This window comes from Coregonus lavaretus (genome assembly GCF_964263955.1).
Source record: "Coregonus lavaretus genome assembly, chromosome: 32".
NCBI classification, from domain to species: domain Eukaryota; kingdom Metazoa; phylum Chordata; class Actinopteri; order Salmoniformes; family Salmonidae; genus Coregonus; species Coregonus lavaretus.
In genome coordinates this window covers 15,007,515-15,151,693 of record NC_140019.1, presented here as the reverse complement: position 1 = coordinate 15,151,693, position 144,179 = coordinate 15,007,515, and the positions used below count along the sequence as shown (strand labels likewise).

Here is a 144,179-nt window from a genome sequence, read left to right as displayed (position 1 = left end):
AAGTACAACACACAACATCACACAGTAACTTTTTCACCAAACCTACTCAGTGTTTCATCTAGAAAGACCTTTCATATAAAGTAATTGCCTTTCACAATGCAATGCTCACAATACTTTTCATATGATTCTCTTCTCATTTGTTTAAATACATTTGACCATCACTTAATCCAACTGCGCTTAATGGTTAATCACTTAACCGTTTGGTAAACCTATCGATTTTAAACTGGTTTGTCTATTATATATGGATTTTGAGAACTACAGAAATAAAATGTGTGTTTGTAAAGTATAAACATCTAAATTAAATATATGATAACCATACATAATGACTACTCGTTATTGCTAATTGATTCCACATAGTGGTAACCACAATTGGTCTCCATATAAAAGGGGGTGTGTGAACACTTGCAATTTCTTTAAACATGGAGCAGGATAGACAGCAAGGGATAGGAAGAAATCAAAGAGCTTGTGGACAAGGGGCCCGTCAGAGAGGTGGGCATGGGCCCCGTCAAAGAGGTGGACATGGGCCCCATCAAAGAGGTCAAAGAGGTGGGCATGGACATCATCAAAGATGTGGACATCGTAGAGAGGGAGGCAGACGGCAGTGAACTGTTGTGTCTAATGAAGTCTGGGCCATCGTCGTTGACCATGTGGTACACAGAGGCCTTACCATGGCAGAGGCTGACAGATTAGTTCACCCCATCTGAAAAGATCAACTGTCAATTCGATCATGAGAACATTTCGGCAAGAAAACCGCAGAGTCTGCAGGATATGCACTATGCTTTACCATTACATTTACAGTAAATGACATTGTAATGCATGTAAATTCACAAAACGTTACAGTATTCTTACAGTACGATCTGTTGACAGTATACTCTGTTCTACCCTCAGAATTGGTCCTCTGTAGCTCAATTGGTAGAGCATGGCGCTTGTAACGCCAGGGTAGTGGGTTCGATCCCCGGGACCACCCATACGTAAAAATGTATGCACACATGACTGTAAGTCGCTTTGGATAAAAGTGTCTGCTAAATGGCATATTACAGAAGACCCCATGGTGGTGGCCGTGGCTGTGTGCTGACCGACCAGCAGGACTGGGCAGTGGTGGAAATGGTGAGGGCCAGGAATGACATACGGCGCTCCAAAATAAAGCAGGCCATTGAGGAGAATGATGACACCTTTGCCAATGTGGCATCCATCCGCCTACCAACAATCGCCCGCCTTTTGAAGAGGCACCAGGTATTTATGAAACACATTGACCTGGTGCCTTTTGAGAGAAACAACAACCGGGTGAAACAACTGCGGGCCGAGTATGTTCAGGTACAGCACTATATACTGTATTACTGTTACTATTTGATGCACATGCTACTTCACAATATCATATTGGAACTATACTGTAAAAAGAATGAACCAAAATATATTTTAGAGGGTGATGGTGCTTGATGCTGCTGTGAACCATCACAAGTATATCTTTGTGGATGAATCGGGCTTCAACCTGGCCAAAACTTGACGCTGTGGGCAGAACCTCATCAACTAACGGGGTGACCGTCCAAGTGTCTGGACAATGTGGGGGAGACATCTCCATGTGCGCAGCTATCTCTGAAGATGGTGTGGTAGGATATAGGCCATCACTTCAATCCTACAACACTGTACACCTCATTGTCTTTCTCAATTAAATTGAGCAGGCCTGTCAAGGTGAAGGGGTCACCTACACTACTGGTCAAAAGTTTTAGAGCACCTACTCATTCAAGGGTTTTTTCTTTATTTTTTACTATTTTCTGCATTGTAGAATAATACTGAACACATCAAAACAATGAAAGAACACGTATGGAATCATGTAGTAACCAAGAAAGTGTTAAACAAATCAAAATATATTTTATATTTGAGATTCTTCAAATAGCCACCCTTTGCCTTGATGACAGCATGAGGTAGTCACCTGGAATGCATTTAAATTACCAGGTGTGCCTTCTTAAAACTTAATTTGTGGAATTTCTTTCCTTCTTAATGTGTTTGAGCCAATCAGTTGTGTTGTGACAAGGTAGGGTGGGGTATACAGAAGATAGCCCTATTTGGTAAAAGACCAAGTCCATATTATGGCAAGAACAGCTCAAATAAGTAAAGAGAAACGACAGTCCATCATTACTTTAAGACATGAAGGTCAGTCAATATAGACAATCTCAAGAACTTTGATAGTTTCTTCAAGTGCAGTCGCAAAAACCCTCAAGCACTATGATGAAACTGGCTCTCATGAGGACCGCCACAGGAATGGAAGACTCCTGCTGCAGATAAGTTCATTAGAGTTACCAGCCTCAGAAATTGCAGCCCAAATAAATGCTTCACAGAGTTCAAGTAACAGACACATCTCAACATCAACTGTTCAGAGTAGACTGTGTGAATCAGGTCCTTCATTGTCAAATTGCTGCAAATAAACCACTACTAAAGGACACCAATAATAATAAGAGACTTGCTTGGGCCAAGAAACACGAGCAATGGACAGTAGACCGGTGGAAATGTGTCCTTTGGTCTGGAGTCCAAATTTGAGATTTTTGGTTCCTACCGCCGAGTCTTTGTGAGACGCGGTGTGGGTGAACAGATGATCTCTGCATGTGTATTTCCCACCGTAAAGCATAGAGGAGGAGGTGTTATGGTGTGGGGGTGCTTTGCTGGTGACACCTGTCTGTGATTTATTTAGAATTCAAGGCACACTTAACCAGCATGGCTACCACAGCATTCTGCAGCGATACGCCATCCCATCTGGTTTGGGCTTAGTGGGACTATCATTTGTTTTTCTACGGGACAATGACCCAACACACCTCCACCTTTTACCAAGAAGGAGAGTGATGGAGTGCCGCATCAGATGACCTGGCCTCCACAATCCCCCGACCTTAACCAAATTGAGATGGTTTGAGTGAAGGAAAAGCAGTCAACAAGTGCTCAGCATATGTGGGAACTCCTTCAAGACTGTTGGAAAAGCATTCCAGGTGAAGCTGGTTGAGAGAATGCCAAGAGTGTGCAAAGCTGTCATCAAGGCAAAGGGTGGCTATTTGAAGAATCTCAAATATAAAATATATTTTGATTTGTTTAACACTTTTTTGGTTACTACATGATTCCATATGTGTTATTTCATAGTTTTGATGTCTTCACTATTATTCTACAATGTAGAAAATAGTAAAAAATAAAGAAAAACCCTTGAATGAGTAGGTGATCTAAAACTTTTGACCGGTAGTGTATGTCATTGTGTGGGACAATGTCAGGTTCCACCATGCAGAGGTGGTTCAGGCATGGTTTCAGGCCCATCCCCAATTCATGACCCTATACCTGCCCCCATACTCTCCTTTCCTGAACCCTATTGAGGATTTTATTTCAGCATGGAGATGAAAGGTATACAATCGCCATCCCCATGAGCGTGCCACCCTCCATGGCCATGGATGATATAAATGCAGACCAATGTCAAGCTTGGATTCGCCATTCCAAAAGTTATTTCACGCGGTGCATGAACCATGAGGACATTCACTGTGATGTGGATGAGAATTTATGGCCAAATGCTCAAGACAGGCTTGATGCAAATGAAAGCGTGCTAAATGTTATGTTTTATTTTAATTTATTTAATTTGTTTCTTTTAATTTCTTACATTTGATTACAGACAGTACACCTACAGTGAGGGAAAAAATGTTATAAATTGATTTGCATTTAAATGAGGGAAATAAGTATTTGACCCCCTCTGTAAGGGAGCGGGGTTTGGCTGGGTCTAGACAGAGTCTGACACTTCCCCGATCTGCAGAGAGGGGGAGTCATCAGACTCGATCTGTTTCACCTGAGTTCTGAGCACACCTGTCAGTAATTAGTGTAGGATATAAGGTGTGCTCAGAAGTTCAGTCGGTGCGAGGTATTGTTCCATTGTGACTTGCTAAGCGTTTTGTTCAGAGAGAGAGAGAGAGAGTTGTTTTGGATTACCAGTGTACCCGACCTGTGCCTCGTTGTTTGACTCCCCGTATTGCTTAATCCTCTGCTTGTCTATCCCAGTGATTACCGTACTCTGATCCTGTGCCTGTGCCCTCGACTACGACTACGCCCGCTCCCTTGGTACCTCTGCCTGTCTCTGCCTGGCCCGGTTTTGACCACAGCCCGCCCGACCACGATTAAGCTATTCCCTTGTCTGTACTCTAATAAAGCATCGCAATTCTGCGATTGGATCTTACCACTCTGTCCGAGTATTCATTACACCCTCTCAATCAGAAAGATTTCTGGCTCCCAGGTGTCTTTTATACAGGTAACGAGCTGAGATTAGGAGCACACTCTTAAAGGGAGTGCTCCTAATCTCAGTTTGTTACCTGTATAAAAGACACCTGTCCACAGAAGCAATCAATCAATCAGATTCCAAACTCTCCACCATGGCCAAGACCAAAGAGCTCTCCAAGGATGTCAGGGACAAGATTGTAGACCTACACAAGGCTGGAATGGGCTACAAGACCATCGCCAAGCAGCTTGGTGAGAAGGTGACAACAGTTGGTGCGATTATTCGCAAATGGAAGAAACACAAAATAACTGTCAATCTCCCTCAGCCTGGGGCTCCATGCAAGATCTCACCTCGTGGAGTTGCAATGATCATGAGAACGGTGAGGAATCAGCCCAGAACTACACGGAAGGATCTTGTCAATGATCTCAAGGCAGCTGGGCCCCTAGTCACCAAAAAAACAATTGGTAACACACTACGCCATGAAGGACTGAAATCCTGCAGCGCCCGCAAGGTCCACCTGCTCAAGAAAGCACATATACATGCCCGTCTGAAATTTGCCAATTAACATCTGAATGATTCAGAGGAGAACTGGGTGAAAGTGTTGTGGTCAGATGAGACCAAAATGGAGCTCTTTGGCATCAACTCAACTCGCCGTGTTTGGAGGAGGTGGAATGCTGCCTATGACCCCAAGAACACCATCCCCACCGTCAAACATGGAGGTGGAAACATTATGCTTTGGGGGTGTTTTTCTGCTAAGGGGACAGGACAACTTCACTCTATCAAAGGGACGATGGACAGGGCCATGTCCCATCAAATCTTGGGTGAGAACCTCCTTCTCTCAGCCAGGGCATTGAAAATGGGTCGTGGATGGGTATTCTAGCATGACAATGACCCAAAACACACGGCCAAGGCAACAAAGGAGTGGCTCAAGAAGAAGCACATTAAGGTCCTGGAGTGGCCTAGCCAGTCTCCAGACCTTAATCCCATAGAAAATCTGTGGAGGGAGCAGAAGGTTCGAGTTGCCAAACGTCAGCCTCGAAACCTTAATGACTTGGAGAAGATCTGCAAAGAGGAATGGGACAAAATCCCTCCTGAAATGTGTGCAAACTTGGTGGCCAACTACAAGAAACGTCTGACCTCTGTGATTGCCAACAAGGGTTTTGCCACCAAGTACTAAGTGATGTTTTGCAGAGGGGTCAAATACTTATTTCCCTCATTAAAATGCAAATCAATTTATAACATTTTTGACATGCATTTTTCTGGATTTTTTTGTTGTTATTCTGTCTCTCACTGTTCAAATAAACCTACAATTAAAATTATAGACTGATCATTTCTTTGTCAGTGGGCAAACGTACAAAATCAGCAGGGGATCAAATACTTTTTTCCCTCACTGTATGTTGCAATTATATCAACAACAACAACAAAAAATTGCATGAATGATTGTGGAGGATGTCTTCATTGATCAGACCTTTTGATTACACATTGGATAGATATTATGGAAATTATAGATTTTCTGTCAATTTTGTTGGGTAATGTAAGTGTATTACCTAATGTGAACTGTGTAATTTACAGGACTGTAGCATATTACTTTCAGCACTTCTAAGGGCGATTTGAAACCGGTATATTGCATTGTTTGCTATTGGATTAACTGGTAGTTAAAACGACTAAATTGAAAAGATATCATTATGTTGTGTTTTGGTGATTAAACCAATGTTCTCATTACATTTCACAATAAACTTATATTTTTGAATCAATGGTTGTGTGGCGAGAGATGTTTACAATCCAAATGAATGCACAATGACAGGTTTTGAATGAAAGACTGGCAATGTTACAATAGTGACCAGTTTGGAGTTATGTACCACTGTAGCTCAGCTGGTAGAGCACGGCGCTTGTAACGCCAAGGTAGTGGGTTCGATCCCCGGGACCACCCATACACAAAAAAAATGTATGCACGCATGACTGTAAGTCGCTTTGGATAAAAGCGTTTGCTAAATGGCATATTATTACTTGTGAAAATAGTACCAAAGCAATATAAAAAAAAACTTTTAAAACCGAAAGTCATGCTGCAGGTCTAAAAAATAAAACAATGTGAGGATAAATTAATTGATTAGCAGAACATCAAAATTGTTTTCTATTTCATAGAAGTAAAGAATGTAAGAGAATACTTTGATTAGGCAACTTTCTTTCTTGAACTTATTGCAGTGTAGTTTAATGCAATGTAGTTTAATGCAGTCTAGTTCAAATGTAGTTCAACACTTGCAGCATAGGTTTGAGCTGTTCTTGTCTATTAGTGTTCTGTATTATGTCATGTTTCATGTTTTGTGTGGACCCCAGGAAGACTAGCTGCTGCTTTTGCAACAACTAATGGGGATCCTAATAAAATTCCAAAAATAAAAAGGTTCGCAACGTGCTGCAAACCAATTTACATTTACCGCCATTTAGAATGTTTACACTTCCATTAAAGTCTCCATCATCCAGAAGGTGAAACTCATAACTGGTGCTGGCAACTATGTTCAGCTTTTACACTTGTTTTCGTGGTGGATTTCTGCCATGAACAACAAAACAACATAAAGGAACTAACTAGGGAGAAGCTGACACACTAAATACCCAGGGGGATAGAGCAGAGAATGTTTTAAGTGTGTTTTACCCCAAACAATGTGTTTTTTTGTTTCACAGAATATAATAAATATAATAACTTTAATCCCTGAGTATACACAGGAGTGCTCATTAATTCTGTCTCTATGGAGACCAATACATTAGTACCACAAATAGGCATCAAAACAATGCAACGTTTATCTCTGTCCTTCTGTCACTCTCCCACAGTGCACCCTGATAAACACCCAGACAAACAATAGAACAAATACTACGTGAGGAAGAACGAGGATAACACACTTAGAAAAGCAGAATAAAAGCACCAGGAGGGACGTGATAAAACATGCCGGGTATTCATCAGAATTGAAATCTACTTGTTAGGGTTGTCGTCACGGTCAAATTGTTATTTTGCTAAATCACAAGATGGAACGACCTTTTTTGGTATTGTTCATGCACACAACACTATTATGTGTTTATTACTGAGGCACACACAGTGGTAAATTAGCTGATATTCAACACACACACACACACGCAGGTTTGAGGTTAATTGGTGACCCGTCCGTCAGTCTCTCTGTGTGGGATGAAAGACTAAAGGAGGTATGACTGGCCCCCACCTGAGGAACGCGAGGGAGAGGGTCAGCAATTAGAAGCCCAGTCACTAACCAGATGTGACACAGGCAGGGGTCAGAGGTCAAAGATAGTTAGGATATTAATTATGCATTTCACTGATTCTGTCACAACCGACACCCAAGGGCTACACACACATAGCACCACACACATACACGCACGCACGCACGCACACACACACACACACACACACACACACATTAGAACTCTACTAATGAGCATAGGCGGGGGGCATCAAAGGTGAGTTTATTAATACTCCCAAGACCTTATTTAATATTTCAGAGTGAGAGTAAAACTCTGCTAACATAGATCACGTAGAGCATTATCAAACCGACCTGCCGGGTTCAAATAGTTAGAAAATAGTTAGAAAAATCTATCAAATACCTGGATGGTTTGATTGAGTCTGCCTGGAGTGCCAGATGAGCGAGATTTGCACGTATGGCACTATTCCATTGGTTCCATTGCGCAAGGACACTCAATCACTCATGAAAGCACTTGAAATATGTATTATTTAAAATAATATTTGAACCCAGGTTGCTACGTAGGACTACTCTGTAGCTATGTTTCCATTAACTTGTCTAGTGATTTTTTATCGACATTTAGAAGGTTTGCATAGATAATAGATTTGACAGTTGCCTGCTATGGAGTGTTTCCATTTAACTATCTTGTGTCGATAAAAACAGCTGGACGTAATGACGTCACACCAAAAAAATAAAAATACAGTGCCTAATAAAACTGAAGTGGTTGAAGTGTTTCCATTACCCATTTAGGCAAATTGCAAAATAATACATTGGTGACAGCCTGTATGCCCTCCCACCTATCTGTTTCATGTCTCAGGATGCCCGCAAAAGGATAGAATGCAATAATTGACTAATATTTGCCATATTCTAATAATCCTCATGTGCCTGAACGTATCGCCACGGTCCATGCCATGGTGAAACTTGCACTCCTCTAGATCTGAAATAATTGGATGGTGAAACTTGCATCCAGCCAACCAGAAAAGCAAGTCGAAGCAATTCAGACATTCTTGAAAGTCAGGACAAGGATCCTGCAAAGAAACATTATTTTTATAGTTTAACATTTTATTTAGCAGCCATTTAGAATTAAATGTGGAGTGGAGCTTCATAGTTAGGATACGTGTTGGCATCACGCGCCCCGCATACCTTCAAAATTATTTGTCAATTCTCATTTATTTGAAAACACAGTTTCCATCGTCATTTGTCGCAATAAAGTTTGACAAAATAAAAATCCACCCCATTCGAACAGATAAAATATTGTCACTCTAAAGAACATTTATCCTATATCTGCCGTTTCCAACACGTTGCAACAAAAAGAAATTGCGACGTTGCTTTGTCTAATAAACCTGGGTCAATGGAAACCTGCCTTATGAGTCTATATGTTGGTGTGTCGCTCACTTTCTATGGTAGTTCATGTTGATGATAAGTACTTGGGAAGTTGAAATGATGATGAGGTCATATTCTCTCCCCTTTCCCTCAAATTACCTCCACGTCCATTTGGGTCTCATTAAAAAGCCATTCCCCAATATGTCACTCACAGACCCACCGTATGGTTAGGCATTAGCAATGAAAGCAATGAAAAAAGAGCTCCAAGTTCATTATCGTTTGAGCGAGACAATGATTATCTGTCTTCATATATAGTGCCACTCGATCTATCCTTTCCTCTCCTCCTCTCTCCTTCCCTTCTTTTTTCCTGTCTCTGTCTGTCACTCTTATTTAGTCCAAGGCAGGGCTGACACATGAATGCACACACACATGCAGTACACACACACACACACACACACACAGTATGTCATAATGAGAAAGTGTGGGTTTATTACGCTCCCATCCCTTTCCTCCCGTGGTCGAGCTGAGGAGACCTCTTTCATTGACTGCTGAGATCCAGGGATCCAGAAATACAGCCACTGTCAATAGACAGGCACGCACTTCCCCTGCTGCTTTCTCATTGCAATGGATCCAGGAGAGGTATGTTCTTACACTAACATCTGAAGGTTATGACATTAAAGGTTGCATTAGGAGGTCCGTTTAGGTAGGGTGTAGAGAGAGTATACGAGGGGACAAGGGGGCGACAGAGGGTGTCTAGGAGAGAGAGGCAGGATGGGGGTGTAGCATCTTAAGGGTTTTGAGTATAGCAAGGTTGTGGGGGGGTGGAGAGGAGAGGATGGGAGAGAGGAGATGACGATAGGGGATGAGAGGATGTGGCTGAGAGAAGTCTAGTGTCTGTCGTCTTGAAGGTCACGGGTGCCATCTTTGATTAGCAGAGTTTAGTAACCGAGACTCCGGGAACTGTGTGGACAGGCAGGGGATGAGACAGAGGTCTGTGTCATCACAAGCGCACACACACAGATACAGGTCTTGGTGAGCTAATGCATGTTGGTCAGTGGTAGTGTAGCGTGACATCCTAGCATTATCACACTGAGCTGCAAGTAATCTGTCTGTGTGTGTCTGTACATGTGTCTCGGTCTGTGTGTGAGTGTGTGTTTGTGTGCGTCGCAAATCAGAATAATTTCCTGCTGCAAGGCACAGGCTGTCAGCACAATTGATGGGAACCCAATTAGTTTATTTTTCACATTTAATTTCTCCCTTTTTGGCAGAGCAAATTGTCAGCTGCCTTCCTCCACGCCGCGACCACGCCGCACCTTCTTTTAATAGGCTTTCCTTATCACTTTCTGAGGGAGTGAGGGCAGAAGGATGTAATGGACAGAGCAGCCAATTAGATACATCCATATCATTATTTTTAACACAGCCTCTGTTTATCATCTGTTTATTATCTACATCCTGGCATTTAAATTATTCTGAGTTTGTTTGTTTACTTGTTTGTTTGTAGTTTAGAGGAGAAAAGGTATTACCGGGTCGAGAAAGAGAGAAGTGTTTATTCTATTCACTTTTAAGTTTGAAACTCTTGCTTGATCGCATATCCACAGTTTTCAAACCCAGAGGCCCAACAGGCTAATCCTTCCGGGAATGCCTCACGAAGAAGACTCAACAGACCAATCCGGGGTTTTAGGGGCACGAAGACATCCAAAACATCCAATATTCCAAAACATCCAATATACACAAAACATCCAAAATATACCACACCTAAAACTTCCAAAACATCCAAAATACCCAAGACGTACTGTGCCTTATTACATAGTATTGGCTCACTTTGTCTATGTGTGTGTGTTTGTCTGTTTCTGTCTGTCTCTCTGCCTGTGTCTGGGTTCAGGTGGTTTCGTGTGTGTGCATGCGTTAGTGTGTGTGTGTGAGTGTATACTATACGGTATTCGTGTAAGTGTATGTGTAACACACAGCCCTAAGAACTCAGCAGACCCCCTCCCACTCAGTGTTTGATGGACCATCAGTGCCCCCTGCTGTCCGAGTTGAGCAGGGCATGATGCCAGTCATCCTCTCATACCACTGGAACAGTAGGAATACAGTTGTCTGTTGAGATGTGAGAAGCCTCTGTTTTAGACTCACTGTGTCTGTCTGAGTGTTTCTGAGAACTAGATGTATTGATGGCACACTGGCCTTTTTTACCAGCCAAATACGTACTATGACACTCTCCTCTCTCTTTTTATCAGACTGTCTTACTCTGTCAACATCCCTCTCTCCCTTCCTAGTTGATATCTGTCTATCAAGATCAATGATTTAATGGACTCTATTTTAACAAACTTAACGCAATGGTAAATCTTAGCGCTGGCAGTAGCGTTATAGGGTTGGGGGTGTTCATTGACTACAGTTCAGCATTCAACACTATTGTTCCCTCCAAGCTCGATGCCAACCTCAGAGCCCTGGGTCAGATCTGCAGAGAAGAATACAGGTGTGCCAAGCTTGTAGCGTCATACCCAAAAAGACTTGATGCTGTAATCGCTGCCAAAGGTGCTTCAACAAAGTACTGAGTAAAGGTTCTGAATTCTTATGTAAATGTGACGTTTGTTTTTTATTTTATTAGTAAACATTTCTACAAACCTGTTTTTGCTTTGGCATTATGGGGTATTGTGTGTAGATTGATGAGGAAAAAAACAATTTAATCGATTTTAGAATAAGGCTGTAACGTAAAAACTAAATGTGGAAAAAGTCAAGGGGTCTGAATACTTTCACAACCCGAATTGTGCGCAGTAGCTGGCGGTGGCGCAAAAGGGTTGGGTTTTGATGAATAAACAAGTTGTGGGTGTGTCTAGGCTTGGCCCCTCACTGGCCAACCAGAATATGCTCCATGTGGTTGCTTCATGTTGTATATTTAAGATATTTTATGTATTGCATTGTCATCAACTCCAATTCGAATGTTAGTCCATTAAGCCTAGTTCGTTAAATAGCCTGCCCCATATTTGCTAAATATGTTGAACATTTTTGCAGTCCACATTGTTTTACTTTAATTGCTTCAATATGGAAATACATTGTTAAACATAGTCTATAGCATTTGCACTGAGGGCTAGGCCTACTGTAAATTGCAGTCTGGACATGGACATGCCAAACGTATCAATAAGCAATATTAAATACACTAGGCTATTGATAAGGCCTAAAAAGACAGTGCACAACTTTAATCCAATTCTAATAAAAATGAAACAACAACTAGTTTAAATAGGATATGTCTGAATACAGTTACATGCACCATAATTGCTCTCCGTGGGCATATAATACAGACAAGACAACTTAGACTATGGAGGGTTTTACGCACATCCAAACTTTTCACCGGTGCTGGACAAAGATCCAATACAAAGAGAAAGGGTAAATGTCCACTCATCATGGAACCTTACAGATCATATTTGCACTTCTCCAGAAATAACTGACGAAATTGCATTGCATTCGAGCCATGTATGTTCTCAACATCAACTGATTGAAGGTGAATCTTTCCAATAAGTTTGGTTCTTTAATCAAAGTGAACGAAAAACAATCAATCCTTTTTTTTTTACAACAACAATATTTCTAAATAGGATCGGGTCAGAAGCATGATATCATAATGTATGGCCTGTCAGTGACTTTTCCACGTTAAAGGTAAACAAACGAACAGGCAAATAGCCTAGGCTACAAGAGGATTCAGCGCCAAGGGCAGTGATCAGAATTCCCGCGATTTGACAGTTAGGTCCAAAAGATGAAAGTGGAAGATGCCATTTTTTAAACTAAATGATAAAGTAAAAAATAATAAGCAGTCTATTGTAATAAACTTGATGTTCCTAAACAAGTTTCCAGTCACTGACACCTTTCATTCAATGGGCATCACACATAGGCCCAATGAGTCCACACAAGCTGCATGGACAAAAAGAATGTCCAATATAAAGAAAGTAGCTCAGCTGGTAGAGCACGGCGCTTGTAACGCCAAGGTAGTAGGTTCGATCCCCGGGACCACCCGTACGTAAAAATGTATGCACGCATGACTGTAAGTCGCTTTGGATAAAAGCGTCTGCTAAATGGCATATTATTATTTAACTTGACTATCTGTTGACTGTTTTGCTGGTCCTGATATTGTAATAAAGCATTGGTTATATGCTACTGTGCGCCTCTTCTGGCAAAGTCGATGCCATAACCAATTGCGTTACGGCTAAGACCAGCTTTTGGTGAGTCTTTAATATCACCAGTAGCGCTGCTTGAAATGGGCACATTGGCGCACATTCTTAACGACACACCTTGAGTTCTTAACGACCCCCCCCCCCCGACCCCCCCCCCCCCTTTTCCGCACCGAGAGGGAGGGAGAGAGGAGGGTAGAATGAGAGATGGCGATAGACAGAACACAGAAAGAGAAAAGGACAGCATTTGAACTGCATCGACAGATCTCACTAACACAGAAGCTTGGGTAAATAGAGAGATGGGCAGATGAAAGAACAGTGTGAAAAACAATGACGTTTTTGAGGTTGAAAGGCACAAACAGCTCTTAGAAAGAGGGACTATATTTCAGTAGGAGAGGGGGACTAGAGGGGGGACCATCTGAGGTACACAGGGGGACCACACAGAGCAGTGGGTGTAAAAATTGGGGTGTGGGGTGGGGTTGAGGAGGGAGTACCTATGAAGCACTGTCCAGGTGTCCCCTATTCATGTTTTTTTTGTTGTGTTTGTGTTGTGGGTGGAACTCGAAATGGTGGAGGAACTGAAGTCCCAAACGCCTAGTGATTTTTCAAACGGGATGTTTCAAACAGCCAACATGAGTGAAGTATCACAAATATAGAGAGCTTCCTGGGATGCCCACACACACAAACCCACACACACACTTCTTGCTCTGTACTTCTGTACACAGCACTTCGTGGTGTTGTGTCTTTGTTTGTTTATTTGTTTGTTTATTTGTTTGTCTTTGTTCTTCTTGTACAAACCCGATTATAACCGTACAAGTTATTTTCAGTGTGTCCTGAGAATGTGTTTTTGTATGCGCTTCAATTCATACAATTATTTTCTACAGAAGTTCTTTGAGTTTCAGAGTCTCAACACAAAACAGCAAAGCATAGAAAATCAATCTTGACTTTTCTATTATCATTCTACTCTACTGATACACTCATCACTCTCTCTCTCTCTTTCCCTTAAGACAGACTTCATTATCTCCTATTCATCCTTCCATCCATCTCTACAATCCTCTGTGGATACACCCAGAATATCAACACATCTCTCAGTGTCATGTGCTGATTATTCATCATCATCACACCATCATCACCACCATAGGTGCCTGAGCAATGGAGCAAACAGAGCAGCTGCATCCCCACTTTCAAAATAGGGGTGCAAATTATACTTTTACCAGAAAAATATCATGACCCATTGGGTAATTTGTCATTTTCAAGGATTAGTCATGTTTTGAGCTAGTCTGTATTAAAATAGATATGTCCATTTATATATTATATAATAATTAACAGATTGTATTTTGCACCCCCTCACCTCAAGAAGAATGGTTTTGCCCACTGGAAAGTTTTGCTTCACTCTGGCTAGCCACTGTTTCGGTTCAGTGCAGTTAGAAAACACAAGTTGCACCACTGGTGTTTAAAATGAAAAATGTGTTTTATCTATTTTGTTGTGCTGTTAGATTTGTATCGTTGTTTCATGTCCGATGCACTCAGGGTGTTGTGCACCACGAGCAAATTTAGTCATTTTGTCACGATCGTCGGGGGAAGTGGACCAATGCGCAGCGTGGAATGTGAACATACTTTATTTTGTTGAGAACACCACACGAACAAAACACATAGAAATAACACACCCTGGCTCAACATAACAGAGTCCCAGAGCCAGGGCGTGACAGTACCCCCCCCCAAAGGCGCGGACTGCGACCGCGCCAAACATAAACCGAACAGGGGAGGGCCGGGTGGGCATTCCTCCTCGGAGGCGGTTCCAGCTCCGGGCTTGACCCCCACCCTCCAACAAACCCCCCATAGCGCCCCTGGTCCGGTCTGGCCCTGCTGGCTGGATCTGGACTGGACATCGGTGGAGCGGATCGCTCAGGCTCCGATGTGGAGCAGCTAACCGGTACCTGACCAGGCACCGGTGACCCAGGCACGGGATGTGCCGGACTGACGACGCGCACCACAGGCTTGGTGCGGGGAGCAGGAACGGGCCGGACCGGGCTGACGACGCGCACCATTGGCTTGGTGCGGGGAGCAGGGACGGGCCGAACCGGGCTGACGAAGCGCACCACTGGCTTGGTGCGGGGAGCAGGAACAGGCCGGACCAGGCTGATGACGCGCACCATTGGCTTGGTGCGGGGAGCAGGGACGGGCCGAACCGGGCTGACGAAGCGCACCACTGGCTTGGTGCGGGGAGCAGGAACGGGCCGGACTGGGCTGACGACACGCACCACAGGCTTGGTGCGGGGAGCAGGGACAGGCCGAACCGGGCTGACAAAGCGCACCACTGGCTTGGTGCGGGGAGCAGAAACAGGCCGGACCGGGCTGACGACGCGCACCACAGGCTTGGTGCGAGCGGCAGGAACATGCCGGACCGGGCTGGCGACGCGCACCACAGGCTCGGTGCGAGGGACAGGAACAAGCCGGACCGTACTGGGGACACACACCACTGGCCCTACGCGGGGATCAGGAACGGGCCGGACCGGACTGGCAACACACCCCAGTACCTCTCGCCGTGCCTCTACATTCTCCTTCCCCCTGGTGACCAGTGACTCCCGTAACCTGGCGGCCTCCTTTGCCAACCCGCTGAACCACTCTATCCCGGCCTCCTGCTGCCCCGTCGTCCACGGCGTGAGCCCCCCCCTAAAAAATTTCTGGGCGTCTCTCCTCCCCGTGGGCCAGGCCTCCATGGCTCTCGCCAGACTCTCGCTCCTCTGCTCCCAAGTCCAGCCTCTCTCCTCCTCCCGCGGCTTGACCCAGTCGAGGTTGATATCCTTTAGAGCCCTCTCTGGCGTTGGCTCCTGGACACGCTGCTTGGTCCAGTTATGGTGGGATCTTCTGTCACGATCGTCGGGGGAAGTGGACCAATGCGCAGCGTGGAATGTGAACATACTTTATTTTGTTGAGAACACCACACGAACAAAACACATAGAAACAACACACCCTGGCACAACATAACAGAGTCCCAGAGCCAGGGCGTGACACATTTCACTTTGCCTGTAAGAACCATGATGAGCAGGGGCATGTGACAGTAGGCCTAATATTAAATGGTTAAATATGTGAAATAATTTATTTCTGCAAGCTGTTTACAGGCACCATTCTGCATTTTTGCCATCTATTTTCCCAACGTCAATTGGTTAAATCACATTGTTAAAATGTTTTCATTAAGTTACAAAAGTACCCTTGTTGCATCAAATATGTATGCTGCTGAGACAAGTTTTAAACATTTTCATGGTGACACTGTAACAGGCTTCAAACAAAAGAAAGTTCATGTCAGTGGTAGGGATGTGCGTCAAAACTCGATCTTTAACCAGAGATAAAACATTTTGTTAATACTGTAAAACTATTAGGTGTAATGTGCTTAGAATTGTATAAAAAAAAAAAAAGTGAGCGTATTGCCTGCTAAATTAACAAAACAAGGCCCTCCGTTCCGCCACCTCTGGTCTCTTGGCCCTCCTACCCATGAGCTCCCGCTCAGCCCAGTCAAATCTCTTCTCTGTCCTGGCACCCCAATGGTCGAACAAGCTTCCCCCTAACGTCAGGGGAAGCGGAGTCCCTGCTCATCTTTCGAAAATGTCTGAAACGGTGATGCGTGATTTAGAAGGAGTCAGGCGCAGGAGGGTAAATCACAGAATAAATGGTTTATTTCGTAACACAGTGGTACGCAGCAATGTGTAAAACACTCCAGTGCGGAAATACGGCGCACTGGAAAACAACAAGGCACACGGGTGAATATCCCGGCAATATAAAAATACAAGGAGCTCCACCGAGCTATAATAACCTCCACAATAAACAATCACACACAAAGACAAGGGGGCAGAGGGAACACTTATACAGGTACTGATGAGGGGATATGAACCAGGTGTGTGTAATAAACAAGACAAAACTAATGGAATGATGAGATGAGGAGCGGCAGTGGCTAGAAGGCCGGTGACGACGAACGCCGAAGCCTGCCCGAACAAGGAGAGGAGGCAGCTTCGGATGAAGTTGTGACAGTACCACCCCCCCCCCCCCCCTTGACGCGCAGCTCCAGCAGCGCGCCGACACCGGCCTCAGGGACAGCCAGGAGGACGCGGAGCAAGGCGAGCCGGATGGCGACGGTGGAAATCCTGCAACAGGGATGGATCGAGGGATATCCCTCCCACTCCACGAGGTACTGAAGGCCCCCCACCCGATGCCTCAAATCCAGGATGTAACGGACGGAGTATGCCGGGGCCCCCTCGAGGGACCTCCCGCACCTCAGACTCCTGGAGCGGACCAACCACCACCGGCCTGAGGAGAGACACATGGAACGAGGGGTTAATATGGTAATCTGGAGGGAGTAGTAACCTATAGGTAACCTCGTTTATTCTCCTCAGGACTTTGAACGGCCCCACAAACCGCGGACTCAGCTTCCGGCAGGGCAGGCGGAGGGGCAGATTCCGGGTCGAGAACCAGACCCGATCACCCGGTACAAAGACCGGGGCCTCACTGCGGTGGCGGTCAGCATTGGCCTTCTGGCGACGAACGGTGCGCTGGAGGTGGATGTGAGCAGCGTTCCACTTCTCCTCCGCATGCCGAAACCAGTCATCCACCGCAGGAGCTTCGGTCTGGCTCTGATGCCACGGTGCCAGAACCGGCTGATAACCTAAAACACATTGAAATGGTGATAGGCTAGTGGAGGAGTGGCGGAGAGAGTTCTGGGCATATTCGGCCCATGGCAAGAACACCGACCACTCCCCCGGCCGGTCCTGGCAGTAGCACCGCAGGAACCTTCCCACATCCTGATTCACCCGTTCCACCTGCCCATTAGACTCGGGGTGAAACCCAGAGGTCAGGCTGACCGAGACCCCCAGACGTTCCATGAATGCCTTCCAGACCCTGGATGTAAACTGGGGACCCCGGTCAGACACTATGTCCTCTGGCACCCCGTAGTGCCGGAAGACATGAGTAAACATGGCCTCCGCAGTCTGCAGGGCCGTGGGGAGACCGGGCAGAGGAAGGAGGCGGCAGGCTTTAGGAAAGCGGTCCACAACGACCAGGGTGTTACCCTGAGAGAGGGGAAGATCAGTGAGAAAGTCAATACACAAGTGGGACCATGGCCATTGTGGAACTGGTAAGGGATATAATTTACCCGCTGGGAGTTGCCTAGGTGCATTACTCTGGGCGCACACCGAGCAGGAGGAGACATACACCCTCACGTCTTTAGCCAAGGTAGGCCACCAGTACTTCCCGGTCAGGCAGCGCACTGTAGGCCGATACCTGGGTGACCAGAGGAGGGGGACATGTGTGCCCAATAGATCAGACAGTCACGAACAAGAGACGGCACGTACCGCAGCCCAACTGGGCACTGAGGTGGAGATGGCTCTGTGCGTAATGCAGGAGGCCGGGAGAATGGGGGTGTTGTCTATGGGCCTCTCCTCTGTGTCGTACAGCCGTGACAGTGCGTCTGTCTTCATGTTCTTTGTACCCGGTATATAGGACAGTGTAAAATCAAACCGGGTGAAGAACAGGGCCCACCTGGCCTGGCGAGGGTTCAGCCTCATCGCTGCCCGGATGTACTCCAGGTTACGGTGGTCAGTCCAGATGAGGAAAGGGTGTTTTGCCCCCTCGAGCCAGTGCCTCCACATGGTCAGGGCTCTGACAACAGCCAACAGCTCCCGATCACCAACGTCGTAGTTCTGCTCCGCTGGGCTGAGCTTCTTGGAGAAGAAGGCACAGGGGCGGAGCTTGGGTGGCGTGCCCGAGCGTTGAGATAGGACAGCGCCTATCCCTTCCTCGGACGCATCCACCTCCACTACGAACGGTAATGATGGATTGGGATGGGCCAGTACCGGGGCTGAGGTGAACAGAACCCTCCGGTTATTGAAAGCCCTGTCAGCCTCAGCAGACCAGCGGAGCCGGGACAGCCCACCCTTCAACAGAGAGGTGATAGGGGCTGCGACCTTGCCAAAGCCCCGGATAAACCTCAGATAGTAATTGGCAAAGCCAATAAAGCGCTGCACCTCCTTTACCGTGGTTGGAGTCTGCCAATTACGCACAGCTGAAATGTGGTCTCCCTTAATCTCCACACCTGAGGTGGTGATGTGGTATCCGAGGAAGGAGACGGACTGTTGGAAAAACAGACACTTTTCTGCCTTGGCATAAAGGTCATGTTCCAACAGTCGGCTCAGCACTTTGCGAACCAGGGACACATGCTCGGCGTGCGTAGCGGAATACACCAGAATGTCATCGATGTACACCACCACCCGCGACCAAGCATGTCCCGAAACACCTCGTTCACAAAGGACTGGAAGACTGATGAAGCGTTCATCAAACCGTACGGCATCACCAGGTATTAGTAATGCCCTGTGGTTGTGCTGAATGCTGTCTTCCACTCATCCCCTTCTCGGACACGCACCAGGTTGTACGCACTCCAGAGATCTAATTTTGGGAAGAAGCGCGCCCCATTCATTGACTCGATTACAGATGGAATGAGGGGTAGAGGATAACTATAACGAATTGTCCCCTTGTTAAGTGCTCGGAAATCAATGCAAGGGCACAGATCGCCGTCTTTCTTCTTCACAAAAAAGAAACTTGAGGAGGCGGGCGAAGTGGAGGGACGTATGAACCCCTGGCGCAGGGACTCAGAGACGTATGTCTCCATCGCCTCCATTTCAGTCTGCGACAGGGGATATACATGACTCCTGGGAGGCACAGCTTCTACCCGGAGGTTTATCACGCAATCCCCCGCCCAATGAGGTGGTAATTTGGTCGCCTGCGTTTTGAAAAAACGTGTGCGCCAAATCGAGGTATTCGGGGGGAATGCACACGGTGGAGGTAGTGTCTGGACTTTCCACCGTAGTTGCACCAACGGAAACAGCTAGACACCTACACTGACACTCTCGCGACCATTCCATGAGAACCCTCTGCGGCCATGAAAAGGTGAGGTTGTGTAGTGCTAACCAGGGAAGACCCAACACAACAGGGAAATCAGGAGACTCAATAATATAAAAGGTGACTTGCTCTCTATGGGTCTCTTGTGTAACCATCGTGACTGGTGCTGTAACTTCCCTAACGAACCCTGACCCTAATGGTTGACTGTCAAGTGCTTTGATGGGCAGTGGAATGGATAGGGGAACCAATGTAATACCTAGACTATGAGCTAACGACCTGTCCATAAAGTTCCCAGCTTCGCCTAAATCGACCACCGCCTTACACTGGGGAACTACCGTGTAATCCAGGTATCCTGGATGGATATCAATCTCATTCCGTCAGTAGAGGATGCCTGGTTGTTCTTTAAAAGTGCTTTCCTCTCAATCTTAAATAAGCATGCCCCATTCAAAAAATTCAGAACTAAGAACAGATATAGCCCCTGGTTCTCCTCAGACTTAACTGCCCTTGACCAGCACAAAAACATCCTGTGGCGTACTGCATTAGCATCGAATAGCCCCCGCGATATGCAACTTTTCAGGGAAGTTAGGAACCAATATACACAAGCAGTTAGGAAAGCGAAGGCTAGCTTTTTCAAACAGAAATTTGCATCCTGTAGCACTAACTCCAAAAAGTTTTGGGACACTGTAAAGTCCATGGAGAATAAGAGCACCTCCTCCCAGCTGCCCACTGCACTGAGGCTAGGAAACACTATCACCACCGATAAATCTACAATAATTGAGAATTTCAACAAGCATTTTGCTACAGCTGGCCATGCTTTCCACCTGGCTACCACTACCCCGGCCACCAGCTCTGCACCCTCCGCTGTAACTTGCCCATGCCCCCCCACGCTTCTCCTTCACACAAATTCAGACAGCTGATGTTCTGAAAGAGCTGCAAAATCTGGACCCCTACAAATCATCTGGGCTAGACAATCTGGACCCTTTCTTTCTAAAATTAGCAGCCGAAATTGTCGCAACCCCTATTACTAGCCTGTTCAACCTCTCTTTCATATCGTCTGAGATCCCCAGAGATTTGAAAGCTGCCGTGGTCATCCCCCTCTTCAAAGGGGGTGACACTCTAGATCCAAACTGTTACAGACCTAAATCCATTCTGCCCTGCCTTTCGAAGGTTTTTGAAAGCCAAGTTAACAAACAGATCACCGACCATTTCGAATCCCACCGTACCTTCTCCGCTATGCAATCTGGTTTCCGAGCTGGTCATGGGTGCACCTCAGCCACGCTCAAGGTCCTAAACAATATTATAACCGCGATCGATAATAGACAGTACTGTGCAGCCGTCTTCATCGACCTGGCCAAGGCTTTCGACTCTGTCAACCATCGCATTCTTATTGGCATACTAAATAGCCTTGGTTTCTCAAATGACTGCCTCGCCTGGTTCACCAACTACTTCTCAGATAGAGTTCAATGTGTCAAATCGAAGGGCCTGTTGTCTGGACCTAAGGCAGTCTATATGGGGGTGCCACAAGGTTCAATTCTCGGGCCGACTCTTTTCTCTGTGTATATCAATGATGTCGCTCTTGCTGCTGGTGACTCTCAGATCCATCTCTACGCAGACGACACCATTTTGTATACATCTGGCCCTTCATTGGACACTGTGTTAACAAACCTCCAAACGAACTTCAATGCCATACAACACTCCTTCCGTAGCCTCCAACTGCTCTTAACCACTAGTAAAACTAAATGCATGCTCTTCAATCGAACGCTGCTGGCACCCGCCCACCCGACTAGAATCACTACTCTCGGCGGGTCTGACCTAGAGTATGTGGACAACTACAAATACCTAGGTGTCTGGTTAGACTGTAAACTATCCTTCCAGACTCACATTAAGCATCTCCAACCCCAAGTTAAATCTAGAATTGGCTTCCTATTTCGCAACAAAGCCTCCTTCACTCATGCTGCCAAACATGCCCTAGTTAAACTGACTATCCTACCGATCCTTGAATTCGGCGATGTCATTTACAAAATAGCCTCCAACATTCTACTCAGCAAATTGGACGTAGTCTATCACAGTGCCATCCGTTTTGTCACCAAAGCCCCATATACTACCCACCACTGTGACCTGTACGCTCTTGTTGGCTGGTCCTCACTACATATTCGTCACCAAACCCACTGGCACCAGGTCATCTATAAATCACTGCTAGGCAAATCCCTGCCTTATCTTAGCTCATTGGTCACCATAGCAACACCCACCCGTAGGATGCGCTCCAGCAGGTATATCTCACTGGACATCCCCAAAGCAAACACCTCCTTTGGCCGCCATTCCTTCCAGTTCTCTGCTGCCAATGACTGGAACAAACTGCAAAAATATCTGAAGCTGGAGACACTTATCTCCCTCACTAACTTTAAGCATCAGTTGTCAGAGCAGCTTACCGATCACTGCACCTGTACACAGCCCATCTGAAATTAGCCCACCCAACTACCTCATCCCCATATTGGTATTTATTTTGCTCATTTGCACCCCAGTATCTCTATTTGCACATCATCTCTTGCACATCTATCATTCCAGTGTTAATACTAAATTGTAATTATTTTGCACTATGGCCTATTTATTGCCTTACCTCCATAACTTGCTACATTTGCACACATTGTATATATATTTTCTATTGTATTTTTGACTTTATGTTTTGTTTACCCCATATGTAACTCTGTGTTGTTGTTTTTTATCGCACTGCTTTGCTTTATCTTGGCCAGGTCGCAGTTGTAAATGAGAACTTGTTCTCAACTGTCTTACCTGGTTAAATAAAGGTTAAATAAAAATAAAAATGAATAATCAGGGAAGTGGATGTGTATGGTAAAGTGCGCAGCAGAGTGTGGGTTTTCGCTACCTGGGGTGACGCGAGAGTGCCCTGCCTGCCCCTACCAGACCCAAAAGAACGCTGACGACAGCGTGTAGTAGAATGTCCTCTCGTGCCACAAGAGTGACACTGGAGCTGTCGTCCTCCGCTCTCCCGGATCGCTGCACCACCCAGCTCCATCGGAACGTCATCCTGGTTGAGGGGGGGTGAAACGGGCAGTCCCCTTCCAAGACGTCCTCTTGAAGCCAGCAGGTTGTCCAACCGGATGGCCATATTTTCACCAGCTGGTTGAAAGTCAACGTGGTATCCCGGCAGGCTAGCTCCCTTCGGACGTCCTATTGCAGGCTGCACCGGAAGCGGTCGATGAGGGCCCGCTCATTCCACCCAGACCTAGCCGCTAGAGTTCGAAACTCCAGGGCAAAGTCCTGCGCGGTCCTCATCCCCTGCCTCAGTTGGACCAGCCGCTCGCCCGCCTATCTTCCTTCACTCCAGACCGTGTTGGCCCACTCCAGGGCTTTCCCCGAGAGGCAGGAGACGAAGGCGGACACCTTCTCCCGCTCCGATGGAGCCGGGCTGATGGTAGAGAAGTAGAGGTCCAGCTGCAGGAGGAATCCCTGGCAGCGGGCAGCTGTCCCGTCATACTCCCTCGGTCGGGATAGGTGAATCCCTCTGGGTGCTGGGGTGTGGGTGGCTGGATCCGGTCGCTCAGCTGGTCCTGAAGGGTCGGGTCCTCTTCTCTCCAGGCGTTGGACGACCTGGAGAACCCGATCCATCGCTTTTCCCAAGCTGGCTAGCATAGTAGAATGCTCCCGGACCCACGCCACAACTCCAGGCATGTTCCCTTCTCCTACTGACTCCATGGTAGGTGTGTGATTCAGTGATTTAGAAGGAGTCAGGCGCAGGAGGGTAAATCACAGAATAAATGGTTTATTCCATAACACAGTGGTACGCAGCAATGCGTAAAACACTCCAGTGCGGAAATACGGCGCACTGGAAAACAACAAGGCACACGGGTGAATATCCCGGCGATACGAAATACAAAGAGTTCCACTGAGCTATAATAACCTCCACAATAAACAATCACACACAAAGACAAGGGAACACTTATACAGGTACTGATGAGGGGATATGAACCAGGTGTGTGTAATAAACAAGACAAAACAAATGGAATGATGAGATGAGGAGCGGCAGTGGCTAGAAGGCCGGTGACGACGAACGCCGAAGCCTGCCCGAACAAGGAGAAGTCGTGACAGAAACTCACTATAGCTATCTTAAGATGAATGCACTAATTATAAGTCGCTCTGCATAAGAGCGTCTGCTAAATGATTCAAATGTAAAATGTAAGGCCATTGCACAGCCATAGGCTTCTGCGAGCAAGCTCCACTGCTGAGGTTACTGCCTTTTTGAAAGTTGTGTTCCACAATATAATATAACCAGTTGATATTACGGTTTCAATAAACCAATCTTGAATGGCACTTGTTTTTTTATTGACTGAATATATATGGAGCAATTTAGCAATTAGGATTTGTTATCTGTAATGGTTATGACAAATTAGGCATTGTTACGCACTGTTGGCATACAGGCCTAGATAAATGCCCACATATTTTTTTCTGGCCTTGTGTTCTGAAATGTTTTATTTATTTATTTTTGAGTACTCAAGTTCAATATAATTTATTGTGTCAGAACCTAAGAAAAATAGTGGTGTTCTGTTAATAAATATGGTTTCCCCCTCGAAAAGAAACGGTGTAGAATTGCAAGAAATTGTTTTTAAAATGTTTTTTTTTTAAATTATTTTTCTTTTTTGCACCCCCACTTTCAGACAAAGTCAGGCACCCATGATCACCGCCCTCACCTTCATACATTTACATTTACATTTACGTCATTTAGCAGATGCTCTTATCCAGAGCAACTTCATACACACACACACACACACACACAACACATAAACGTCACACATCTGAGTTTTGTTTATCATCAGACTCAGTCTGTCAGTGGAGGAGCAGCTGCAGTCCCAGACTGTAGATGTTCTGCTAGCTCTACATTCTGGTTGATGGATTCTGCTTTGTGCTGTACAGGTCTGCCAGAGCCCCTTTACCTGGTTCCCTAGGTTACTGTGCTCATGAACTGAACTGGGTCCAGTTTTCCATAAGCATCTTAAGGCTGAGTTCATCGTTAGAGCCATAGGATACTATGGTTCTAACGTATAGGATCCTATGGTTCTAACGGTGAATTTAGCCTTAAGATGCTTTTGGGTAACCAGGCCCTGGTCTGAATGATTAAAGAGTGATCATTCACATCTTTAACAAGAGAGAAAAACATTGGACTTACAGACAGTAGAGCCTCAGCGGAAAAAGCTGTTCTGGAAAAACCTGGAGACTGTTACCATTCAGACACCTGGAACAACACAACACACAGGAATTAAATGGATACACAAGCCCCTTTAGGGTGAAGTTTTACCATCCTTAAGTTCAACTCAATACTGTCACATGATCTTACATTTACTTACTGCATGTGTCAAAAAAGACGAAGAATTATGTTTACATGAGACACAGTCTAACGTCCCAATTAGGGTTGTCTTTGTTAGCGTTTGGCATGGCGCTGAGACTGACATGATTCTTCCCTCAGGGCATTCATTTCTGTTGTTTATGTTGTCGTGTCTAAATTAGCGACCTGACACAATGTTTTCCCCCCTGCTAATACGACACCTGTTCACACACTGATCACACTGCCCCAGGTTGTAGATTGTAATACTATCACTGTTCACCTTTCGGGTACCATGCACAAAAAGTAGCTATTACACCATAATAGATCAAGTTTGAAACATGCTTTAGTTTTATGTGTCATATTTGCACAGTCTGTCCTGGTCTTTCTAAAAGTGTTAACAGATGATCCCTGAGCTTTGACAGGTTGGATTGCTCTATAATCACTTGGTGATTTTCAACTTTTCCCTTCGTTCCTATTCAGGTTTGAGAAGTTGACCTCCCTTCAGCCCTACTGCTGTGATTTGGCTGTCGGAGAACTAACTCACAACTCAGTGTGCTGTCAAAGGGAAAAAGACCAGTTTGGGAAAAAGTAATCTGGCAAAAACTGGTGATCACTCAAAGAACTTAGAAGGCATTCCTGTTCAATAATGTATGCCTCTGAGAAAATCTTGCCCAACTTGACTTGGAGAGAAACTTCAGAGAGAGGGGGAGAGAGACAGAAAGAGACAGATGGAAAGAGAAAGGCTGTAAAGAGACAGAGCAAGAGATATATATATATAGAGAGAGAGAGTGACAGAGAGAGAGAGCGAGAGAGACAGAAAAAGACAGACAGTGGCATACAGAGATTGTGTATCCTCTCTTTAAAATCTACTGCTTTTCTGTGTTGTGTTGTTCGTTCTGGGTATGTTGAAAGTGTCAGCTGTGGGAAGGTAATGATAGTGATAGTGATAGTGATAGTGATAGTGATAGTGATAGCCATGTCCCACTCTGACCTGCTGGCTTTCTCCTGTTTCTATCGCTACCAAGCAGCTTTCAGCTCAAGGACACAACAACTTGAATAGCTGCCGCCCAAAAAGAAGAAGGGAGAAGGAGAGATAAAATAAGGCACGGATGGAGGTAGTTGAGGCAAAAAATACAGGAGATATTGAGAAAAGAGAGATAGAGAAAAAAATAGGACAGACAAGACAAGGAGAGATGTAGAGAAAGGGAAAAAATAAGGGGTCTCCACAAATCACTGCTAAATCATCATCACTCCACCAGTGGAGAGGAGAGTGGGCCGTCACATCTGAGATTTCCATTCCCTGAAAACGCCGATGTCTAAACAGGCGAGAGGCAGGCGAGGCGAACGCTCCACGTGGACAGCAACCTGAGCCCTTTAATCGAGTGCCAGAGTGCTCCCAAACCCAGGGAGAGGGAGAGGAGGCGGTGGGGGAGGAAAAGCTAGATGAGGCTGTAGCCCCTGAGCTTCTCATTTAAGAAGAAAGAGTCTTTGATTTTTAGCAGCTTACAGCCCATTACCTTAGAATGCCATCCAACATGCTGGATCAAATGGCAGCACACATGGAGAATTAAAAACTCATCTGGGAACTAAACCCCTGCTTTCTGAAGGGGATTGGGACTGACTATTTATGATGGTCTGAAGAACAGTTCGAAACTAGAGGACAAATCAGGGTCGAGAATGTCAGGTTGTCTCTTAAAAGGTGAAGAAAATAAAAAACCTTAATGGATAAAGTTTACTCCGAAATGCTTATCTACAGTTGGTGATGTTGAGTTTTTTGTTTTAACTCTTGGAAAGTGTTCAGCTGGCCACTCACCAAGTCCATATGGAAATGTTTTGCCAACATTTTATAATCTAGTCAAGAAGATGAAAAGCTTATCTAGGCTAACTACAGTATCTACGTATATCTCCTATTGGGATATGGTTTCAAAGATGCGTTCACTTGTAGTTTAAGTGTTTTGTTTTAAATAAATGTTTCAAGCTTATTGATTCTGTATTGTACTTTATGTGCCTTCAGAAAGTATTCACACCCCTTGACTTTTTCCACATTTTGTTGTGTTACAGCCTGAATTTCAAATGCATTAAATTGTGATTTTTTTTTGACACTGGCCTACACACAATACCATAATGCCAAAGTGGAATTATGTTTTTTGAAATGTTTACAAATGGAAAGCTGAAATGTCTTGAATCAATAAGTATTCAACTCCTTTGTTATGGCAAGCCTAAAGAAGATCAGGTGTAAACATTTGCTTAACAAGTCACAAAATAAGTTGGATAGACTCACTCTGTGTGCAATAATAGTGTTTAACATGATTTGTGAATGACTACCTCATCTCTGTACCCCACACATACAATTATCTGTAAGGACCCTCAGTCGAGCAGTGAATTTCAAAAACAGATTCAACCACAAAGACTAGGGAGTTTTTTGTGATAAAAAAAAACGGAATAGAGCTAAGCACAGGCAAAATCCTAGAGGAAAACCTGGTTCAATCCACTTTCCAACAGACAGACACTGGGAGACAAATTCACCTTTCAGCAGGACAATAACCTAAAACACAAGGCCAAATATACACTGGATGTCACGCCCTGGCTCTGGGGACTCTTAAATGTTGAGCCAGGGTGTGGATTTGCTATGTTTAGTTTTTCTATGTTTTTGTTCTAGATCGTTTGATCTATGTTGGCCAGGGTGGTTCCCAATCAGAGGCAGCTGTAGCTCGTTGTCTCTGATTGGGGACCATACTTAGGCAGCCTGTTTTGCACTAGTCTTGGTGGGATCTTGATCCGTAAAGGTTTGTTGTGTTATAACCTCAGGACTTCACGTATCGTTTGTTTGTTGTTTTTGTCGTTAAGTACGTTAAATAAAAGTATGTACGCTTATCACGCTGCGCCTTGGTCCGTGTCTTCAGTCAACGATCGTGACACTGGAGTTGTTTACAAAGACGACATTGAATGTTCCTGAGTGGCCTTGTGTTTTAGGTTATTGTTACAGTTTTGACTTAAATCGGCTTTAAAATCTATGGCAAGAAATGAAAATGGCTATCTAGCAATGATCAACAACCAACTTGACAGAGCTTGAAGAATTTTTTTAATAATAATGTGCAAATATTGTACAATCCAGGTGTGCAAAGCTCTTGGAGACTTACCCACAAAGACCCACAGCTCTAATCACTGACAAAGGTAATTCTAACATGTATTGACTTAGGAGGTTGAATACTTATCTAATCAAGATACTGTATATTAGTGTTTTCTTTTTAATACATTTTTCAAATGTTCAAATTTTTCTCCCACTTTGACAGAGGTTTTTGTGTAGATCGTTGACAAAAACGACAATTAAATCTATTTTAATCCCACTTTGTAACAACAAAATGTGTGAATACTTTCTGAAGGCACTGTAACACTTAAAAGCTTGTTAGAACTAAAAAACTATTCAGGCTTCTCTTTGTTGGTGTCTCTTGCTGACGACAGCCAATCCTACTAAAACTAATCATGGAAAAACAATAAAATAATTAAGAAACCCGTTTGAAAAACTAAAACTATACTGAAACTATTATCTTTGACTCCAAAAATATAATAAAAACCATCAGAAATTATTTTAATTTTTAATTTTTTCTCTTCTAAACTTTGAAGAAAAATCAAATGAGGTTTTACATTTTTAAAAATCTAATGGGGTTTTCAAGCTTCTGAATCTGGCAGGTAAATGCTGCCAGGAGATGGTGATGTTTCAAGTAGGCCTAGCTTCACTATCACTAGCTACCTGGTCTCTAGACCAGGGATGGGCAACTCCAGTCCTCGGGGGCCGGAGTGGTGTCACACTTTTTCCCCATCCCTAGCAAACACAGCTTATTTAAACTAATTGCATTCTAAATTTAAGATCATGCTTAGTTGATTATTGGAGTAAGGTGTGTTAGCTGGGGCTGGGACAAAAGTGTGACACCAATCAGGCCCCTGAGGACTGGTGTTGCCCATCCCTGCTCTAGACAGACAGGTTGCCTCCCACAATGTAACAATGTTCCAACCATAGAGATGTATAGAGAGCGCAACGTTGGATCTGTCCCATTATGTTGTCTGTAACCAATCAATATATATTTTTTTACATCAGCAGTCACAAAGTGCTATACAGATACCCAGCCTAAAACCCCAAAGAGCAAGCAATGCAGATGTAGAAGCAAATGAATTGTTGGAGCATAGAGCCTGGTAACAGTGTGCAACTGTTTTGAGACTTAGGATGTGTGGATTTACTGAGTGACATGATAATCAATTCAAATTCTGAGTGAATCACACGACTATGAGGCGTGACTCCAAGTCGAGGCAGAAAAGTGTTTGTTATGGTGCACCACATAAATAATTCCCCAGAACCCGAGGTAGTAGGAACATATCGCCACAGAGTTTCTAAACTACTAAACCAACTTTGACATCACCGTTCATGCTAATGGATAGCCAGCGTAACTCTGCTAGCCATCCTGTAACATGATGTACACTGAACACTAATGTGTTCAAATAGAAAAGGTAAAGACATGCCATAAAAGGCAGAATGATGTTGTGGTTGTGCAGAACGCTATTGCAGTAAGAAGTACAAGCACAGTCTTTTCCGTACCAATGGCAATGATGCAGAATGCTACGACTACTGTAAAGCACTGGAGATTGTTGGACCCATCTCTGTGGGAGATGGCTTGCCACTGGCAGTTTGCAAAAAGGGTTGCACTTCTTAGAACTCTTCTATAAAAGCTGCTGTGAATCGGCGAGAATAGGCAGTTTATTTTGAGAAAGAGAATATCCATATTGCAGAAGTTATCTTTGTTGCACATGAACACAAAAACAATACTGGCCCCAGGATGCAGCACACAGTGGGAGGTTCTACGCGTTGCGCTAGATGGTGATGGACTGAGAGACCAGCCAATTAAAACCAGTGGTTGTTTTGTCCACTCCTGCCATTTGCTTCCAGTCAAGTTTACCTTTTTTCAAAACAGCGCCGGAGAAGATGGCTGCCGTTTTACAGCCCTCTAACCAATTGTACTATTATGTGTGTTTTTCCGCGTTATTTGTAATTTATTTTGTACATAATGTTTCTGCCATCGTCTCTTATAACCAAAAAGAGCTTCTGGATATCAGGACAGCGATTACTCACCTCGTATTGGACGAAGATTTTTTCTTCAACGAGGCGGCCGCGAAGGATATCATACAGACACCCGACAAGGCCCAAATCCCCGTCATTCGCGTGAGGAAGAGACGGCGATATCGTGGACGGAGATCGGGGTGCCTTGTAAGGATCCGACGGCGAGCGAGTAAACTGCCTCTTCCATCAATCCTATTAGCCAACGTTCAATCTTTTGAAAATAAAGTGGACGACTTAAGATTACGGTTATCCTACCAACGGGACATTAAAAACTGTAATATCTTAGGTTTCACCGAGTCGTGGCTGAACGACGACAATGATAACATTCAGCTAGCAGGCTATACGCTACATCGGCAGGACAGAATGGCTGACTCCGGTAAGACAAGGGGTGGCGGTCTGTGTATATTTGTAAACAACAGCTGGTGCACAAAATCAAATACTAAGGAAGTCTCGAGGTTTTGCTCGCCTGAGGTAGAGTATCTTATGATAAGCTGTAGACCACACTATTTACCAAGAGAGTTTTCATCTATATTTTTCATAGCTGTCTATTTACCACCACAAACCAATGCTGGCATTAAGATTGCACTGAATGAGTTGTACAAGGCCATTAATCAACAGGAAAACGCTCATCCAGATGCAGCGCTCCTAGTGGCCGGGGACTTTAATGCAGGGAAACTTAAATCCGTTCTACCTAATTTCTACCAGCATGTTAAATGTGCAACCAGAGGGAAAAAAACTCTAGACCACCTTTACTCCACACACAGAGACGCATACAAAGCTCTCCCTCGCCCTCCATTTGGCAAATCTGACCATAACTCTATCCTCCTGATTCCTGCTTATAAGCAAAAACTAAAGCAGGAAGCACCAGTGACTCGGTTAATAAAAAAGTGGTCAGATGACGCAGATGCTAAGCTACAGGACTGTTTTGCTAGCACAGACTGGAACATGTTCCGGGATTCTTCAGACAGCATTGAGGAGTACACCACATCAGTCACTGGCTTCATCAATAAGTGCATCGATGATGTCGTCCCCACAGTGACCGTACGTACATACCCCAACCAGAAGCCATGGATTACAGGAAACATCCGCACTGAGCTAAAGGGTAGAGCTGCCGCTTTCAAGGAACGGGACTCTAACCCGGACGCTTATAAGAAATCCCGCTATGACCTCCGACGAACCATCAAACAGGCAAAGAGTCAATACAGGTCTAAGATTGAATCGTACTACACTGGCTCTGACGCTCGTCGGATGTGGCAGGGCTTGAAAACTATTACAGACTACAAAGGGAAGCACAGCCGCGAGCTGCCCAGTCACACAAGCCTACCAGACGAGCTAAACCACTTCTATGCTCGCTTCGAGGCAAGCAACACTGAAGCATGCATGAGAGCACCAGCTGTTCCGGATGACTATGTGATCACGCTCTCCGTAGCCGATGTGAGTAAGACTTTTAAGCAGGTCAACATTCACAAGGCCGCAGGGCCAGACGGATTACCAGGACGTGTACTCCGAGCATGTGCTGACCAACTGGCAAGTTTCTTCACTGACATTTTCAACATGTCCCTGACTGAGTCTGTAATACCAACATGTTTCAAGCAGACCACCATAGTCCCCGTGCCCAAGGACTCTAAGATAACCTGCCTAAATGACTACCGACCCGTAGCACTGACGTCTGTAGCCATGAAGTGCTTTGAAAGGCTGGTCATGGCTCACATCAACAGCATTATCCCAGAAACCCTAGACCCACTCCAATTTGCATACCGCCCCAACAGATCCACAGATGATGCAATCTCTATTGCACTCCACACTGCCCTTTCCCACCTGGACAAGAGGAACACCTACGTGAGAATGCTATTCATTGACTACAGCTCAGCATTCAACACCATAGTGCCCTCTAAGCTCATCACTAAGCTAAGGATCCTGGGACTAAACACCTCCCTCTGCAACTGGATCCTGGACTTCCTGACGGCCGCCCCCAGGTGGTAAGGGTAGGTAACAACACATTTGCCACACTGATCCTCAACACGGGGGCCCCTCAGGGGTGCGTGCTCAGTCCCCTCCTGTACTCTCTGTTCACCCATGACTGCATGGCCAGGCACGACTCCAACACCATCATTAAGTTTGCCGACGACACAACAGTGGTAGGCCTGATCACCGACAACGATGAGACAGCCTATAGGGAGGAGGTCAGAGATCTGGCCGTGTGGTGCCAGGACAACAACCTCTCCCTCAACGTGACCAAGACAAAGGAGATGATTGTGGACTACAGGAAAAAAAAAGAGGACTGAGCACGCCCCCATTCTCATCGACGGGGCTGTAGTGGAACAGGTTGAGAGCTTCAAGTTCCTTGGTGTCCACATCACCAACGAACTATCATGGTCCAAACACACCAAGACAGTCGTGAAGAGGGCACGACAAAGCCTATTCCCCCTCAGGAGACTAAAAAGATTTGGCATGGGTCCTCAGATCCTCAAAAAATTCTACAGCTGCACCATCGAGAGCATCCTGACTGGTTGCATCACCGCCTGGTATGGCAACTGCTTGGCCTCCGACCGCAAGGCACTACAGAGGGTAGTGCGTACGGCCCAGTACATCACTGGGGCAAAGCTTCCTGCCATCCAGGACCTCTATACCAGGCGGTGTCAGAGGAAGGCCCTCAAAATTGTCAAAGACTCCAGCCACCCTAGTCATAGACTGTTCTCTCTGCTACCGCACGGCAAGCGGTACCGGAGTGCCAAGTCTAGGTCCAAAATACTTTCTTAACAGCTTCTACCCCCAAGCCATAAGACTCCTGAACAGCTAATCATGGCTACCCGGACTATTTGCACTGCCCCCCCACCCCATCCTTTTTACGCTGCTGCTACTCTGTTAAGTATTTATGCATAGTCACTTTAACTCTACCCACATGTACATATTACCTCAACTACCTCAACTAGCCGGTGCCCCCGCACATTGACTCTGCAACGGTACCCCCCTGTATATATAGCCTCCCTACTGTCACTTTATTTTACTTCTGCTCTTTTTTTTCTCAACACTTTTTTTTGTTGTTGTTTTATTTTTACTTTTTTTGTTTAAAATAAATGCACTGTTGGTTAAGGGCTGTAAGTAAGCATTTCACTGTAATGTCTGCACCTGTTGTATTCGGCGCATGTGACCAATACAATTTGATTTGATTTGATTTGAAGTCCTGTTCTGAGGCACTCGGAAACCAGACTGTTGACAGAGGCATCTGTGAGTGCACGGGCAGCACCATTTCTTTCTTCTAATACTTCTATGAGATGGTAAACAAACTAAAAGGGTGCATACTGCAACCTGAAGTGTGTTGTTTGAACAGGTATAAAGCCAAGTTTGGCTATTTGCTGCCACCTGCAGTTATGGAATGTTTGCTCGTGAGTATAGTTAATTGGCTGATTTAAAAAAAAACATTTTTAGTCATTTAGCAGATGCTCTTATCCAGAGCGACTTACAGTTAGTGAGTGCATACATTTTTTTTTCATACTGGCCCCCCGTGGGAAACGAACCCACAACCCTGGCGTTGCAAGCGCCATGCTCTACCAACTGAGCTACAGGGGACCGTGTAGCTGATCCCTCCTGATGACCTGGTTGGAATGATGTGCTCCTTCCTTAATCTATAGGACGTCCCACCCAGTTGATTACTTCAAAATGGTTAAAGTCTTCAATGGCACTGTCCATGCTAAAAACAGTATTTTGGGCCCTAGAGTCCTCTATCTATCTCTATGGTTCCAGCATACACATCTCGTCTATACAAGTACTGTACCTGCATCAGTCGGAGCAGGGCATAGAGATGTATCGAGATCGCAAGTTATATCTATGCCATTATGGCATCTGTGACAGCATAGGCATCGCCATTGATGCCATCTCAAGTTTAAATGAATACATTTTCTTATTCTTTTGATGTTTGAAAAAAGTGTACAACTAATATTGGTGCCTTACCACCAAATGAAGTGCTGGAGTCTTGAGTCAAACCTTGTGTGTAATTAATTTATTGTGGCCACTAGATGGCGGTCATATAGCTTAAAGCCATCTACAAACTAGGAAAACCAATTTGAAGAAGAAGACAATGCTCTGCTCATTGGCTGATAGCTCCCAATCCATAGGATCCCCACCCAGTTGACTACTTAAAAATGGTGGAAACCCTCAATGGCAATGTCTATGCAATTTCCATGTAATGATCTCTATACATCTCTATGGAACCGAGAAGCACGTCACTGCCTTGGACGGTGATGTAACGGCCTTATCCACTTTTTGCCCTACCATCAACATCCCCACTGTACACAAAGTAGTAGCTAGCTAGCTAGCGAGATGGAGAACACAGAGGTTATTTTTAATGAGTGCATTTCATGGCTAGTTTGCATCATCTACCTTCACTAAAACCACTGCAAAGGTTTTGCCTGCAAACTTTAGTTTCAAATCGAGACGTTCTGTGATGCCTGTCTACAGGCTACCGAAAAAGTTAGATTTTTCAGGCTTGGCCCACCTACCCAAACTCGTGATTTGTTGGGATGTTTGTCAGTCTGAAAAAGACCCTCCCCGAAATAAATAAAATAATCGGAAATGTCCAAGAGAATCCAACAGCCTCCCCAGACCTAGTGCTGTTGCTCTAGGTCTGGGATTTCTGAGACAACTAGCTATCACTAGCTAACAGGAGACTACTAGCTATCACTAGCTAACAGGAGACTACTATCTATCACTATCTAACAGGAGACCACTAGCTATCACTAGGTAACAGGGAAGAAATACAACCCACAACACAACACATTTTCAAGTCAGAAAACTAACTGAAACTAAACTTCAAATAAAAATTGAAAACAAATATAAATAAAAAGTAATATAAAAACACAAAACTATAATAGCCTTGAGCTTGAGTGAGTTTGTCTCTTTCCTCCACCCACACATGGTGCAATTTGCTGCAGTTTCTGGTACAACATGAAATTGATGTTTCTCTGTGATTGTTCATATTTTTATTCTTCCTTTCAATCCAACACGATTGTACCATGACATTAATTACCTTCCTCTGCTTTGGGGCCAAGGATTTCCTCTTCACTTTAGTTTGCTCCTCAATTCATGCACCTTGGTTGGAGAGTGAGTTAGCAGCAGTGTTTATTTCCCTTGGGGGAAAAAGGAGAGACATTCAGATTCCAATTTCAGAGATTCAAAGGGACCGCTATTTTCTGTGTGGCACCTGTACCCTCTCTACCTGTAATTTCCCTCCTCTTCCTCCCGAACACACTCCCTTTCTCTCTCTCTCTTTCTTTCTGAAAATATTTTTCAGAAGATGTAGTAGGGTAAAGGGAGGTCAGGGGTGTCTCTATTCTCTGTGTGAATGAAACGACCTTACAAGATGAGTAAGCATTGAATATCACAATCCATTCACCATTGGCCAGACACATACTGGAGCTTTTCAGCAGGAAATAGAGCCATCTGATGCCCTCTTCACTTATTTATTTGTGTACTTTGAGGGTTCTTTAGAAGGTTGATGGATGACTATCTTTGTAGATTAACACTGGATGGACACTGATTACTCTTTTGCCGATTTAATGATGAAATTAACACATTCACAGCAGGAGGCCAGGGTTCCAGTCTGGAAGCACACTTTCCACTGTGGTCAGAGGGCACTTTCGATTGTATGCGAACGTGAGTAGATTATGTTGAAAACAATGGTTGACCATCTTGGATGCTGTCTCCAGTCAGAGATACTGTATTTAATGACAAGATGGTCTTGTCTCCGCCCTAACAATGGGAGTCATTGTCCAAAAGGCGGTCTGCTTATCGGTCTGCTTATCGCTGTATTTCCCTGTGGACAGATTTTGATGGGAGTGGACCCTCTCGCTTCGCCTCTTCCTCTCTGCTCCAGTTCATATACACCTCAGTGATTCACAGCCATGCATCGACGCAACTACATCCTGTTCTCTTCCACATTAACCAACACCTGACCAATCAGAATAGATCAAAGTAGTTGCTGGGTAGATAATAAATTACCTCTTTAATTACAAACAACTGATTCACCATATTTTAGATCTACACAACAGTGACTTAGAAAATATAAATATCTCTCATGAAATACTTCTAGAGTTAGGATAATGAATTATGTGATGGAACTTGCCATTGAATGCCTTTGAATGCCTTTCCAACCAACTCAGAAATCAATATTTATTCAGCTCCTCAACATTTTTAGTTGACTGTACCTGTTGTGTTTGCACAACAGTATTAGCAGATTTCTGTCAGATAAATGACTTCAATTCCTTGGATTTTCAATCACAGTATCAAATACAATATATTGTAAACAACACCTAACATATACTATTAACTGATGACCTTCTCCTTCTCTTCTCTATTCAATGGACCCTATCACATAAAACGAATCACACAGACTCATATCTCTTTTTCCAGTCTCCAGTCTGTGCTCTGTTTCAGTCTGGGAGAGGAGGAGTGTGGGCACAGCCAGGGAGAGAGAATCAACACAGACGTATGAGTCATGATGATAATCCTCTCTGTGTTTCTAAAAGGATGCACTGGCGTATCGGACGCCCCTGCAGCCCCCGAGTTGAGTTGTATAGTTGCAATATCAACAGTCCCTTATCTCTTTAAATTGTATGCAGCGCAATGGACATATAATGCACAATGTATCAGGAAAGACTGTCTGGGTTGGCAATACTCAGTAGGCCTATAGAAAACAGTCGGGCCAGCAACCTGGACCTACAGGCTGTGGTGAAAACATTTGCTCACAAAAATGCAAGGCGGCGCAGTCGCATACTCTAGCTACTATGGGCCTCTACGTCGAAAAAAAGAGAGACAAGCACAAACACAGAGAGACGTAAGAGAAAGAAATAGAAAAGGAGACATAGAGAGAGAAGCAGCAAGGAGCTCTTCAGGAGACCAGGGGAGTATCTCAAGTTGGATTTAATTTAATTTGATTAAATGTAATTTACCTTGATCGCATCCCATTTGTGTAGGCTATTAGCCAGACAAAGCCCGCTGAGCCCAACAATAAATAGTGGCTGAATTTATCCTCAAGCTGACTGCTTTTTTCTTCATTGTTAGGCTATTTGATGTGTCATTTTTTATAAAAAGCAGCTAAATACTATATATAGCTATAGATAGTACACTGCATAATGAAACAATCCATAATAAGCTAATGTTTTGAGGGTGGACTGACTGTATTATTTGGCATTAACCCATAAGAGTCTAAGCCCTGTCTAAGCCGGGGGAGGGGGGGTTACTACTAAGCTATATGGAATTGTTTTAAGAAGTTCATACCAAGGATCATTTAGCTATTTGATTTTGAATTGTAAGACCCCTTGAAGTATCCAAAAAATATGTAAACAAATTATTTGATGGAAAATTACCTTTGACCTTAGTGCTACGGTATTAGCCTATACAGACACATTGAATAACACATTTACTACATGGAACAACAGATAGTCCCCCAAAAAAATCGGAAGGAAGTTTGTTCTGAAGTGTCTGGCCGATATCTGAGAGATATAAGAAAGATCAGGAAACATTTGTTATTTTTTTGGACATGTATTTAACCCTTTGTTTTTGGCACTGAACAGTCTCCATTAAAAAAAAGTTATACTTCCATTAATATTTTTGACTGGTACCAGGGACCTTCAGACGAGTCTTGTGAGGCCTGTGTGTGTCATAGAGCAAAACAATCCACATGTACAGTACCAGTCAAAAGTTTGGACACACCTACTCATTTAAGGGTTTTTCTTAATTTTTACTATTTTCTACATTATAAACTATGAAATAACACATATGGAATCATGTAGTAACGAAAAAAGTGTTAAACAAACCAAAATATTTTATATTTGAGATTCTTCAAAGTAACCACCCTTTGCCTTGATGACAGCTTTGCACACTCTTGGCATTCTCTCAACCAGCTTCATGAGGTTGTCAACTGGAACGCATTTCAATTAACAGGTGTGCCTTGTTAAAAGTTAATTTGTGGAATTTATTTCATTCTTAATGCGTTTGAGCCAATCAGTTGTGTTGTGACAAGGTAGGGGTGGTATACAGAAGATAGCCCTATTTGGTAAAAGACCAAGTCCACATTATGGCAAGAACAGCTCAAATAAGCAAATAGAAACGACAGTGCATCATTACTTTAAGAAATGAAGGTCAGTCAATCAGGACCACAGAGTGAAGGAAAAGTAGCCAACAAGTGCTCAGCATATGTGGGAACTCCTTCAAGACTGTTGGAAAAGCATTTCTCATGAAGCTGGTTGAGAGAATTCCAAGAGTGTACAAAGCTGTCATCAAGGCAAAGGGTGGCTACTTTGAAGAATCTAAAATCTAAAATATTTTGATTTGTTTAACACGTTTTTGGTTACTACATGATTCCATATGTGTTATTTCATAGTTTGATGTCTTCACTATTATTCTACAATGTAGAAAATAGTAAAAATAAAGAAAAACCATTGAATGAGTAGGTGTGTCCAAACTTTTGACTGGTACTGTATGTGTTCGTGAGAGTCTCACCTTTACGCAGAGGGGTCATATTAGTGTGTAGCCCAAACAGATCGGACGCTACAGACAGAAGTTGGCAGATCGGCTGTACCGACTTCAGAGGAGTCCCAAGACACTTGTGGGGTTCGTAGAGCAAAATGGAGAACACCATTGTGTTCGTGAGAGTCTCATCTTTCCATAGAGAGGTAATAGTTTGTAGGCTAACCGTTCGGACGCTACAAACGATTTTGTGTGAAGACCGATTTTCGGGATGTCTCATGGTCTGACAAACACCGCTCTAGCTCTGTCATCTTTCACCATAGATCCGGAAGTGTTACATAGGCAGATGTTGTAGATTGAGACACATCCAATGGCTTAAACTGACATATTTTTGTATTATGCTAATTAGGTTTCCACGGGGGTACGGACATCGACCTTAGGGGGTTTTATTAGACTGGTTTTACGCACAACAACTTTCTATCCAAGCTGGGAGAGAGCGGAAGGTCGGCTCATATCATGTAGGTTCAGGTAGCCTATACAGGACAGTTGTATATGATACAAAATCTATTGGTAGCTGATTAATACGCTGTTGCTTCAACAATACATTTTACAATCTGCAATGTTTGAATTTTCAACTTGAATTACTGAACCATTAATGACATTATTGCCGCCAGCCAGCAGTCTAAATGGCAGCCTGGTGACACCATGTATAGCTTCGTGAAATGTTAGGCTTAACATGAGAAAATTATGATCAAATAGTTCTACCAATAAATATTTATCCATTAGCTAAAGCAAAGCTATAGGCTACATGCCCTGGCACCACAGAAAGCCTATCATCGATTCGATAGGCAGCCGCATAGACAGGAAGCAATTTCATCACCATGGACAGCAATCGGTAGTCTATACTTTGTGAGTGGCTGTCTGGCTGACGCATTCTATTTTTTATTTTATATTAGGGGGGAGCGGAACTCCGACCTTGCGGGCGTCCAGAGAAGAATGTGTGTGTGTGACGTTGGTGACCTTTGTACCTGAGAAATGGCAGGGTTCTCTAAAAGTTAGTTCAAGGGTCAATTACTGCTGAATAGGAACCATCCACAAAATTGTCTCATTAAATGTTTTTGTTTCACAACGAGAACCAATATGTTCCCAAAAACACCCTCCCACACCACACACACACACACACACACACACACAGCATGAGCTCATCTCTCTTTCTCTCTCTCTTTCTCACACACACACACACAAAAACACACACACATGCAAACACACCCACACACAGTCTGCTTGGTTTTCAATCAGCATGTCTCTGAGAATCGCTGAAGGTTGTTTTTCACATCACTCACTTCCCCTTTCTCTCATTCTCTCTCTTCTTTTTTGATTTGCCCTCTCTCCCCTCCCAATTAGATTGTGAGCCAGTCGAGGCAATCTGCTCTCTCTCGTAAATAAGCACTCATTAGGGGGCCTTAATGAACTGATCAAGTTAAATGAGTTGGAAACTCAGAGGGAGAAACAGCACACACCTGAAACGGAGAGGAGTGTGATTGTCTGTGTGTGTGTGTGTGTGTGTGTGTGTGTGTGTGTGCGCGCGCGTGCACAGGACACTGACCAATATAAAAGCACGCCATCTGATTATAAAAGTCAAGGCCCACGTTTCAAAACAACGTATTCTTGACTAATTCAAATTCAAATATTTGAACTTCCATTTGCAGAGCGCCTCGATCTATCTCAACACGGTCTGCTGAGAGAGAGGGGTGGAGAGGATGAGAGACAGAGGATGGGACGGGGAGAGAGAGAAGGAGAGAGACAAAGAGCAAGAGGGTGTGAGAGAGAGGGAGAGAGGGATGGGGATGAGGAGAGAGGGGGAAGAGGAAAGGGGAGAGAGTGAGAGAGAGAGAGAGAGAGAGAGAGAGAGAGAGAGAGAGAGAGAGAGAGAGAGAGAGAGAGAGAGAGAGAGAGAGAGAGAGAGAGAGAGAGAGAGAGAGAGGGGGGGGGGGGGTTGAGGAAAAGAGAGGAATGGGAGAGGCAGAATCACTCACACTCAAACCTTTGGATTCACACTTATAGAATCTTCTGTGGCACAACTACATTTCAATGTTTCACATAAAAGGAAAGCAGCCCTAACAGTCACAGCATGAAGGTGTTGGAGTAAAACACTGGAACTTCAGTCAAGGGCAGTTGGCTGGCTTGTCAAGGTCATAGAGAGAAGAGGAGACTTCAAATAAATGGAAATCTGTTACTGTGTCAGCTATTCATATTTGTGAGGGAGCTTTGTTATACTACTGGTTGTACTGAAAACATTCAATGGCCTCTGTTATCAAAAGGATTTCTCCCTTATGTTTGACCAACAGTTATCACCAATAGACTGGGAAAGGCCACAGCCTCTTCAGAGTCCCTGTTCTAAAAAGCCATCTCTACTTATTGTAGTGGCATACATGTGCCAGACATAACTTCCACATCTCTGAGTGATGCTTTCAAATGAGAATCATCTTTTTGTTTTCCTGCAAACATGAAGAACTGAAATAAAACTTTTCTCCTATTTCCCGAATCGCTAACAGCAATTCCTATGCTAGTATCCATCTTTTTTTCCTTGTTTGATAAACAGCTACTTATCTAGAGGCAAGAGGAGAAAAGAGAGAGAGAAGGATCAAAGAGAATGACACACCTAGTCACACATGCATAGACAAACACAGAGAGAGAGAGAGAGAGAGAGAGAGAGAGAGAGAGAGAGAGAGAGAGAGAGAGAGAGAGAGAGAGAGAGAGAGAGAGAGAGAGAGAGAGAGAGAGAGAGACTCACACAGCACTTCTGAAACAAGAGCAAATCTGAAGGTTCATATTCCATTAAGTCTTATTACAAAGTTCTGGCATCTGTTCTGCAACCCGCTACAATCTGTAAGCCATTACCACCCTCTAAAAATAACCAACTTAACACATGCCAGAGCAGAGCCAGCCAGGGACATTTTAATAAACTTCATGTAACTGAGGTAACAATCAAATTTAATGGGCCAGCAACACAACTCAAGTAGTTGCCTCACAACACAGTTTGCATAAAGGGATGACAATGAAACCCAATAACAGAAGAATACATTATTTATTTTACATATTTAATTCATAACACTGAATGTGTTTATATGCTATTTCCTTTCCCTGAACGGAGAGAGAGGATACAGAGAGAGGCAGGGAGGAGAGAGAGAGGATACAGAGAGAGGCAGGGAGGAGAGAGAGAGATGATACAGAGAGAGGCAGGGAGGAGAGAGAGAGGATACAGAAAGAGGCAGGGAGGAGGAGAGAGAGAGGATACAGAGAGAGGCGGGGAGGAGAGAGAGAGGATACAGAGAGGCAGGGAGGAGAGAGAGAGATGATACAGAGAGAGGCAGGGAGGAGAGAGAGAGGATACAGAGAGAGGCGGGGAGGAGAAAGAGAGAGATGATACAGAGAGAGGCAGGGAGGAGGAGAGGAAGGGAGAGAGGGAGGGTACTCTAGAAAGAAAGGCTGGAGGATAAAAGTGAGTTGGAGATGATTGCAAGACAAGAAGTGGTTAGTTTACAGTAATATATAAGCAGCCTGGAGCAATGGCGTATCTGCTACTCTTCCTCTAAACCTAGAAGATTATCTATTCATGTTCTTCTTGGGGAACAAAATTCAGTTATAATGTTAATTGATAAATAGCCTACTCAAGCTGCAGGTAAAACAGAGTGTGTGTATGCATGCATCAGAGGAGGCTGGTGGGAGGAGCTATAGGAGGACGGGCTCATTGTAATGGCTGGAATGGAATAAATAGAACGGTGTCAAACATTTGGAAACCACATGTTTAACTCTGTTCCATTAATTCCATTCCAGCCATTACAATGAGCCCATCCTCCTATAGCTCCTCCCACCAGCCTCCTCTGGCATGCATGTGTAATGTGTGTGTGCATATGCGTAAGTGCATGCATTATGTGTGAGTACCAGTACATGTGTATTCAGTCCTTTCTCATTAGCCCATGTAATGGAGGCTGTTGTATGAAAAGCGTACTCTACTGGTTAACTTTCAACGACCCTGAATACAAAACAGAGGACAGCCAGAGCCCACAGGACACTGACTCATAGTACCGTACTAATCACAGACAAGGAGATAGATGAGGGAGAGAAGGAGGAAATATGGGCTGGGATCCTGGTCTGCGATAAGAGAGATGTTTGTATTCTGTATATGTAGGTTTGGTTGTGTGTGTGTGTGTGTGTGTGTGTGTGTGTGTGCGTGCGTGCGTGAAATTGTTTGAGTGTCAATGCCTCAGAAAGCATAAAACTAAATCATTTTCAAAGATTTGCTGTTTCCATTTAGTTTCATCAAATATTCTCCCTGCGTGCTGGAGAATTGTGAACTGCCATGGTGCAATGGTCTAAGCAGCACGCTCTGGTTCTGAGCATCATGACCGCTGAGGAAGGCATATATCGACGTCCTCAGAACCTTCTCAAATGTCAGAAATCTGCGTGTGACCAGGCTGTTCATTCACCTTTCACACCAATACACGCACATACATATACTCTGACATATTCATTCTCCCCTTTGAATACACTAATTGAGCTGTCTCTCACACCTTTTCACCACTCACCTCCACTGCACGTACACGCACACACACACACACACAACAAACACACATGTATTGAAACATACACTCTTCAAAGCTAATCTCCTCCAGCATAGATTTTTTCCAATTTTTTCCTCCTGTCCTCTCAGCATCAGAGGAGGAGAACAGGGACCATGTTCAGAGGGAGAGAGAAAGAGGGGGGGGGGAGAAAGAGAGAGATAGAAGGAGAAAGAGAGAGGGAAGGAGAGGTGCAGGATGAAGGGTTGATGGGTTGGGTCGTGTTAGCACCTGCACACACTCAGTGAAAAATCGATCAATCACAGAGAGGGGAGGAAGAGGAAAATAGGAATGAGAGGAAAAGAGAGAGGAGGTGGAAACACACACAAAGATCAAAGTTATCCCCTGTGGATTCTGCCTGAGCTTTCAGAGCGCTCGACCCTTTTGATTTAGATGTCAAGCGGAAAGACGTCAAACTCATCAAAAAACTGTTGGTTGTGAGTGTCTGTACGAGGAGCTGAGTCTGTCCTGGAAGGAGCCTCTGTAGCCTCCAGCCTTCAGCTACAACACAACATGTCATCTTCCTTTCAGACGCCTCTGCGTTAAGAACTTCTCCTCCACCAGAGAAGAACGGCAGGAAAAGAGAAATGTCCAAATGTAGAGAGAGAGGCAAAGAGAGGCGATAGCAGGAGCCGAGAGTGCATCTGTGTTGTGTTCCAAAAAGCTTTCTTGAATTCAGAAAGTGTCCCCCTGCGACCTTGGCAGCCCACTCTTGTCTCGTCAGGCCACACCACAGCTCAACAGGAGATGGGAGTAGGCACCCATGGCTGCTTTCTGTTTTTGAATATTTTCTTCTCTTTTCTGCTCCCTCAGGCAACATCCTCACTCAGCCAACACCTCCGCTACACAGGGAGAATTAATCAATGCAGGCAATGTCTAACAGCGGAGAGAAAAATAATCGATAGTCTCACAGTACAATCCTGTGTCTGTCTGTATGTATGCCCTAGCTATCTGTGTGTCTGTTAGGAGAGCTGCTTCAGGGCATCACTTTTATTACTGTTTATATGTTCAGATTGAATTGAGTTTATTCCATATCTATGCCACTGTGTGTGCTCCAACATGATGAACAGATGACTCACAGTGTCTGATCTCTCTCTGGATATCAGACGTCTTCAGAACGATGAGTTAGTAATACAGGGAATTATAGAAAGTTCAACAGGTCAGAGAGAGAGAGAGAGAAAGAGTGAGAGAGAGAGAGAGAGAGAGAGAGAGAGAGAGAGAGAGAGAGAGAGAGAGAGAGAGAGGAGAGAGAGAGAGAGAGAGAGAGAGAGAGAGAGAGAGAGAGAGAGAGAGATACAGAGAGAGATACAGAGAGAGATACAGAGAGAGAGAGAGAGAGAGAGAGAGAGAGAGAGAGAGAGAGAGACAAATGACCATTGTGCCACAGACACAGCTTCAGTCCTGGAACTACATATCAGATGTGTGTTCATGTACGTGTCAATTCAACACTACACGTATCAAGACTTTAGGCCTACTATGTAATTTGACATAGAGCATACCATATGGTATATTTATGTAGAAAACACCAATTTCTGGTGTGGCACTTGATAATGGAATAGTGTTTTCTGTTTTTCTGAGCACTTGTCAGAACGGCAGTCAAATGTGGGGTTGGAGCGCCACCCAGTGCTGAGTACAGATATAACCTGTATAATCTCTCAAAACTGCACATAATCTGCAGCACACACACACCACGCTCAATCATCTGTAATAGATCAAATATCAAAATTGACACCTAAATTATCCAGTCTAGCAGTTTTAAATGTGATTCGTGATAGCTGTTCTCCGTGCAAATATAACCACCACTGAACACCAGCCAATCTACTTATATAGAGACGATAAGCTCTTGATTCAGTGGTTAGACGCTCAGTTCCTCTTTTTCATACAATTAGGCTAATGTTAGTAGCCTACATCAGTCAACCAAATCTCTAATAGTAATGTCAGATCACATTCAATGTGTATCAGTCTAAATGGGGAGTCCACTAAAACTCTACTTAAATGACTGAGGGCCCTGTTATGGTTAATGCACCAGAAGGTTAGTGTCAGACAGGGGGGCAAGTCAATGGCCATTGGCCATAACCTGCATATGCGCGCACACACACAATAAGCCATTTTTGCTTTATCAGCATGTCCAAGGCAATGGCTTGGAAAATCATGAGGAAATGCTCTTATGTTAAGTAGGCTAGTACGGGTCATTCATAAACCACTCACTAGAAGCCAAGGTCAAAAACTCTCACTCTGTTCACCATACTGACACTGCCTAACATTTGATGTTAGTTGTTGTCATTTATCAAGCTGAATCTTTCTCTTGTTGAATCGTGTGTTAGGTAGCTACTCTATGCTTGTGTGTCTGGTTCTGTACCTATGTGCACAAACTCTTCATGAAGATAAATGAGCTCCTTGAGTCTCTCTCTCCCACCCCTCCTCGACAGTCTTATTTTTCCTCATGTTTCCCAAGATCTAAAAGCTCTTTTGGGACAGATGAAGAGAAATGAATGCATGTTTCTCATGTCAGACCGACGAGTAATAATTAGCGCAGAGTGGCTGAACCATAATCTCTCTTTTCAAAGGAAACACATTCATCAAACACCTAACACACATTTTACGGGTAGCAGGTTTCTCTGCTGGAGCCAGTGCTGTGGAGCATGCTCGTTAGGGTAAGGATCTGCTGTATGCCCTCTAAGTCCTCCTGTTCTCCTGCTCAGCACAGCAGCAATCCCTCCCAGACAGGCTTCAAAAAGACACTAATTACAGAAAGCTCTGCTCAGGTTCTGTAAGCTGTTAGCATGCTGAGGGGAGCGGAACTCTGCCTGCTCATCCTGTGATGAGGGAAGGGAAGGTGAGACCAAGGTATAAATCTCACTTACAAGTTGTTCTCGTTTTAGCTAGTTCCCTCCCTAAATCAGTGGGAAAGAATGGAAGAGAGTTTCCATGAGAAAGAGAGGAGGTAGAAGTGAAAGAGAGGAGACCCACTGAGCGAAAACTGGTTGAATCAAAGTTGTTTCCACGTCATTTCAACAACAAACTTAAATGTGATGACATTGAATCAACGTGGAATACTGATTGGATTTGCAAAAGTCATCAACCTAAGGGAATTTCGTATTTCTTTCACCCAACTCTTAACCTAAATCCAATGACGGTGATATTTTTTGTTGAATTCACGTTAGTTAATAACTCAACCAGATGTAAATGAAAACTAGACGTTAAAATGATGTCTGTGCCCAGTGGGGAGGTGACGAGAAGGCAGCCATATGAGGGGCTTGGTCAAACCGTGGGTAAACATACATTACAGATAGTCTGTCTTGGTTACGCAGGTTGGGGCTAAGGTTCACTCATGTTCCATTGAGAGAAATGTGTGTGTGTGTGTGTGTGTGTGTCTGTGTGTCTGTGCATGCACGTGCGTACGTCTTGGTTCTCCTCTTTTACCCATTACATTTCCTAATTCATCATTTAATAGGCCTGAGTGAGAGAGATACTTTCGCTGGGGAGATTTCACTCTCTCTTTTTTCATCTCTGTCTCTTTCTGCCAAGCGGCTGTACTTACAGAGCCATTGTCCCCCTCAATGAAACCAGATTAAAATGTAATCAGTTTTACCACCTGCAGCCTTGTGTTGAGAACGGAAAGAGAGAGCCGCTCACCTGTCAGCATTACACACACACACACACACACACACACAATATAACGCTCATCCATCTCCTATGTGCCAACGTGTAGCACTTTTTCTCTACTTTAGCTCCTGTTCTCTACAGCAAAGCGTACATGTTCAGGCAACAAGAAACCTGTTATCTCCTATTTGTTCTTGTTTGGTCTATTCTGCTGTTCATAACAATGTTACGTAAATGTAGATATTTCAAGGCAGGATTGCTGCACTACAAAACCCCTGTCTGGGTGGTGTGTAAGTAAAAGATCCCCCTGATCAATGATTAAGTGGAGTAAACTTTGCCTACTGAAGACCCATGACCCGCCTGGTAAATTATGTAACAACATTACATAATAAGTTATTTCCACTTAACCATCATCCAATAGTTGTTAGGGCAGCAAATAGCAAGCCCCCAAATTGACACAAGAAAATGCAGGGGACCCCACTTGGAAAAAGGATATTCCTTGGTTAACGCTGTGTGTTCATATTTACTCAATTGTAGGTCCCACGGGCTGCCTCAACACATAATAATTACATGAAAGCACATTGTAATAGTCTAAGAGGTCCTTAGTTGACACTAAAAGGTTGTATTCTCTACCCATTTGAAGAGAAAAAGGTTCTTCATTTGTTTGATAAGATTACAGATTTTCTCAAGTGGGCAACATTTCAATTTCAGGGGACCCCACATGGGGTACCGACCACAAGTTTGGTAACCAATGTCATAGATTATCTGGCATGCCCAATTTTAATGGGTATGTTATTGATAGGAAATATCTGAATGCAAAAGCCCTAAGTATGCCTTGTAAAACGGTTATTTTGTTCACTAGGCCTACCTTATTTGATATTGTTTATTTCACTAATAATAAACTATAAATAATTTATTTCACTGTGTAGGCTATGTTCTGGGTCAAGCTGTTTTTAGAAAGCTATTAGCCTAGTCCAAACGTCCAGTTGCTGACATAACAGGATATTGCATAAGCATGTGGGAGTGGGAGGAGAGATGGCGTTTTGTTTGGAGAGATTTGCGTCATTGTGCTGTTTTTCCAACACGCGCACTGACCTCTGATTAGCTCAGAGGTGAGACCACACCCTCTCCCTACCCTTAAACCCGCCCTCTTCCTGTTTGTGGCAGCATGAAAACTCTACTGTACAGATCAAGTCATTGGCAGATTGAATCAGGGGGGTTCTTTGGGAAAGTTGCTTTAAATCTCTCAATATAATACGTAATGTGGTTTGATTAAGGGTATATTTAGATGAATAATTACTACAGATATATTTGTATTGACAAAATATTTTCCAACCTCTGTATTTAGGGTTTTGAAATTACCCTTCTTCGTTATTCCCCCTCGAAACTATAGTTGAAAGAGCCTGTCAGAAATATGATGAAACATTTGCCGGTTACTTTGTTACTGGTATAAACGTGAGAGAAAGCCGCAGTAACCAAAATTTTGTGTTCGTAGAATTATATCGCTATTTGTATGCAAATGGTTGGAATTTGACAGGACTATCGAGTGTTGGGACTGAAATGAGGCTATTACGGTAGGCTTCTCACGGCTCTCTCATTCATTTGGCCACACTAGTTGTGGCAGAACCGGCGCGAGGCATGAATCCGGCTCGTCGGTGTTCGTTCCTTCACCGAGACTTGGCAGCGTTTTGTCTCTCCTCCCTGGGGCCGGCAGCTAAGAAACAGCCACCTCCGAAGAAATTATCCCTCCCGGCTCCACGGTACTGTCACACCGGAGGAGAAGACGGCAGACGCGGCAAGCCACAGGTGAAATCACGCGGCTCATCGCCCGCGTCAGCGAGCTCTATACCAGGTAGGCTTTGTCAGTGTCCAGGGGGCATCTTCTTAGACCATGTCTGTTTAAAAAAAAAAAAAAGCTAAATTACATAATAAACTTTGTTGGGTTCTGTTTAAATAACATTATAAACCATATAGCCTATGGTTTGGGGGGGTTATTTCTCTTGTTTGGCCAGAATTATTATTCAAACCGATTAGGCCTATGTGAAGTCTCGTATGTGCTTCTACATCCTCAATCAGACATTCAAAACGTGGCATATATGTAAGAGAGGCTGAATCATTACCAAATAATGTGTGACTGACTCACCGTGTGTGTGTGTGTGTGAGAGAGAGAGAGAGAGAGAGAAAGCACTCCCTTGTTTGTTGTTTGATTGTTTTTAGTTTGTTTGCCACATGTCCCTTCCATAAACATGATAGTTCAATACTTAATTTTTGGCACTTTTTATTTTATTTAGTGTAGTCTTAATCATTTTGACTAAAATATAATTAAGTCCAGTGGCGATTTTAGCATGTAAATCTTGGTGGGGCAAAAAAACTAAACAAAGTGGGATGCATGCCAGCAAAGCCATTACAAAACACAACACAACATTAAACATACACTCAATTAGTATTTGGTAGCATTGCCTTTAAATTGTTTAACTTGGGTCAAACATTTTGGGTAGCCTTCCACAAGCTTCCCACAATAAGTTGGGTGAATTTTGGCCCATTCCTCCTGACAGAGCTGGTGTAACTGAGTCAGGTTTGTAGGCCTCCTTGCTCGCACACGCTTTTTCAGTTCTGCCAACACATTTTCTATAGGATTGAGGTCAGGGCTTTGTGATGGCCACTCCAATACCTTGACTATGTTGTCCTTAAGCCATTTTTCCACAACTTTGGAAGTTAGCTTGGGGTCATTGTCCATTTGGAAGACCCATTTGTGACCAAGCTTTAACTTCCTGACTGATGTCTTGAGATGTTGCTTCAATATATCCACATAATGTTCCTTCCTCATGATGCCATCTATTTTGTGAAGTGCACGAATCCCTCCTGCAGCAAAGCACCCCCACAGCATGATGCTGCCACCCCCGTGCTTCACGGTTGGGATGGTGTTCTTCGGCTTGCAAGCTTCCTCCTTTTTCCTCCAAACATAACAATGGTCATTATGGCCAAACAGTTCTATTTTTGTTTCATCAGACCAGATTACATTTCTCCAAAAAGTACGATCTTTGTCCCCATGTGCAGTTGCAAACCATAGTCTGCCTTTTTTATGGCGGTTTTGGAGCAGTGGCTTCTGCCTTGCTGAGCGGCCTTTCAGGTTATGTCGCTATAGGACACGTTTTACTATGGATATAGATACTTTTGTACCTGTTTCCTCCAGCATCTTCACAAGGTCCTTTGCTCTTGTTCTGGGATTGAGTTGCACTTTTCGCACCAAAGTACGTTCATCTCTAGGAGACAGAACGTGTCTCCTTCCTGAGTGGTATGACGGCTGCGTGGTCCCATGGTGTTTATACTTGCATACTATTGTTTGTACAGATGAACGTGGTACCTTCAGGCGTTTGGAAATTGCTCCCAAGGATGAACCAGAATTGTGGAGGTTTAAAGGCACAGTCAACTTAGTGTATGTAAACTTCTGACCCACTGGAATAAGTGAAATAATCTGTCCGTAAACAATTGTTGGAAAAATTACTTGTGTCATGCACAAAGTAGATGTCCTAACCGACTTGCCAAAACTATAGTTTGTTAACAAGAAATTTGTGGAGTGGTTGAAAAACAAGTTTTAATGACTCCAACCTAAGTGTATGTAAACTTCTGACTTCAACTGTATCTCCCTGGCATATTACATAATTTATGTAATTCTTGGACTCACCTTGTTGTGCTGTGCTCACTTGAACGGGAAGGTGGCGTGGCGGTCCTTCGTGGGCAAATTTTGTCATCAAAGTCTGGCATTCTCTGGATTTATGGTGCTTTCAAGACAACTAGGAACTCAGAAAAAAACAAGGTTGAATCATGTTGACATCATTGATCTTTAGGTCGTAGCTCTATTCCGGATTTACAATTCCGAGTTGGATGACCATTCAAAATGTATTTTCCCAGTCGGAGCTGGGAAAATTGTCTTGAACTCACTGAAGTCAAGTTTTTGCAGTTCCGAGTTAAATTGTTTTGAGCGTGGCACAAATCATACTTCATTGACAGCATGGCCAATGTTGAATGTTTATCATTTTAAACTTGGAAGAAGGACCACACAGCCACTCCACTGAATAGCAGGCTAGTGATTGTTTTGCAATGCTTCCAGTTAGCCACTGATTCCTTCCAAACCACTCATTGTTGAATTTGTGATTTCCAACTTGTTGTGTAATGTTTATGTCCAATGGCCGATGAGCACCGATACGTTTTATCTATAATTTCTCATATGACAAGGATTAAAAAGGATTTGCCAGTAGATTGTCGAATTGATTCATGATGATGACTGCTAGCTAAGATTTTGAAAGTATGATGTTGACATGATCAGTCCAATCAAAGCTACTGTATATATAACGTGATTTGAAGTCATTTTATCTGTGGCCAATGACCTTGAGCCTTCTTGGCTGGGCACTTCTAATGTAACTTTATGGCAGCACCCAAGGGGCTTGAATTTTCGAGCTCTACCCTTAGACTTGGCAGTGACGTACTGTCCCCACCCATGAGTGACAGAACACTGAGCTAATCACGGCGCAACTAGAGAACATTACCAACACCTACGCTCCGTATTTTCCGCAGGCTGCCCCACCGCGACCGAAACCACTGAGCTAGGCTGAAACACCTGCATTCTGGAGCTGCCTTACTCAATTGTTTGCAAACTGATATGTGACACGTATTAATACCAAAATAACATGCAAAACAGGCACTACAGTGAGGGGAAAAAAGTAATTGATCCCCTGCTGATTTTGTATGTTTGCCCACTGACAAAGACATGATCAGTCTATAATTTTAATGGTAGGTTTATTTGAACAGTGAGAGACAGAATAACAACAACAAAATCCAGAAAAAAACGCATGTCAAAAATGTTATAGATTGATTTGCATTTTAATGAGGGAAATAAGTATTTGACCCCTCTGCGAAACATGACTTAGTACTTGGTGGCAAAACCCTTGTTGGCAATCACAGAGGTCAGACGTTTCTTGTAGTTGGCCACCAGGTTTGCACACATCTCAGGAGGGACTTTGCAGATCTTCTCCAAGTCATTAAGGTTTCGAGGCTGACGTTAGGCAACTCGAACCTTCAGCTCCCTCCACAGATTTTCTATGGGATTAAGGTCTGGAGACTGGCTAGGCCACTCCAGGACCTTAATGTGTTTCTTCTTGAGCCACTCCTTTGTTGCCTTGGCCGTGTGTTTTGGGTCATTGTCATGCTGGAATACCCATCCACGACCCATTTTCAATGCCCTGGCTGAGGGAAGGAGGTTCTCACCCAAGATTTGACGGTACATGGCCATCGTCCCTTTGATGCGGTAAAGTTGTCCTGTTCCCTTAGCAGAAAAACACCCCCAAAGCATAATGTTTCCACCTCCATGTTTGACGGTGGGGATGGTGTTCTTGGGGTCATAGGCAGCATTCCTCCTCCTCCAAACACGGCGAGTTGAGTTGATGCCAAAGAGCTCGGTTTTGGTCTCATCTGACCACAACACTTTCATCCAGTTCTCCTCTGAATCATTCAGATGTTCATTGGCAAACTTCAGACGGGCCTGTATATGTGCTTTCTTGAGCAGGGGGACCTTGCGGGCGTTGCAGGATTTCAGTCCTTCACGGCGTAGTGTGTTACCAATTGTTTTCTTGGTGACTATGGTACCAGCTGCCTTGAGATCATTGACAAGATCCTCCCGTGTAGTTCTGGGCTGATTCCTCACTGTTCTCATGATCATTGCAACTCCACGAGGTGAGATCTTGCATGGAGCCCCAGGCCGAGGGAGATTGACAGTTATTTTGTGTTTCTTCCATTTGCGAATAATCGCACCAACTGTTGTCACCTTCTCACCAAGCTGCTTGGCGATGGTCTTGTAGCCCATTCCAGTCTTGTGTAGGTCTACAATCTTGTCCCTGACATCCTTGGAGAGCTCTTTGGTCTTGGCCATGGTGGAGAGTTTGGAATCTGATTGATTGATTGCTTCTGTGGCAGGTGTCTTTTGTACAGGTAACAAACTGAGATTAGGAGCACTCCCTTTAAGAGTGTGCTCCTAATCTCAGCTCGTTACCTGTATAAAAGACACCTGGGAGCCAGAAATCTTTCTGATTGAGAGGGGGTCAAATACTTATTTCCCTCATTAAAATGCAAATCAATTAATAACATTTTTGACATGCGTTCTTCTGGATTTTTTTGTTGTTATTCTGTCTCTCACTGTTCAAATAAACCTACCATTAAAATTATAGACTGATCATTTCTTTGTCAGTGGGCAGAGAGAGAGAGAGAAGTCGCGCCATTGTTATCAACGTTCCACAGACGCCACATTGATGTCCAAAAGTAGAACTGGGGCTAATGACCAGTGATTTATTCACATCTCCGAATCGAGTCCTGGTCTGAGTCAATGGGTCCACATTAACTCAAAATAAAGTTAGTGTAGTGGCAAGAGGAATTTAGTCAATACATTTTTGCTATCCCTTTTCCTTTCTTTCTGTGCCACCAAATGTTTGCATATAGGCTACTGGTAATGTTACCAGGGCCACGTTCAGTTGTAAAACATTCTCGAACGTTGCAGATAGAAATTCCATGAGTAGAGCCGAAGTTATTCCTTATTCAACATGTCAGAGAGGCATGTTTGTTCTATATAGCTTATATCTGAACGTTACAAAACATTGCGTCCTGCTGAACACGCCACAGGTTGTTAGCTATAGCTAGCTAATGAGGTAACATGGCTGAACAAGGTGTAACCTAGACATGGTTAACGGTCCGGTCCGCAAGTAGCCTAGTTTTAAAATGGCCCGGGATAAATGTAAAATGCGGCACGCCAATCCACGATAGACAGAAAAAACGTTGCGCTGGTATTATGGGTCATATCTTTTGAACAGTAAGGAATCAAGCCGTTTTCTCTGAGAAAAAGAACCTAGCTATGAAATGCAGTGGGGAAAGTGGGAGGGTTGAGCAAGACTACAAATTCAAAGACAGCCTACTTTTCTATACTCAAGAGAGAGAAAAACATAGCTAGACTTAACTCAATGCTACTATTGTTTTTAATTTCGTAAAGCAGCTTGTGTTTCTTAACCAGGCAAAGTGTAGCTTACTAGAAGGCTGGTGGTGACTGGTTAGCTAAAGGGAAGCAAGAGTCGCTTGGCGATGTGTATAATCCGAGCCGGAGCTGAGCCTGTCTGCCCACACTCATCGCATACTCCCCCACAGCTCACCAGCTGATGTAGGCTGTGTGTGCCGGGTGTGGCAAGTCCTTCCCACTGCTGAACAGAACTGTGCATCTATGCTGCTATCAATTGTGCTTATCTCTCTAAAAACTCTTGTCCAGTCCACTTAGTAGTCAGATTTAGTCACTGAGAATTTAATCTCGTTTTAGTCAACTGAAATGAAAAATAATTTTAGTTTAGTGATAGTTTTTTCTAGGTCTATTTAGTCCGTTATAGTCTCGTCAATTGCCACTGAAAAATAGGTGTTTGATGGATATTTTAGTCACTATTTTTGTTGACGAAATTAACACTGGTTCAAAAGCACCAAAGCCCTTGCAGAGCTCACACAATGATTGACCAGAACAGCATTACGCAACAACCGTGCCACTGAGAGGCTCCGGGTTGACCTCTTCGGCACCTCAAAGGGGGTCTCCTTTCCTGTGGTCTTTTGGCCTTTCTCCCTCACACTGTTTGTCCTGGACAGCTTGTTCACCCCAAAGGACTGGAGCAGTAAAAACAGTACGAAGGTATTCCATAGAAATTAAATGACATTTGTATGGGTAGGCTATTTCCTCCTAGCATACAGGTTTGATTTTCTATCACCTGTCTAGTGTGTTTCAAGATACCATTGAGCAATTAGGGTTATGGTGATTATCTTTATATAAGATTGAGACCCACCCCGATTGACAAATGCACCACTGCATAGTACCAAGGCTGACCTTATGAGTATGTGGGCTGTGTTTAATCTGTGTGTAATGCTCTACTTACAGTATGTTTAGTAAATGGGACTGAATAGAAAGATTAGGCTGACTCAACTTTCACCCCATGGTGTAGCCCAGGGTTCCCCAATAGGCGGCCCGAATTCTGATTTTTTTTATTTGGCCCCCAAGTTTTCTAAAGAAAAAATAAACAAATATTTATATTTTAAATGTTTTATATATTACAATTTTCGTTGTTGGACATTAAAAGGGTAGGTAACATAATCGTAACCACAGGTAACATATGGATTTGCATTAGTATACACATCAAACGTCCCAGTACAAAGTTACACCTCACTTTTCTATTTTTGGAGTTACATAAAACTGATCATGTCGGAAAATGTTTTTCCAGGGTGTGATGTAATATGGAGGACACGGCAAGCCAGCCTATTCCTAAAGAATGTTCGCTATTTGCGGTTATCTTAGCCAGCCAGCTAACTTGAGCTTTTTAGCCAACTAGCTATTAGCTTAGCCAGCCTAGCCAACCACCACAGTTGTGGTCGGCAAGCCAGGGCCCAACAACTGGAGACCAGATAGAACACAACTAAAACAGAACCGCAGATCAAAAGCAAAGAGAGAGCAGAGACTTACAGATTGTTGGCTGGGGCCCATCCGATGCTAAAAGGCTGAGTTAGCTACCAAAGCCAGGGGGAGGCGGGCGCTTCACCGGGCTGAGGGAGAGTCGGTGAGGGACATCCAATAGCTATATAGCGAGAGAACCCCAAAATAGATAGATTCCAGATGTCAGTCAGCTAGCGCACTAGCACTAAGCCAAGGTGGAAAAAGTTACAAAACAACCATAGCCTACTTCAAAGAGAACATGCTGAAAAGTTGACAAAACAAAATAGACAACAGACAAGGTACTACACAATTAGCGCAAGAAGGCACCAGAGCCTGCCATGCTAACGAGTTCCCACTAGATAACACAGCCACAAAGTATGTGACGAACTTGCGCTAGCTAACGAGTTAGCATATGAACGCGGTAGCACAGAGTAGATTCTCCATATGACGTTGAGAAATGGTGCATATTGTGCAAACTCTAGCTTCCAACCCTTTTAAAGACTGTAAAATCACCAGGAAATCAGCTCAGTGATTTTAATTTAGGAAATCTGTTCCCAATGTAAGCATCTTTTGGGCTTCTTGCAGTCAATTTGCAGTGCACAAATTATTTATGATGTTCCGACCCTCCGCTCAATAAAAAAAATTGTCCCACAGCTTAATCTAATTGGGGACCCTTGATGTAGCCTATAACCATTTACTGTAGTAAAAAAAAGGCTGGAGATGCATTATGCTTCCTATGCTATCTGCATTTTACCACTCAGCTAAATAGCTCCAACAAGACAGGAGAAAGGTCTGACTAAAAAATAAAAGGTGACCTCATTACAGTTATGCAACACTAATCTCATTACAACAGGCAGCGCACCTTTTCCTACCTGTGACCTCCTTTTCCTGCCTTGTTTAAATAGTTTTGCTGAGTCGTTACAGTCAGAGGTTGAAAGGTGAAGGCTAACTGAGGAGGAGATCAGAAGGGTTTAGTTATTTTAGGTTCTGTCATGTCTGTAAAATCAGGTAATGGTGAGAGAAGCCCTTGTACCTCTCAGCTAACAGTACACTGATATATTATTAATGTCTAGTGTGTGGCTGAGGGGGTTTCATCTAAATTCACCCACTAATGGTAAATCCTCAGAGGAATACATTATTTTATTGGTTTGATTCCACCAGTGCGTTAAACTTATCTAATGACGAGGGGGGTAGAAAGTATAAACCAAAAGAGCTTCATTTGGTTTCTCCCTTGGAGAGCTGCCTATTTTAATGAGATTAGTGGTGCATAACTGTTACGACTCAAGAGAAAGGTTTCCTTATTAAAGCTAGAATCCTTAGTTGCTACATCCATTTTGGACTTTGATTCTTGAAGAATATAACTTATAAATGCCTCATGAGCTTAGTTCTACTGTCCTGCCCCATCAGAGCCCAACATATAAGCTTGTTATACTCCAATGTTTGTAAACAAAGTAAATGTAAACAAACACTGTCTCGCCTCAACATGGTTAAAACTATAATTTTGATATCATGGATGGTCAGTTCTTGCATACATAGCTCTCACTTTGAATGTGAGTGCTTACATTTCTCCAGGTCCATCCCTCAGCTGTTTACCAAAACACAGGCGGGGTGACTTTGTTATTGTTTCAATTAAAGAGTCCAGCTTTAAGAATGCACACAATTATTTTTTTATTCTCTCGTATTTATTGTGTGTTTTCTTACCTACATTATTCGTTTTATTACTGCGTTGTTGGGAAAGAGCTTGCAAATAAGCATTTCACTGTACTGTTTTTTACACCTGCTGTGTCCTGTGCACGAGACAAACTTTGAAACAAACACACACAAGCACACACACACAGACACACACAGACTCAGGCGCGCACACACACACTCAAACACTCTGAAAATGAGGGGGCCAGGCTATTTTGGTGTTCCCCCTCACATCTCCCTCCCATCCATGGACAGGAGTACAAGGGGCATTGGGGGTCAGACACCTGCTTTCATTTTAGTCTACCTGGCTGCCTAATCTCTGCCATGCTCCCATCCTTCATTTGATAATTGCCTGGAGCAGTCATGTGATTCTTATTCAACGCTGATGTCACCAACATTCCTATGGAGAGATTCTGCTCTCCAGTTGAAATGTAGGCCCGTAGATGGGCCTGGCCTGCTGTGCTGTCACTGCAGTATTTTTATGGAGAACAACTGATTTTAGGTCTACAGTATAAATGAGTAGGCCTACATACCGATTATTGAAAGGGTTTCCTCCGTCTCCTTTCTTCTAGCTTTTGTCCTCTAGGGAGATGGTAAGTAAAGTAAGTATAGCCAACTGACTACACAGATACAATAATGTTCTTTCTCAGTTGAGTCAGAAACATCATGTCCACTCCACTGGTGTTCCCAGCTATTTTTAACCTTATGTTTGGGAAACACCAACACTCGGATGCCACATACCGTATGTACATTCTACATAGTGTACATGCAGTAGTTCACTACTCATGTGCTAAATGGGGCCCTGAAGCATTCCAGTGTGTTTTGTGCTCTATCAGCAGCAGACTGGGTCAGCTTATTGAATCACATCCCACTCAGTTGAGTCTCTCCTCTATCACACAGATTAACTAAGGACAAGCCACACTTCTCTCATTTAATTTGATCATTTGTGATGTGTGTGCCATATCTCTCTGTGCGTGGTTGTATGCCATGTGTGTGACCCTCACGGGACAGTTATAATAAGCCATTGTGGCAGCCAGATGAGCAGTGTGTGGATGAGGAGAGGAGAGTGGGACTGCCACTGGTCTATTCAGGAATGCTCGCAGAATCCCCGTCTCTCGAAAACTCTCTCACACACACACACACACACAGAGCAGTCCAGTCTCTTACACTCTCTCACACACACAGAGCAGTCCAGTCACATCCGCTTGCTCCGGAACATTCTTTCACGTCATTACATCAGTTTCAGAAGAGTCCAATCTCTCCCAGGAGAAAGAACCCCTGGAGAAAGAGGAGAGCGAAACAGAGAGGAGGGAGAGAGTGAAACACGAGAGAGTACTCTATTTAACACCATGGAGACAGCCTGGACACTGGGTAGAGCATGAGTCGAAAAGCAAGATTTTAAAAGGAGGGCACGTGTGATTCTTCTCCATCGACTCTACGTGAGTAACTGTGTGTGTGAGAGAGATTCTGTTTATCACTCAACTCAACCAGATAAACTGAGTGTTCGACTGAGATAATTGTCTGGACCATATTTAAGAGAGCTCTAAGAAATAGTCGTATGAAGATGTGAAGATATCATGTGTTCACATCTGAAAGGTGTCTGTAGGTTTAAAAAAAAAGATGTTTCAGATGAGGCGAATAAGTAATAACTCCAGAATGGAAACTGCAGCCCCACTAGAGGTCAGCAGATAGTAGCAAATAAATACTGAGCTCTTCCTCCGTCCTTTTCTCTCTCTCTGGAGAGTTTATAGTGTGTAAACATGATCCTGCACTAGAACACTGTGTCCTGGGGATTGAGTAACTCGCCAACGCTTGCCCCCTGCACTCCAAACCAGTGTGTGTGCGACTGTGTTACTGTCCACCTTCCACTCCTGTGTGTTTTTCAAGTGTCTGGATACATCTGTCTGTCAGCTCCAGCTGACATATGACTAGCCATGGTGATGGCCTCATATCCTTCCTTCCTTTCTTCCTTAGTTTCTCTCCCTTCCCTCGTCCTCTAGTCAGTCTCAGACATACTTACTGTGTCTAAGCATTCACACTGTCACCAGCTGGAATGTCACACTGTGAAACAAAAACAGAGGGATGGACAGAGACAGAGACTGAGAGGGGGAGAGAGACAGAGACTGAGAGGGGGAGAGAGACTGAGACTGAGAGGGGGAGAGAGACTGAGACTGAGAGGGGGAGAGAGACTGAGACTGAGAGGGGGAGAGAGACTGAGACTGAGAGGGGGAGAGAGACTGAGAGGGGGAGAGAGACTGAGAGGGGGAGAGAGACTGAGAGGGGGAGAGAGACTGAGAGGGGGAGAGAGACTGAGAGGGGGAGAGAGACTGAGACTGAGAGGGGGAGAGAGACTGAGACTGAGAGGGGGAGAGAGACTGAGTACGACAGAAACTGAAAGCAGCAGAGAACTGAAGTGGAAGGAGTTAGATTGTCCGAAAATCGACTGAGGGGAAAAAAAATCTGAAGAAACTGAAGTATAAGGAGGAGAAAGACAGTGAAGGAGTCATCAAAATAGCAAGAGGAATAGAGCTAGAGTAGAGTGCTGTTGTTCTCAGACAGACAGAGACAAAACTGGTGAGGATTTCACTAAACCACAGTGATGTAGTCTAAGGATGGAGATGATGGGTTTGACCACAGTTCTATCAAGCGTATTTATTTATTTATTTATTGATATGTCTCTCTTTAGATCCACTCTATCTATTCTTTTTCTAGCAACTCTCGCTCACAAAATGGCTTCCAAGGAATTTAGAGGATGAGTCAGAGCCTAACTCACGAGGGAGTAGCTGTCTGTCTGTCGTCCTATGAATGTGCTAGCCTTTTTAATCTGTGGGCATTGTGTTGGTAAACGGCGCAAAATAATGTATAGCTGTTGACTCATCAACCTAAGAGCATATTACATGCTACATATACAAGTGGTTACAGATTATCTATTTAGTCTGATTCAGACATGGTCTTTCATGTGAGAGCCTGAGAGACATCTGCCCCACAGACAGTCTCTGCTGACTGCTGGGTAACTTGACAGGAGTTTTGCACTCTTGTTTCATAATGTCTCATGAGCTGTGTGTGTGTGTGTGTGTTTGTATGTAGGCTTGATTATGCGCACACACTGTATGTGGACATTGTTATGTATTTCTGTAATATGTTGTCTCCGTGTCCTCAGTGTGTCCGATGGGCAGCAGTAGCAGCAGCAGGCTGTTTGGTACCCTGGCCCAGACCCTGAACAGTGCTCCCCTGGCCCAGAAGGACTACTGCCCAGACCCAGAGCACCAGGACTCAGACCAGGACCCGGAGGGCCTAGAGCAGACCGACCCAGACCAGCTGCTCAGGGAGTGCGAGGAGGCCCTCCAGAACCGGCCGGCCCGGCCACACAGGGACCTGGTCTACCCTGCAGACCCAAAACACCAGCACCAATACAGGAACCATGAGCAGCAGCACACACCGTCCATACGGGTCATGACGTGGAACATCCTAGCTCAAGGTGCATAGACCTCTGATAGATGATAGAGTACTATAGATTACAGAAGACCACCAGAGCAGCACATGTACTGTATGAACACCTTCCTAATATTGAGTTGTACCCCATTTTGCCCTCAGAACAGCCCCAATTCATCGGGGCATGGACTCTACAAGGTGTCGAAAGCGTTCCACAGGGATGCTGGCCCATGCTGACAAGTTGGCTGGGTGTCCTTTGGGTGGTGGACCATTATTGATACACACGGGAAACTGTTGAGCGTGAAAAACCCAGCAGCGTTAAAGTTCTTGATACAAACCGGTGCGCCTGGCACCTACCATACCCCGTTCAAAGGCACTTAAATCACCCTCTGAATGGCACACATACACAGTCCATGTCTCAATTGTCTCAAGGCTTAAAAATCCTTCTTTAACCTGTCTCTTCCCCTTCATCTGCACTGATTTGAAGTGGATTTAACAAGTGGCATCAATAAGGGATCATAGCTTTCACCTGGATTCACCTGGTCAGTCTGTCTTGGAAAGAGCAGGTGTTCTTAATGTTTTGTACACTCTGAATATCCAAGACACTGTTGCTCTCAAGACTTCAGACCATGATACTGATCAGTGCTCACAATGTCTTTCGATCAGGAATGGGGAGAAGTGTACAATGGTACACAGTAATGTCTACTGCTAATGTCTGGTAACTGTCCTCTCTCCTCTCCTCTCCTCTCAGCTCTAGGGGAGGGTAAGGATGGCTTTGTGCGATGTCCTCTGGAAGCTCTGAACTGGGCTGAGAGGAAGTACCTGATCCTGGAAGAGATCCTCACCTACCGCCCTGACATCCTGTGTCTCCAGGAAGTGGACCACTACTACGACACCTTCAAGCCCATCCTGGCCAGCCTGGGCTACCACAGCACCTTCCTGCCCAAGCCCTGGTCCCCCTGCCTGGACGTGGCCAGCAACAACGGCCCTGACGGCTGTGCTCTCTTCTACCGCCACGCCCGCTTCAGCCTTCTCCACACCTCCCACCTGCGCCTCTCTGCCATGATGCTGCCTACCAACCAGGTGGCCATCGTGCAGACGCTGCGTTGCCGGGCGACGGGCCAGAGGCTGTGCGTGGCCGTGACCCACCTGAAGGCGAGGAGCGGCTGGGAGAGGCTGAGGGGTGCCCAGGGGGCTGACCTACTGCAGAGCCTGAAGGCTATAACCTCACGGGCAGCTGGGTCAGACCCAGTCAGTAGGGGAGCTGGGGGAGGGAATGGGACAGAGGGGGTGCCTCTGATAGTGTGTGGGGACTTTAACGCTGAGCCCTCGGAGGACGTGTACAGGCGTTTTATCTCCTCCCCCCTGGGTCTGGACTCAGCCTATAAGCTGCTGAGTGCAGACGGGCAGACAGAGCCGGCCTACACTACCTGGAAGATCCGTCCCTCAGGGGAGAGCTGCAGTACCCTGGACTACATCTGGTACTCTCATGGTGCTTTCACTGTGGACACCCTGCTGGACATACCCACTGAGGAACAGATAGGACCTGACCGCCTGCCCTCATACCACTACCCCTCCGACCACCTCTCACTGCTCTGTGATGTCAGCTTCAGGGAGCCCAGGGATCAACCTCATAGGCTGATGTAGGCTGCCTATCACAGAGGCATCGGCCAATAGGGCTCCAGTTCAGGACAATGCAGGAAGAATCGACTTGATCAAACAATGTGTGGGAGTGTAATACTGGAGAACTGAATGCTTATTTTACTTGACCTGGTGGTGAAATTTGATTCTGCAGACTTGACACCAGAGAGTAGATATTTCTTTTTTATAAAAACCAGCACTTGCTGAAATTTACTTTTTTCCCCTTGAGGTAGTTTTCTGTCAAGTGAGATGTTATCCCTCATGATCGTTTTTCTTCATGTGAGGTGTTTAACTGGTTTTAAAGGAACTGGAGAATAGGATCATATCAATACTGTAACTGCTATAATTTTCAGTGCTGTGGCAGCAAGATTGCCAATGAGCATGTCAAAATAAAATACTTAGACATTCTGACATCTTGTTTTTGATTTTTCTTCATGTCAACTTTACTTATTTATTTTCGTGTTTTAATACTTTGTGTAGTTCTGTGTGTTCATATTTAGTGATTGGGGAAAAAATTGATAGTTACATATCACAAATAATTTTTGGACGATATTCCCACGGGGGGCCAGTATGCACTCACTAACTAAGTCGCTCTGGATAAGAGCGTCTGCTAAATGACTAAAATGTAAAATTATAGCGATACTTTGACTACAAGTATCAATTTGTAATAACAAAACATTTTTTGGGGAATTGATTATTAAGCAAGTGAAGTTTTTGTATGGGGGGCAATGTGTTGAATTTAGTCAAGATAAAAATAAATTGCTTATTTGATCTAATAGAAATTTCGCAATGCTTAGGTTGTTACAACTGTACTGATAAGTGTGATGCACGTGACATCCTGGCAACACTTTATATCTGAGATGAACATGTAATTTGAGACAGTCTATGCATATTCAGGAGGGTAGCGTAGCATCTCACTCTCCATTGATAACAGGCAGTTGACGTCAACAACCCTCATCAAATATTCAAATAACGAGATGTATCCACCAATCCAAAGAGAGGAATAGGCAGGTGTTTGACAGCCCGCTGTTCCGCTCTTTGGACAACGAATCCCATTGTTCGGGAGGAGACATAAGAATCTCGTCATTATATCCAGTATCTCTGCTATGGCTGACCCTGTAAAACAACACATTTCACTGCACCTATCTGGTGTATGTGACAGAATATAAAAAATAATAATAATTGGTGAACCAACATGTTTTCAGCAATTATTTCCATGACTGATTTAAAATTAGTTTTGTCATGGCTCTCGTCTCAGACATATAGTGAGCAATATGTTTGCAACATCAAATCGCAATACATATAGAATCGTGATAATCTCAATACATATCGTATCGGCACCTAAGGATCGTGATGGTATCGTGAGGTCCCTGGTAATTCTCAGCCCTATTAATATTATGACACAATGTCCTTGATGTCAAATTCGCCCAGTGTGTTGACTAAATGCTTGAGCACAAACATTCAGAAGAATCTCTCACTCATCCCTGCGTCTCTGGCTGGTGCATAGGGCAGCAACAAATGTTCTCCACGTCTGGCGGTCTTTGGCCATCTTCTCCACTGTGCCCCAGCTCTGCTGATGATGTTGTAGCCATAGACAATATACAGTGGGGGAAAAAAGTATTTAGTCAGCCACCAATTGTGCAAGTTCTCCCACTTAAAAAGATGAGAGAGGCCTGTAATTTTCATCATGGGTACACATCAACTATGACAGACAAATTGAGAAAAAAAATCCAGAAAATTATATTGTAGGATTTTTAATGAATTTATTTGCAAATTATGGTGGAAAATAAGTATTTGGTCACCTACAAACAAGCAAGATTTATGGCTCTCACAGACCTGTAACTTCTTCTTTAAGAGGCTCCTCTGTCCTCCACTCGTTACCTGTATTAATGGCACCTGTTTGAACTTGTTATCAGTATAAAAGACACCTGTCCACAACCTCAAACAGTCACACTCCAAACTCCACTATGGCCAAGACCAAAGAGCTGTCAAAGGACACCAGAAACAAAATTGTAGACCTGCACCAGACTGGGAAGACTGAATCTGCAATAGGTAAGCAGCTTGGTTTGAAGAAATCAACTGTGGGATAAATTTTTAGGAAATGGAAGACATACAAGACCACTGATAATCTCCCTCGATCTGGGGCTCCACGCAAGATCTCACCCCGTGGGGTCAAAATGATCACAAGTCCCAGAACCACACGGGGGACCTAGTGAATGACCTGCAGAGAGCTGGGACCAAAGTAACAAAGCCTACCATCAGTAACACACTACGCCGCCAGGGACTCAAATCCTGCAGTGCCAGACGTGTCCCCCTGCTTAAGTCAGTACATGTCCAGGCCCGTCTGAAGTTTGCTAGAGTGCATTTGGATGATCCAGAAGAGGATTGGGAGAATGTCATATGGTCAGATGAAACCAAAATAGAACTTTTTGGTAAAAACTCAACTCGTCGTGTTTGGAGGACAAAGAATGCTGAGTTGCATCCAAAGAACACCATACCTACTGTGAAGCATGGGGGAGGAAACATCATGCTTTGGGGTTGTTTTTCTGCAAAGGGACCAGGACGACTGATCCGTGTAAAGGAAAGAATGAATGGGGCCATGTATCGTGAGATTTTGAGTGAAAACCTCCTTCCATCAGCAAGGGCATTGAAGATGAAACGTGGCTGGGTCTTTCAGCATGACAATGATCCCAAACACACCGCCCGGGCAATGAAGGAGTGGCTTCGTAAGAAGCATTTCAAGGTCCTGGAGTGGCCTAGCCAGTCTCCAGATCTCAACCCCATAGAAAATCTTTGGAGGGAGTTGAAAGTCCGTGTTGCCCAGCGACAGCCCCAAAACATCACTGCTCTAGAGGAGATCTGCATGGAGGAATGGGCCAAAATACCAGCAACAGTGTGTGAAAACCTTGTGAAGACTTACAGAAAACGTTTGACCTGTGTCATTGCCAACAAAGGGTATATAACAAAGTATTGAGAAACTTTTGTTATTGACCAAATACTTATTTTCCACCATAATTTGCAAATAAATTCATAAAGAATCCTACAATGTGATTTTCTGGATTTTTTTTCCTCATTTTGTCTGTCATAGTTGACGTGTACCTATGATGAAAATTACAGGCCTCTCTCATCTTTTTAAGTGGGAGAACTTGCACAATTGGTGGCTGACTAAATACTTTTTTTCCCCACTGTAACAGGTTGGGGCTCAGTCTCCATTGTTCAGCGCCATGTCTTCGGGCCTCCCCCTCAAATCCCCCCCTGACTCCAATGCTTCCCACAGTTGTATCAAATTGGCTGGATGTCCTTTGGGTGGTGGACCATTCTTGATACACACAGGAAACTGTTGAGTGTGAAAAATCCAGCAGCGTTGCAGTTCTTCACACAAACTGGTGCGCCTGGCATCTACTACCAAACCCCGTTCAAAGGCACTCAATCTTTTGTCTTGCCCATTCACCCTCTGAACGGCACACATACACAATCCATGTCTCAATTGTCTCAAGGCTTAAAAATCATTATTTAGCCTGTCTCCTTGCCTTCATCTACACTGATTGAAGTGGATTTAACAAGTGACATCAATAAGGGATCATAGCTTTCACCTGGTCAGTGTATGTCATGGAAAGAGCAGGTGTTCTTAAAGTTTTGTACACTATTCACAGGGATATTTGTCACTGTGTGAAACTGGGTCCTTTGAGAGGGACTTGAGAGCATCCCAGCCCTCCAACCAGAACCACAGGGACTGGAGAAAGACTCCCACACCCTGCATAGGTATTCGTGTGTGTGTGTGGTACCTTTCCCTCTCTGGGTCTCTTCCTGATCCCCAGGTCAATGTTGCTGTTGGTGTCAGGCTGAGGCTGTTGTGTCTTCAGGTTCCGTCCCCCTGCAAGGAAACCAACCAAATAACTTAGTACACTTCATATAATATACAACTTAACATTTATTACAGACATGCAGGGGCAGTGGACAACACAGAGACAGATAATAAAGAAAACATTTAGTTGCATCGGAGGCTGGCCATAGGTCAGTGCATGCGTGTGATAATGACCCCTCAGCTGGTTAGCCCTTAAGTCTGCCGCCCTTGAGCATGACAATGGACACAATGGGGAGTCAGAATAGGATGAGTGAGAGGGAATGTGTGGACAGGAAGTTACATTGGGCTTCTAACCCTGATCTCACCTGATCCCTTCCAATCCCATCAGGCCATGCTGTGAGAGGACATAACACTGGGCTATAACAGGTGATGGAGCCCAGCAGGTAAATGAATACCAAATAGCACAGTGTGCAGGGATTCAAGTCCTTAACATTTCTCCTCCATCTGCAATGATGGGTATAGGACTGCACAGAATGTCTCCACCAATTGGCTCATTTATCCATCTTCCTCTCCCCTGTAACTATTCCCCAGGTCGTTGCTGTAAATGAGAATGTCTTCTCCTGGTAAAATAAAACATGATCCTCGTAAATAGGCACTGATACAGTAAATGTGATGTGCCTGGATGGGTTACTACCAATGATGTGTGCATCTTTTTATCAAATACCATTTATGTGTCAAGTAGTTTCAGATCAGTGTTCTCGAGGCCAGGATAGGACATGTACAGTGCATTCAGAAAGTATTCAGACCCCTTGACTTTTTCCACATTTTGTTACGTTACAGCCTTATACTAAAATTGATTTAATTGTTTTCTCATCAATCTACACACAATACCCCATAATGACAAAGCAAAAACAGACATTTTAGACATTTTGAAAAAAATTGAAATATCACATTTACATAAGTATTCAGACCCTTTACTCAGTACTTTGTTAAAGCACTTTTGGCAGTGATTACAGCCTAGTCTTCTTGGGTATGACGCTACAAGCTTGCCACACCTATATTTGGGGAGTTTCTCACATTCTTCTCTGCAGATCCTCTCAAGCTCTGTCAGGTTGGACGGGGATCGTCGCTGCACAGCTATTTTATGGTCTCTCCAGAGATGTTCGATCGGGTTCAAGTCCAGGCTCTGGCTGGGCCACTCAAGGACATTCAGAGACTTGTCCCGAAGCCACTCCTGCGTTGTCTTGGCTGTGTGCTTAGGGTCGTTGTCCTGTTGGAATGTGAACCTTCGCCCCAGTCTGAGGTCCTGAGCGCTCTGGAGCAGGTTGTCATCAAGGATCTCTCTGTACTTTGCTTCGTTCATCTGTCCCTCAATCCTGACTAGTCTCCCAGTCCCTGGAGCTGAAAAACATCCCCACAGCATGATGCTGCCACCACCATGCTTTACCGTAGGGATGATGCCAGGTTTCCTCCAGATGTGACGCTTGGCATTCAGGCCAAAGAGTTCAATCTTGGTTTCATCACACCAGATAATCTTGTTTCTCATGGTCTGAGTCCTTTAGGTGCCTTTTGGCAAACTCCAAGAGGGCTGTCATGTGCCTTTTACTGAGGAGTTGATTCCGTCTGGCCACTCTACCATAAAAGCTGCAGAAATTGTTGTACTTCTGGAAGGTTCTCCCATCTCCACAAAGTAACTCTGGAGCTCTGTCAGAGTGACCATTGGGTTCTTGGTCACCTCCCTGACCAAGGCCCTTCTCCCCTGATTGCTCAGTTTGGCCAGGCAGCCAGCTCTAGGAAGAGTCTTGGTGGTTCCAAACAACTTTCATTTAAGAATGATGGAGGCCACTGTTCTTGGGGACAGCCTCTTTAAAGAACACCTGGGATAGGATAAAGTAATCCTTCTACCCCCCCCCCCCCCCAAAAAAAAAAAAAAAAAAAAAAAAGTATAATTGTAAAGTGGTTATCCCACTGGCTATAGGGTGCACCAATTTGTAGTCGCTCTGGTTAAGAGCGTCTGCTAAATGACGTAAATGTGCCCTTGAGCAAGGCACTTAACCCTAATTGCTCCTGTAAGTCGCTCTGGATAAGAGCGTCTGCTAAATGACTAAAATGTAAATGTAAATTCCTTCGACCTCATGGCTTTGTTTTTGCTCTCTGACATGCACTGTCAACTGTGGGACCTTAAATAGACAGGTGCGTGTCTTTCCAAATCATGTCCAATCAATTGAATTTACCACAGGTGGACTCCAATGAAGTTGTAGAAACATTGTTTTTTATTTATTTGCAAACATTCTTAAAAACCTATTTTCGCTTATGGGGCATTGCGTTTAGATTGATGAGGAAAGTGTTTTATTTAATCAATTTTAGAATAAGGCTGTAACGTAAAATGTGGAAAAAGGGAAGGGGTCTGAATACTTTTCAAATGCACTGTATATAGAATACAAGGCCATTGACAGTAAAAGGTATCCAACGGAGTTTGAAGGACAAGACAGACCAACACAAACGTCAGCTGTGGGTTGTTGTTCTTTTGCGACTGACCACAGAACACCCGGCTGTTAATTTCCCAACGACTTTACTTGGGAAAAAGTCACCGTTCATCGACACCCATCAGGTGATCTACTGCGCACGGTTTTGGTTTGTCTAGTCCTTTAGATTTTCAACTCCGTCTGAAAGAGATTCAGTGCCAAAAAGTATTGACTGAGACAAGTTTCAATTCATATTTGTTTTTTTATAATACATACTTCAGTAAAATCTACATCAATACACTTTGAGAGTACATGAAAATAGCATATGCTTCAAATGTGGAATATACCATCTGGATCGGTCTTTTCTTGACACAAAGATCCTTTCGCTCCCTTTTTTTAACAGTAAAAAATAATAATAACACAAAAGAACATTGAGTGTGGAGGGACGGTGTTGTGGAGGACTAGACTACTTTCCATACACAGAAGGGAACCAACCAAGTCAGAGGAATACCCAAAGATTTCAACTATGAGACAAAAGAACTACACTTGCATTGAACTTAGAATACATTGTACGTAACCTGCTGCAGAGTATCAAAAAGTTTTTACACAAATCTTTCAGGCTTCCTTTATATTATGTTTTTGATTAAAAGAAGCATTTTCAATGTACAATCTAAGGCTTGCCCATCGTTGGAGATCCAAAGAACTTCTAAAGCACGTACATGCCCCTACGTATTTATTCGGACAGTGAAGCTAAAAACTTTTTATTTGGCTCTATACTCCAGCATAAAAAATGTGAGCTCAAATGTTTCATATGAGGGGACCGTACAGAATGTCACCTTTTATTTGAGGGTATTTTCATACATATGTTTTACCGTTAAGAAATGAAAGCACTAGTCCATTTGAAAGTGTCATAAGTATTTCATATACCTAAGTGAATTAGTCTAAAGTAATCAAAAGTTTAGTATTTAGTCCCATATTCCTAACAAGCAATGACTACATGAAGCTTGTGACTCTACAAACTTGTTGTATGCATTTGCAGTTTGTTTTGGTTGTGTTTCGGATCATGCTGTGCCCAATAGAAATGAATGGTAAATAATGTATTGTGTCATTTTGGAGTCACAAAAAATATATATACACTACCGGTCGAAAGTTTTAGAACACCTACTCATTCAAGGGTTTTTCTTTATTTTTACTATTTTCTACATTGTAGAATAATCAAAACTATGAAATAACACATATGGAATCATGTAGTAATTTTATATTTGAGATTCTTCAAATAGCCACCCTTTGCCTTGACGACAGCTTTGCACACTCTTGGCATTCTCTCAACCAGCTTCATGGAATGCATTTCAATTAACAGGTGTGCCTTATTAAAAGTTAATTTGTGGAATTTCTTTCCTTCTTAATGCATTTGAGCCAATCAGTTGTGTTGTGACAAGGTAGGGGGGTATACAGAAGATAGCCCTATTTGGTAAAAGACCAAGTCCATATTATGGCAAGAACAGCTCAAATAAGCAAAGAGAAACGACAGTCCATCATTACTTTAAGACATGAAGGTCCGTCAATACGGAACATTTCAAGAACTGAAAGTTTCTTCAAGTGCAGTCGCAAAAACCATCAAGCACTATGATGAAACTGGCTCTCATGAGGACCGCCACAGGAATGGAAGACCCAGAGTTACCTCTGCTGCAGAGGATAAGTTCATTAGAGTTACCAGCCTCAGAAATGGCATCCTAAATAAATGCTTCACGGAGTTCAAGTAACAGACACATCTCAACATCAACTGTTCAGAGGAGACTGTGTGAATCAGGCCTTCATGGTCGAATTGCTGCAAATAAACTACTAAAGGACACCAATAAGAAGAAGAGACTTGCTTGGGCCAAGAAATACGAGCAATGGACATAAGACCGGTGGAAAGTTGTCCTTTGGTCTGGAGTCCAAATGTGAGATTTTTGGTTCCAACCGCCTCGTCTTTGTGAGACGCGGTGTGGGTGAACGGATGATCTCTGCACGTGTATTTCCCAGCGTAAAGCATGGAGGTGTTATGGTTTGGGGGTGCTACCACAGCCTTCTGCAGTGATACGCCATCCCATCTGGTTTGGGCTTAGTGGGACTATCATTTCTTTTTCAACAGGATAATGACTCAACACACCTCCAGGCTGTGTAAGGGCTATTTTACCAAGAAGGAGTGATGGAGTGCTGCATCAGATGACCTGTCCTCCACAATCCCCCGACCTCAACCAAATTGAGATGGTTTGAGATGAATCGGACCGCAGAGTGAAGGAAAAGCAGCCAACAAGTGCTCAGCATATGTGATGTGGGAACTCCTTCAAGACTTTTGGAAAAGCATTCCAGGTGAAGCTGGTTGAGAGAATGCCAAGAGTGTGCAAAGCTGTCATCAAGGCAAAGGGTGGTTATTTGAAGAATCTCGAATGGTAAATATATTTAGGTTTAACACTTTTTTGGTTACTACATGATTCCATGTGTGTTATTTCATAGCTTTGATGTCTTCACTATTATTCTACAATGTAGAAAATAGTAAAAATAAAGAAAAACCCTTGAATGAGTAGGTGTTCTAAAACCTTTGACCGGTAGTGTGTGTGTGTGTGTGTATATATATATATATATATATATACACACACACACACACACACAATCTTTTTCTTAACACTTCTACATTAAAATGTGGATGCTACCATAGTTATGGATAATAATGAATGAACCGTGAATAATGACGAGTTAGAAAGTTAGAGGCACAAAGATCATACCCCCAAGACAGGCTAACCTCTCACCACCATTTCTTTTGGGGTATGATATTTATGCCTCGAACTCTCACTCATTATTCATGATTATCCGTAATCATGGTAGCATCCACATTAATGTAGAAGTGTTTAGAAACATTTGTAATATTTACAATAAAATGACACAATACATTATTTACTATTCATTTCTATTGGGCATAAAATAATCTGAAACACAACCAAAGCAAACTGCAAATGCAGAGTCACAAGCTTGATGTAGTCATTGCATGCTAGGAATATGGAACCAAATACTACATTTTTTACTACTTTAATACGCATAGAAGTGAATTTGTCCGAATACTTGACACCTTCAAATGGGGGGACTAGATACATAAAGTGCTTTCATTTCTAAACTGTAAAGAAGATATGCATGAAAATACCCTCAAATAAAAAAGGTGACATTCTGTACTGTCACCTCATATGAAATAATTAATCAAATCCAAAATGCTGGAGTATAGAGCCAAATTAAAAGTTTTAGCTTCACTGCCCAAATAAATACGTAGGCAAGTGTAGCCATGTATTATGTATACAAAGTCCCTTTTTCCTCTCTCGTCTCTTTTCCTGGTTTTCTGATGTGGAGGGAGGGAGGGCACTGCAGCTCCAGTTTGAAGACTAGCTCCCTGGTAACTAGGAGCTCCATAGCTGAGGTCCAGTTCAGAGCTCTCCTCCTCTGTATGGTCCTACAGCTCCACTGCCCAGTGAAAGGAGGATGGGAAAGGAAGACTCCACTTCAAAAAACAGTGTCAATATGGAGTCAGTAGCTGTCGGGCCCCTTGGCCTCGAGTTCTCAAGATTTAGGGGCCACTGGGTTCTGTGCCGACTCCGAGGTAGAGGGGTCTTCCGGGCTAGACTGGGGGGGCTTCGTGCTTACTGAAGGGGGGGACGGGGTGGACTCTGGGAGGGCTTTGTGGGGTGAGATGGCCTCCTCTTTTTCAGGGGGTGTAGAGGGGGTAGGTACAGGGGTTGTGATGGTGGTGGAGGGAGGAAGCTGTGGTTTACCTACAGGGGAGGCCACAGGTGGCTGCTGGGTCACGGTCACAGGCTTTGCCAGTATGAGTGGAGGGGCTGGTTTCTGCTCTATCTGGAGCGTGGCAGGTTTAGCCTGCACCAGCTGGGCGACTGGTTTAGCCTGCACCAGCTGGGCGACTGGTTTAGCCTGCACCAGCTGGGCGACTGGTTTAGCCTGCACCAGCTGGGCGACTGGTTTAGCCTGCACCAGCTGGGCGACTGGTTTAGCCTGCACCAGCTGGGCGACTGGTTTAGCCTGCACCAGCTGGGCGACTGGTTTAGCCTGCACCAGCTGGGCGACTGGTTTAGCCTGCACCAGCTGGGCGACTGGTTTAGCCTGCACCAGCTGGGGGACTGGTTTAGCCTGCACCAGCTGGGGGACTGGTTTAGCCTGCACCAGCTGGGCGACTGGTTTAGCCTGCACCAGCTGGGCGACTGGTTTAGCCTGCACCAGCTGGGTGACTGGTTTAGCCTGCACCAGCTGGGTGACTGGTTTAGCCTGCACCAGCTGGGTGACTGGTTTAGCCTGCATGAGCTGAGCTAGCTGGCCTGAGAGCTGGGCTGAGAGGTTGCCCTGCGTTAGCTGAGCTAGCTGGGCCGCCGGGATGGTGATGATGGTGATCTTCTCTCCGCTCTTGGCCCCGGCGGGCATCATGGCAGGCAGGGTCTGGATCACCAGCTTGGGCCCGCCAGCGTGGGCGTTTCCCAGGGTGATGGGAGCCTGGGTGGTGAAGACTGTGGAGGAGTTGAGGGTCATCTGACCCAGCGTCGTCGTCATGACCATGGGCATGGCCAAACGCATGGTCCTGTACATCAGACAGAAACAAATATTTAATTATTTAACTGTGCATTTGTATGAAAACGTACAGAGAGAACATGCATGTGTGATTCTGTCCTATGTCTGCTGCCCCTAACACTACACAACATTTTTTTAAATGAATACCACAGATTTGTGCCTGTAAAAAGAAACGCTATAAAAAATGTCTTAAAATTATTTAATGACTTCTCCAATCATGCCTCTCACCTGTTGCCGGACGCGGTGGGGATGACGGTGACGTAGCTCTGCTGTGTCTGGGTGGAGGTGGCAGGGTCAAGGGTCAGGGTCTGGACCTGGTGGTGCTCAGAGGGTTCCCCCTCGCCCTCCTCTCCCTCCTCCTCCCCGTCATCGTCGATCACCCTGATGTTCTTGGGCATATCTTTAAACTGGTAGGCTAGCCTCTGGCCCGCCACCTTGGCTAGGATCCCCCTCTGGTAGTAATACCTGGACAGGGACAACCGTACCAGGCAGACGACTGCACTTACACCGACAATACGTGCGGAAATACACTCAGTTTACCTAACGGTCATACCCTTGCATGCATTTTAAAAGGGGAACTTAAATGGGTTAAATGCATGCATTTTAAACAGACACAAATCAAAAATGTTATTACTCATTCATTAGCATACAAACAGTAAAGATATGTTGGATCAACAACAGTAAGCCTTACACACTAACTATAGTGAGGAATTGGCTATCCAATATAGTAGAATGGTATCCTGTGGTTACCTGAGTGCCCTGCCCATGGTTTCATAGTTCATGTCAGGTTTGTTCTTGTGTTTTCCCCACAGTTTGGACACAGCCTTGGAGTCGACCAGCTTGAAGATGCCCTTGTCCCGCTGCATCCACTTGATGTACCTGGGACAGGTGTTCTTGTCCTGGAGGAGATCCAACAGGAACTCCCATAGGTAGGTGGTGCTCCCTGGAGGACGGAGGGAGAGAGAAGACCAACGTAATTCATTCAGAGGATCGCTCACACACAGGCTAATTACTGAAGGGATATGGTCCCATCTTGAGTTGCTCTACGTAGAGAAGAATCCCTTCATGGGCTTGACAAACCCTAGCCCTCGCTGTGTTTGTGGTACCTTTTCCCTCTCTGGGTCTCTGCCTGATCCCCAGGTCAATGTTACCGTTGGTGTCAGGCTGAGGCTGTTGTGTCTTCGGCTTCCGTCCCCCTGCAAGGAAACCAACTTAGTACACTTCATATAATATACAACTTAACTTGTAATACTGGGTTGGACACAGTGACCAACACAGAGACAGATGGTAAGAAAGCATTTGGTTGTGTATGAGGCAGACCTTTCTTCTTCTTGGCAGAGGGAGGCTCGTAGTCGGGGGGTATAGGGAAGCTGTCCTCCTCTATGGGCTCACACTCTGTAGACACCTCCACCACAGTCTCCATCATCACGTCCTCCACTGAGACACACACAGTCAATAGTTCATTATTACAGCCACAGAGCAGTGTGAAGATTCAACTCAAGCCAAATGGTAACAAAACAAACGTTGTGGTAGAACAAACTTTGCCACATTTTACTCTCATATTTTTCAGCCGGCATCATGGCCCGCCCACTTATAATGCCTAGCCCCCAGCAAGGCCAGTGGGGGGAGGGGTTGAGTTGTTACCTGTGTTGCGGTCTCCATGGAAACTGCTGGGGGAGTCCATGTGAAGAAGGGCCTCAGCCGCCTCGAAGGTCTTATCAAAGCACACCATGCCCCCGTGTGACAACACCTCTACTACGACAACACAAGAGACGGGGGGGGGGGGGGAGAGATAGGTTAAAGGAGAAGTGAAAATACATTTGACATTTAAATTTAATGTAATGTTCGTTCAACTACTTTGTTTCAATGATTTTTCAACCATATCTTCCAATGTCTGTGGCCTTATAGCAGCAGATACCACAGACGTTCACCCTAGGAAGCAGTTAGCTGGGCAAGATAGATGTTTCGTTTCATGAAATAATGAGGGGTTAGGCTAAGTGAACCTTTACTTTTGGGACACCGATAGTAAACCATGTAGCCTTTATCTTTGTAGCATTGGAGAGAAGGAGTGATGTAGCCTGTACCAGCTATCACCCTAAATCTTCAATTTCCCCTCCTCTCTTTATCTCACTCATTCATGACCCTCCCCATTCCACATTTGGTTGTGCATAGCAACAACTGCCTATAGAAGAAGAGCTCTTTAGGATGGTCATTGGTCAACATCCAATAAAACTGTCCCCTCCCTCAAACCTCAATGACTTCTGTCACTCTTCCAATGGGCTCAGTTCATACTCCACTAGATGTCCTTCTTGAGATGGTCCTAGAAGAAAATAATACTCCTGATATGTTGGGGCGGCAGGTAGCTTAGTGGGTAAGAGCGTTGTGCCAGTAACCGAAAGGTCGCTGGTTCTAATCCCCGAGCCGACTAGGTGAAAAATCTGTCGATGTGCCCTTAAGCAAGGCACTTAACCCTAATTGCTCCTGTAAGTCGCTCTGGATAAGAGCGTCTGCTAAATGACTAAAATGTAAAATGTTAAAAAAATGTTGGAAAGTCTAAAAACCAATTCATGCTTGTTCCGGAAATGCGATCCAGAGGCTCTGTACGTAGGGTATGACGCAATTGCAGAGCCTCCGCATCGCTGTGCACCTCCCAAATGTTTTACCAATGCGGAGGGCCCCATATAGCTCCGCATTGACATGATTGGTTGACGATAGGTGGGGGCGGGAGGGCCAGTACAGGGGCTTGAGCCTTTTACACCCACACTCTTCTAAAGCAATCACTCAATCAACATTACTATCCAAACCCTCTAACCCTCTCACTGCAAAAACAATATCACTGTCCAACCCTGCACCCCCCTCCCTCTCTGCTCACAGCCCTCTCACCTGTCTCCACCACCTCTGTGACCACCTCCTGCTCGTCTCCCACGTCCTGCATCAGGTAGGTCCCGTCGTCATAGACCAGCACCTGGGCAGCGTAGCACTGCTCCACCTGGGCACTGGGCACCTCTTCCACCACCACAGCAGGATACTCCTCCCCATCCTCCCCTATTACAGTCTCCACCATCTCCTGCACCACCTCCCCCTCCTCATCAGGGTTCTCCTCACTCTGGAGACAGGACAAAGACACACATTGAGGGAAGTGCAAGGTGAAACGTCCATCATGTGTTTTGTGTATTTGAACATTTGTTGAATCATTTATAACGGCAGGACAGAGGTGCAATGGTCACCAGAAAAACATGTTATTCATTGGTATGAAAAAATATATATGCACTCACTAACTGTAAGTCGCCCTGGATAAGAGCGTCTGCTAAATGACTAAAATGAAAATGTAAAAATCTTCACTTCACAATATTGTTCATGTCAATAAGATACTTACAGTGGGGAAAAAAAGTATTTAGTCAGCCACCAATTGTGCAAGTTCTCCCACTTAAAAAGATGAGGCCTGTAATTTTCATCATAGGTACACGTCAACTATGACAGACAAATTGAGAGAGAAAAAATCCAGATAATCACATTGTAGGATTTGTTATGAATTTATTTGCAAATTATGGTGGAAAATAAGTATTTGGTCACCTACAAACAAGCAAGATTTCTGTCTCTCACAGACCTGTAACTTCTTCTTTAAGAGGCTCCTCTGTCCTCCACTCGTTACCTGTATTAATGGCACCTGTTTGAACTTGTTATCAGTATAAAAGACACCTGTCCACAACCTCAAACAGTCACACTCCAAACTCCACTATGGCCAAGACCAAAGAGCTGTCAAAGGACACCAGAAACAAAATTGTAGACCTGCACCAGGCTGGGAAGACTGAATCTGCAATAGGTAAGCAGCTTGGTTTGAAGAAATCAACTGTGGGAGCAATTATTAGGAAATGGAAGACATACAAGACCACTGATAATCTCCCTCGATCTGGGGCTCCACGCAAGATCTCACCCCGTGGGGTCAAAATGATCACAAGAACGGTGAGCAGAAATCCCAGAACCACACGGGGGGACCTAGTGAATGACCTGCAGAGAGCTGGGACCAAAATAACAAAGCCTACCATCAGTAACACACTACGCCGCCAGGGACTCAAATCCTGCAGTGCCAGACGTGTCCCCCTGCTTAAGCCAGTACATGTCCAGGCCCGTCTGAAGTTTGCTAGAGTGCATTTGGATGATCCAGAAGAGGATTGGGAGAATGTCATATGGTCAGATGAAACCAAAATATAACTTTTTGGTAAAAACTCAACTCGTCGTGTTTGGAGGACAAAGAATGCTGAGTTGCATCCAAAGAACACCATACCTACTGTGAAGCATGGGGGTGGAAACATCATGCTTTGGGGCTGTTTTTCTGCAAATGGACCAGGACGACTGATCCGTGTAAAGGAAAGAATGAATGGGGCCATGTATCGTGAGATTGAGTGAAAACCTCCTTCCATCAGCAAGGGCATTGAAGATGAAACGTGGCTGGGTCTTTCAGCATGACAATGATCCCAAACACACCGCCCGGGCAACGAAGAAGTGGCTTCGTAAGAAGCATTTCAAGGTCCTGGAGTGGCCTAGCCAGTCTCCAGATCTCAACCCCATAGAAAATCTTTGGAGGGAGTTGAAAGTCCGTGTTGCCCAGCGACAGCCCCAAAACATCACTGCTCTAGAGGAGATCTGCATGGAGGAATGGGCCAAAATACCAGCAACAGTGTGTGAAAACCTTGTGAAGACTTACAGAAAACGTTTGACCTGTGTCATTGCCAACAAAGGGTATATAACAAAGTATTGAGAAACTTTTGTTATTGACCAAATACTTATTTTCCACCATAATTTGCAAATAAATTCATTAAAAATCCTACAATGTGATTTTCTGGATTTTTTTCTCTCATTTTGTCTGTCATAGTTGACGTGTACCTATGATGAAAATTACAGGCCTCTCATCTTTTTAAGTGGGAGAACTTGCACAATTGGTGGCTGACTAAATACTTTTTTTCCCCACTGTATATCAGCCCTGACCCGGGTGCTTTAAGCTTGGAATGGGCTTGTGTGTGGTGCTGGTATTGCAAGTAAAATACCTTTTAAAATGTTGCATAGGGAAGGTTAGGACCTGTTGTCTCTTACCTGCTCAGTCTCTTCCATGACAGTGACGTACTCCACCATATTCCCTCCACCGTCTGCCACAACAACAGAGGTCATCACTCATTCCTATGGAAATAAAAGAGGGAATCAGAGCCAGTCTCTTCCCCAGCCACAGTCCATCACACAGACTAGGAACAGCTCTGTATGGGGCCCTGGTTCCTGAAGTATGCACTAGCGTCCTCATCACAGCTAACGGAGAAACGAAACTAGCAACAAGAACACAAACGTCAATTTAGCTAAAATTGACCATGTTCAGCAATAGTACTGAGCGCAAACGCTACACACTCTGTAGAATGCGATAGTTGCTGTTTGCGCATGAAGGGACGACACGTTCCCACTTCCCGTTCACAAGCGTGACCCCAATGTTTACATCATTTGTGCAGTTTCTGGCTTTTAGTTACATTAGCTAGCTAGCTAGTAACGTTAGGTTCTGTATTTTAGCTTTAATGTACATTGACTGGTAGATAGGTGTGTTCCAAGTTGTGTTATAAAGAGAGATTAAACATGTACCTAACTAACAAGACATGTTTAATAATGTGGTTCCGTGTAGCTCAGTTGGTAGAGCATGGCGTTTGCAACGCCAGGGTTGTGGGTTCGTTTCCCACGGGGGGCCAGTATGAAAAAAATTATGCACTCTGGATAAGAGCGTCTGCTAAATGACTAAAATGTAAAATGTAAATGTATGTGCTAGTTCGCTTTTTAGCGGCTAACATTGCTAGATCACTTGTTAATTTACATAGTTAGCAGTGGCCGCTAGCTAAGGTTGGCTGTCATATGGCCATCCTTGCCCGTTGAACACCACAGATCCAATCATGTTATTACCTAAAATCTCGCAAAATAACATTCCTTACCTCTTATGTTGCTTTTCCTGCGGTGGATAGCTTCAAGATAGGCCTAGCTCTGTAAGCTAACTGCTAGCTAGCTGGCTAGCCAAGTTGACCAGGCCGACGCGCTACTTAATTTGAATATTCTCAAGTGTTTGCAAGATAGCTGTAGCAAGCACAATATTTCAGCAAAAATAGCTAGCTATGTGCTCTTAGGTTGATTTTCACCTACAAACGATACTGAAACGCTGTATATTGCATTTGTTTAAGTTAGTCCTATTTTACAGGATGTTTAGATCTCACTGCTTTCCTGCGCGCCGTCTCTTCGCTGAGGGAAGTCGGGTCAACGTTCTTCTTCTTCTTTGATGAGGTTTAAGGGCGGTTGGCATCCAATTTGTTGCAGTACCGCCACCTACTAGACTGTAGTACAACTCTCTTATATTTTGCTTGAAAAATACAATAAAATATATTGTATTTTACCCTACCATCTGACACTACACTCACAAATTCTAAAATATTATTCATAATTAACACCACCCTAATATTAATTCCTACCTCATGCCGTCAACCTAAAATGATGGGACATCACCACTTAACACTCCCTGTAACTCTTCTGATGTCAAGTCTCGCACACCCATATACCTCTCTGCAGCTGCCACCACAACCTCAATTTTCTTCGACTTACGTTCCATCCCTGCAGTACAATTAATAACCATTGCTATAAATGCTAAAAATCTAATCTTACTGAAACATATATCACTTGTTGGCCTATCCCTCTGTACTGGTACATATCTACTACTCTCACCACTCCCCCCCCCCCCCCCCCCCCCCCCCCCCCCTTCACTACTCTTACCCTGGAAACCTCAACCTGCCTCTCTCGCATGGGATCGGGTCAAACTTCTGCAGCCCGCTAGCAAATGACACATTGGCTACGATGACGTCAGAGCGTCGCCCATGATCCCCTGGCTATGGCTCCATCCAACAGTGGCCCTGACGTTACAAAACGTAATTTATCAATAACTAAGTTCTTTCTGACACACTTCTGTAAATATAAATGGCTGCATGAATACATCCTTTGTGATTGCTGGATGACTGCCTGAGTATTTCACCATTTTAACTATAAATGTGGTGTGGGGGCTGTGCTTTGGCAAAGTGGGTGGGGTTATATCCTGCCTGGTTGGCCCTGTCCAGGGGTATCGTCGGACGGGGCCACAATGTCTCCCGACCCCCCCAGCCTCCAGTATCTATGCTGCAATAGTCTATGTGCCAGGGGACTAGGGTCAGTATGTTATATCTGGTGTTATTCTCCTGTCTTACCATACATAAAAATGTATGCACACATGACTGTAAGCCGCTTTGGATAAAAGCGTCTGCGAAATGGCATATTTCTATTTTTTATCCAGTGTCCTGTGTGAATTTAAGTATGCTCCCTCTAATTCTCTCTCTCTCCCTCCCATCCCGGAGGACCATGCCTCAAGACTACCTGGCCTGATGACTCCTTGCTGTCCCCAGTCCACCTGGTCATGCTGCTGCTCCAGTTTCCACTCTTCTGCCTGCGGCTATGGAACCCTGACCTGTTCACCGGACGTGCTACATTGTCGCAGACCTGCTGTTTTCAACTCTCTCTCGCTCTCTACCTCATCTGCTATTTCAACTTCTAAATGCCCGGCTATGAAAAGCCAAGTGACATTTACTCCTGATGTACTGAGGTGTTGCAACCTCTACAACCACTGTGATTATTATTTGACCCTGCTGGTCATCTATGAACGTTTGAACATCTTGGAGAAAAATCTGGCCTTAATGGCCATGTACTGTTATAATCTCCACCCAGCACAGCCAGAAGGGGACTGGCCACCCCTCAGAGCCTGGTTCCTCTCTAGGTTTCTGCCTTTCTAGGGAGTTTTTCCTATCCCCCGTGCCTCTACATCTGCATTGCTTGCTGTTTGGGGTTTTAGGCTGGGTTTCTGTATAGCACTTTGTGACACCTGCTGATGTAAAAAGGGCTTTATAAATAAAATTTGATTGATTTAAATGTTATATATATGATGAGCTTCCGCATCAGTATGAATATTGTGTAGTCCAATGGTTGCAAGTTTATATTCTCGTCCACCAATGAGGTAGCAGTTGACCTGGGGACGAGGTTATTAAGTTTACTATGACAACGATAGTAGATGCTCATATATTGGACATCATTTGTCATGGTGTATTTTCAATAGCAGAGAGGTTTTAAAGTTGAAACAAATAATAAAGCAATAGACAACACTGAAATATTCATTTAGTTCAGAAAAACAGCAATGTTTAAAATAATCACAGTTTGTAGCCCATGCTAGGCCAGTGCGCAGCGTGAAGCCATCCACTCACAGGACAGAACAAGCCATTATATATAGCCCATTAAAAACCTGCCTGCAAACATTAGGACAGACACACTGAATTATCCCACTCCTTAAATTAGGAATTATCCTACATTCACTTCTTATCAATGGTCTCGGTACCTTTTCAAATATGCCTAGCATAGCAAAAAATAAAATATAATACGTGAGGAAAGTGAGAAGAAAACTAGGCCTACAACAAATAAGTAGAGTATGCCTACAGTGAGAGCCTTGTATGACCTGCAGATGATTTTAACTGGTTCTGACAAAGTTATGAACATGTATTTATGAATCTAAACTAACTAGTAAGTCATCTACTTTGAAAAGCAGAAAAAAAACTGAGCCATATCAAGCACTGAATTAACATACCACCACACAAGCCTGACTGCAGTGTAAAAAAGACATCACCGAGTGTAAAAACCTGACTGACTCGTCGTCATGCTCGTTTCCCAATATGAATCCCATGTCTGGCTTGCAACTGAGGTTTATTCAACTGTAACACTGCATTAGTAAAAGGTCTGTGGATCACAAGCTGGAGGAAAAGAGGAGGAATACTGAGGTGGTAAGTTATCCTAATGGATCTGGTCTCCCAAGAACAAGCCAGTGATTTACAAAAGCCATCTGATCGCATTCCCTTTGAGAGTTAACTACTTGTGATGTTCACATTGGAATCAGCCCAAAGAGGAAAAACATGAGGCTAGTTAAAGAATGCTGGTCACATTCCTGCCAGGCCATGACGCAATTGCTGGCTGAGCATCAGATGTGTAATATTGCGTTGGATGGTGAGAATCAGAAAACACCATTGGAGTGAATCTACTGTGAGGTTCCTTAGTTGAAGTAAACTATGACATACTATGCTGTGAGAGTATCCTTAGCCTTCACAGCTGTACCCATGCTGAAAACTAAGAAAATAGAACTCCCATTGAAAGAAATACAGTCTCCTTGTAAAGGTTGTGCAGATTAACCAGTAGTAAACTCCCAGGTGTTTTGTGACTGCGCGCATCTAAAGGTAACGTATTGTACTATATGACTGACTTTCTGCAGTGTCACAGGTTCAGTTGTGAAGCCTATATAGAGGGACCATTTCTAAACGATTTCGATGTGATACAATAGGAAGATGTACCTCTTCTTGGAACAGGTGGAGTACGTCTAGAAGAATATACCAGATGTTTGTTTCCATAAAGCAGGCATTAACTGAATATATACACAGACAATTCCCTGAACCAAGACGGGGAGACAACAAGTTTTATACTACAGATAAATATCAAGGGTCGACTGTCAGGGGTTAGGGGTCAAAGTGTGTGGGAGGGTTAAAGGGTGGGGGAAGACACATCCCTTTTCTTCCTCAGGGTAGAGATGTTTCATCCAGGGGCTCCAAGTGCTTACTGTGATGAATAGAATGAGAAGAAAACAGAAGTTACATAAAAACACAAGGTATCAAGACTGGTGCATGACAGACCAGAGACAGAACAATTAATATAAATAAGTAGGCATCTTTTCACCAGGGGAAAACACTACACAGGTTTAGGTTAGATTACAATACACTATAGTGTATTGGAATAGTGTATTGTAATCTAACCTAAACCTGTGTAGTGTTTTCCCCTGGTGAAAAGATGCCTACTTAGAGAAGTGACTACAGAAGTTCAGTACCTGTCAGTTGGTTCTACTGCATCTGCATCCTAAGCAGCTGTCGCTTGCCCTGAAGACCGACGTGGTAAGATCGCATTAGATCACAATACTATGACTAGCACTGAAATGGCAGTAGCCTGTTAATCTAGGTTTCAAAATGTGAAATACAGATATAGGATCTTAAATTTGATCACCCAGTTGTTGCAAACTTGTATTTTATTAAATGGTTTAAAAAGGCTTCTGAAGTTTGTAATTTCCACTTAAACATTTTAGACTTGATTTGCCAACTAAAAATGTATCAACCCCTACCAAAAAATGTTATAATCCACATAATTCACATTTCCTGTTGCTGCAGGATTATTTTCCTGCTGTGAGAAACGGGTCAAATTAAGATCTTACAGTGGGGGAAAAAAGTATTTAGTCAGCCACCAATTGTGCAAGTTCTCCCACTTAAAAAGATGAGAGAGGCCTGTAATTTTCATCATAGGTACACGTCAACTATGACAAACAAATTGAGATTTTTTTTCTCCAGAAAATCACATTGTAGGATTTTTAATGAATGTATTTGCAAATTATGGTGGAAAATAAGTATTTGGTCACCTACAAACAAGCAAGATTTCTGTCTCTCACAGACCTGTAACTTCTTCTTTGAGAGGCTCCTCTGTCCTCCACTCGTTACCTGTATTAATGGCACCTGTTTGAACTTGTTATCAGTATAAAAGACACCTGTCCACAACCTCAAACAGTCACACTCCAAACTCCACTATGGCCAAGACCAAAGAGCTGTCAAAGGACACCAGAAACAAAATTGTAGACCTGCACCAGGCTGGGAAGACTGAATCTGAAATAGGTAAGCAGCTTGGTTTGAAGAAATCAACTGTGGGAGCAATTATTAGGAAATGGAAGACATACAAGACCACTGATAATCTCCCTCGATTTGGGGCTCCACGCAAGATCTCACCCCGTGGGGTCAAAATGATCACAAGAACGGTGAGCAAAAATCCCAGAACCACACAGTGGGACCTAGTGAATGACCTGCAGAGAGCTGGGACCAAAGTAACAAAGCCTACCATCAGTAACACACTACGCCGCCAGGGACTCAAATCCTGCAGTGCCAGACGTGTCCCCCTGCTTAAGCCAGTACATGTCCAGGCCCGTCTGAAGTTTGCTAGAGTGCATTTGGATGATCCAGAAGAGGATTGGGAGAATGTCATATGGTCAGATGAAACCAAAATAGAACTTTTTGGTAAAAACTCAACTCGTCGTGTTTGGAGGACAAAGAATGCTGAGTTGCATCCAAAGAACACCATACCTACTGTGAAGCATGGGGGTGGAAACATCATGCTTTGGGGCTGTTTTTCTGCAAAGGGACCAGGACGACTGATCTGTGTAAAGGAAAGAATGAATGGGGCCATGTATCGTGAGATTTTGAGTGAAAACCTCCTTCCATCAGCAAGGGCATTGAAGATGAAACGTGGCTGGGTCTTTCAGCATGACAATGATCCCAAACACACCGCCCGGGCAACGTAGGAGTGGCTTCGTAAGAAGCATTTCAAGGTCCTGGAGTGGCCTAGCCAGTCTCCAGATCTCAACCCCATAGAAAATCTTTGGAGGGAGTTGAAAGTCTGTGTTGCCCAGCGACAGCCCCAAAACATCACTGCTCTAGAGGAGATCTGCATGGAGGAATGGGCCAAAATACCAGCAACAGTGTGTGAAAACCTTGTGAAGACTTACAGAAAACGTTTGACCTGTGTCATTGCCAACAAAGGGTATATAACAAAGTATTGAGAAACTTTTGTTATTGACCAAATACTTATTTTCCACCATAATTTGCAAATAAATTCATTAAAAATCCTACAATGTGATTTTCTGGAGAAAAAAAATCTCATTTTGTCTGTCATAGTCGACGTGTACCTATGATGAAAATTACAGGCCTCTCATCTTTTTAAGTGGGAGAACTTGCACAATTGGTGGCTGACTAAATACTTTTCCCCCCACTGTATATCTGTACAACTACCATCATTTAGCTCCAATAGATGATTTCCGTCAGTTGGATGAGTAGATTTCCTTTTTTTTAAATCATCTACTCATCCAACTGATCAGACATTCTATTGATCAGTTGCATCCTGTTTAGTTGTCAAATTACCTGTTAGCTCAGCAGCAGGGGCCTCGTCTTCGTCTGGGATAATCCTGCCGGTCATGGGGCCAACCCCCAGGACTTTGGGCCTCTTGTCTGACTTGGCCGCTCCCTCCAGCACCACTACAATGTACTCCTTAGCAGGTGCTGCCACCGCAACTAGAGCAGCCTCCACTGGTGCAGGCTCTGCCGCCGCCACTGGTGCAGGCTCTGCCGCCGCCACTGGTGCAGGCTCTGCCGCCGCCACTGGTGCAGGCTCTACCGCCGCCACTGGTGCAGGCTCTGCCGCCGCCACTGCTGCAGGCTCTGCCGCCGCCACTGGTGCAGGCTCTGCCGCCGCCACTGGTGCAGGCTCTGCCGCCGCCACTGGTGCAGGCTCTGCCGCCTCCACTGGTGCAGGCTCTGCCGCCTCCACTGGTGCAGGCTCTGCCGCCTCCACAGGTGCAGGCTCTGCCGCCTCCACAGGTGCAAGCTCTGCCGCCTCCACAATCTCTGTTGCGGCAGCCTCAACTGGAACTTCTTCGACTGCAGCTGGAGCCTCCTCTACGGGTGCGGTCTCGACTGAAGCCTCTACTGCAGCTGGGGCCTCTATGGGAGCTGGCTCAACCTCCATAACCTCAGCTGGGACAATCTCAACTGGAGGTTCGACTGCAGCTGGGGCCTCTTCTACTGGTGCAGCCTCAACTGGGGCTGCTTCTTCTGCAGCTGGGGCCTCCACTGGGGCAGCCTCCTTGACTTCTACAACAGGCACAACCACTTCAGTGACTGTTGTCACCGCCAAAGCAGAGGCTGCTGCCATAGCCACTGGTGCCACTGCAAGATAGAACCAAGCGCACATACATCACTCACACTCATGTTACAAAAATACTGACTCAAACAACATACAGTGCATTCGGAAAGTATTCAGACCCCTTGACTTTTTCCACATTTTGTTATGTTACAGCCTTATTCTAAAATGGATTTAAAAAACAAAATCCTCAATATACAGTACCAGTCAAAAGTTTGTACACACCTACTCATTCAAGGGTTTTTCTTTATTTTTACTATTTTCTACATTGTAGAATAATAGTGAAGACATCAAAACTATGACATAACACATATGGAATCATGTAGTAACCAAAAGTGTTAAACAAATCTAAATATATTTGAGATTCTTCAAAGTACCCACCCTTTGCCTTGATGACAGCTTTGCACACTCTTGGCATTCTCTCAACCAGCTTCACCTGGAATGCTTTTCCAACAACCTTGAAGGAGTTCCCACATATGCTGAGCACTTTTCCTTCACTCTGCGGTCCAACTCATCCCAAACCATCTCAATTCGCTTGAGTTCGGGGGATTGTGGAGGCCAGGTCATCTGATGAAGCACTCCATCACTCTCCTTCTTGGTCAAATAGCCCTTACACAGCCTAGAGGTGTGTTGGGTCATCGTCCTGTTGGAAAAACAAATTATATTCCCACTAAGCGCAAACCAGATGGGATGGCGCATCGCTGCAGAATGCTGTGGAAGCCATGCTGGTTAAGTGTGCCTTGAATTCCAAATAAATCACTGACAGTGTCACCAGAAAAGCACCCCCACACTTCACGGTGGGAACCACACATGCGGCGATCATCCGTTCACCTACTCTGCGTCTCACAAAGACACGGCGGTTTGAACCCAAAATCTCAAATTTGGACTCATCATATTAAAAGGACAGATTTCCACCGGTCTAATGTCCATTGCTTGCTCGTGTTTCTTGGCCCAAGCAAGTCTCTTCTTCTTATTGGTGTCCTTTAGTAGTGTTTTCTTTGCAGCAATTCGACCTTGAAGGCCTGATTCACGCAGTCTCCTCTGAACAGTTGATGTTGAGATTTGTCTATTACTTGAACTCTGTGAAGCAATTATTTAGGCTGCAATTTCTGAGTCTGATAACTCTAATGAACTTAACCTCTGCAGCAGAGATAACTCTGGGTCTTCCTTTCCTGTGGCGGTCCTCATGAGAGCCAGTTTCATCATAGCGCTTGATGGTTTTTGCGACTGCACTTGAAGAAACTTTCAAAGTTCTTGAAATCTTCCGGATTGACTGACCTTCATGTCTTAAGGTAATGGACTGTCATTTCTCTTTGCTTATTTGAGTTTTTCTTGCCATAATATGGACTTGGTCTTTTACCAAATAGGGCTATCTTTTGTATACCACCCCTACCTTGTCACAACACAACTGATTGGCTCAAACGAGTTAAGGAAAGAAATTCCACAAATTAACTTTTAACAAGGCACACCTGTTAAATGAAATGCATTCCAGGGTACTACCTCATGAAGCTGGTTGAGAGAATGCCAAGAGTACGCAAAGCTGTCATCAAGGAAAGGGTAGCTACTTTGAAGAATCTCAAATATAAAATACACTAATCAAAATGTAACACTTTTTTGTTTGTTGGTTACTACATGATTCCATGTGTTTTTTCATAGTTTTGATGTCTTCACTGTTATTCTACAATGTAGAAAATAGTAAAAATAACACACACACATGACAAAATGAAAACAGGTCTTTAGAAATTAGCAAATTTATTTAAAAAAATATATTTTTTAAATACCTTATTTACAAAAGTATTCAGCCCCTTTGCTATGAGACTCAAAATTGAGCTCAGGTCCATCCTGTTTCCATTGATCATCCTTGAGATGTTTCTACAACTTGATTGGAGTCCACCTGTGGTAGAATGAATTGATTGGACATGCTTTGGAAAGGCACACCTGTCTACACTACCGGTCAAAAGTTTGGACACACCTACTCATTCAAGTGTTTTTCTTTATTTTTGTACTATTTTCTACATTGTAGAAAAATTGTGAAGACATCAAAACTATGAAATAACACATATGAAATCATGTAGTAACCAAAAAAGTGTTAAAATCAAAATATATTCTATATTTGAGATTCTTCAAAGTAGCCACCCTTTGCCTTGACAGCTTTGCACACTCTTGGCATTCTCTCAACCAGCTTCACCTGGAATGGTTTTCCAACAGTCTTAAAGGATTTCCCACATATGCTGAGCACTTGTTGGCTGCTTTTCCTTCACTCTGCGTTCCGACTCATCCCAAACCATCTCAATTTGGTTGAGGTCGGTGGATTGTGGAGGCCAGGTCATCTGATGCAGCACTCCATCACTCTCCTTCTTGGTCAAATAGCCCTTACACAGCCCTTACTTGAACTCTGTGGAGCATTTATTTGGGCTGCAATTTCTGAGGCTGGTAATGAACTCTAATGAACTTCCATTCCTGTGGCAGTCCTCATGAGAGCCAGTTTTATCATAGCCCTTGGTGGTTTTTGCGACTGCACTCGAAGAAACTTTCAAAGTTCTTGAAAAGTTCCGTATTGACTGACCTTCATGTCTTAAAGTCATGATGGATTGTCGTTTCGCTTTGCTTATTTGAGCCGTTCTTGCCATAATATGGACTTGGTCTTTTACCAAATGGGGCTATCTTCTGTATACCACCCCTACCTTGTCAAAACACAACTGATTGGCTCAAACACATTAAGAAGGCACAAATTAACTTTGAAGAAGGCACACCTGTTAAATGAAATGCATTCCAGGGTACTACCTCATGAAGCTGTTTGAGAGAATGCCAAGAGTATGCAAAGCTGTCATCAAAGCAAAGGTGGCTATTTGAAGAATCTCAAATATATAATAGATTTTGATTTGTTTAACACTTTTTTGGTTACTACATGATTCCATATGTGTTATTTCATAGTTTTGATGTCGTCACTATTATTGTACAATGTAGAAAATAGTAAAAATAAAGAAAAAACTTTGAATGAGTAGGTGTTCTAAAACTTTTAACCGGTAGTGTAGATAATGTCCCACAGTTGACAGTGCATGGCAGAGCAAAAACCAAGCTATGAGGTCGAAGGAATTGTCCGTAGAGCTCCGAGACAGGATTGTGTCGAGGCACAGATCTGGGTACCACAACATTTCTGCAGCATTGAAGGTCCCCAAGAACACAGTGGCCTCCATCATTCTTAAATGGAAGAAGATTGGAACCACCAAGACTCTTCCTAGACCTGGCCGCCCGGCCAAACTGAGCAATCAGGGGAGAAGGGCCTTGGTCAGGAAGGTGACCAAGAACCCGATGGTCACTCTGACAGAGCTCCAGAGTACCTCTGTGGAGATGGTTGTCCTTCTGGAAGGTTCTCCCATCTCTGCAGCACTACCCCAATCAGGCCTTTATGGTAGTGTGGCCAGACGGAAGCCACTCCTCAGTAAAAGGAACATGACAGCCCGCTTGGAGTTTGCCAAAAGGCACATAAAGGACTCTGACCATGAGAAACATCCAGGCTCTGTCGTAGCCAGCCGCGACCGGGAGACCCATGGGGCGGCGCACAATTTGCCCAGCGTCGTCCAGGGTAGGGGAGGGAATGGCCGGCAGGGATGTAGCTCAGTTGGTAGAGCATGGCGTTCGCAACGCCAGGGTTGTGGGTTCGATTCCCACGGGTGGCCAGTATGAAAAATATATATAATGTATGCACTCACTAACTGTAAGTCGCTCTGGATAAGAGCGTCTGCTAAATGACAAAAATGTAAATGTAAATGTAAACAAGATTGTCTGGTCTGAATGCCAAGCGTCACGTCTGGAGGAAACCTGGCACCATTCCTACAGTGAAGCATGGTGGTGGCAGCATCATGCCGTGGGGATGTTTTTCAGCTCCAGGGACTGGGAGACTAGTCAGGATCGAGGGAAAGATTAACGGAGAAAAGCACAGAGAGCTCCTTGATGAAAACCTGCTCCACAGCTCCCAGGACCTAAGATTGGGGCGAAGGTTCACCTTCCAACAGGACAACGACCTTAAGCAAACAGCCAAGACAACACAGGAGTGGCTTCGGACAAGTCTCTGAATGTCCTTGAGTGGCACAGCCAGAGCCCGGACTTGAACCAGATCGAACGTCTCTGGAGAGACCTGAAAATAGCTGTGCAGCGACGCTCCCCATCCAACCTGACAGAGCTTGAGAGGATCTGCAGAGAAGAATGGGAGAAACTCCCCAAATACAGGTGTACCAAGCTTGTAGCGTCATACCCAAAAAGACTAAAGGCTGTAATCGCTGCCAAATGTGCTTCAAAGTACTGAGTAAAGTGTCTGAATACTTATGTAAATGTGATATGTTTATTTTAATACATTTGCAAACATTTCTAAACCTGTTTTTGCTTTGTCATTATGGGGTATTGGGTGGAGATTGACTTAGATTGTTTTTTAAATCCATTTTAGAATAAGGCTATAATGTAACAAAATGTGGAATAAGTCACTGTACCACACTCACCCAATGTGATGCGTAAAAAGGAGATCCAGAAAAACAGAGGCAGGTAGCCATGCCAACATGAAAGTTGTAGTATTTTGTGTACAAATCCCAAGAGACGGTGAAAGACGCATTCTTGTTTGAAAAGTGCAGTTTGACCAAAACCGTTACCATCAATTGACTTGATGGGTTAGGGAGAATACAAGCAAGTGCAGACAAACACCACGTAGCCACTAGCCAGACAGAGGACAATGACTTACAGGAAACCATGCTAGTTGAAACAAGCACAGTGAGACCAGACCGAAAAGGTAGCTTGTGTTGTACAAACAAAGTCAGTCTTCGCAAAAACAAGACAGACATAGGGGTTAGCTAGTGCTTCTTCAGAAAGAAAAAAGGCCATCCGAATGGGTTCAGACAATTTTTTGCGTTTGCATCAATATGTCCAGTACCAGGTGAATATAGACCTTCACCGTGCATTGTGGCATTAACCTCTATTGCATTCATCACTTGTTCTCCAAAAGTCCCACATTTCAACTAGAAGACCTGTCAATTTTTGGGGGGCACATTTTGGTGAATAAGGCAAAGCAGAAATGCATTTGACCAATGCAGGCTGGCAGACAATGGAAAGAATGTACCCACCAGAGCACTGCAGGAGAATGGGTGGTGTTGAGTGGGTTAGGATGGAGCCTACTGGTGGTATTGAGTGGGTTAGGATGGAGCCTCCTCGTGGTGTTGAGTGGGTTAGGATGGAGCCTACTGGTGGTGTTGAGTGGGTTAGGATGGAGCCTACTGGTGGTGTTGAGTGGGTTAGGATGGAGCCTACTGGTGGTGTTGAGTGGGTTAGGATGGAGCCTACATGTGCAGAACTTAACTAATACATAGTGGAGGCTGGTGGGAGGAGCTATAGGACAGGCTCATTGTAAGGGCTGGAATGGCATATATGGGAATGGTTTCAAACATATGGAAACCACGTTTGCCTCAGTTCCATTTATTCCATTCCAATGAGCCAGTCCTCCTACATCACCTCCATCCAGCCTCCTCTGCTACTACTACCGCATGCAGGGTAGCAGTGGCATGGGTGCAGATAGCAGGCATAGCAAAGAAAGGCATTGCAGTGTACCACTACAACATTCCATTGCGCAGAAGAGGGTACAGGAAGTGATGATGGAATAGTGTCTGGAAAAGCAGTTAACTGGGCATAAAAATCCCCATGCAGTGCATGTATGCAACACAAAATGCCTTGTAAGAATAGAAGTGTGAATGAGTAATTTCTAATGTGAATACAGACATTAAAATAAGTGTATCAGAATATACAATAAAGAACGTACTTTTGCATGTTGTCCACCATCCTTTATAAAAGAGGCCACCTCAAATAAAATAAAATGCCTTCCTGCCAAATATCACAAAGGCACACACACACCAAATGGGATAATGGTTTGATTTGAAACACATTGGTCTTGACATTTTTTCACAACTAGGGAGCTTTTCGGATTTGTGTGCTGGTCTGAAGTAAATCATTTGTCGACTCGTGGGGCAGCAGTGCAGAGATGAATTAACTAGTGTCAGTGTGGGGGATTTATCCCCAGGTTCATGGTAAAACTATAGTATAATATTATATTTAAAAAATATAACGTTTAGTTATAAAAAGGTGTTAGATATTTACGCAATTAACACATAACTTTCTGGAGGCGGATTGTCTTGTCATTTTTCCTTGTGATGGAAACCATTGTTTTGGAAAGACACTGGTTTTCTGCACCCGAAAACCCTACAAGCGTAGCGTATTAGCGCAAGCAAACCAAATCCAGACAAATTAAACACAGGAGTGGATATTTCCAGTTTCTCAATACTTTTATTGTGTGGCTTGATGAATTCCATTGATCAATTACACAACTTCTCACTGCGTTAGCCAGTTAAGAAAATAGCCAAATCTGAATGACCACATGGTTGAGTTCATCAAGTTAACCTTACGAGGTCATTCCCTCAAAAGTTCCAGTTTTACAGTGAAGAATAAAAACACACGGCAACAGTTTGTTTTGTTCAGAGTTGTCTCTATTAGCAGAAGCTACCACACGGCTGCATGAGATGTACAGCGGGTTAGGTTAAACCAAGCTTTTATCATTACATCGGCGTGTACCAACTCAGTGATATCTGGCAGAGAAGCATATTAAGAGGCTTAAAAAAAAGTACAGTTATACAATGTAATATCTCCCTGAGTATTAGTGATTGGTTGGCCGTGGACTGGGCTTACACATTACAAACAAAATAACAATCAAATGGCGCATTTGAGGTGTTTTCCTGTTCGTGTTTGCATGCGGCGTCGGGCCTCTGAGGTAAGGCAGGTGAGAAGTTAAAGATCGTTGATACGTGAGGTCAGTGGAGCTTGAAAACAGAATGGTGAGAGGACATTGAGAGGGGTGGGTGGATAAAGGTAGTTGAGGGGGAAAGTGATTTGCACTGTGTATTTCTATCCTTACTGTAATTATACGAGATTGCAAACATTACATCCTTAACTGTGCAAGAGATAGTCCTGCATTGATGACATCACTACCACTTTCTATCTGCTGTTCTGATTGGATAGGGAATTCAGGAAACAACACAGCCTCTCTGGTGAAAGCTTAAGGCTTTTACCATCTCCAGGAATCACAACAACTATACTGTACACAGCCAGGAGAGAGACTGAACTATATAAAATAAATCAAACCCCATAAAGTCTGGAAGCTTCTAGTGTGAAGAGGAGAAATAACAAAATATTATACTCTGTCTTCTCACTTTAACTTAAAAATCAGTCATATCATTAATTACACCTCCGCCATCTACATAAACTCTAATAAATAAAATGTGTTATTTCGAGAGAAGAACCTTCACATCTGAGGAGTCAAGCTCTAAAGTGGTTTTAGGACCAGGTAGGATCAGTTTTAGGTGATACTGTATGGTATGGGTAAAGAATGGTGTACACCTAGCCTTCCTCTTGTTGCTGGTCTAGCAGTGTGCGTGTGTTGGGCTGGTGGTGAAGGACAGTGTGTTACTCCGTAGCAACAGCAGCCTCAGGGGCTGCCTCCTCCTGTGGGGCCGTACCATTGCTCTCCAGTTCTGCCACAGTAACTGCCTCCTCGGCGATGGCGGGCATGGCAATCTCCTCCACTTTGACCACTTCCTCTGCTGCACCCTCCACTTCCTTTGCCACCTCGACGACCTCTTCTGCGATCTCGGCGATGACTTCAGCAGCCTCGGCAATAGCCTCTGCGATCTCCTCCACCACAGTCTCTGCTTCTACTGCAGCCACTTCCTCTACTGCTGCCGCCACAGCAGGTTCTTCAGAGATTGAATCAGCCTCTTCAGCAGGTTCTGCTACGTTTTCCGCCGCTACAGCCTCCTCGTCTCCCTCAGCCACCTCCTCTGCTTCCTCCTCCCCTCCATCGGCTGCTGCTTCCTCACCTGAAACAAAGAGAGAAACATTTATAAAATCAGTAAAGATGGCATCGCTCTTTGAAGCTCACCAACACCACTGCCCGAGTAAGCCATGCTCTACTACACACAATACTCAAAGAAATAAATGGATTTGCAGAGCATGTGAAATTACCCTACATAACACTACTAGCCTATATTAACAGAATATTCAGATAAAGTACTATTTCTAAGTTATATATTTATATCTGATCATGTATAGCTCAGATCTAGTTCTGTATCCTGAGCTGCCGTGTGCACAACTACACACTCAATCATACACCGCATCACACACGCCCATGCCACTCCTCTTACCACACCTCCCGCTCATACCACACTCCACCTGGAAGGGGCAAACCCCAGCAAATCAAATCACTGCAGAGGAGAATTCACTACAGAACCACATGCAAACCCAAAGACAGAAAGGGCGGGACAGAGGAATAAAAACGACAGAGGGAGGGAAGCGAAATTAAAGTGACAGTGAACGTAGACAGGGTCAGGTCAGAGGGTAGAGGGTAGAGGATAAAGATGGCAAATCTTACCATCTAATCAAAGCTACCAGTACCTGGAAACTCCAACAACAACACAGAGACAACCAAGGTGGTTTGTGCACGTTTAATTTAAAAATTGCGGTGTTAATTTAAAATTAGGAAATAAGAGAAGGGAGCTATATGAAGCATCCAGCAGAGAAACTTTCAGAAACAGACAATAGTTGAATGTATGGCACGTAGCAGGAAAGTAGAAGAGATTTCCCCCTTTTCAGATTCATCCAAACAGTCCAGTACGCTATAATGTCCCGAGGTGTAGGCAATTTACTTTTACACTGAAAAGAGTAAACATAGGAGAGAGTTAGCAGAAAGGGAGGAAGAGAACCTTTAACCAAAATAACTTACAAATCTGATAAAAAATTTGACCATTATCAAAATTTCAAATTCAACATCCAAGAATATGATCAATTCCCTACGATATTCTCTTGCTTGTGCAATGCGCTCATAATACTAACTGTGCATTAGCGTTCTAGGTGCATAACCCCCTTAACGGCTCACTGAGACGACATCACCGGTTGTCTCCGTTTGGTAGCGAATAAAGAGCCTCTAATAAATAGGTACAGGTTTTAAAGAGGTAAAGGGAGACAGGATTAAAAGTAAAAGAGAAGGGGGAAACATGTTTTGGGATAGATCGTCCAATAGGAAAGGAGTAGTGTCAAGGAGGGGAGCCCCCTGTTCTGATTAACAGGTATTTCAGCCTAAAGGATAGGTTAGGGTCAGATGGGAGAAGCTTGGTCGGATCAGATAGGGGGAAAATTGAGTTTACTTTCAGAATCCAAAGTACCACTGATACAAATGTCTATATCAAAGTCAGCAACAGGATTAGTCTTAAATTTACCATCTAGAGAAACCAAAACATTTTGTGCAGGCAAACTCATTTCGGAACGGGTCCTTCCAAATATTACCATCAACAGTAGGTTTTACACCAACTAGATGCTTATGGTCCCCTAACAATCTTTTCTGCCATTAACCAGGTTTCCAGACAACCTTTTTATTTGCGTAAAGTAGCTGTCAGGTAAAACATAAAAATAAATTGTCAGGACAGGCCTGACGGAAACAGCAAGTCTGTAAACTTTCCAAATTTCGACAAAACACGCTAGAAAAGGTGGGATCGTTTTGTGTCTGTAAAATTAATTACAGAAATGGCGGTGGAAACGATTTTATGCGCAAATATTGATATAATAATCACATCGAAGTAAACTTGGAGTCACGCGATGACGTGTGGTCCTCCCACTACGACTCGGGAAAGCATGCAGTTTATTAGGCTACAGATGAAATAAATTATGATTTTCACAGGGTGGTGAAAGTGCAAGGTGATGAGCTTGATGCTCCTTTCCAATAAATATTGAGGGTCTTATTCTGATGACACGATGATTGATGCTTGGCTGCCGTTTCACAAATTAAAATAATCTTGCTCTATTGTTCATAATAATCTCATGTAATCAGCACTGTATCTGCGAGCTGTTGGCTAGAGCGCACATGCCAATACCAGAGTGGGCACATTCGCTATATAACGCAACATATGTGACAAAACAATCAGTAGAGTCGAAAACGCGATGGAAACCCATTTAACTTGTTTTTACTGTACATGGGAATTTAACCGCAAAAAAGTATTAAGTCATCACGCACAGACCTTAATCCGCAACCAATCAATTTGATGGAAACATCTATGGTGGGAAAATCCACATTTTATTTTTGCGGATTTTGGAATGTTCGCATGAAAATCGGTCGCCAATTGGATGGAAACCTAGCTAATGACAGAAAGCCAAGGCCTTGGGTTGTAAAACTTCCAAGACCAACTCCAGAAAAATCAAACAGAGCAGAACCTGTTCTAGACCCGACATCTTATCTGGGTTTCAATTAAAATAAATGGGTTTATCGCAGACACTTATCCCAGTTACACTGTTTTAACACAAAGTCTAAACAGGTTAAAAGCACTTAGAACTTGTTGCTGATAAATTAATTGACTGAAGATTGATCAGATGAGACAAATGGCTCAGGCAGTTATTTACAAGAACAGGGAGACCATCTAGCCTGGGTGTAAGAATCGATGTGATTGGTGCTCTACCGTGACTAGCCGATGAGGATTAAGGAACCCTACGATGAGTGGAGACGTCACTAATAATAATACTGTAGATTATCGTGTCATTTCACGGCATTTGTTTAAAATCACTGAAATGCAATACGTTAAGACTCAGAGTCCATGAATCCACTCCTTATCCCCAGCATTGGTTCTCAGAATGCGTTTTGTGAATGTGTCAAGAGAAAAACCTAGGTTTGTGAGTGTACCTATAGAGAAACATAGATTCATTTCAAGGCAATCAGTGAGAGAGTGAAAATACTCAAATCCATGCCAAGGTACCCTTAGTGAGTCTAAAAACTGAGTTTCATTGGTCATTCAGAAAGAGTCATTTAACAGGCTGTGAGCTATAATAAATGAAAGACATTAGCTAGTCAAGCCACACATAGGAACTCACCCTCCTCTTCCTCATCCTTGCCTGGAAACAGACAGAAGCAAATTGTCACAGGTTTACATGTGGATTATATGGAGTGTATGATTATAGCGATCCGGCTGATATGTGCATGAATCATGTACGTATATGAATGAGTTGGTCTTAGTAGGCATGTCTGATCTGTACCCAGTTATGATATATGATACAGGCATGGACAGATTTATCTTTACACACACTTGTATGAGCGTGTATGGGCCATACAGCCATGCGCTTGTGTGATATCTGTGTAGTTCGAGTTTATGATTATGCTGAAGCCTGCCAAAATAAACATCCATTACAAGTGGACAACAAAATATATTGTAATCATACATCTTATCTCAGCTGTTTATACAGCAGCAGTAGTCCCTTATGGACCTCTCCCAGTATCAATACCTAACTGCCTGGCCACAGTTGGATTACATAATAGTTGGTCATATAAATAGAATGGTATTGGACGGGAGTGTGTTTGTTTGCAGGAAGTGATTCTGGCAAAGGCGAAAAGGAATGATAGTGGGATGACTTGAGAGCGATATGCAGGGCTCCGACAGCAATGACCAGAGAATGTGAGGGGGGCTGGCCCACTTGGCTAAGAGTCTATGGTGGTCTGGCCAAAACGACTGACTGCTTGATATTGCCGCACACAGAGCTGACTGGGCTGTCCCGTCTGTGTCAACAGTTATTAATACACCTTGACAACGACAGGGGGAGGACAGAGACCACTATCAGTGTGTGTGTGAATTCTAATGAACTCAGCAGAATGTCCACTGCAGCAGAAAGGCTCTCCCAGGGGAGAAAAAGGAGGACACACTGAATAGCCAGGCTACAGTTTTAGGTGTGGTCACTCAGTGACATTCCTCTGATTTAAGTAGAGGATTAACCAGGCCTGCTGTCCTACAATCCCTAGCTTGGATCACATCTCTTTCTCTTAGACCCCGGACCAAACCCAAACAGGTTCTTATCCAATAACCTGGGAGGTGAATGACACAAGGGGTTAGTTGAGGTTGTGAGGCAAGACGGTGGGCGAGGTTGTGAGGCAAGACGGTGGGTAAGGTGAGACTTACTCTTGGGGGGCCATGGTTTGGGAACCCACTCGGTCTTGGGACGAGCGTTGATATCCGCAACACGGTCGGTGAATCTGGCGTGGTCTGTGGTCACGGTGGTGTACGTCTGTTGGAAGAAACACCAAGATAATTTTAATGCTCAAAATAGTTACATTCACCTCTACCAATGAAACGCATTATAACATTCTTCTGAGGGCAACTTTAGCCATGTCAAAGAATAAAAGAGCACATTCTAGAGTTAAAGGTTTATGAAAAAAAAGGCCAGTCTGGGATTATTTCCCCCCCCCCCTTATGAGCTACGTCATCTAAACTCAAACAGATCAAAGTAAAAATAGACAAGTGTAGACTCACGTAGGCGACGGCTCCAGCAAAGGCCCCACCACACAGCAGGGCATAGATGATGTTATCACCAGTACCACCGGGGAGCGACGACATCTGTCGCCGTGGTACTACTACTACAACAACAAAAAAGTCACTGGTTAGGTAAAGGTCACCTGGCCTTCAGATGTCATCAGGAATCACGGTAGATGTTACAGGATATTCTACATTTGATCTAGACCCCACCCCATAAGATTGTTTTAAAAAGATTACAATAGGATAGACCTAATGCAGTGAGAGGGAAGCGTGAGGACAGAAGATTTGTTGAAGCACGATCCCTGGATGTTTATTGGATTAGGTGTCCAGGAATATGCCTGTCAGAGCTCATTTGCCTCCAACTGAAAAACAGTGGTTGGCTGGTAGAACTCCAACCAGACTAACAACAAGGGATAAAGTGAAATAGGCTTGTGTGAAATAAAAGTTGTCGAATTCTAGCTAAATGTAATTTGCCTAGAAGGTTAGTGCAATAGCAATATTCAAAAGCAGGTCAAATGACCCACCACCAATATTAAAGTGAAAAAGTTAATCTTACTCCAGCAGCATATTTTTATGATACTCAGCACAAGGAGGTGTTTTGTCATTTTACGTAGTTCTTTCAAATTTATTGTGCTTTCCGAGTGCCATTACATCAGCAGAAAGAAAAAAACACTGCAGCCAGGCGCTTTGTTTACTACGCCAAGACTTGGACCAGAGTCAGCGTTTCCTCCTAATGCCGTTGAAGGTCAGTGCCCTGCCCTCATGGCAGACAGGCACCAAACGCCATACACACGCACAACACAAAGACGAACAATCGTACACACACACACTTAACACATCTAGACTATAGTCACAAAGAAATCAGACACACGCAACCCATGAAGACAGACATGCATCTACCGTGCAGACAGACTTGCACAAAAACAGAGGAACAGCTTTGCCACAGTTAAAATGTTAACGGTAGCTACAGTTAAGGACAAAATGAACAGCAAGTCACTCCCCACATCGACAACAAGTGTCCGGTTTCACTTGTACAGCAAACCCCAAACTAACAGGACAGCCTGCATGCCATTCACAATGAGTGAGCATAAAATGGGGGACCAGTGATTTTAGGCTCAAATTAAGTTTAGTCTAGATTTTAGTCTGGACATAACTAGTCCCATTGGAAGAGCACCAGTAGGTGTCAATTTCCTCTTGATCCTGATAATTAAGAAAGAACAATATTGCTCAAAATATGTAATAACTAATACACAAGGTTCTCCTTTCGAAAAGGAACACCCCATGACAAAACAGGGAGTGTCAATGCAGGGGGATTTTAACCCTCAATGTTCTCATCCCCCACTGTTCAACCCCCACTGGAGTCGCAGGGTTATAGTGACATGGGATTGTGATAGCACAAGTGGCCGTGGGTCAATGTCATAGGATTAAGCTATGATACCTGCTCTGTGCCTAAGCACTGGTCAAGGGAGGACAGTGGGCATGGAGGGTCCCACTGCGATAAGAAGATGCCCTTTTGTGCATGTAGAGTTGTATGCTGTACAAACGCAAAGCAGGGGCCGGTGTCGCTGTTTTGCATGTTATTTTGCCATTAATATGTGTCACATATCAGTTTGCAAACAATGTACACAAAAAAAACAAAAAACAAACATTGAGTTAATAAAGCCGCATACAAACATGGTCTCTTTTTTGCTTTCTTGAGTAAGGCAGCTCCAAAATGCAGGTGTTTCAGCCTAGCTCCGTGCTTTCTGTGGTGGTGGGGCAGACAGTGGAAAATACGGAGCGTAGGTGTTGGTAATGTTCTCTAGTTGCGCCGTGATTAGCTCAGTGTTCTGTCACTAGTGGGGACAGTACATCACTGCCAAGTCTAAGGGTAGAGCTTGAAAATTCAAGCCCCTTGGGTGCTGCCATAGAGTTACATTAGAAGTGCCCATCCAAGAAGGCTCAAGGTCATTGACCACAGAAAATCACGTTATATCTACAGTAGCTTTGATTGGACTGATCATGTCAACATCATACTTTCAAAATCTTAGCTAGCAGTCATCATCATGAATCAATTCGACAATCTACTGGCAAATCCTTTTTAATCCTTGTCATATGAAGAGAAATTATAGATCAAACGTATCGGTGCTCACCGGCCATGAACATTACACAAGTTGGAAATCGCAAATTCAACAATGAGTGCTTTGGAAGGAATCAGTGGCTAACTGCAAGCATTGCAAAGCAGTCACTAGCCTGCTATTATTTTCCAAGTTTAAAATGATAAACATTCAACATTGGCCATGCTGTCAATGAAGCATGATTTGTGCCGTGCTCAAAACAACTGTTAACTCGGAACTGCGAAAACTTGACTTCAGTGAGTTCAAGACAACTTGGGAAATCTGGGAAAAAACGAGCTCCTACTGGGAAAATACATTTTGAACGATCATCCAACTCGGAATTGTATATTCGGAACTCAGGCCTCTTTCTAGAGCTACGACCTTAAGATCAATGACGTCATCATGATTTGACCTTGTTTTTTTCCAGAGTTTTCAGTTTGTCTTGAAAGCACCATAAATCCAGAGAATGCCAGACTTTGATGACAAAATTTGTCCACGAAAGACCGCCGCGCCAGCTCCCTGTTCAAGTGAGCCCAGCACAACAGATGAGTCCAAAAATGTATTGTATGCTGCTGCATAAATTATGTAATATGCCAGGGAGATATGTATACTGTAGCTAAGAAAGTAATACTAAGTGTATGTTGTGTAGTAGGCTGTTACCCTAATCATTTGGTCTATTTCCCCCTCTTAATTCCACCTACTGTTCTGACTTGGTGGTGCACATATAGCCTATAACCTGTTTAAGAGAAATGTAAAAGTTATCATTGTCTGCTTATATGCCCCCTTTATTTATCCCACGGTTCTGACTTGGTGTACAGGGAGACCTCTAAGAACGGCCCATGTGCTAAACAAGTAGTTATATTGACTATGTCCGTCCTAGCTCATTAATGTCTTAATGGAAATTACGGATTGCCTCTTATCGGCTTGTCGTCCCCATAGTTTGTACATCTTAATTGTCATTAGAAACCACATTTGTTTAAGCAAGTCAGCTATGTTTTTCTTTTTCGCTGCCAGACAAGGCTCCGCTGATAGCCAGGTGTAGCAGTGGTAAGATGTTGGGACTGCTGTTGGGACAGCTTTATGTAGGCCCTAACAGTTTATGGGCTCAGTTTGTCACGTTATAGTGTAATGAATGCATTGTTTAGTGTTGTGTTTTGTAATGGCTTTGCTGGCATGCATCCCACGTATTTGTTATTTTTTGCCTCGCCAAGATTTACATGCTAAAATCGCCACTGTTGCCCATTATTTTGGCTACCATGGCTAGAAGAGATCTTTGAAAGAGGGGTCTCAAAATGAGCATAGTGTTCAACCCAATTGAACACTTACGGTAGACTCGGGAGGAGCGCCTGAGAGCGTTTCCCAACACCACATTATGCAATTATTTGGTGGAAGAATGCAAGTTCATTGCTGCGCGCTCCCGCGGAGGGAGCTGTTTGGTGAGCGACGCGTGCCTTTGTCCGCAGTCCATACATTGAGACGCCCGTGACACGTTCTCTACCACGTGAGCAAAAGCAGGAACCATATTTCTATGCCACCTCAGATTTAATGAAGGTCACATATTAAGAATTTTAAAACAAAATAAAGGTTATGTAACCAGTTAGGTAATTGTTTAGCTTCCCTTTCAAGCGCGAGTTTCGTAACTATGGTTCAAATGTATAATTTGCACACCTAGGCCATGCAATCATCATCGATACAAAGTCACCATCTGGCACCGAAGACAAGGAAACAAAGTAATCTAACGATTTGAAATTATTTAAAATTTGTTGGCACTGTAGGCCACCACGGAGTCCGCATAGTAACACAATTGCATTTCGTTTCGTAACAAAATTACAAGGCCCATCTCGTTTGGTTTGGATACTTTGAGGGAGAGGTGATTTGACAGGGAGAAAACACGACTTTCTCTTTCAAATGTGTCATGTAACAATTTAACGCTCCAATAAGATGATCAAAATGAACACAATGAAAAATTCTGCGAATAATTGGACAAAATTCCAATTGACCTTCATTTCCCTTGTCCTGTAACACAGGTGCCATCTTTCAAATTTGGGAAGAGAGGGTTTCAGTAAAGCGAAACCACATGAGAACAAAATGTTATATTCTGAAATGTACGTAAATTCCTCTACCCATAGGCTACCCATAGCCTATACATAGGAAATAAAAGCCAACAAGGATACACATTTGCCATCTTGTATCATGTACAACTTTAATGTGGTTTCGCCATCTATTGAACCCGTTATGTGATACTCACCATCTCTATACAACTGGTGGGCTGACTTCCGAGCCAAAGGCCCACATTTTTGCCAGGCAGTTCTGCAGAGAAACATCGCCGCACGCAATCCAAAAACTACGGGAGGAATGCAGCGTGCGCCGAAGCGAGTGAGGGCAGAATGAAAGGCTGGAGCTGACGGTGTGTGTGCGAGGAACGAAGCCGAGCCCAATCTCACTTGCGCTCAGCACTGGATGTGTGGCTGATTTCTCTTATCGAATGGGTCTTCACCTCCCCCTTTTCTCACGGACGTCACGCACAAGGTAAAATGACAAATAAAGCACGTGGATAGAAAATGCACTTAAACATTTGTATTATGTCGCGATACGACAAGGAAACAAAATATCAAGCGGATTTAACTTCATTAGGAAAACAGCCCTACTTTTTTTAACAAACATCATTATGTTGTCATCCAGAGTCACATTAATTTCTTTTCCAAGCTATAGCACACAATATTTTACATAGGCTACAGCAGGTTTTTAAAGGACCAAAGAGTTTGTTATTCTTTGTGTTTTCATTTTTGATATGTAAAAAATATGGGATACTGGTATCATCCCGCCCCTACTTTTTATGCAAGTAAAGTAGGCTATATGTAGAAAAATGTCTAGAGAAGGTGGGATCTTTTTGTGTGTAAAATTAATTATGCGAGAAATGGCGGTGGAAACGCCTTTATGCGCAATCTTGATATAATAACCATCATATCAAAGTAAACTTGGAGTCACCCAATGATATAGTGTATGGTCCTCCCACTACGATTTGGGAAACCATGCAGTTTATTAGGCTACAGGTGATATAAGTTATGATGAACTTTACTGGGTGGTGAAAGTGCATTGTGATGAGCTTGATGCTCCTTTCCAATAAATATCGAAGGTCTTATTCTGGTGACATGATGGTCAATGTAGTAGGCTATACTACAACTGTATCTCTGAGTTCTTAGCTAGAGCGCACATGTCAAGACCAGAGTGGGCACATTCCCTTAATAATGTTTTTTTTTTTTTTTTTTTTTTTACAACACCATCAGTACAATTGAAAATGCGATGGAAACCGATTTAAATTGTATTTTTTATTCAGTACATGCATGGGAATTTAACTGCATAAGTAATTGTTATGTGCACTACATCATCATGCACAGCATTTTATCCACAACAAGTCAATTGGATGGAAACATCTCTGGTGGGAGAATGCGCATATACTGTCGTTCCAATTGGATGGAAACCTAGCTAGTATATGGAGACCTAGCATCCAACATAAAGAAAATATGGGCATTTGTTGGTTGTTGCTGATTTTTTTTAAATCAGGTAAAAATGACGTAATATGTATGTACGGAATAAAAATCCATCGCATTTTCAACTCTACCGATAGTTGTCACAAATACGGTTGCGTTTAATAGCAAAATGTGCCTACTCATTTTGGCACCTGCGACTAGCCAACAGCTTGCAGATACAGTGCAGGCAAGGCTGTGCGGGTTGCTAGTCTATGAAGAGATTATTATGGATAAGAGCGAGAAAAGTTTTATTTGTCAAACATCGACCATCATGTCACCAGAATAAGACCCTCAATATTTATTGGAAAGCAGCATCAAGCTCATCACCGTGCACTTTCAACACTCTGTGAAGTTCATCATACCTTATTTCATCTGTAGCCTAATAAACTGCATGGTCTCCCAAATCCTATTGGGAGGACCACACATCATCACGTGACTCCAAATTTACATTTCAGTCATTTAGCAGACGCTCTTATCCAGAGCGACTTACAGTTAGTGAGTGCATACATTATAAAAATTTTTTATTTAAAAAATCATTCTGGACCCCCATGGGAATCGAACCCACAACCATGAAACGCCATGCTCTACCAACTGAGCTACATCCCATTTACTTCGATATGATGATTATTATATCAATATTTGCAATAAAGGCGTTTCCACCGCCATTTCTCTAATTAATTTTAGACACAAAAAGATCCCCCACCATGTCAAACGAAGAAATCTGTCAGCGTTTATAAAATGGCACAGAAACTTCCTGTTTCCATCACAGCTGTCATAATTTTTTAATTTTTTTATATGATATGACTTTACTCGCATAAAAACTGTGGATGGAAACGTGGTTATTGTTGAGATATTTTTTAGAGTCTTTTATGTGAATCAAATGTACTTATCCATTAAACCATATTAGACAGACACATTCAGATTTGTAGCCTATATGTTCAGGTACTCAGACATTGCATTCCACAAGCAAACCAGTGGCAGTAGTAATTAATAAATCACCAACAACATGTCTGAATAGCCTATAAACAATTTATTATTGCCTTTTTTATTTCTATTTTGTCAAGGGGCGTGTTCCCGAAATGTGCGCAGTCCTCTGTGCGTGCAGATTAACCGCAGGAAAGGGTAAAGAGAGGAAATTGGTGGCAGAGCGCAGTGGGGTGAATATGATCCACAGAGAAGTATCAACTCAATCAGGCCTACAGTTAGCATTGTTCTAGCAGTGGTCTTTTGTGTATGTTCAAAGCTGTCATAAAGGCGGCTTTTCATAAACCCCATGTTTCAAGTTTTATTAATCGTATGTGCGGGATACGCATGGTATACATCGTCCAACGAAATTCGTACTTGCAGGTCCTTCTCGATAATGCAGCAATAATAAATAATAAAATGTAAGAATACGAAAATAAAGTAAATGGCAGTAGAATATAATACCGTTTTTAGCATAAGTATAATACGTTCCTGTTCCTTCGTTCCTGTAAAGTTTGCTCCTTTCTATAGATTAGAAAGGTCAGAAGGTCATTGTCACAGCCTGACCATAATTTTACAAATTAGTTTTATTGGCAAGGGCAGACACAGCTGAGGGACAAATAACTGCAGTGCCACTGGATAGCACAGAGTTCTCTGTAATCAAATTAACGAATGATGCAGATCTGTTTACAAGAGAGAGGTATGAGGACTGGCTCTGCGCTCCCTCCACAGTGTTATCTGGCAAGTGTCTGTACTGGTCTGCAGAGTGTCTGGACACTTTTCACACACACACCATGAATACAGCAGGCTTTAGGGTTGCCATCTATTCAGGACCACCTCATCAATGATGGTGCACGTATCTGTATGTATTGGTGTACTGTATCTTGTTTATTTTTTAAGAGTGTTGTGAGGAAAAATGTGGGTTCACAGTGCCTTAGGAAAGTATTCAGACCTGTTGACTTTTTCCACATTTTGTTACATTACAGCCTTATTCTAAAATGGATTAAATAAATATAACTCCTCAGCAATCTGCACACAATACCCCATAATGACAAAGAGAAAACAGGTTTTTAGAAATGTTTGCAAATTTATAAAAATAAATAAATGAAATATGACATTTACATAAGTATTCAGCCCCGTTGCTATGAGACTCAAAATTGAGCTCAGGTGCATCTTGTTTCCATTGATCATCCTTGAAACGTTTCTACAACTTGACTGGAGTCCATCTGTGGTAGATTACATTGATTGGACATGCTTTGGAAAGGCACACACCTGTCTATATAAGGTCCCACAATTGACAGTGCATGTCAGAGCAAAAACCAAGCCATGAGGTCGAAGGAATTATCCGTAGAGCGCCGAGACAGGATTGTGTCAAGGCACAGATCTGGTTAAGGGTACCAAAACATTTCTGCAGCATTGAAGGTCCCCAAAAACACAATGGCCTCCATCATTCTTAAATGGAAGAAGTTTGGAACCACCAAGACTCTTCCTAGAGCTGGCCACCCGGCCAAACTGAGCAATCGGGGGAGAAGGGCCTTGGTCAGGGAGGTGACCAAGAATCCGATGGTCACTCTGACTGAGCTCCGGAGTTTCTCAGAGGAGATGGGAGAACCTTCCAGAAGGACAACCATCTCCGCAGCACTCCACCAATCAGGCCTTTATGGTAGAGTGGCCAGATTGAAACCACTCCTCAGAAAAAGGCACGACAGCCCACTTGGAGTTTGCCAAAAGGCACCTAAAATGACTCTCAGACCATGAGAAACAAGATTCTCTGGTCTGATGAAACCAAGATACAAGTCTTTGGCCTGAATGCCTAGCTTTACGTCTGGAGGAAACCTGGCACCATCCCTACGGTGAAGCATGGTGGTGGCAGCATCATGCTGTGGGAATGTTTTTCAGCGGCAGGGACTGGGAGACTAATCAGGATCGAGGCAAAGATGAACGGAGCAAAGTACAGAGAGATCCTTGACGAAAACCTGCTTCAGATCGCTCAGGACCTCAGACTGGGGTGAAGGTTCACCTTCCAATGGGACAACGACCCTAAGCACACAGCCAAGACAACGCAGGAGTGGCTTCAGGACAATGTCCTTGAGTGGCCCAGCCAGAGCCCGGATTTGAACCCAATCGAACATCTCTGGAGATACCTGGAAAAAAGCTGTGCAGCAACGCTCCCCATCCAACCTGACAGAGATTGAGAGGATCTGCAGAGAATAATGGGAGAAACTCCCCAAATACAGGTGTGCCAAGCTTGTAGCGTCATACCCAAGAAGACTTGAGGCTGTAATTGCTGCCAAAGGTGCTTCAACAAATTAATGAGTAAAGGGTCTGAATACTTATAAAATGTCATGTTTTAATTTTTTATAAATGAGCAAACATTTATAAAAATCTGTTTTTGCTTCGTCATTATGGGGTATTGTGTGTAGCTTGATGAGGAAAAAAACAATTTAACAATTTTAGAATAAGGCTGTAACCTAACAAAATGTGGAAAAAGTAAAGGGGTCTAAATACTTTCCGAAGGAGACAGACAGGTAAATATATATAGAGTAATATAATATTTATTGCACATAGAACTGGGTATTACTGCCCAGGACATGGGATCTTTCAAACAAAATAAAAATACAGAAGAGGAAAAAAAGGTGTGAGGAAGAGATCCTTCAGATTAACACGGTCAATCACCCAGATGGATCCTTGAAATATTCCTGCAAAGAATAAGAATTAATCACAAAACATTAGGCTATGATCATGTTTTTTATTATAATAATCTAAATAAAAAATGACAATCTGGATTCAAACTTCATTTTTACAGTAAGAACCACACAACACCCTTATTCTTGAAAGTCCCACACGCATTACCCTTGAAATTAATAAACTGAGGGAGAGTTGTGGGTAATGTCATAGCGATTCATTCCAGGCCATTCCTCACTTTGTACCTGTGCACATCAGTGCTGTGCTGTTTGAAGAGGTGCAGAGGAGAAACATTTGAAACCATTCAGCAAACTATCCCACACTATTCACAAATCAATTCATAGCCTCAAATGCCTCTTTAGAACCAAATGTGTGTTAAACATGTATGCAAATAGCCCTGTACAGATCTAGAGCCTCAACCTGGACTGCATTCAAATCACACGTTTGAATGCAGAATTGTGAAAGGAAATCTGGTGAGAAGTCTACACCTGTTGCAAGTATCAGTAGGCTAGCTAAGTACTCTTATGTTTTGATCCTGGGAATGAATTTGGTGCCAAAAGTCACACAGTCATGTAATTTAATGTGTGTAACCTCCAATAGCGGAGGTGTGTGTTTGAATGTTAAATAACGAGGCAGAGGCATTGATGCGAGTAACCAGTCTTGTTCAGTATATTGCAATACATCCGGGTATCTCAAGTACACCGGTAAAACACTGGAGTTGCAGTAATGAACATTTACCAACAGATGGCATCAATGTGCCATCTTCCACCCATAACATCTTCCCTTTTATAAAATAGGACAGGAGCTGTCAATTCACTAACAAAACAAACCTAGTAGTAATTTCCAACATGAACAGTTAAGTATTATTATTATTTTTTTGATTTTTTTATTTTTTGATTAACCACTTAACACATTTTGATACTCTCTTCACTTTTATCTCTGTCTGTCAACAATCCCTAATGGGAAACCTACAGATTAAGTTTTTTTGGTGGCTGGGACAGACGCCCGCAGCGTGAAAAGACAGGGGGCTTGTCTGCGTGGACTGCGGGCTCCCGCACAGGCGTGTCACCTGACTGTCTAAGGGGAGTATTGATGGGCGAGGGAGTGGCCGACCTGTGATCCCCTGGCTCTTCGCCCAGTGCCTCAGGCCCCATGTGACTTGCTGGGGTTCCGTCTTTTGTCATGCGACCCCTATGACCATCCGAGTTCTGAGTAGATGCTGGCTCAGCAATCCGAAGGTCAACCCTGTTACGACGGTACAGTGATCCATTCACTTCGACCAAGTAGGAGCGTGGTGCCACTTTCTGTACACAGGATCCGAGTCTCCAGAGGCCCGTCCGGTCCCCTGGTAGTGGCTTCATTCGCACCGTTTCACCCACCCTGAGCTCAGGTAAGTCTTTTGCTGATTTGTCGTAGATGAACTTGGAGACCTGTCTTCTGTGACGTAGCTTCACCAGCACGTCTGTCACCACACATGGCTCCAGGAGAGTGCTTGCTACTGGCAGAGCTGCTTTTAAACGCCGTGCCATGAGGCGCTGGGCCGGGCTGCTATCCATGCCTTCTGTCGGGGTATTGCGCCATTGCAGGATTGCTTTCCAGGCATCTTTGCCCTCTCGCAGAGCTTTTTTGCAGAGGTTCTTTGCAATTTTGACTGCCGACTCAGCCTTCCCATTAGCTTTTGGGTGTCGTGGTGATGAAGTGACGTGCTCGAATTCCCATTCTGCAGCAAATTTTCGGAACTCACATCCGGAGAATTGGGGTCCATTATCTGAAATTACCCTATCTGGCTGGCCATAGCGGGCAAACTGAGCCTTGCAGCGTTTGATCGTTGTCTCTGCTGAGAGGTCGGGGAGGAGGTCAATCTCCCAGAAGTCTGAGTAATGATCAACTACCAGCAGAAAGTCTTTGCCACTGTGCTGGAAGAGATCTAGACTTACTATCTGCCAGGGGCGCATTGGTAGCTCGTGGGACATCATCGTCTCTCTCTGTTGCTCAATGGCATATTCATTGCAGATTGTGCATTTACTGACATAGTCTTTGATTTCACTCTGCATTCCTGGCCAATACAGTGTGTCACGTGCTTGTCTGTAACAGGCCTCACCTCCTATGTGACTTGAGTGCACGCGCGCCAACATCTCAGGGCGCAGAGACCGGGGAATAACGACTCTCTGACCCTTGAATATTACTCCGTTTTGAACACTGAGCTCTTCTTTGACTGGCCAATATTCTCTGGTGGCTAAAGCAGTTTCTTCCTTGCAGTCGGGCCAGCCCATCAGAATCACAGACCTCAATGCCTGGAGTTGCTCGTCCCTGTCTGTGTGCTGTCTGATTTGTATAAGGCGCTGGTCCGTAACATTGAGGTAGTCAGCCTGGTTGATGTGTTCAACATCCACTTGCTCTGTTTGTAAGCTGCACACTGCGTGTTGTTCATGCATGGAGCGTGTGTGAGTGCCTGATGCAGTAGCCCTGCTGAGCGTGTCACTCACATACATCTCTGGCCCTGGCTTATACACCACCTTGAGGTTGTAGTTTTGTAGGGCCAGTAGCATGCTCTGCAGTCGTTTCGGGGCATTCAGGAGAGGCTTGCTGAATATAGCAATAAGGGGCTTGTGATCTGTCTCTGCGGTAATATTGTCACGCCCGTACAGGTAGTGGTGGAAGCATTGGCATGCAAATACAATGCTGAGGCACTCCTTCTCTATCTGGGCATAGTTCTGCTCTGTTGGAGTGAGTGCCCTAGAGGCGAATGCCACAGGCTGGCCCTCTTGCATGAGGCAACAGCCCAGTCCATACTGGCTTGAGTCACTCTGAATCGTGACAGGTTTTGACACATCGTAGTATCGCAGTACAGGTGTCTGGGTGACCAGTTGTTTTATTTCCCTCACCGCTGTGTCATGTTTTGGGAGCCAATGCCAGATGGTGTCCTTGTCCATGAGCCTCCTTAGTGGTTCACACACTTCAGAGAGCCGCGGTAGGAACTTGGCCAGGTAGGTGACGAATCCGACGAAGCGCTGCACTGCCTTCACGTCAGATGGGTGGGGCATATCCAAAACAGCCTTCACTTTTTCTGGATCCGCCTTCAATCCGGTGGAGGACAAGATGTGCCCATGAAAGCGAACCTCTGGCACTTTAAACTGAAGCTTTTTTATGCTTAGCCTTAGCTTGACCTGTCTGCATCTGACCATCAGGGCCAGCAGCTTGGCGTCATGGTCACATTCTGCCTCCTCATCACTGTCCCCACAGCCCACTACGAGGATGTCATCTGCTATGGGTTCCACGCAGCTGAGTCCCATCAACAGCTCGTGCTGTTTCCGCTGATACACCTCTGGAGCCACGGAGACACCAAACGGGAGCTTCAACCACCTCTTCCTGCCCCAGGGTGTCCAAAAGGTGGTCATGTAGCTGCTGGGCTCGTCAAGCTTGCACTGCAGGAAGGCATCTCTGGCGTCCACGAGCGTGAAGACTCTGGCCTTTGGGAGCTTGTAAAGAACATCCTCCAACGTGGGCATAATGTAATGTGAACGTCTCAGAGCCCGGTTGAGGTGTTTAGGATCTATGCATATCCGTAGCTTGTCTGGTTTCTTGACGATAACCATATTACTTATCCAGTCTGTAGGCTCGGTGACGGATATGATGTGGCCATCTGCTTCGTATTTGTCAAGCTGAGCCTTTGTAGCTGCTTTCATGGCCACTGGTACATTGCGAGGTGCACACTGGACAGGCTGGATTGCTGCATCCAACTCAAAGTGGACTTCGCCGGGAACTGACTCGACCGGTGCGTTGAAGACATCATGGTACTTGCTTAGGAGAGTCTCCTTGCTCAGGGGCCCAGCCTGGACTTTGTCTATAATGTTAAGATCAGCTGGGATGGTGAAGTTAATAAGCCCAAGGCGCTCGCATGTAGAACCTGACAGTAATGGCTGTTGACTAGCCTCAACTATTTCAAACTCAAGAGTGTGTTTCTGGCCACGTAAAACACACTCTGTCACAAACAGGCCTAAAGAGGTCATGAACTGGCCTGAATACAGTTTCAGCTTGGTGCTACTCTGTGTGAGTTTGTCTCTGGGCGCGAGCCTCCTTTTATCTTTAAGGCTCATAACGTTACATGTGGCCCCTGAATCTAGCTGGCATTGCTGTGGTTTATTATTAAGTAGCAGAGTGACAAACCATTTTTTTCCTTTTGCCCTTACTGCCCCTATGCACTCGCTAGCATATACATCCTCTGTGCTGTTGTTCCCTTCATCTGTGTTTATTTCAATGGAGTGCACTTTACCCTCCTTTCTCTTGCTTTTCATGCAGGCCCTTGCGAAGTGATTGGCTGTACCACAGGATTTGCATATTTTTCCATAGGCTGGGCAGTGTTCTTTTCCTCGTCCATGAGAAATGCCACAATATCGGCATGCATTGGGGTTGTCTACTGCAGAGTTGGCTGTAGTATTAGCATTAGCTGTGGCAAAAGGGAATTTCTTTATTGGCTGCCTGAATGTAGCATTGACATTGTCCATATGTTGCCTTCTAGCTCCATGGACCTTATCTGTATATCCGTAAGCTCTGCTGCACGGCATGTCTCCACTGCCAAGACTAGTGTCAGGTCACGTTCTCTCAGCAAACGTCTGCGGGTGCCCTCATCAGTTATGCCAAGCACTATCTTGTCTCTGATCAGTTCATCTCTTAAAGCACCATAGTCACATGTAGCTGCCTTTTCCCTTAGCTTAGTGACAAAGCTGTCAATGGACTCCCCGTCCTCCTGTTTGCAACAACCGAAAACATAACGCTCGTAGATAACGTTCTTTGCTGGCTTAAAGTAAAGTTCGAGAGCATCAAGAATAGCTGTAGCGTTACCTTGCTGAGCTGCTGTTAGGTTCAGGTTGTGTTTGTATACGTGTCGGCATTCTGCTCCCATTATAGTCCTCAAAGTGGCAGCCACTACCTCATCGTCCTTTTCCCGAAGTCCCGTTGCTAGTGCATAGTCCTCCCATTCACCTCTAAACGTATCCCAGTTTGTGCTCCAATCTCCGCTGAGCTTCATAACGGCGGGAGGGGAAATGTTCGCTGCCATGTCTAAACGGTGCTAACAACACTGACGCTAACTAGCAAACTCAATCTAGCTAAGGACAATTCCAGAGAAGTTTTACTCAACTAAGCTTTTTAAAACCAGAACAGGTGACTCTAATTTGCGGAAAGCATGGTTAGTTATCCGACTCTGACACCATGTTTGAATGTTAAATAACGAGGCAGAGGCATTGATGCGAGTAACCAGTCTTGTTCAGTATATTGCAATACAGTGTGCCGTTATTACCAGGCCCCAGAGGAAAGCGGAGGTCCCGAACGCTAGGCCCATACGCAGCCAGTTGGGGTTAGTGTGATCTGGCTTTGCTGCGGTAAACGCAGACCGACTCCCAACTGCAAGATAAAAGGACAGTGAGATTAATTCCTTTCTTTTTCGGATTTGCGTGTGTAGTGTTTTGTATTACTGCACTGTTGGAGCTAGGAACATAAGCATTTTGCTACACCCGCGATAACATCTGCAAAATATGAGTACATGTCCAGTACAATTGTATTTATTTTTGACTCCCAATAGACCACACAGTGACAAGTTGGTCACACATAGTGCATAATTGTCGACTACACCAATACTAGGTAGCCAGGTCTAACTCTTATCTCCATCTCTGTAAAACAATCATTCATGAGGTACCTAAGGCGAGAGAAGACTCGTCCTCATGTACATTTTAGCTCTTGAGAAATACTGCACCAAACATCCTAGTCAGATGTAAAATTGCGCGACTAAGGTCTCTCCTTGGCAAAAACGTCAAAATTAATGACATTTCTTGAGTTATTTTATAGATCAATTCTGATTATTTTGAGGAAGTGTATACTGGCTACGGCGTCTCAAATTGGACAAACAGTACTTTTTTTTCGTTTTTCAAGCGAAGCCGAGCTCGACTAGGCGCCTTAATTCTGCATGGCAATTCTGGCTAGTTTGATCATAAACAGATTGGCATCTTGGCTAAAAACAGCAAGCAGGCAGGCCCAAAATAAGCCCATAGAAACGCATTGGACAGATTTAGGCGAGAGTGAAACCCAGAGTGAAACCTCTCACTTCGCCTCTTCCCCTCTGATACTAAGCATGCATACAAGGACTGGACATGTTTCATTAAGAACTTAATGGAAACATGCAACAATAGCAAGCCTATCATCTTAGTCAAAAGGCTATAGCCTATTATTGAACATGCAACTCCTGCAATGAAGCAGCAAATAAAACATAATTTCAAACATTTGCCTTAGAAATGAAATTCGCGGAAAACAGTTCTAAACTGCGCACCTAATGCTATATGTGACACAGATTTAAATCTCCGGTAGAAATTTAGAAAGAGGGGGAATCTAATAGCAACTACTATGATAGGTTGCTAATATGACTAGAATTGTGCCTTTGGCTTCTGGACAACGAAAGAAAGTTGATATGAAAACCAATAGAACAGGAGAGAACTGCTGGTGAATGGCATGAGGAAGTCCTCCAAATTTCTACGGATGGATTTTCGCAAGGCTACTTTGACGCTAGGTAAGACATGCCTCATTATTTTAAGTAAAGTAAAACGTTCAGGTTTCAAACAATTATACTGCCTCATGGTCACGTTGCAAAGTGGTGGGTGACGCGTTTATAGTCAACCGTAAGCAGGCTATAGCCTATGCATTCGAATGGGAGGCGCGCTTTACGAGTTGAGATTGAGAAAAACATAGTTCATTTTTAATCGTGGCTACAAGTTAACAGGCGATTGCATTTATAATTGTTATTTGTTGTGCAATGACTGGGCTTACAAAAGCAGGTTTCACTCCAGTAGCCTACAGGCTTTTTGAGGCGCTACTAGGCTACTGTATTCCGCTGCTCAAACTAGGCTCTGTAATTCCACAAAATTATCCAAATGAACCTCCGGTCAAATGTATTTTCGGCGGCTAACTGATTAACATCCCCACCACCTACGCCAGGGGTGTCAAACTCATTTTAGCTCAGGGGCCACATGGAGGAAAATCTATTCCCAAGTGGGCCGGACCGGTAAAATCATGGTATATATATAACTTAAAAACAACAACTTCAGATTGTTTTCTTTGTTTTAATACTATCAACATAAAACATAAAGCTGGAGCCTGAGGACAGTGTGTCCAAAATAGTACAAGCACAACATCACTATTAATCATAAAACACCTGAAGTTTATTTGAAAATTCTAAAGAAAAAGAACACACAATGCCTCAGTGATTCACATAACTGTTTCACAGATCACAGAACTATATCAGGGTGTCATTTCTCAGGCAGAAATGTAGATACAAATAATGAAATCCTGTTCCCCAAACAAGTGCAAGAACCACAGAGTCAAGAATAGGTTAAATATACAAATAAAATAAAAACAATTAAAAACAATAGCACATCAACATAAAAACATATAAACATAAAGCTGGAGCCTGAGGACAGTGTGTCCAAAAGCACAACATCACTATTAATCATAAAACACCTCAAGTTATTTGAAATTCTGAGGACAAACAACACACAATGCCTCAGTGATTCACAGAAGTATATCACAGATCACAGAACTATATCAGGGTGTCTCATGCAGCACTAAGTGGGGTTGCATAGTTTATTTGACTCCTGATACCTGGCATCTTTTAGCTTTCACCAGCGCATCAATATCAGGCGTCACATCCTGAGTGGCAGCCAACTTCAGGATGTGATTCAAGTGCTTGTGCGTGAGCCTTGAGCGCAGCTTTGTTTTATTTATGCTCATTACAGAGAACTTGCTCACAAAGATATGTGGTTCCAAACATGCACAACAGTTTTGCAGCGAGGGCTGTCAAGTTGGGGTAACCTGGCAAGAGATTCTGATAAAATGTGTCCAAGCCAGCTGCGGCAAATTTGCCCTTCAAATCCGAGTCACACTGCAAGTCTATTATTTCAAGTTGGATGCTGACGGGCAGATCAGAGGGATTCACGGTGAATGGCGAACAAAAAACTTTGAAGTCTTTCTCCAGTTCACCAAAAATCTGAAAGCGTTGCTCAAACTCCCTTAACAGTCCCGTTATTTTATCTTTGAACCGCTTCATGTCTGCCACATGTTGGGTCGCACACAAATTTTTCAGACAGGGGAAGTGAGCTGCATCACCACCGGCGAGTTGCGTCTCCCACAATGACAGCTTCAACTTGAAAGAACGTATGCTGTCATAATACTGCGTGGCAACTTTGTTGCGCCCTTGCAGCTGTTTGTTCAAGTTATTCAGGTGCTCTGTAACATCCACCATAAATGCAAGGTCCTGCATCCATTCTGCTGAATTAAATTCTAACACTGGTTTGCCCTTTTCTTCCATGAACTGTTCAATTTCTTCTCGTAAATCAAAGAAACGCCTCAGCACAGCACCTCGGCTTAACCATCTTACCTCTGTGTGGTATGGCAGGCCATAGATGTGGTCTTTCTCTCTGAGAAGGCTGTCAAACTGACGGTGATTCAGGCTTCTGGATCGGATGAAATTAACAGTTTGGATGACCACCTTCATGACGTTATCCATCTTTAATGACTTGCAACACAAAGCCTCCTGGTGCAAAATACAGTAAAGTCCAAAAATCACGTCCTCCATTTGCAGATTGCACTTTCTCTCTGAACTTTGTCACAACGCCTGCTTTTTTCCCGATAATTGAGGGCGCACCATCTGTAGCCAGGCTGACAGCGCGGGACCAGTCCACTCCGACCCTGTCCAGCGCGCCGACGAGTGCAGTGAAAATATCAGCTGCTGTCGTTGTATCTGTCATCGGCACCAACTCTACGAACTCCTCGGTGACGGTCAATGTGTCATCAACTCCGCGGATGAAAATGGCCAGTTGTGCAACATCTGTAATGTCCGTGCTTTCATCAATTGCAACAAATAGGCAATTAAGGTCACAGTTATGAAAACTTAGGACACAAAAGAGGCCTTTCTACTGACTCTGAAAAACACCAAAAGAAAGATGCACAGGGTCCCTGCTCATCTGCGTGAACGTGCCTTAGGCATGCTGCAAGGAGGCATGAGGACTGCAGATTTGGCCAGGGCAATACATTGCAATTTCCGTACTGTGAGACGCCTAAGACAACGCTACAGGGAGACAGGACGGACAGCTGATCGTCCTCGCAGTGGCAGACCACGTGTAACAACACCTTCACAGGATCGGTACATCCGAACATCACACCTGCAGGATAGGTACAGGATGGCAACAACAACTGACCGAGTTACACCAGGAACGCACAATCCCTCCATCAGTGCTCAGACTGTCCGCAATAGGCTGACAGAGGCTGGACTGAGGGCTTATAGGCCTGTTGTAAGGCAGGTCCTCACCAGACATCACCGGCAACAACATCGCCTATGGGCACAAACCCACCGTCGCTGGACCAGACAGGACTGGCAAGAAGTGCTCTTCACTGAAGAGTTGCGGTTTTGTCTCACTAGGGGTGATGGTCGGATTCGCATTTATCGTCTAAGGAATGAGTGTTACACCGAGGCCTGTACTCTGGCGCGGGATCGATTTGGAGGTTGAGGGTCTGTCATGGTTTGGGGCGGTGTGTCACAGCATCATCGGACTGAGCTTGTCGTCATTGCAGGCAATCTCAATGCTGTGCGTTACAGGGAAGACATCCTCCTCCCTCATGTGGTACCCTTCCTGCAGGCTCATCCTGACATGACCCTCCAGCATGACAATGCCACCAGCCATACTGCTTGTTCTGTGGTGATTTCCTGCAAGACAGGAATGTCAGTGTTCTGCCATGGCCAGCGAAGAGCCTGGATCTCAATCCCATTGAGCACGTCTGGGACCTGTTGGATCAGAGGGTGAGGGCTAGGGCCATTCACCCCAGACATGTCCGGGAACTTGCAGGTGCCTTGGTGGAAGAGTGGGGTAACATCTCACAGCAAGAACTGGCAAATCTGGTGCAGTCCATGAGGAGGAAATGCACTGCAGTACTTAATGCAGCTGGTGCCGACATCAGATACTGACTGTTACTTTTGACCCCCCCTTTGTTCAGGGACACATTATTCAATTTATGTTAGTCACATGTCTGTGGAACTTGTTCAGTTTATGTCTCAGTTGTTGAATCTTATGTTCATACAAATATTTACAAATATTTATGTTAAGTTTGCTGAAAATAAACACAGTTGACAGTGAGAGGACATTTCTTTCTTTGCTGAGTTTATTTAGCATCATGAAAGGCTCAGTGTTCTTCAAATAAAGTACAACTTTACACCAGTTCCTGTAACATTTTGCAATAAAATATTAACTTTTATAAATGTCTAGTTGTGTCTGAAAAAATATAGTATTGAATTAAAGTGTTACATGTTTATACATAAGATGATTGTCATCAAATCTTATCGGTCAAGTACACATTTTGCAGTTGCAGTGAAATGCTTATGTTTATAGCTCCAACAGTGCAGTAATGCCTTACAATACACACAAATCCAAAAAAGAAAGACAAATATCATAACGAGCAATTTCAGAGTCTGGAATATAAATATATGGGTATATAATGGTGTGAAATCGACAGTATGAACGGTATAGGAATAGAAAAGGTGTAGTTATATAGGATGAGCCCTTACTAGAATACAGTATACAGTGGGGGGAAAAAAAAGTATTTAGTCAGCCACCAATTGTGCAAGTTCTCCCACTTAAAAAGATGAGAGAGGCCTGTAATTTTCATCATAGGTACACGTCAACTATGACAGACAAAATGAGAAAAGAAAAATCCAGAAAATCACTTTGTAGGATTTTTTATGAATTTATTTGCAAATTATGGTGGAAAATAAGTATTTGGTCACCTACAATCAAGCAAGATTTCTGGCTCTCACAGACCTGTAACTTCTTTTTTAAGAGGCTCCTCTGTCCTCCACTCGTTACCTGTATTAAATGGCACCTGTTTGAACTTGTTATCAGTATAAAAGACACCTGTCCACAACCTCAAACAGTCACACTCCAAACTCCACTATGGCCAAGACCAAAGAGCTGTCAAAGGACACCAGAAACAAAATTGTAGACCTGCACCAGGCTGGGAAGACTGAATCTGCAATAGGTAAGCAGCTTGGTTTGAAGAAATCAACTGTGGGAGCAATTATTAGGAAATGGAAGACATACAAGACCACTGATAATCTCCCTCGATCTGGGGCTCCACGCAAGATCTCACCCTGTGGGGTCAAAATGATCACAAGAATGGTGAGCAAAAATCCCAGAACCACACGGGGGGACCTAGTGAATGACCTGCAGCGAGCTGGGATCAAAGTAACAATACCATCAGTAACACACTACGCCGCCAGGGACTCAAATCCTGCAGTGCCAGACGTGTCCCCCTGCTTAAGCCAGTACATGCCCAGGCCCGCCTGAAGTTTGCTAGAGTGCATTTGGATGATCCAGAAGAGGATTGGGAGAATGTCATATGGTCAGATGAAACCAAAATATAACTTTTTGGTAAAAACTCAACTCGTCGTGTTTGGAGGACAAAGAATGCTGAGTTGCATCCAAAGAACACCATACCTACTGTGAAGCATGGGGGTGGAAACATCATGCTTTGGGGCTGTTTTTCTGCAAAGGGACCAGGACGACTGATCCGTGTAAAGGAAAGAATGAATGGGGCCATGTGTCGTGAGATTTTGAGTGAAAACCTCCTTCCATCAGCAAGGGCATTGAAGATGAAACGTGGCTGGGTCTTTCAGCATGACAATGATCCCAAACACACCGCCCGGGCAACGAAGGAGTGGCTTCGTAAGAAGCATTTCAAGGTCCTGGAGTGGCCTAGCCAGTCTCCAGATCTCAACCCCATAGAACATCTTTGGAAGGAGTTGAAAGTCCGTGTTGCCCAGCGACAGCCCCAAAACATCACTGCTCTAGAGGAGATCTGCATGGAGGAATGGGCCAAAATACCAGCAACAGTGTGTGAAAACCTTGTGAAGACTTACAGAAAACGTTTGACCTGTGTCATTGCCAACAAAGGGTATATAACAAAGTATCGAGAAACTTTTGTTATTGACCAAATACTTATTTTCCACCATAATTTGCAAATACATTCATTAAAAATCCCACAATGTGATTTTCTGGATTTTTTTTCTCAATTTGTCTGTCATAGTTGACGTGTACCTATGATGAAAATTACAGGCCTCTCTCATCTTTTTAAGTGGGAGAACTTGCACAATTGGTGGCTGACTAAATACTTTTTCCCCCCACTGTATACATATGAAGTGGGTAAAACGGTATGTAAACCTTATTAAAAAGTGATCAGTGTTCAGTGACTATGTACAGTTGAAGTCGGAAGTTTACATACACTTAGGTTGGAGTCATTAAAACTCGTTTTTCAACCACTCCACAAATTTCTTGTTAACAAACTATACTTTTGGCAAGTCGGTTAGGACATCTACTTTGTGCATGACACAAGTAATGTTTCCAACAATTGTTTACAGACAGATTATTTCACTTATAATTCACTGTATCACAATTCCAGTGGGTTAGACGTTTACATATACTAAGTTAACTGTGCCTTTAAACAGCTTGGAAAATTCCAGAAAATGATGTCATGGCTTTAGAAGCTTCTGATAGGCTAATTGACATCACTTAAGTCAATTGGAGGTGTAAAAAGCCAGACTACGGTTTGCAACTGCACATGGGGACAAAGATCGTACTTTTTGGAGAAATGTCCTCTGGTCTGATGAAACAAAAATAGAACTATTTGGCCATAATGACGTTCTGCCTCCTAGAGATGAACGTACTTTGGTGCGAAAAGTGCAAATCAATCCCAGAAGAGCAGCAAAGGACCTTGTGAAGATGCTGGAGGAAACGAGTACAAAAGTATCTATATCCACAGTAAAACAAGTCCTATATCGACATAACCCGAAAGGCCGTTCAGCAAGGAAGAAGCAACTGCTCCAAAACCGCCATAAAAAAGCTAGACTACGGTTTGCAACTGCACATGGGGACAAAGATCGTACTTTTTGGAGAAATGTCCTCTGGTCTGATGAAACAAAAATAGAACTATTTGGCCATAATGACCATCTGCATGTTTGGAGGAAAAAGGGGGGCCTTGCACCATCCCAACCGTGAAGCACGGGGGTGGCAGCATCATGCTTTGGGGGTGCTTTGCTGCAGGAGGGATTCGTGCACTTCACAAAATAGATGGCATCATGAGGAAGGAAAATTATGTGGATATATTGAAGCAACATCTCAAGACATCAGTCAGGAGGTTAAAGCTTGGTCGCAAATGGGTCTTCCAAATAGACAATGACCCAAGCATACTTCCAAAGTTGTGGCAAAATGGCTTAAGGACAACAAAGTCAAGGTATTGGAGTGGCCATCACAAAGCCCTGACCTCAATCCTATAGAAAATGTGTGGGCAGAACTGAAAGTGTGTGCGAGCAAGGAGGCCTACAAACCTGACTCAGTTACACCAGCTCTGTCAGGAGGAATGGGCCAAAATTCACCCAACTTATTGTGGGAAGTTTGTGGAAGGCTACCTGAAACGTTGGACCCAAGTTAAACAATTTAAAGGCAATGCTACCAAAAACTAATTGAGTGTATGTAAACTTCTGACCCACTGGGAATGTGATGAAAGACATAAAAGCTGAAATAAATAATTATGTACTATAATTGACATTTCACATTCTTAAAATAAAGTGGTGATCCTAACTGACCTAAGACAGGGAATTGTGAAAAACTGAGTTGAAATGTATTTGGCTAAGGTGTATGTAAACTTCCGACTTACATGTACATAGAGCCGCAGTCTCTAAGGTGCAGGGTAGAGTACCGGGTGGTAGCCGGCTAGTAACTAAGGTTCAGGGCAGGGTACTGGGCGGAGGCCAGCTAGTGGTGAATATTTAACAGTCTAATGGCCTGGAGATTGAAAAAAAGCTTCTGTCTCTCGGTCCCAGCTTTGTACTGTCTCCGCCATCTAGATGGTAGCGGGGTGAACAGGCCATGGCTCGGGTGGCTGAGGTCCTTGATGATCTTCTTGGCCTTCTTGTGACACCGGGTGCTGTAGATGTCCTGGAGGGCAGGCAGTGTACCCCTGGTAATGCGTTGGGCTGACTGCACCACCCTCTGGAGAGCCCTGCGGTTGCGGACATTTCAATTGCCGTACCAGGCGGTGATGCAGCCCGACAGGATGCTCTCAATGGTGCATCTGTAGAAGTTTGTGAGGGTCAAGATGAATTTCTTTAGCCTCCTGAGGTTGAAGAGGCACTGTTGCGCCTTCTTCACCACACTGTCTGTGTGAATGGACCATGTCAGGTTGTCAGTGATGTGATTGCCATGGAATGTGAAGCTTTTGACCCTCTTCACTGCGGCTCTGTCGATGTTGATGGGGGCTTGCTCTCTCTGCCATCTCCTGAAGTCCACAATCAGCTCCTTCATTTTGTTGAGGGAGAGGTTGTTTTCCTGGCAATACTCCTCCAGGGCCCTCACCTCCTCTCTGTAGGCTGTCTCGTCATTGTTGGTAATCAGGCCTACCACTGTTGTGTAGTCAGCAAACTTGATGATTGAGTTGGAGACGTGCTTGGCCACGGAGTCATGGGTGAACAGGGTACAGGATGGGGCTGAGCACACACCCTTGTGGGGCCCCCATGTTGATCAGTGTGGCACAGGTGTTGTCGACATACACCATATATATGTCTGATGCCAACCCCATAACAGTGATGACAATGCTGCAATGATGGCTAAAGGCTATGGAATTTGACTTTAATCGTATCTAATTCATATTGTTCTATGAGATTCTTTCAGAGATAGATAGACTAATCTTTGTATCTGTGCCATTATAGCGTCTGTGACAGCCGCAATGGCACTGCGCATGCTATTTCCATTTTGAAGTAGTACATTTTCTTTTTCACAATTAGCTGATTCCTCCTGATGACCCAGTTGGACATTTACACATGACTCCAACAGGGTCACCAGGAGGGATCAGCCAATGAAGTTGGCCCTCAATGGCGCTACCCATTCTAATACAGCCTTTTGTCCACTAGAGGCCTCTATGTGGTGGCAGCTGCAGTGAGGTATTTGGGTGTGCAAGACTTGACATCAGAAGAGTTACAGGGTGTGTTAAGTGGTGGTGTCCTATCCTTTCAGACGGTTGGCCTGAAGTAGGACTAAATAGATTTAAATAGTGGAGAATGTATATATATATATTTTTTTGTAAGTGTTAGATGGTAGGGTAGGTGTATTTTCTTTCAAGCAAAGTGTAAGGGAGTTCAAGCAAAGTGTACTCCAGTCTAGTAGGTGGCGGTAATGCAACATTTATTGGATGCCAACCTCCGTTAAACATCATAGAAGAAGAAGTAGAGGCCTCTATCATTCTCTATGGACTCTTTCTGTCTGCAGTGCGATGTAGCCAAAAGGATTCGACTCTAGTTCATTTATCTCGAGTCGGAATGGTGCTATGCCGGAATGTGGCCAGCCAGAGCCCGGCACGGTATATGGCTGGGAAAATGTACCTTAATTCAGGCATGGAATATGTTGTTGTACTGCTAATCATCCAGTAAGGATGAAAGGTGAATCGAGAAGATTGAAATACTTCTAGTTTTTAATTAAACTGCTGTTTTTGTCAGCATGCTAGGCTAGCTAATGCTAAAGCAACCCATTGGATTCAACAACAGTTCCAGTAGCTTCTCAACCCTACACTAGGCGTTAAATTACTACACACCTTTATAGGGTTCGGGTTAGTGTTCCCACACAGCTAAATCTCCACGTAACAGCGCTTGTTTACGGAAGACATAGGCGGCCACCTGTGCTAATTAGCTGTCTAGCATGCGCCGAACACCTGTGTGTAATCGTAACTGGGGAGGAAGTGTAGTTCGCCAACTGGATGCACACAGCGTATGGATCTGTGCAAAACTGCTACAGTAAGTATATATATTTTTTGAAAGATTGTTTCTCGCTGATATGAAAGATAAGGGGAATATCAGCATATGTTTCGAAACCCCTTTCGCACGCGATGATTTACGTTTCTAAATGATAAAATACAGCGTTGGAATTGTAGTTCACACACACAACCGTGGGCGAAGCTAACCTCTGAAAACCCTAAGAATAATAAGAAGGGTTTGAGAGTCAAGAGGTGGGTAGAGTAGTGAAAATATGTACTTAAGTAAAAGTAATGTTACATAGATTGTAATTTCCTCAAGTAAAATGTTAAAGTAGCCCTCTTAAGAAATGACTCAAGTAAGAGTAAATAATGTATCTGGTCAGAAAACTACTTAAATACTAGTTACAAATTTAGTTTGGTAAAAATTGTTTTACACCTTATGGTAAATTGTGTGACAGCAAACAAGAACAACTTAGTGCAATTGATTTAACATTCATTTATTATTTAAGCCTGCCAGCACCATCTTGCAGATTGCCTACCTGTGCTGGAGGACATTTCAAGTACGGTCATATTAAAAGTTGACTTTATATCTATCAATGTGCTCAATTTCATAAAAAGGTAAACGGTACGAAACATTGGAATAATTTCACAATTTCAATAGCATTAATGAAAAGGTATGTCACTATCATTTCAAGTACATGTGATGGTGAATGCGTACTGAAAATGTTTAATTTAGAATGAAAGAAAGGAGGATCTTGGCAGGCCCATTCTCCTCCCATTCAGTTGTGCCGTTACAAGCTGTAAATAAAAATAAACACCCCCCAAAAAAATTATAGTAGATATATGGCCCAAAAAGCTTAATGAGATGTTTCACTATATGACAGGTGTGCTTATAGGCCTTGTCATAAAAACAATGACATTTAGACACACACACATTAAGCGAGAGCAATGGAGTGGGAGGATTCTGCACTGGGCTGACCGGTTGATCTAGCTAATGCTAGTTAGCTACATGGTAATCTCTCTTGACAGATGAAACGGCGAGAATCTGTTAAGGCTCATGTAGAATTACGTGATTACGAGCAGCTGTAAATTCTTGGTTTGGGGTTTTCGTCGTCGATTATTTGGACGAATCAGGATTGGGTGAAGGCGGTGCTTAAACTGGTGCGGTGATTTTGAAGCCGTGTGCGGATGATAAACGGTTTCCACTAGATTCCACAGCCACAAAGTCAAAATGGTCTGTATCGTAAAAATACGTGAAAACAAACATTAGCTTTTTGGCCATGATAAACACGGGTGAAATTAACGGAAGGGATGGGTTTGGCCGAGAGTTTCCATTTGCGAGGGAGGAGACTTAGCTTTCTTCCTTCGCACAAAGGTAATCACAATTGTTATTATATCGGCATCCCCCCCAGAAGTAAAAGACGAAATGACCAATTTTGGCGAGATTATTTTACTTCTGGGTAACCGAGATTAGCTACATGGTTGACACTGCAGCTAGCTAATTTAGTCATCTAGTGACAACCAAATGTGAGAGTTAGCTATTGCCACACACATCTGATTAATCTGTTCACTCTTTATGACAAGGTGGTTAGTAAATTTAGCCAACAAGCAGCGATCATATGGGGAGCTAAAAACAGGAGATTAAACATTGACACATTTTGGGTTAGCCAAAGCAAGCTAGCTATCATCAAAGCCATTTCATTTACACTCGCACCTCAAAACAATTTCGACATTAGAATTATATCCGATGAATACTTATCTTACTCCAGAAATATATAATATTAAGGTGCAACTTACCACTCATCAGTTTTGGCTAAAAAACAAAAATCTCTAAGAGTTTAGACATATGCTTCGCTTCTAGAGCTGTTGTTATGATAGAGGGGGTTGACGGACTTCTTCTTCTTCTTCAATGGGGTTTATCGGCGGTTGGCACCCAACGTTATGGTGCATTACCGCCACCTACTGTACTGGAGTGTGGGCCAGAGACAGGGAGAAACTAAATCCTACCTGCCAGCCCCGTTGCCCTTAAAAAAGATAACAAAATATTTGAGACTATATCTAATGACGTTCTACTCGATATACTCTTTAAACTAATTTCCTATATCCCCTTATAGTAGATCTCATCCTCTCTCTTTCCCTCTGATACTGCCCACAATGTAGCAATACATGCTCCACGGTCTCTGTTTCCTGGCAATAATCACACTTTCCTGTTGTATGCTTTCCTATCACATTTAATGTCTTATTCAACTGGCTGTGTCCCACCATTAATCTTGTATAAATAGCCTCCTCTCTTCTGTCCCTTCCTGCCATCCTCCCCGACTTTCCTCTGTACTTGAAATAAATGCCAGCCCTTATTATTACATTTTAGTCATTTAGCAGACACTCTTATCCAGTGCAACTTACAGTTAGTGAGTGCATACATTTTCATACTGGCCCCCTGTGGGAAACGAACCCACAACCCTGGCGTTGCAAGCGCCATGCTCTACCAACTGAGCTACAGGGGACTCTATTCCACTGCAACTGCCATCTCTGCACCATCATATCAGGCTTTTTGCCTCTGCCTCGCTCATTGAAACTACAACATCAACATCCCCACTACTAAGTGCTTGTTTAGTCAGTACATCAACTGCCTCGTTCCCCTCCACCCCCACATGGGCTGGGACCCAAGTAAATCTTATCTGTATACCCATCTGTCTAATCCTGCCATGGGTTTGTAGCACCTCATAAAGCAGGTCTTGTCTGCTACCTGAGCTAAAGGACTGGAGACTCATTAACACTGCACATGAATCAGAGCAAATAACTACTCTATCTGGTTTGACTTCCTCCACCCACTGCAAGGCCAACATTAAGGCCATCAGCTCCACTGTATATACAGCCAGATGATCTGTAATATGTTTCCTGACTTCCACCCCACATTCCTGCACTACAAATGCTGACCTAGTACATCCTGTCCTGGGATCTTTTGAACCATCTGTGTAAATGGCCACAAAATCCTGATACACAGTATCCAGACATCTCTTAAACAAATCAGATGGATCAACACTCTCCCTATACTTCTGTAGTCTCTCCAACACTTCTAGATCAACTACTGGAGGCAGGAGTAGCCATGGTGGATTTACAGGAATAGCTACCGTTGGACTAAACTCCCATCTCCTTCGCCTGGGTATTACCCACCCACCCAAAGCTCGTGTTCGGTCTTCGCTCATGTTCTCAGCATGCTTGTAAAATCCCTTTCGCAGGATGAGACACCCCATGTCCCTGTAGGTTGACCCAATAATTAATTGCCAGCTGCTGTCTCCTAATCTGCAATGGCATATCCCCCATCTCCACCTGTAATGCAGCCACTGGGGACGTCCAAGATGCCCAACTACATATTCTGAGTCCTTGCCCCTGTATGACATCTAGCCTTTCCAATGAGGTCCGGGCTGCCGAACCGTATGCTATACTGCCATAGTCTATTACAGATCGGATCAATGCAACATACATGGTCCTCAATGAGGAACGCCCAGCCCCCCACTCCTTCCCAGTCAGACAGCGCATCACATTTAGCACCTTCTTACACTTTCCCACCACTCTCTCAATGTTTTCTGCCCAGGTCAGTCTAGTATCAAAGTATACCCCAAGGAACCTGAAGGCCCCCACCCTCTCCAAGTTGCTCCCATATAACCTCATGCATACCTCATCTCCCACCTTCCTCCTGGTAAAGAACACTGTTTGAGTTCTCTACAGAGAACCTGAATCCCCACATTGCAAATGCCATGCTCTACCAACTGAGCTACATCCATGCCGCCCATTCCCTCCCCTACCCTGGACGACGCTGGCTAATTGTGTGCCGCCCCATGGGTCTCCCGGTCGCGGCCGGCTACGACAGAGTCTGGATTCGAACCAGGATCTCTAGTGGCACACCTAGCACTGCGATGCAGTGCCTTACACCACTGCGCCTCTGCCATGGTAAATTGTGCATTCAATGCATCATTTAAATCCTCCCTCCTATCCATCACTCCAGGATGCTCCTCTCTCGTGCTCTCTCTCCCCCTCTGCCCCTCCTTTGACAAATTTGCCCGAGCTATGCACTTCGACAAATGCTTTGGCCATCATCTCTGCCTTCTCCTCATCTGTTACTGCCACATCCTCCCCACTCGTCAACACTGGATAATCCCACTCCCTTCTGACCCCACTCATCCTCTTAATCATCCCCCACACTTCTCCAAAAGGTGTCGCCCTTCCAATGGTGTCACAGAACTTTATTTTATATCAGATTTTCCATCACTTTTCCATCCACCTAGCATCCTGTAGGGAAGTCCTTGCTTTATGAAGGTGGCACCTGCATATCTACAATGAACTGCTTGAACTCCTGCCCATTAGCTAACAGGCTTTGAGCATTCCACTGTAGTACTACCACCATAACTAAGATCCAGTAATACATGACTCCACCCTCTGCTGATTGAGGTCATCTCAAACCTCTTCCCATGTCAACCCTGTCATACTCAGATGTCTCCCAGCAGCTTTCACTATTAGCTTAATCCTCTCTGTTTTAGACTCTACTTTATCAGTGCTATTGATAGCTCTTGCTATGAACGTCACCAGCTTTCTCTTTTCTATGTATACCATATCGCCGCCCCCCTGCCCCGTAATCCCCGGTCTAGATGCTCTTACCCATCTCTCCCTTGAACCTATATCTCCCTGGACCTGGACCACCCTCCCTGCCTCAGCATGACACCCTACTCTCCACTCTCACTTGTTGCACCTCCACTTCCTGCTTCATAGCCTCACACCCACTATATGCCACACTATGAGCACCCCCACAGTTGCAGCACTTTGGTTGTACACCATCTCCACACTTCCCATACTCATGCTCCCCTCCACACCTGGCACACCTCTTTTTCTCTTTACAGACTGTTGCCACATGCCCAAATCTCTAAGATGTTATAACTGCCAAAGGCTTCAGTACATCAGCCCTCACATAATAACTCATATATCCTATGGCTACTTTATTTGGCAGTACCCAGTCCTTGAAGTTTAACAGAATAGACGTGCTATCTACCCTAACTCCACCCCTTGTTGCTTGCAATCTTTGTACATTCACTAGAACGCCTCCTCTCAAATGATCCCTTACCTCTTTAGTGCGAACACTCACAGGCACTCCTGTTATCAGCCCTTTAATCCACTGCTTCCCTGCTTGATCAGTCCAGCTGCTCGACACCACCTTACACTTCCCTATTTGCTTCACTCTGAGAGCTTTTTCCCTCTGCGCCATGTCCTTACAGAACACCAACAAGCTCCCATCTCTTAACACTTTAGCATTGACAACTTCCCAAATCAACTCTTATCACAGCCGTCAACCTTATCGGACTCATCTCCCCAACTCCCCCTTCCTCCCTTAACTTCAGAATGACTTTATGCTCCTCCTCACCTCACGTCTTATCTTGCCCTTCCTTGGCACTTTCTACCTCCGAACTTCCGCTAGTATTGGAAACTAGGTTGCTCTCCTCAAACTTCCTTTTCTGCCTCCTCTCTGCCTCCATAGACCTCTCGCTCCCCTTCAAACCCCTACTCCCTTTCTCTCCCGCTTTCTTTTTCTTACTCCCTCCTTTATTTGTACCACTATGCTCCATACTTGCTTCACTTTCTTCTCCATCACCATCTTCTACCATCTCTGACCCAGTCACAGCACCGCTGTGCCGAACCGCCGCCACACCGAGTAAAGTTTGTTTATCAACGATTGATCCAACCTACTCCTCTAACCTTCTTCGTGTCAGCTTACCCAGCGATCAGGTTTAAGTAACAGCGGTTGGCATCCAATATGTTGCATTACCGCCCCCAACTGAACTATAGTATAGGTCCATTACACTTTGTGATACAAAATGGGAATGGGGAACCAGAAAAAAAAAATATATATATATATACACACACATCTTTTAATTACCCTACCAACTAACCCTAGACTCATAAAACCCATCACCTTATTCCACTACTTTAACCCTATCTTGGGGGACACTACCACTCAACCAGTGGAGGCTGGTGGGAGGAGCTATAGGAGGACAGGCTCATTGTAATGGCTGGAATGGAATAAATGGAACGGTATCAAACATATGGAAACCACATTTGACTCCATTCCATGCATTCCATTCCAGCCATTATAATGAGCACACCTTCCTATAGCTCCTCCCACCAGCCTCCACTGCACACATGCTGTAACTCTTCTGAAGTCAAATCTCATACCCCCAAGTACTTCTCTGCAGCTGCCACCACAACATAAATTATATTTTCTGGGATTTACATTCCATTTCTGCAATACAGTTGGTAACTATTGCTATGACAGCTAAGAAACAACCTTACTGAAGCATATATCACTCATTGGCCTATTCCTCTGTGCTGGCACAGATCTACTATTCACAGGAATCCTCTCAGAATCCCTCACCCATCCTCCTCTACAGTCATGGTCAAAAGTTTTGGTCTTCACAAAGTTCGCTGCTTCAGTGTTATGAGATATTTTTGTCAGATGTTACTATGGTACACTGAAGTATAATTACGAGCATTCCATAAGTGTCAAAGGCTTTTATTGACAATTACATTACGTTTATGCAAAGAGTCAATATTTGCAGTGTTGACCCTTCTTTTTCAAGACCTCTGCAATCTGCCCTGGCATGCTGTCAATTAACTTCTGGGCCACATCCAAACTGATGGCAGCCCATTCTTGCATAATCAATGCTTGGAGTTTGTCCGAATTTGTGGGTTTTTGTTTGTCCACCCGCCTCTTGAGGATCGACCACAAGTTCTCAATGGGATTAAGGTCTGGGGAGTTTCCTGGCCATCGACCCAAAATGTCGATGTTTTGTTCCCCGAGCCACTTAGTTATCACTTTTGCCTTATGGCAAGGTTCTCCATCATGCTGGAAAAGGCATTGGTCGTCACCAAACTGTTCTTGGATGGTTGGGAGAAGTTGCTCTCAGAGGATGTGTTGGTACCATTCTTTATTCATGGCTGTGTTCTTAGGCAAAATTGTGAGTGAGCCCACTCCCTTGGCTGAGAAGCAACCCCACACATGAATGGTCTCAGGATGCTTTACTGTTGGCATGACACAGGACTGATGGTAGGGCTCACCTTGTCTTCTCCGGACAAGGTGTTTTCCTGATGCCCCAAACAATCGGAAAGGGGATTCATCAGAGAAAATGACTTTACCCCAGTCCTCAGCAGTCCAATCCCTGTACCTTTTGCAGAATATCAGTCTGTCCCTGATGTTTTACCAGGAGAGAAGTGCTTCTTTGCTGCCCTTCTTGACACCAGGCCATCCTCCAAAAGTCTTCACCTCACTGTGCGTGCAGATGCACTCGCACCTGCCTGCTGCCATTCCTGAGCAAGCGCTGCACTGGTGGTGCCCCGATCCCGCAGCTGAATCAACTTTAGGAGACGGTCCTGGCGCTTGTTGGACTTTCTTGGGCGCCCTGAAGCCTTCTTCACAACAATTGAACCTCTCTCCTTGAAGTTATTGATGATCCGATAAATGGTTGATTTAGGTGCAATCTTACTAGCAGCAATATCCTTGCCTGTGAAGCCCTTTTTGTGCAAAGCAATGATGACGGCATGTGTTTCCTTGCAGGTAACCATGGTTAACAGAGGAAGAACAATGATTTCAAGCACCACCCTCCTTTTAAAGCTTCCAGTCTGTTATTCTAACTCAATCAGCATGCCAGAGTGATCTCCAGCCTTGTCCTCGTCAACACTCTCACCTGTGTTAACGAGAGAATCACTGACATGATGGGAGCTGGTCCTTTTGTGGCAGGGCTGAAATGCAGTGGGAATGTTTTTTGTGGATTAAGTTCATTTTCATGGCAAAGAGGGACTTTGCAATTAATTGCAATTCATCTGATCACTCTTCGTGACATTCTGGAGTATATGCAAATTGCCATAATCAAAACTGAGGCAGCAGACTTTGTGAAAATTAGTATTTGTGTCATTCTCAAAACTTTTAACCACGACTGTACTTTCTTCACTGCCTCAGCATATGACACCTTCTGCACTACTCTGACTCTAGCCACCTCAACCTGCCCCTCTTTCACCGGACACCTCCGATCCCCAGCAACATGTGCAACCCTACAGTTGACACACAACGTTATCCACCGAAACTACACAATCCTCAATCCCATGCCCTCCTGCACTCTTCCCACATCTTGGAATCTCCTCCTACACACTGCTGCGACTTGACATTAAACGTTGCACCTGAAACAGCGCAGTGGATTCGCCACAAACGCTCTAACAGGATAACTTATATATCCTAACATTAACTTGTTGGGTAAAGACTGACTCAAAACTCAAAAGGACTGACAATGACTCCTTTGTTTCACCACGCTCACCGCCGTGTCTGCGTCGCACAAAACGGCAGGCGTCACAAACACCAGGAATCTTCCATTTCAATTGCTCTACCTCCACACTTAACGCTACCCCAGAAATACTCCTCTCAATTGTGTCGTGTTCCTAAGAGCAAAGCAAGAAACAGATTTTGACCTAAATTTCGTTGCATGGAGCAACGGACAACTTTGAGAGCCAATGGATTTAAGAGTTTTGATGTCAAGCTATTTTGAATTAATTTAATTGGTCAAGGGGTCATAAAACGTTCTTACAGATGTAAAGGGGAAACAGTTCATCTTATAATACTTATGGAATATAAAAATACTTGATTGATATATGTTTTCCAGTTTCTTGAAATACTTTGCAAATGCAACTAACTTATGTGTGAAAACCGAAATGGACTATTCATTCCTTTTCCATTTTAGTAGACGCTCTTATCCAGAGTAACTTACAGTAGTGAGTGAATACATTTTCATACTGGTCTGGTCCCCCGTGAGAATCTAACCGACCACCCTACCATTGCAAGCACCATGCTCTACCAACTGAGCTACATAATCATAAACCACTTGATTACTCAATGTAATCAATTACTGTATTGTGCATTGTTTTTCTTCATGGTGATGGAAAGTATACAGGTGCAAACCTAGATGACCAGCCTATGTACATTATATATATGGACTCCCCTTCAAATTATACTGAACAGAAATATAAACACAACATGTAAAGTGTTGGTTCCATGTTTCATGAGATGAAATAAAACATCCCAGAAATGTTCCATACACACACAAAGCTTATTTCTCTCAAATGTTGTGCACAAATTTGTTTACATCCCTGTTAGTGAGCATTTCTCCTTTGCCAAGATAATCCTTCCACCTGACAGGTCTGGCATATCAAGAAGCTGATTAAACAGCATGATCATTACACAGGTGCACCTTGTGCTGGGGACAATAAAAGGCCATTCTAAAATGTGTAGTTTTGTCACACAACACAATGCCACAGATGTCTCATGTTTTAAGGGAGCGTGCAATTGGCATGCTGACTGCAGGAATGTCCACCAGAGCAGTTGCCAGAGCATTGAATGTTCATTTCTCTACCATAAGCCGCCTCCAACGTCGTTTTAGAGAATTTGGTAGTACGTCCAACCGGCCTCACAACAGACCACGTGTATTGCGTCATGTGGGCGAGCGGTTTGCTGATGTCAATGTTGTGAACAGAGTGCCCCATGGTAGCGTTAGGGTTATGGTATGGGCAGGCATTAGCTACAGACAACAAACACAATTGAATTTTATCTATGGCAATTTGAATGAACAGCGATGCCGTGATGAGATCCTGAGGCCCATTATCGTGCCATTGCTCTGCCACCATCATCTCATGTTTCAGCATGATGATGCACAGCCCCATGTCGCAAGGATCTGTACACAATTCCTGGAAGCTGAAAATGTCCCAGTTCTTCCATGGCCTGCATACGCACCAGACATGTCACTTATTGAACATGTTTGGGATGCTCTGGATCGACGTGTACGACAGTGTGTTCCAGTTCCCGCCAATATCCAGCAACTTCGCACAGCCATTGAAGAGGAGTGGGACAACATTCCACAGGCAACAATAAACAGCCGGATCTACCTGATCTACTCTGCGAAGGAGATGTGGACACTAACTTTCAAATTATTGCATGTTGCGTTTATCTTTTTGTTCGGTGTAGTGGATTCGGCTATTTCAGCCACACCTGTTGCTGACAGATGTATAAAATCGAGCACACAGCCATGTAATCTCCATAGACAAACATTGGCAGTAGAATGGCCTTACTGAAGAGCTCAGTGACTTTCAACGTGACACAGTTATAGGATGCCACCTTTCCAACAAGTCAGTTCATCAAATTTCTGCCCTGCTAGAGCTGCCCCTGTCAACTGTAAGTGCTGTTATTGTGAAGTGGAAAGGTCTAGGAACAACAATGGCTCAGCCACGAAGTGGTAGGCCACACAAGCTCACAGAATGGGACCGCCGAGTGCTGAAGCTCGTAAATATCGTCTGTTCTCGGTTGCAACACACTACGGAGTTCCAAACTGCCTCTGGAAGCCATGTCAGCACAATAACTGTTCGTTGGGAGCTTCATAAAATGGGTTTCCATGGCCGAGCAGCCGCACACAAGCCTAAAATCACCATGCACAATGCCAAGCATCAGCTGGAGTGGTGTAAAGCTCGCCGCCATTGGACTCTGGAGCAGTGGAAACGCAAGCTCTGGAGTGATGTATCACGCTTGGCAGTCCGACGGATGAATCTGGGTTTGGGGGATGCCAGGAGAACACTACCTGCCCCAATGCATAGTGCCAACTGTAAAGTTTGGTGGAGGAGGAATAATGGTCTGGCACTGTTTTTCATGGTTCGGGCTAGGCACAGTTCCAGTGGAGGGAAATCTTAACGCTACAGCATACAATGACATTCTAGACGATTATGTGCGTCCAACTTTGAGGCAACAGTTTGGGGAAGGCCCTTTCCTGTTTCAGCATGACAATGCCCCTGTGCACAAAGCGAGGTCCATAAAGAAATGGTTTGTCGAGATCGGTGTGGAAGAACTTGATTGGCCTGCACAGAGCCCTAACTTCAACCCCATCGAACACCTTTGGGATGAATTGGAATGCCGACTGCAAGCCAGGCCTAATCGCCCAACATCAGTGCCCGACCTCACTAATGCTCGTGGCTGAATGGAAGCAAGTCCCCGCAGCAATGTTCCAACATCTAGTGGAAAGCCTTCCCAGAAGAGAGGCTTTTTATAGCAGCAAAGGGGGGACCAACTCCTTATTAATGCCCATGATTTTGGAATGAGATGTTTCGACGAGCAGGTGTCCATATACTTTTGGTCATGTAGTGTACAAAACAGTAATGTACTAATTACTACTGCACAAAAAGTGGTTGTTTTCCATGTTATTTGATCAAGAAAAATATTTAATTTGATGTGGATGTTTTGTGGATGTTTTTTGCTCATAACTTTGCACCTTTTGATGTAAATGTTTAAGGACAGGGTTTTGTTCTTTCTGGATTCCATTAGAATGACAATCGCAGAGAAAGGGACAGGGCAACAACTCTTACAATTTCAACTATTAAATCCTGCAAGATACTGTTCTTAATTATACAACTACCCTTTTAGACAAAGCAGAGATGCAGATTTGTTTTTTGACCCCAATACATCTATATTGGTCGCTAATACTAGTAAAGGCCTAATGCACTTCTTTTTGGAAAATATTTGTTTCACAAAATTATATATATATATATTATATTCCGATTTTTCAGGGGGTGCAGCACCCCTACTTCCCGCTGCTATGCTAACATGCTGGCGAAATCGGCAGTTTAATAAATAAATAAACAGTAGTATTTAAATCTTCTACATTCACCTTTCATCATTTCGGGATGATTATGAGAACAACGATGTATTCCATCCCTGGATTGCGGTACATTTTCCCAGCCATATATCGCGCTGGGCTCTGGCTGACCACATTCCGGCATAGCACAGTTCCGACTCAGGAGAGAGAAGTTAAGGAGAGGGTTATTTTTGGCTAAATGCAATGTACCTCTCAATGACTGACTGTATATATGTAGGTACCTTTCCAGAATCCAAGGCTGGAGTTAAGAGAAGGGCTACAAGAGCAGTGCAGTGCAATCAGTAAATAATCCATTTTACATCACGTCTATTGCCGAAGCGATGCACTATACTTTATAACACGTCCCCTTCCATAACTTTCTTTGATTGGTTACATTTGCAACTTTTAGTAAGATCATTTTGCACAGTACAGCACGCACGCAGACGCGGGGAGCAGCTTGACCCGGGGGAGAAGGTATTCGGCCATTTTGGTCTAAAGGGGGCCTTGGCTGTCACCACGTGAGTAAGAAGAGCCCGAAATAGAGCGAGACAACTCCGGGAACTTTGCCTCAAAAAGACGGAGAGGGGAGAGAGAGACAACGTCGATTCATGCTTGAAGCTACAGAAGAGTAGCCAGTTTACAGAATGCCCTCAATTACTCTACCGCCGAAGGAGAATGCTCTCTTCAAGAGAATATTGGTAACGTTAAGTGCCTAGCTGCCGCTAGCTAACTTGCTAAATCAATTTCAAGTAGCAATATAGGTTTGATTCGAGTAGCTTGTAATAAAACAGCATGCAATCATGTCGTCTTGTTAGCTGACATGTGCAGTTCCTTCCATCGCCAACGAATGTTAACTTTAGCTAACTCGTGGGCTAACATGTTGCGAGGCACTCGAAATGGCCTGCCAGATTGTCATTAGCCTGCTAGTTAGCGGTTTGTTTGCAACCGGCAGGTAACATGCAACATGGCTTGTAGTTAGCTAACTCTGGCTTGTTATCTTTAGTCCCAGTTTGTTGTAGGGTGGTGGTTTACAATAAATGCATGACTCCAAAACACGGTTGGCAAATAGTTAGCTAGCTTGCTAACTAGCTACGGCTAGAGAAGTTAGCTATGTACGCGAACTAGCTAGCTAGCTGCAAACTCATTCTACATCCAACCGCACAGGTGTTTAATCATTACTCAGCATTTTAGCAACAATATTATCTGTAACCATGTAAGCGTTACATTTCACATGCACAACGTATTTGCATGATGTCCCCAATTATATTACTTCAAACTTGGGTGTGTTAGCTAATGCAATCATTTGCTACTGATTGTATAGCTACTAGAGCTAGCTAGCTAACAAAACCTAGCTAGCCAGCCAGCCAACTAGCTGTCACTCACGCTTTGCTGAAACACAGACCAGATGGGGACTAATTATACAGTTTGCGTCCTCATGCCAACGAACTGCACACGTTTAGTCGACTTTCTTTGCTAAATATTGAGTACCATTCACACGTTTGTCCTGTTTCTGGGCATGGTGTTGAACAGTTATGTTGGAGTTATTATTATCCAGTTAGGTAGTGTAATTAGCTGGCCATCTCTCAAGGCCTGCAAATTCAAGTAAGCCACGCCTACAGTTTGAACCACAACCTGATGGTTGCAAACAAATATTTTTTTTTTAGCAAATAGCAAAGTACACTACGTGACCAAAGGTATGTGGACACCTGCTCGTCAAACATCTCATTCCAAAATCATGGGCATTTAATATGGAGTTGGTCCCACCTTTGCTGCTATAACAGCCTCCACTCTTCTGTGAAGGCTTTCCACTAGATGTTGGAACATTGCTGCGGGGACATGCTTCCATTCAGCCACGAGCATTAGTGAGGTAGGGCACTGATTTTGGGCGATTAGGCCTGGCTCGCAGTTGGCGTTCCAATTCATCCCAAAGGTGTTCGATGGGGTTGAGGTCAGGGCTCTGTGCAGGCCAGTCAAAATCTTCCACACTGATCTCAAGAAACCATTTCTGTATGGACCTCGCTTTGTGCACGGGGGCATTGTCATGCTGAAACAGGAAAGGGCCTTCCCCAAACTGTTGCCACGAAGTTGGAAGCACAGAATTGTCTAGATTGTCATTGTATGCCTCCCGAGTGGCGCAGCGGTCTAAGGCACTGCATCGCAGTGCTTGAGGCGTCACTACAGACCCGGGTTCGATCCCAGGCTGGGACAGGGAGTCCCATAGGGCAGCGCACAATTGGCCCAGCGTTGTCCGGGTTAGGGGAGGGTTTGGCCGGGGGGGCTTTACTTTGCTCACCGCGCTCTAGCGACTCCTTGTGGCGGGCTGGGCGCCTGCAGGCTGACATCAGTAGTCAGTTGAACAGTGTTTCCTCTGACACATTGGTGTCTGGGTTAAGAGAGTGGGTGTTAAGAATCGCGGTTTGGTGGGTCATGTTTCGGAGGACGCATGACTCGACCTTCGCCTCTCCCGAGCCCGTTGGGGAGTTGCAGCGATGAGAGAATATTGTTATTGGATATCACGAAATTGGGGACAAAAAGGGGGTAAAATAAAGTAATTGTATGCTGTAGTGTTAAGATTTCCCTTCACTGGAACTAAGGGGCCTAGCCTGAACCATGAAAAACAGCCCCAGGCCATTATTCCTCCTCCACCAAACTTTACAGTTGGCACTATGCATTGGGGCAGGTAGCGTTCTCCTGCCATCCGCCAAACCCAGATTCATCCACCGGACTGCCAGATGTTGAAGTGTGATTATTCACTCTAGAGAACACGATTCCACTGCTCCAGAGTCCAATGGCGGCGAGCTTTACACCACTCCAGCTGACGCTTGGCATTGCACATGGTGATCTTAGGCTTGTGTGCGGCTGCTCGGCCATGGAAACCCGTTTCATGAAGCTCCCGACGAACAGTTCTTGTGCTGACGTTGCTTCCAGAGGCAGTTTGGAACTCTGTAGTGAGTGTTGCAATGGAGGACAGACTATTTTTACATGCTTCAGCACTCGGCGGTCCCGTTCTGTGAGTTTGTGTGGCCTACCACTTTGCGGCTGAGCCGTTGTTGCTCTTCACAATAACAGTACTTACAGTTGACCAGGGCAGCTCTAGCAGGGCGGACATTTGACAAAATGACTTGTTGAAGTGGCATCCTATGATGGTGCCACGTTGAAAGTCACTGAGCTCTTCAGTAAGACCAATGTTTGTCTATGGAGATTGCATGGCGGTGTGCTTGATTTTTGGCTGATATAGCCAATCCACTAATTTTGTATATAGACCTACAACATTGTTCTGGGTAATTGTGGGCAATTCTTTGGGTGCTGAAACCAGTCGATTTTGACAAAAACTTAAATTTATGTGAAGTCGGAGCTCGAGTCCGCCCACACTAGTCGCCGCTACTCCATTGTAAATAGTTACGTTTAGTCGGCTAGATCCTTGCATAATTTTACCCTGCACATGAGAATAGCCACTGCTGTTTGAGGAAAGCTCTTAAGGTGGTGGTGGGTGGGACTAGTTTCCCTGTTGAAAATGCTTACCACAAGTGTAATGTTTTGCATAGATGTGAATTCTGTTCCCACTCAGAGCCACTAACTTTCTGTTTAACATTCTGAGAACGTTTGTTTTAGTTGTAACATTCTGAGAACGTTTGTTTTAGTTGCTGTGTTGAACACCCTGCCTTCTCCCTATGCCAGTGGGTATTCCCGGGCATTAGCATTGTGTGGGGAGCTGGCAGGCTGATCAGAGTGCTAGGCCACACTGTGCTGACCCAGGCAGATAGGAATCTATGTCTGACTGGTTCTCTAATCATTGCATATCAACACCCATCAGACCACACATTCACGCAAGGAAGGCTAGCTGATTTTTCATACTTCTTACTGTATTGGGGTTGTGGTGTGCTACTGTGCTTGCTACCTGGCTGGATATTATCACCAGACAACCTGGCTGGATATTATCACCAGACAATCTACCTGAAAGTGTTAATGCGCAACCCTACATAGACAGTCACCCCCTCTAGAATATTTGCACACATTTTTGTAACCATATATTTGGGGGATTCCTCAGATCAGAACTCTAAGAACAGGCTTTACAAAAACCTTGATGACAACACACCTCTCCCCTGTTGCAGAGATGCTACGAGCACAAGCAGTACAGAAATGGACTCAAGTTCTGCAAACAGATCCTCTCCAACCCAAAGTTCACCGAGCATGGAGGTGAGGCCTGCTTCAACAGCTACTACTCTCACTTGTCTTTCAGTAGTCGGAAAGAACGAAATGACTCAACAACCATGTGGTCCAGGTTTGATATCAGAACTGGATGACCATGGACATTTTCTTATCCTTTACTCTGTTTAGAACATGAGTGATGGTACATCCTCTTTTGGTGTAGTGTTTTGGCTGTAACTGACACTAATTCCTCGCTCTCTCATCTGTCCCTCAGAGACACTGGCGATGAAGGGCCTGACCCTGAACTGCCTGGGGAAGAAGGAGGATGCGTACGAGCTGGTGAGACGAGGCCTGCGCAACGACCTCAAGAGCCATGTCTGTATCCTTCTATACTAGGGCTAATGAGGTGAGGATTCATATGAAGCTCCTATTCAGAGGCGCGAGGACATTCACCAAAGGCTCCACATCATAATAAGACCAAACTTTCTACTCCATCCCACAAGCCCTTACTGCGCCATGTCTTCCCCACATAATCTAGACAGGGAATGGGAGAGAGCTAGATTGGCTCTGATTGTTACTGTTAAGGCTAATAGTATAGGCCTGGTTGCATTAATACAGGGTCCACTGTTTTGATTTGTCACCATGAGTATTACGTTTCTCTGTTCCCATGCACTTTCAGTCCTCCTCCAAAAGTTTTTTTTTTTTTGCAAGGGATTTTGTTTCTCTGAGGGTATGTCTGTTTTGCCTCCTTAACCTTTCCTCTCCCAGGCTGGCATGTGTACGGTCTGCTGCAGCGGTCGGATAAGAAGTACGACGAGGCCATCAAGTGCTACCGCAACGCTCTGAAGTGGGACAAGGACAACCTGCAGATCCTCAGGGACCTTTCACTGCTCCAAATCCAGATGAGAGACCTGGAGGGCTACAGGGTGAGGACCTGGAGAGGGGGCGAGAGTCTGTCTCCTCTCAAGTATTCTCTTTTGCTTTGTGTATAATTATCCTTCTTTCTTTGTCTTTTCTGTCTCGCTCTTTCTCGCTCTCTCTCTGCAGGAGACCCGCTATCAGCTCCTGCAGCTGCGTCCAGCTCAGAGGGCCTCATGGATTGGCTACGCCGTGGCCTACCACCTGCTGGAGGACTTTGAGATGGCCGCCAAGATCGTCGAAGAGTTCCGCAAAACGCAACAGGTGAGCTTGGCTTGACCTCTCTCTGACCTCTGTTTTTGAGTCTAAGAAGTCTCATTGATTACTCTGTCGTGTTCCTGTATCACCGGTCTGTCAATTATTCTGATTGGTCACCCTGCCTGGATCAGTACACCTGATTAATAATTTGTCTGTTAGTAATTTATTTGTTGGCTTTGTGTTAGTGAATCTCATTGGTCTCCCTATCTGTGTCAGCAAATCTGATTGGTGACTGCCTGTGTCAGTAAATCTGATTGGAGGTGCTGTGTTGTTTCAGACATCGCCAGACAAAGTGGACTACGAGTACAGTGAACTGCTGCTGTACCAGAACCAGGTGCTCAGGGAGGCGGGGCTGTTCAAGGAAGCACTGGAGCACCTCACAACCTATGAGAAACAGATCTGTGACAAGCTTGCTGTGGAGGAGACTAGAGGTGTGTCTGTGAGCGAGGAAGGGAGAGAGTGAAAATATGCATATGTTGAGTGTTTGCGTCAGTGTGTGGTGGAGAGATGTGTATAGATCTAACATGAATCATGTGATCCTATCTGTCCCTGCAGGAGAACTGCTGCTGCAGCTAGATCGCTCGGAGGAGGCCACAAAAGTCTACCGACAACTCCAGGAGAGGAACCCTGAGAACTGGGCCTACTACCAGGGTCTGGAGAAAGCACTGAAACCAGGTAACCTTTGAACCCCCACTGCTACCCATCCTATTCCCACTGGACCCTCTCACCAGTCCCCTCTGTAGCATGAGTCCTCTCACTACATTGGCTTATGTGTTTTGTAGATTTTCTGACCAGATTTGAATCTGTGTATGAATGCCATGCTCTGACTGTTGGCTTGTGTGTCCCCAGCTAGCATAGAGGAGAGGCAGAAGCTCTATGAGGAGGCGTGGGTAAAGTATCCCAAAGGACTGGTTCCCCGGAGGCTGCCTCTCACCTTCCTCACAGGTACATAAGCCTGCCATTATCATTGCTGTGTAATTATCCATGGAATGATGACCTCCTTAAGACAACGGCGGATAGACGCAAGCATGAGGAAACGTGGTTTGTGGAACGCTAGAGGATGGGGGGTTGATGAGCGCCATTCACTTTTCTTTTCAGGTGAGAAGTTCCGTGAATGTCTGGACTGCTATCTGAGGATGAACTTCAGTAAAGGCTGTCCGCCTGTCTTCACCACTCTGAAGTCCCTGTATCACGACAAGGAAAAGGTGAGGGAGAACCACTGCCATTCCTTAGGCTCCAGCAAGTCACTGAAATAACATGCCTGCCCTGGACTGAGATGTCAGGGTAATCCTGTGTTTCTTTGTTCCCCTCTGTAGGTGTCAATCATTGAAGAATTAGTGGTTGGATACGAGACGTGTTTGAAAAGCTGTCGAATGTTCAATCAAAATGGTGAGTGCCATCAGATTTTCATGTGTTCTAATAGGAATAGTATTAGAATCTCATTACGTGTATAATTATATTGTGTGTGTGTGTGTGTGTGTAGATGGCGGTAAGGAGGAGCCCCCCACAACTCTGCTGTGGGTCCAGTATTTTCTGGCGCAACACTTTGACCATGTGGGCCAGCAGACGCTAGCCCTGGACTACATCAACACAGCCATCGAGAGCACACCCACGCTCATAGAACTGTTCCTCATCAAGGCTAAGATATACAAGGTAACACACACACACTTTCTAGAGCTGCCATCATAGTGAACATTTTACAGTGTGACTCAACGTGATTATATCACTCTTCTTCTCTGCTAAGGTGTCTCTGTTGATTTTGACTATTACTCTCTCTATCTTTGTGTCTCTGTAGCATGCAGGTAACATAAAGGAAGCGGCCAGGTGGATGGACGAGGCCCAAGCTCTGGACACTGCTGACCGCTTCATCAACTCAAAATGTGCCAAGTACATGTTGAAGGCCGGCCTAGTCAAAGATGCTGAGGAGATGTGCTCCAAGTTCACACGGGTCAGTGTGTGTGTTAAGCTGTCTGTGTGGACTGTACGTGTGTGTTGCCTTAAAACCCTTTGTGTCTGCCTCTGTGTGTGTTGCTGACTATCTGTGTGTTTCAGGAGGGTGCGTCGGCAGTAGAGAATCTCAATGAGATGCAGTGTATGTGGTACCAGACAGAATGTGCTCTGGCCTACAAGTCCATGAACAAGTTTGGAGACGCACTCAAGAAGTGCCATGAGATCGAGAGGGTACGTTTTCTAACCTAAGAGAGGGGAAAGAAGGTACTTTTTTTTAATGAAGGTGATTAGTAAGTTAGATTTCCCTCCCCCTCAAAATGTGCTCAAATGAGAAGTCAATGTGGTCCCTGTATTTAGAGATGGTCATGCAGATTCACAGATTAAGGTTAAACCTGTATAGATGGCCCAGTGGTAGTGCAGGTCTGCTCTCACAGTGGTTGGATTTCATCATAACCATCTCTGTTCTGTGTCCCATCAGCATTTTGTGGAGATCACGGACGACCAGTTTGACTTCCACACGTACTGCATGAGGAAGATGACGCTGCGATCCTACGTGGACCTGCTCAAGCTGGAGGACGTGCTGCGCATGCACCCCTTCTACTACAAAGCTGCCCGCACCGCCATCCAGATCTACCTCGGCCTGCATGACAACCCACTCACCGACGACAACAAGGAACACCAGGCCGACGCCGGTACGTGTGTGTTTGAGAGAGGGAGTCTGTCTGCGAGACCCCAAACTGATGCTTGTTTGATATCACTCATTTGATGTTTTCTACAATGGTTTTTGATTTGGTGTAGTGTCTTGATTGGTAAATGATCCCAGTGACTGAGTGACCCGTTTGTCCCACAGAGAACCTGAATGACAAAGAGCTGAAGAAGCTGAGGAACAAGCAGAGACGAGCCCAGAAGAAAGCCCAACTAGAGGAGGAGAAGAAGAACGCAGAGAAGGAGAAACAGCTGAAGAACCAGAAGAAGAAGAAAGAGGATGATGACGAGGAGATTGGAGGACCCAAGGAGGAGCTCATACCAGATAAGCTAGCCAAGGTTTGTGTGTAGCCTGTAGAAGATGAAGGAATGACTGAGGCCTATCCCGACAGACTCCTCACAGTGAGCCCTAGTCGTTGGAAATGCCTCAAAGAACAAACCTGTGGTTTCGCTTTACCCTCATGGCTACTGCGATTAGCCCTGTGGGATATCACTGCAGAACATGGTGAAATTACACCAATTAGGAGACTGAACAGTTTTTTGGAAAAAGACCCATGATGTTTTCTTGTAGGTGGAGAACCCACTAGAGGAGGCCGTGAAGTTTTTAACCCCCCTGAAAAACCTGGTGAAGAACAAGATTGAGACCCACCTCCTGGCCTTCGAGATCTACTTCAGGAAAGGTAAAGGAACAAGATGCTGATTGACGTTCTGACACGAGAAGAATCCGGTACCTTTTGTCAATGAAAACAACTTTATTTCCCTCTCGTAGAGAAGTACCTGCTGATGTTGCAGTCGGTAAAGAGAGCGTTCTCCATGGAGCCCTCCCACCCCTGGCTGCACCAGTGTCTAGTGCGCTTCTTCAAAGGAGGTACAGTAGAGTAGGGCTGTCACACAGCCAGGCTGGGGGGCCTTGTCATTACCTACAACTCATACTGTCTCTGAACCCTCTTGTTGAATTGTTACTGGGATAGTTGTCTGTGTTCTGCTACAAAGATCTCTACCAAGTTCTGATTCTATGCTGTAATGCAGTGGTCACCAACCGGTCG

General features: G+C 44.2%; 4 protein-coding genes across 10 annotated transcripts in view; 2 read left to right on the top strand and 2 right to left on the bottom strand.

Moving 5' to 3' along the window:
- The first annotated feature begins 48,161 nt into the window (after positions 1-48,161).
- On the top strand, positions 48,162-62,650 carry nocta (nocturnin a). The gene is made up of 3 exons (XM_084150271.1): positions 48,162-48,829; positions 60,327-60,644; positions 61,350-62,650. Exons 1-3 carry the CDS (start codon positions 48,616-48,618, stop codon positions 62,243-62,245), a joined length of 1,428 nt encoding a protein of 475 aa, XP_084006397.1. The 5' UTR covers positions 48,162-48,615; the 3' UTR covers positions 62,246-62,650.
- An 8,506-nt stretch (positions 62,651-71,156) lies between these two features.
- On the bottom strand, positions 71,157-79,845 carry LOC311107746 (ETS-related transcription factor Elf-2-like). Of its 2 annotated transcripts, none has more exons than XM_084150267.1 (9): positions 79,075-79,845; positions 78,206-78,289; positions 75,998-76,220; positions 74,759-74,869; positions 74,435-74,551; positions 74,221-74,310; positions 73,865-74,057; positions 73,343-73,579; positions 71,157-73,124 (listed from the first exon to the last, which is right to left on the bottom strand). In XM_084150267.1, exons 2-9 carry the CDS (start codon positions 78,278-78,280, stop codon positions 72,098-72,100), a joined length of 2,073 nt encoding a protein of 690 aa, XP_084006393.1. In that variant the 5' UTR covers positions 78,281-78,289; positions 79,075-79,845; the 3' UTR covers positions 71,157-72,097. The 2 variants fall into 2 exon arrangements, with proteins under 2 accessions (XP_084006393.1, XP_084006394.1); XM_084150268.1 differs by having other exon boundaries at positions 74,759-74,866.
- Positions 79,846-91,495: 11,650 nt separating this feature from the next.
- On the bottom strand, positions 91,496-125,326 carry mgarpa (mitochondria localized glutamic acid rich protein a). 6 transcript variants are annotated; one of them, XM_084150276.1, is made up of 6 exons: positions 125,246-125,326; positions 112,914-113,017; positions 98,338-98,441; positions 97,987-98,092; positions 96,911-96,931; positions 91,496-93,876 (listed from the first exon to the last, which is right to left on the bottom strand). In XM_084150276.1, the coding sequence occupies exons 3-6, from the start codon at positions 98,419-98,421 to the stop codon at positions 93,464-93,466; spliced, it is 624 nt and encodes a 207-aa protein (XP_084006402.1). In that variant the 5' UTR covers positions 98,422-98,441; positions 112,914-113,017; positions 125,246-125,326; the 3' UTR covers positions 91,496-93,463. The 6 variants fall into 6 exon arrangements, with proteins under 6 accessions (XP_084006402.1, XP_084006403.1, XP_084006401.1 ...); XM_084150277.1 differs by having other exon boundaries at positions 98,338-98,438; XM_084150275.1 differs by lacking the exon at positions 112,914-113,017 and having other exon boundaries at positions 125,246-125,303.
- Positions 125,327-135,286: 9,960 nt separating this feature from the next.
- Positions 135,287-144,179, top strand: part of LOC311107745 (N-alpha-acetyltransferase 15, NatA auxiliary subunit-like) — a 12,619-nt gene continuing 3,726 nt past the window's right edge. The window contains exons 1-17 of the mRNA XM_084150266.1: positions 135,287-135,851; positions 139,266-139,350; positions 139,577-139,681; positions 140,071-140,228; positions 140,350-140,484; positions 140,756-140,909; positions 141,034-141,153; positions 141,328-141,423; positions 141,577-141,683; positions 141,795-141,867; positions 141,962-142,131; positions 142,274-142,426; positions 142,531-142,659; positions 142,907-143,120; positions 143,279-143,472; positions 143,705-143,813; positions 143,903-144,001. Of these exons, the coding sequence (XP_084006392.1) occupies positions 135,798-135,851; positions 139,266-139,350; positions 139,577-139,681; positions 140,071-140,228; positions 140,350-140,484; positions 140,756-140,909; positions 141,034-141,153; positions 141,328-141,423; positions 141,577-141,683; positions 141,795-141,867; positions 141,962-142,131; positions 142,274-142,426; positions 142,531-142,659; positions 142,907-143,120; positions 143,279-143,472; positions 143,705-143,813; positions 143,903-144,001 (2,155 nt within the window). The 5' untranslated portion in view covers positions 135,287-135,797. The remainder of the gene's footprint in view (positions 135,852-139,265; positions 139,351-139,576; positions 139,682-140,070; positions 140,229-140,349; positions 140,485-140,755; positions 140,910-141,033; positions 141,154-141,327; positions 141,424-141,576; positions 141,684-141,794; positions 141,868-141,961; positions 142,132-142,273; positions 142,427-142,530; positions 142,660-142,906; positions 143,121-143,278; positions 143,473-143,704; positions 143,814-143,902; positions 144,002-144,179) is intronic.

What these genes read in the sequence shown, in the direction of transcription:
- nocta (XM_084150271.1), top strand. Translation starts at nt 48,616, where the DNA reads ATGAATCCGGCTCGTCGGTGTTCGTTCCTTCACCGAGACTTGGCAGCG. An exon ending in GTCAGCGAGCTCTATACCAG is followed by an intron (nt 48,830 to 60,326) that starts GTAGGCTTTGTC and finishes CCGTGTCCTCAG; the next exon opens with TGTGTCCGATGGGCAGCAGT. An exon ending in GTGGAACATCCTAGCTCAAG is followed by an intron (nt 60,645 to 61,349) that starts GTGCATAGACCT and finishes CTCTCCTCTCAG; the next exon opens with CTCTAGGGGAGGGTAAGGAT.
- mgarpa (XM_084150273.1), bottom strand. Translation starts at nt 102,760, where the DNA reads ATGTTTCTCTGCAGAACTGCCTGGCAAAAATGTGGGCCTTTGGCTCGG. An exon ending in TTGCTGGAGCCGTCGCCTAC is followed by an intron (nt 98,093 to 98,337) that starts GTGAGTCTACAC and finishes TTCTTCCAACAG; the next exon opens with ACGTACACCACCGTGACCAC. An exon ending in CAAACCATGGCCCCCCAAGA is followed by an intron (nt 96,932 to 97,986) that starts GTAAGTCTCACC and finishes GTCTGTTTCCAG; the next exon opens with GCAAGGATGAGGAAGAGGAG.
- LOC311107746 (XM_084150267.1), bottom strand. Translation starts at nt 78,280, where the DNA reads ATGACCTCTGTTGTTGTGGCAGACGGTGGAGGGAATATGGTGGAGTAC. An exon ending in TCATGGAAGAGACTGAGCAG is followed by an intron (nt 76,221 to 78,205) that starts GTAAGAGACAAC and finishes TCCTGTCTCCAG; the next exon opens with AGTGAGGAGAACCCTGATGA. An exon ending in CCCACCGCGTCCGGCAACAG is followed by an intron (nt 73,125 to 73,342) that starts GTGAGAGGCATG and finishes TCTGATGTACAG; the next exon opens with GACCATGCGTTTGGCCATGC.